At 35.1% G+C, this 105,436-nt stretch overlaps 5 protein-coding genes across 6 annotated transcripts; 2 read left to right on the top strand and 3 right to left on the bottom strand.

Moving 5' to 3' along the window:
* Positions 1 to 5,892: 5,892 nt before the first annotated feature.
* Positions 5,893 to 17,723, bottom strand: LOC128227348 (gamma-aminobutyric acid type B receptor subunit 2-like). The gene is made up of 9 exons (XM_052937788.1): positions 17,627 to 17,723; positions 16,355 to 16,441; positions 14,326 to 14,476; positions 12,935 to 13,049; positions 11,806 to 11,913; positions 11,369 to 11,491; positions 11,048 to 11,194; positions 6,533 to 6,721; positions 5,893 to 6,021 (listed from the first exon to the last, which is right to left on the bottom strand). Exons 1-9 carry the CDS (start codon positions 17,721 to 17,723, stop codon positions 5,893 to 5,895), a joined length of 1,146 nt encoding a protein of 381 aa, XP_052793748.1.
* Positions 17,724 to 19,195: 1,472 nt separating this feature from the next.
* Positions 19,196 to 41,186, bottom strand: LOC128227354 (gamma-aminobutyric acid type B receptor subunit 1-like). The gene is made up of 7 exons (XM_052937802.1): positions 40,998 to 41,186; positions 34,173 to 34,310; positions 31,338 to 31,508; positions 27,967 to 28,068; positions 27,212 to 27,277; positions 24,021 to 24,216; positions 19,196 to 19,389 (listed from the first exon to the last, which is right to left on the bottom strand). Exons 1-7 carry the CDS (start codon positions 41,184 to 41,186, stop codon positions 19,196 to 19,198), a joined length of 1,056 nt encoding a protein of 351 aa, XP_052793762.1.
* A 5,477-nt stretch (positions 41,187 to 46,663) lies between these two features.
* LOC128227362 (gamma-aminobutyric acid type B receptor subunit 1-like) lies at positions 46,664 to 63,972 on the top strand. The gene is made up of 8 exons (XM_052937815.1): positions 46,664 to 46,852; positions 50,553 to 50,690; positions 54,400 to 54,570; positions 55,928 to 56,029; positions 59,026 to 59,091; positions 60,086 to 60,281; positions 63,607 to 63,753; positions 63,935 to 63,972. The coding sequence occupies exons 1-8, from the start codon at positions 46,664 to 46,666 to the stop codon at positions 63,970 to 63,972; spliced, it is 1,047 nt and encodes a 348-aa protein (XP_052793775.1).
* Positions 63,973 to 64,467: 495 nt separating this feature from the next.
* On the top strand, positions 64,468 to 74,698 carry LOC128227367 (gamma-aminobutyric acid type B receptor subunit 2-like). Its single transcript, XM_052937829.1, has 9 exons — positions 64,468 to 64,564; positions 65,216 to 65,302; positions 66,494 to 66,644; positions 67,290 to 67,404; positions 68,468 to 68,575; positions 68,882 to 69,004; positions 69,237 to 69,383; positions 73,259 to 73,447; positions 74,573 to 74,698. Exons 1-9 carry the CDS (start codon positions 64,468 to 64,470, stop codon positions 74,696 to 74,698), a joined length of 1,143 nt encoding a protein of 380 aa, XP_052793789.1.
* A 5,219-nt stretch (positions 74,699 to 79,917) lies between these two features.
* On the bottom strand, positions 79,918 to 95,215 carry LOC128235587 (luciferin 4-monooxygenase-like). 2 transcript variants are annotated; one of them, XM_052950400.1, is made up of 7 exons: positions 90,207 to 90,345; positions 88,940 to 89,109; positions 87,856 to 88,027; positions 83,680 to 83,777; positions 82,498 to 82,642; positions 81,561 to 81,809; positions 79,918 to 80,291 (listed from the first exon to the last, which is right to left on the bottom strand). In XM_052950400.1, the coding sequence occupies exons 2-7, from the start codon at positions 89,033 to 89,035 to the stop codon at positions 80,152 to 80,154; spliced, it is 900 nt and encodes a 299-aa protein (XP_052806360.1). In that variant the 5' UTR covers positions 89,036 to 89,109; positions 90,207 to 90,345; the 3' UTR covers positions 79,918 to 80,151. The 2 variants fall into 2 exon arrangements, with proteins under 2 accessions (XP_052806360.1, XP_052806365.1); XM_052950405.1 differs by lacking the exons at positions 79,918 to 80,291; positions 81,561 to 81,809; positions 82,498 to 82,642; positions 83,680 to 83,777 and adding exons at positions 91,668 to 91,774; positions 92,197 to 92,404; positions 94,683 to 95,215 and having other exon boundaries at positions 87,890 to 88,027; positions 90,207 to 90,406.
* Positions 95,216 to 105,436: the final 10,221 nt, after the last annotated feature.

Consider the following 105,436-nt stretch of genomic DNA (forward strand, 5'->3'; position numbering starts at 1 on the left):
TTAGTGTTCATATTATCATATATAAGGTACATTTTTTTGGTACAGACAAGTGAAGAAATGCAAACCAAAGCAACCAATTTGAGGTTCAGGAAAAAAAAGATTAATAAAAATTATATTTAAAGGCTAAGCCATATTACAAATAACATAAATCATTATAGTGCTTGTTAAATGTTATTCAATAAGAATTTGTTACAGTTACAAGATCATATTAAGACTGAATTGAAATTATACGTACATATACTTGTTTCTATAAGTTTGGCTTAAAGTGGGAAGCAACAAGGAACTCTGTTTTAATCGAACACTTACATTTTATGAACGAAAATTATAAAGTACATGAATACGACAAACAACCCAACGTCAATTAAAAAAACGAAAGTAGATCACTTGAGAATGTTTCAACCATTTATCTTCGGTAAATATTAAATCTTTCTCTTATTTTACAGTTGAATTAAAATGTAAAATTCTGGAAAAGCCTGATATTGTTTTGGATTCGATCAAATTACAAATGTGATGCTAAATTTGCTTCATTGAAAGGACGTAATCAAAGTATCTTCATTCATTTTACGAAATAAAGTATTTAATAGAAACGAGATATAGTATAAGCTTCAATGTCCTTCTCAATTCTGTCGTGAATGTTTTGTGTTGTACATATATCAAATGTCCACTCTTTATGTCTTAGCTCCATAGTTTATCCTTTGCATTATGCTAGGCTTTTGATTATCTTGAATTTTAGTGCGGAGATCCGTACGACTCATTTACATTTTGATTCGTCTGTAAGCTTCCATGTGCATGATAAAGAGTGGTTGAGACGTTACACCACTCAATGAATAAACAAACTTGGTTGAGTAGTATTATTCATTTTCAAAAGGTAAGTGGCCACAACAGAAAAGAACCGGTACATGACCTCGCGTGGCCAACCATGGGGAATCCCGATAATGATATGTAAAAAAATTGGAAGTTTTCAAAAAAATATGCGAATACATCAACAAGGGCGCCGCTGAGCAAACGCCGACGTTTATCTGTTGTTCTTGTCGACAAGGGTCAATGTTTAAGTTATGGCACAACGTCAACAATAACACCAAGGCTATCCTAGTTCCATGAAACATTTTCCCATTAACAGATAAATGTAAAAACATTAAAAATCAACCTTTACCCACTATACATTATGAATAACAGATGGGCACTAAACTTTTCAATTGAAAATGAACACAGGGGGTTGTAGAGTCAACTTCAACGAACTTTTGTATTATTTTTTTACTAGTCTAAAAACTGGAGTACCTTAACTCATTAAAGTTAAATATTGATTTGCCTTGCATATGTGTATTTCCTCTAACAAACAACCTCTTTGTACTTAGTTTTCTTTGATTATCTTCAATAGTTTTTGACTTCTGGACAACGTGTTTTGACACATAGCTTTAAATAGTGTTGGTACCAATACCCAAAGTATTTTCATCATATTAGTAACACTGTATATCATTGTATGCTATTAATATGGCTATTGTGTTGTTACAGTCTACGTCCCACTGTTATATTATCATTGTAAGCTATGAAACTTAATGTCTATTCAAGGAAAGGAAACCGACTTATACTTAGGAGATCATTTGCTAGAAATTATTTGTTCAATCGGAGAGAAATTCGCTGAAAGGGGCTTTACCGCGAATGGCGTTAAGGACATCTCGTTAAAGAGTTGCTGCACAGATCGAGAAAAAGATAAAACTGTGACTTCCTGAGAGCAAGTAATTACCATTCAAAGAAATCCATTATCCTAATGTAGAGTATAAGTATCTTCCATGGCCGAGAGTTTAAGATAGGTTCATTCCAACTCGAGCGTAGGGTGTTTTGCGGAAACGAGGTTTACCGAGTTTCAGCAAAACACCCTGCGCTAGGGTCGGGATGAACCTATCTTACACGATCGGCTATGGTAGATGCTTTTTCACCCACAAGAGTTAAACAGAATTAAGTAAACTGGAACTCTTTTGTGCTTAGTGAAAATAATTTCGTATGGATATGCGACAAGTCGTGGTTGTCATTGATATGCGCCTAGTGATTCAGATTATGTCAAATCGGTCTTTAAAAAGTTTGATGGAGAGTGAACCATTATTAATACTGTCATTTGTTTCCGTTCCGGATAGAAAAATCTAACCCGAGGGCACCTGCGTTGCCAGGTAACTAGGCTTGCCGAGTTACCGGCCACGCTGCGTGCCCAAGGGTCGGTTTTTATTATCCGGAACGGAAACACATGATTGATATTTTTTCTAGCACACCTTAAATTACATTTTTCTTGCGAAAACAATACATAGAAAAGCGCATTTTTGTATTTTCACCAAAAAGCGCGTGCGATGATGTTTACTGACGTCATGATGCGCAGTAATTTTTATTCAATGCATACGTCAAGAAGTTCCTTCATTATCACGTCTTTTAAGGGTTATTTTGTTTTGTTTTGAAGGTATATTTTTGTAAAGTTAATTTTTATGGAACTCATCTATTGAAATCTCATATTGATGGTCACATGGAGTGTAAAATAAAAGAAATGAATAGTATGACGTCACAGCGTGTGACTCATCTGGCATGGGGGGATGCCAGATGGAGTTTTCCAGCACGGCTGAATTCACAAGAAATGCCTATCCGGTGTGCTAGAATGGTTCTTGCTTGCACAGCAATATGGCAACGTAGCTATACAGTACAAGAGTTTTTCTTATATTTTTAAAACACACAAGAGCCGTGAAATAGGGGACAAATGCTTCTTAAGTGCAATCAGATTAAAAGGATAATGCAATTACTAATATACATATGTCAAGAAAAAGTAACATATAAGCGTATGCCATACCCATCATGTTTGACATAAAGTGTTTGGGAGTGATGAAGTAAGAGGTAGGGTCGTCGGTCGTGCATGCGACACATCTTCTTTATGTACCAACACATATGTAAAGTGATTTATAATCCCTTCTTGCACAACAAAGCTACAGGCCGCTACCAAATGCGATTAAACGTCATTCTGTTTTAAGCACAGATACCTATAATTTCAAAATTCATGACAAAGTTTAAGCCCTGACATAATTACTATATGTGCATACATATAGAATGCAATACTGAATAAGCTCTTAGTATGACCTTGAACTTTTAAGTAGGTTTGTTGGTCTTGCACACTCCACTTCGCATTTATGTACCCAACACAATTGTCAATTTATATCAAATTCAACTCGAGCATGACAAAGTTATATTATACTGTTCATGCAACTAAATTTTTATTTATGGATTGTTTTACTACTCAAAGACTTCAAAACGGTTCCCTTACATCAGGACATGTAACCCAGTGGTCATTTTGAGTGTGTTTTCATTTTAGGTAAAGAATATCCGGTCCCATTTTCTCGAAACTTCTTAAGTCTCTTATAATATGATCAAGCTTAGCTCGATATTTTTGGTTTGTATTATTTGCGTCATATGTACTTCTTTAAGAGATTTAAGACTTGAAACAGGAATAATTTTTATGATAATCACGATAAACTTAATGTATTGTGGTGTTTTAACGTGAATTTTGCATGTCTAAGATTAACTTGAATGTCAGTGAAGTGTACTATTGCATAAATAATTCAGATTCTCAAAAGAAAAGTCATTAAGTTTAACTGCTAAATTGAAATTGAACGTCTTCTTGCAACGTAGTCAAATGTAAGGATTTCTGACACAGTAAACCGTCTTTATAAATTCTAGGTTGGTATCGATGGAAATAGTTCCGAATGAGCCTGAATCTGTGACAATTATGTTTTCTGCCTCCTTTGATGACAAAGACACTTATTAACTTAATTTTGCTTTCTTCGTGCTGATGTAAAATAATATTTTACTATTTTTATTCCACTTTACTATTATAAAAGCGACATCAAACGAGCTATATATAATGTGATACGTTTGATGTTTAACATGCGTTATAACTGCGATTAAAGTTGATTTGTAAAGACAAGAATGTCAACATGGTACAGACGTTTGCCTAACACATACAAAGTTAACGGTGCCACGACCACAAAAGAAACAAAAAAAATAAACAAAAACAATATTTATTCACGAACAGTTGTTGAAAATAAATTTCCAATAAGTCATGTTAGAAGTTAGATACCTAGAATAAGGATCAATGTCCTAAATAAAAAAGCTCCCAAACAATTTTCATTGATAATGGTATTTCAATGTCGACATTAATAAATCTACAAGCAGTACACTATATGCGCACTATTTAAAGCAATCACTACGTTCATAATGATTCCCTAAAAAGGTTGGAAAGTTTCAAGTAATTCATTCTCTATAGAATAAGAACAAGTCACTCATTCTCATATATTCAATAACTATTGAAAACTCTTAAACTGGACAACCTGTGAAATGATAGTTATGTCTTTGGAACTTTTTTGTTTTAATACACTTCCTTCCTGTTATTGCAATTTTGCACCTCAACATAACCGTGGAAGGAATTCTAGTCACATAACTCAAGAAAGTTCTTGTCCGTTATCTGAGCCGAAACTCACTATCACCATAAAAATGCACGCGAGTGTTATGGCAAGGTGTAAAGTAGTGAAAAGTCATTGACACTAAACTCACTTTGGAGATATAACACACACAAATTCATTAACGTTGTACTTAAAGCATGTTGTTACAAGGTTTATTTCGTTTGTAGCTATCAAGATAAGTTTTGATTCTTGATTTTTTTATTGTATTCTTTATTTTAGTCGCTTGTGAGCTTGTGATCTACAGTATAGTCGACCATACTAACATTTGTACATACTCGCATTATGAATCAGGCATACTTTAAAAGGTCTGCATGGGTAACAGGTACTAATCTAAAATATTGTGTGTTTGTTTTCCTGGTTATCCTAGAATCGTCTTTATTGCTTTGCTAGCCGTATTAATCTTAAATAATGTGTGTTTGTTTTCCTGGTTATACGAGGCATATTCTTTATCGCCATGCTAGTCGTACTATGTGTGTTTGTTTTCCTTATTTTGCGAGGTTTCGTCCAGAATAAATGAATAAAAAAATCCAAGCAGCACGTTTTTTTAAGAAGTCCATGTTTGTTTCTTCTACTGGGTATCTGATGTATGGTCATTATCTGCCATGTTATTCGTCCTATCGGTTCTAGAATAGTGTGTTTTGTTTCCTGATTATCCAAGATGTCAGTATTTTCCGCCGTAATAGTTTTGATATTTCAATACAGAATAATTAAATGGAATGCGAAACAAAAGGTCCTTTTTTGTTTCCTCTGCAAGTAATTTCTGGTATGGTAATTCTCCGCCATACTATTTGTGTAAGTCGGATTCCAAAGTAGTTGAATGATGTGCCCGATCAATGTTTGGTTTTTAAAGATATCCATGTTTTAACATCTACAGTTTATCCGAAGTAAGGCTCTTATCCGTCCTGTTAGTCGTGTTATTCGTCTCCTTATTATTAAACTGAAATGCCTGACAATTGTTTGTTTTAAAAGTTGCCAATGTTTTAATTTCTAAAGGTTATCCGAAGTAAGGCTCTTATCCGCCCTGCTAGTTATGTTATTCGTTTCCTTTTTAATGGAATGGAATGCCCGATCAATGCTGTTTTAAAAGTAGTCTATGTTTTAACTTTTACAGGTTATCCGAGGAAAGGCAATTATCCGACATGCTTGTCGTGAGATTCGTTTCCCCATTGGTTAAATGAAATACCTGACCAACGTTTGTTTTTAAAGTTGTCCATATTTTAACCTTTACAGGTTATCCGAGGTAAATCCATTATCAGCCATGCTAGTTGTGTTATCCTCTTCCAAAAAACTATAAAATAAAATGCCTAAACGAACTGCTTAGCTAGGTCTGGTATCATTTTCCCTAATGGTTGAATAAAATGCCCGATCAGCGTTTTTCTTTACTTGGCATTGTTTGTTTATTTTACTGTTTATCCGATGTATGGTCATCCGTAGCCTTAGTGTTGGTTGCCGGCCCTGATCCGGTATTCGATTTGAACATGGCGCCGTTATTTTGTACTGCAGATTCAACCTTTGAGTGAACAGCATGTATCTGAAACAATTAAATGTTTAACATTTCATAACAGGGTATGTTTATATACAATCAACATGTCTTTAACCAAACATTTATCATATTCGCTAGCTAGGCCTAAGTGTCTTGTTTTGTTTGCCATAAGTGTGCGAAGTATATGGGGATATTTTACTTTTTTATATTCTTATGGCCATTTTAATAAGGGACTTACATTCGTTTACAACAAACAATTTTAACTCTAGACTACACAATGTCAAATCGGCTTGTTATAAGTTCGTGAAGTAAATGGGGTTGGATATTCAATTATGTGACAAGAAGCATCCACTTAATTACGAACAAAGATACAACTTTACATACTCCACGCCATTTAGAATACAACGTGGACCACTATATATGTTTAAATGTGTTAACGAATTAATAATTGATTGTATACTCACTTATCTTTCTTTCTAGGAATAAAAAAAATGTATTGTTACAAAATAAGATTTAATAGCCATGCTAATGCAAACCGTTATCCAATGATGTCGTATACCTTTGGTAGAAATACCACAAGCTGTGTGACTGTAGTTCCAATGATGAGACATCCGGACGTGATCCCATACAGCATGACAACCTCATTCTCCAGGATAAGAGACAAGGTGAGGCCAACCGCGCTCAGGACAACCACGTTGTATAGACAGAGGCCAATCTGGTGAGAGTCGTTCAGGGCCTCGATCTTTACCTGAAAATGTTCATGGAAAATAGAACCTAAATAAATTTAGTTCCAATATTTTGGCAACTGAACTGCTCATGATTTAACGTACGACAAATAAAAAAAAACTTGTTCTCGCTATTAAGTTACAATGTTGATATACGGTTTAAATAACATAACATAACATATCGAACTGTTTTTTTCTGCATTAAATGCTTTCACATTTGTAGCCTTTAAAATACGTATACAACCCATTCAACAAATATGAGTGTAGTCTGAGTGGTGTTCACACATTTGTGTTTCTAGTTCAATGTCTTATTGGTCATTGCCTTGTGCGTCGTAACAAACTGCAATGTAATAGTCTTTAAAGTTTCATGTTCGTAAGCGTTCAGGGAATTTATCATCCGGATTTTTGGGAGACTTTCTAAAAGAAAATTTGAGAACTTCTGGATGATTTTGCTTAACTAATGGACTAAATGGTCATATTAACGGGGTTTTTTTATGTCTTATTTTATTTTATTGAGAATTTCGTCAAGAAAGACTTTGTGTTTATCTTTATTCATATGGCATTAATGGATATCTTAATTAGTAGTGTTTCATTAGATATACTTTAAACACATCGGAAAAGTTACTTCGCCGCAAAAAAATATTGCTCTTAAAGAAGTATAACTATTTATTTACAGGCAGGTCATGAAATATTTAGATGATCCACGGACGGCAGTCAAAGTATGACGAGCGTCATTGGGGAACAGCGTCCTCACACGATATGTTCTATTTACATTTGCAAACAGCGGTGCGGAACGTACACAATAATAAATCGATTGAGTTCCAATTTACAATATATTATTAAAGGATCGTGCAGTGAACTCGAGTTTGACTGACCGTTTCAAAGCGAAAATGCTATCATTTATCAGGAAAGGGTTTTTCGATGCGTGTCTTGGTCTGTTTGTGTTGTGTGTAAGTGTTTGAGTCTCTTTTAATGTCGTTTTGGTATTTCATATTTAATTGGTTTAAGGATAACAGTCGAAAGATAACGAGCGTCATTGTGGAACAGCGTCCTCACATAATATAAACTGATTGGACTTAAATTTGCAAACAGCGGTTCGGAACGTACACAATTTTTAAAAATACTCATCATTTATCGGGAAAGGCTATTTTGATGCGATATGGTCTGTTTATGGTGTGTGTACGTTTGTGTTTCTCTGTTAGTGTCGTTTGGGTCAAAACTTGTGCCTCTAAAAACGGTTTTTGAATTAATGACTACTGGCCTTGTACAAGACACCAGATACAACTGCAAGATTATTTTTTTTAAAATGCATAAAATTGATACCGCTGTGTACAACGCATTGCATAACTGATGAAGCACAGCAAAGTTTTTGCTTATTTTTTCACTTAGATGAGCCGTGTCAGATATATGTGTGTTATTAAACTCTGTATATCTATAAGCTGTGGGACTAATACGAACCATTTTAAATCATCCTTACAGTTTTTCTTTACAAAAACCTAATTATCTTAATGTACAACTCGAGCACAGCTTTTAAAGATACTTCGTTCATCCGTTGGACAAATAGTAATAAATCAATCAAATGCCCCATACTGGCAACGCCTACATTCCGTATACAAGTACCAATAGGTTTTTTCTAAATTGATATTAGTTAAATTATATAATACAGCTAAATTAACTGTTTCAGATCTGGAAAGATTAAGTATATTTCATGACACATATAATAAATATACTCGTTAGTGTAGAGCATGATCGTTGTTTGCTGTTATGTTCTAAAATGTCACATCCTTGACACCCGACTCATTCGTTTAAGTTTTCTTAAATGGTGCATCATTTAGAGCTGACTCATTCTTTATTTATTATAATAGCGCCTTCTGGATACCCGACTTGTATGTTTGGTCTTAAATGGCGACTACTTGACACTCTTCTTTTACGTATGGTTTTTATTGGCGTCTCCTTGACACTGGACATAAACTCGTACGCATTGTCTTAAATTGCGCCTGCTTGACACCTGACTCGTACATATGTTTTAAAACGCCTCATCCTTTGCACAAAACCCGACCCATAAGAGCCGACTAAAATGGTCCCTTCTTGACCCCCGACCCATGTTTCGAGCATGAAAAAGCGCCTCAAAAATACCCGACTCATATAAACAGGGTGTTTCATAATATATGTCCCCTTTAAAAACTACGTTTTTCCTAATTTCCTGTTGGCCGGGCTTTTAATATGGCACAATCCAGGGAATAGTCCAGAAGTGGTAAAATCATTTAACGAAAGCAAATCATCAATTACAGTTAATATCAGAACCATGACAATAAATATTTAGATTCAGTGTTGAATATGAAACAAAAAGGTTTGAAGAGGGCCAAGAGACAGCCTAACAACCATTGATGTCTACGTCCCGTTTTAAAATGAGAAGTCTGTGGAACTAAAGAAGATATACGATATGTAAAACATCTGTATGGTCTGTTCTTCGGGTGTAAGTTGACATTGACAACGCTGCAAGTTCTACCAGTGTTTTTAGACTTCTAAAGAAGGATTTAAAGCATACACCATAAATTGTTTTCATTGCATTTATCATTTGAAACGTAAAAACATTTCAAGCAGTCATTTGTAAAATGGATGATTTAGACGATGCCTTTTTCCCTCTCAGTGTCCACGTAAATAAAAAGAACTGTAGGTATTGTAGAATTGAACAGCCAAATTAGTATAATGAGATATTCTTGAACGCTGAAAAAGTTACAGTCTGGGTAGCCTTGAAGTGTTGTACGAATTATAAAGTTGTTCTTATTAAGAATGATGATGGCAACAAATGTCGTGACCTAAATGTTTGGAAAAATATGTTTTGCAAGCATTGCTAAGGAAAGCTATTTATATACTATCTATGTTGTTAACGTAAGACGGAGCCATTTGTAGAAAAACACTGGTGTCATAAGAAACTTTCAACGAAGACTTGCAATCGTAAATGCAGAATAAGGACGTCATGTGGAACAAATATTGTAAACTGACTTATTAACAAAGCATACTGTAACGTAGATGAAATTATAGGTTATTTAACATTGTTCTGTACAATACGGATATATATTTAGACGAGTACACAGCTTCGAAAGTCATATTATCATTATTATTATTATTTTTTTTTTTTTTTATATTATTATTATTATTATTATTATTATTATTATTATTATTATTATTATATTATTATCAAAATTATTATAATTATTATTATTATTATTATTATTATTATTATTATTATTATTATTATTATTATTATTATTATTAATATTAATATTTAACATTTTCTGTACAATACAGAATATATTTGGGATAATATTTATAGGTATATAATAAAAAGGTCATTTGAAATATTCCGTGTTTACAAACGACAATATTGATCCAATAATAACAGAAGCTTTATTGTAACGCTTTATCTAGAAATATATCTGAAATAACATCATATTAATAATGGAATCATGTATATGGTTTTGATTAGCAACACCTGAACATCGGACGGATGTTTATGGTGTGAACTGGCGCCTCCTTGATACCAAACTCCTTATATACCCGACTCGTAATTATGTCCTAAAATAGCGCCTCCGTAATATCCTCCACATGTATGCTCTAAAATAGCGCTTCTTTTATAACAAACTCATGTTAGTGGTCTTGCATAGCGCCTTGATACTCGACTCGTAATTAAGCGCGTCCGTGATACCAATGGTCTAAATAGTGCCTCCTTGCCACTGGAACCGTAATTATCGTCCAAAATAGCGCCTCCGTGGTACCCACACACATATAGGGTCTTAATTAGCCTCCTTGTCATGACCGAATCATGTGTTTTGTATTCGATAGCGCCTCCTTGATACTCGATTCCTATTTATGGTCTAAATTAGCGCCTCTGTGATACATTACACATATGAATGGTTTAAAATAGCGCCTCCCTAATTGCCGGCTGTAATTATGGTCTCAAATTTCGCAATCCATTTACCAGACTCATATTCATGGTAAAAGAAATATACGGCCTTGATTCCAGACGCATGTTAACGGTCTAAGATAGCGTCTTCTTAACAAACTTTTCAGAGTTACTGCTAAGCAAACATTACAGTTGGGCGCATTCGATGACATATTACCTGACTAATTAGGTCCTTCACAGACGATTTCCATTTCGTGCCTTTTTTCTCTGTCGTAATGAATACGTTGAATGATTTTAAGTGTGGTTTTCCGACCAATGTTCTAAAGCGAAACAATACATGTTGGAGCATATGATTTTCATCAAATACCCCTACGTACCGACTCACAGATGGTATTCGGGTCATGTTTTAAATATGATAAGGCATTGTAAAGGTTGACCTTACGTGTCGTGTTTCCCAGGCAAGGAATGCTCCAAACGACAGAAGGGCGCCCTCTATAATGTAGATGGCCCAGCCGAAGTACACCGAATAATCAGACCTGCACATGCGCACAAACGGTCGAATTTTAGCGTCGTTTCCTTCCATATGCATCTGAAAACAAAAATCAAATAATAGTTAATATCTGCATATCGACTTCTGAACATACTAAATACTATATTGAGCTTGTCCCTGTCGTTTTAATGTCTTTATATCATTATGATTACAATGTTAGAGTTTGACTTCTCTAAGAACACCTTTATACAAACAGTATAACACGAAGGTCACCTCTTTTTCTATGTACTGCACTACTACCGAATGCGGCCCAACTGCCTCCCATGCAATAAGGACGCCGGTAATCACAGCAACTAGGATACCGATTATTGCAAGAAGTTGGTAGTCCTTAATTGTCTAGAAATGTTTAAAACAATTATTAAGTAAATTTGTTTTTAATAAACTCGGTTTAGGGGCAATTTACAGGGAACTTAGTCGACATTAAACAAAAGATGCAAATAAAAATGCTTGTGCTATAATAATGTCGACACATGATTCAGATGAAAGCCAAAAGGGCCTTGGCCGTTGTATTTCTCGTAAAAAGTAGGTTTTATAAACAAATAAAATTTGAAACCAGATATTACGTACCTTAATACAAAAATTTAGAGACTGTTCATGCGTTTTGATTTGTTGCAACACGATACCATTAAGATGTTGATTAAAACTCTTACCATTCTAAGAAGTTTTTTGTTGGTGAAGATTCTGTAAACTCGCCATGTTTTAGTGAATAGCGCACCAAATGTCACTGTAAACCCGATACAGAAGAGGCAGACGCGAGCCTATACAAGTAGAAAAGGATAAACTAACAGAACCAAACATTTACAAAAGGAAAGATGTAAAACACTATCGAATACAGTTTTGTCCATCAACATCAACTTTTACGTGGATTGGTGGTGTTCGTACGTTTGTATCTCTTGTTAAATTTTGGCCCTTACCTTGTGTCTCTAAGGATGTATAAAAACACTACTGGGTTTGTCCCTGAAGTTAATAGTGTTTTATTGTAGCCTTGTTGCTTATATGTATGTGAAAAATACATATTTCAAAGATAATATATTAATATTACCTTTTCCATGTCGGTCTAGTTAAAGTTGTATTTGAAAAGCATGAAAACCCCATATACATGTATGCTAATTATGAAAAGAAACAGTGATGTTTAAAACAATAATTGAATACCCATGTAACAGTGCAAGTTTATAAACAAAATGGCAAATACAACAAAAATGGAATACGCATTTATTATAAACAAGTGAGTTTTGGGGAACATATTTTTTCAGGACATTGACAGTGTCGATATTTCACAATTCATTGGCAATGCTTGAAACAGTACCATCATACCTTGCACAAGCCTACGTGGTATTCTGGACAATAAGTACATTAAAAATTTAACATTAAAGGACCGTAACTTTGCATGAAACCACATTGCCTTCACATATCACAGCCGTATTTTCTGAATATTTGATGTAAACGTATCGGTTTAATTGAAACTGTTTATTATAAAATGATATATGTAACATTGTAAACAAACTATTCCATAGTTTACATTTTCCATAATCATCAGTAGAAATATACTTAAGTAACAAACAAGAGCGTCCCGTAGTGATCGCAAATACGTGTATGTTGTTCCTAATGGTTTCTTCCTGATAACTATGATGGTTCTTCCTATAAATGCAAAAATTGTCACATGCAAAGCATTTTCCAAGATTAGAATGAAAATCTTGAATTGGTTTTGTATTGTGCAAGGATGATGTGTTGCATTTTTTCTTCGACACACAGGCAAGCTTAAAAGGACCACGACATCACCTTGCAAACAGCTCCATGCGTCGTCTCTGTCGGTTTGAGAAACACAGTTGAGTAGCACATCATACATCCAAACAGTAACACGTTGTTAATGTTCGGAGAGGACATCTTCACTGATCTAGAAATAAATAGTAAACGATATGTTGACTACTGGTTGACACATGGGATTAAATTAAATTAATCATATACATATTTAAAAACCGTTTCATATTGACACCCTACTGTGTCTTGTACAAGTGTGTGAGGTAACACAAAGCATGACATGCTCTTCAACATTGGTATGATTCATAAAACAATTATGAATAAAACGTTCATACATGTTTCGTGTTGGCATTCTCTTCAATAGATACTTAAAAGGCAAGACTCGAAATATGAATATGAAATGACCGCACATTACAGTGTAGACATACCACGTGGTTTGTCACGTCACATTTGGTTATTGCAAGAAGCAAATATATTTCGCTTTTAGAATTTTTTTTGGGAAAATCGCTGTAAGTTTGATATTTCCATATCATTTTTACAATACATAGGGCAGACTTTGAGTAAAATTGAACACTATACCTTGTTACTGAGCGATATGTTGAGCAATTTATATTTTTAACCAAATGATAAAAAAAATATTTTTGCTTTTCGTAATAATAGAATACAAAAATTCTTGTTATTGAAAAAAATAAATAACCTTTCTGGTCTAGTTACCACGTTCGCCTATCAAACGGAAGTTCCATAATATAAATTCTATCCACAGGGTATATATAATCCTACACATGAGGCCAAAATTCTATAGAAATATGAAATTTTTGAATTCTGTTATTACGAAAAGCAAAAATAATTTGGTTATAGGAAAAAGAAGTTTAGAAAGTTACAATGGCCAACCTCTCTCATTTTTTCCGCAAGCACAATTGAAACATGTTTTCCGATAAATGTTGTCTTACAGCATTAGAAAAACATATACATGTTTATATTTGACTAATAAATACCACAATCATAATGCATAGTAAGTCACACAATTTATTTATCAGGAAACTCATCCCATCAACACGTTGCACGTCGTCGGTTTTTGACAAAAAAGTTGAGGTATTGCGTCGTCGGTTGCTTTGAAATGCGAAATAGTTCACATTAGTTGTGTACCAATTTAAACCCTGAAAGAACAATTGTTGTGCATACACGTGTTTCTTTTTACCGAACATGATGTTGACTCGTTCGAATCGTTATGTCACGTGGTCAGCTTTTGTCTTGTGTTAGACCTATTGCCCACTAACACGACTTTTACATTGGGGGTCTCTCGTGTAATATTAGTATAGTCTTAATGGCTGTAAGTTTAAACAGTACTTCTGCTTAAATCTGGACTATTGTGCCTACCCCTTTTCAAGAAAGTTTGTATTGTTTTAACGTACCTGTTGCTCCTGAACACAATGTTGAACCCAAACAAGGAGAGAGCCAGGATGATTCCACAGGCTGCAAGGGTACACAAGGTTATGTACATTACTGGAGGGATGGTGATCTCTCGGTAGGTCACGTATGTCGAGTCACGTGGTATTTTGTTGCCTGGAAGAAATATGTGTAGTCTCAATTTGTAATGGCCGTCGTGTTTATACAAGTAAGTAAGAACAACGACATTAATCTTAAGCCATGTTGGATAGGAGCATTTTATTTTTGTAAACCAAGCAAGTCTGAAGTGTTGTCTAGTAATTTTACGGATTTTTTTAGCGTCTATAAAACGTCGCCTTGTACTTCGTTTATAGTGTTATCTTTAAAAACAAACTCTAAGAAATCCCACCATAATCAAAGACTAAATCCAAAACGTGTGAAAAATGTTATCTTGATATACTCTTAATATAAACCAACAGGCAAGGGGCCTACAAACATGCATAGACAGATATATCACATTCATCAACACTCACCATTACTGAGCAAAGACACATAAGCGGGGTTTTCGGTAAGTTTCGGGACTAGTATGTACGAACAGACCCAACGACAATACTTGCTATTTATAACTAAGTACTATAAGTATTATTATATAAGGTGAATATAAATGCTTATAATTCATTCATTTACAATGCAAATAAAATTAAGTTATTTTTAATTAAACTAGTATTTTTCATTGATTTCACATTCACAGTCATGTGACAATTACTGGTAAAGCCTAAATGATATGGATAAAAAAGAAATATAATGGAGTTAAAGATTTTCTTCGAGGAGTGACATTTTGTCTGCTATAACCATCTTAATCTGACAAAGTTATATACATCCACATGTGGGCGATATAATTGCAAAGCGTAGCGATTTTGGCCTGTGTAAACAAGTCAATTTATTTATTTGGTAGTGACGTCAAACCTAATGATCACCTTAAGATATTTTTGAACTGTAGTACCGAGTCAGATAGGCCGAAGGCAACAGTTCAGAATGTCATCCACGACACCGAGGGGCAAAAGTTTTCACTGTTGAACAAATGCAAATGCAACAACTGTTTTATTACCTGATTATATATTTTGTTTAAACACGAAAGAGACAAATACCTTTATAAAGAGAATATATTGAAGTTTCACATATTGATTTTAATTACAAAACCAATACCGGAAATTCATGAGTTTAAACGATATGCAGTTTACTTTTACCTATGATGGTGTCTCACGCGCGTGTAACAGTTCAAACTGTCAATTGTTCAAAACATTGTAATGTTGATTACTATTTGTAAAACAGTCGAAATAGTGAATTACATTTATATAGGGCATCGGTTAATAATTTTGAGTGATATTTTCAAAAACCTTTTCAAAGCATTTATAAAACAATTTCAAATGACACAAAATAAATATGGTTTTCTTGGCAACCAAAATCAACATCCTTGTAAATAAAATACCTTATGTGCTTTTAAACGATAATATATAGGTCGGTTATAGTTATTACAAATTAAACTTTCGTAAATTATCACGGTCGCTCTGGCTCACTTTGAATTAATTCGTATAATTTGTAATATATGAACTAGACCCTTTTCATGCTCAATATTTTTTAGACAGAAATGTTATACGGTGAGTAGAAATGCTATAACTAATTTTAAATAATGATAGTAGGACGTGCATGATTTCAACATATTTGTTTATTTCACTCTACTTTTAGTTTACAGTCCTATCTGTCATACTATATGTTTTACAATATGTATTTAAAAAAAAAAACAGTTTCACTTTCCAGATAATATGCCAAGTTTGAGCATGGTATAAGGATTTTTGTGGCAATAATACTCGGAATGTAGACAGTCAATTGATATATGTACAAAACAGAGTACTCAAGACGGGATCGAAAAGGAAGCTTTAAAGCTAATGATCTGTTATGTCAGTAATTCAATTTGCTTGTGCTGGTGAAAATGACGCTATGGTTTACACTATTTAACTGGTTATAATATGGTTGATAGGTTGAAAGGTGTCATACCTTTCCATTTCAATACTCCTTTCAGCCAAATTATTTGCTTGGTATTAGTCGCCTGTGTAACATAACCGACATTCACCCTTTTTCCTCCTGAAATAAATAGAAATTCAAGGAATAAATTTTCTTTTCATTAGGAAACACTAATTGATCAAACGACGATAAACGGTTATACGAGTAGAATTGTAAACATAAAGTGGTATACTTTTTGCAGTGACTGTTCAAAATGTTTAAAATTCGTAAAATAGGCATACTGTTAACAGTTTCATTTGAATTCGGTAGTCAGTTTGTTTAATAGCAGGATATAAACGAACGTTTCAAACATAATATAATCAAAATTAAGGCATGTTCTAAAACATTGAAGACCTTCTACCTAGACTGTTAACGTTTATACCAAACTAAATGCAGAAATGTTTTACAAGTGGGTATCTATTAAGTTCTAGGGCAAGAGTTATGCCCAAATCAATTCAATATCTTTACATGTATTGTCTCCTTCTTCCTTGTATAATGAACTCTAAAATGAATCTGTATTCTAAGACTTAAATCATAACTCTACATTGCAACCTTTATAAATTACCGTATAAATACAGACATAATATTTAACATATGTACTCTTAATATCGCTATTCATATAATTGTCAATATTTTAAGAACACAAAACCACAACAAATATATTTGGAAATTAAATACATACTTTCATACATCACTAGTAGTTGTACTATGATAAGTGTTTGCTTAAAGTATGTTATGACACATAATGATATATCTAATAGCGAGGAAAAGGTAACTAGAAAAGCAACGGTTTAGTGGATAAACCTGTATAACGAAATGATTTGTGTTGTGTGTAACCTCAGTCGTTCGTTTCTTTTCTTTGTTTTGGCAACGCGGACGCATTAAGACACACACACAGATTTCGAGATGACTTAATAAAGATGATTCAATTACACAAATTAATAATATCCTTAAAACAGCAATTATACAGCGTCTCGTTCATTGACATGCAAAACACATGCAAATTGTTTCCTTTAAAAAGTGTTCCAAGTTACATTATGATAGCTCCACCGATTTGTCAGTTATGGCAACTGCAAAAACAATTGCACAACGCAAACAATGATGAAAATGACTTTACGGGTATCATAAAACACCATTGGTTTTCGAAATAGCAGACGAGCTAATAATATGTTAGTTATATATAGTATTGGCAACGATAAGGATACTGACTGTTTTGAATTCCGGACCTGTACAAGCAAAAGCGAACCTTGACAATTACAAAAGTACCTTGAATGCGTTGTAACACCATGCTCTTGTCAGGATCAGCGCCTCCATCTTTAAATGAGAGGCGGCCGGATATTCCGACGAATGACGAGTCCGCCATACAGTTAAATATGATTTCGTTAATGTCGCCGTCGGCGTATGTAAACTCGGCGAGCGTTTTGTCATAACCTGTTGGAAAATCATAATACAACGTGGCATTTTAAATTCCTTGAGGTTAATTTGAGCTCTTTCTTGAATATTTTGTATCAAATGTGTTACGTTATTTAAGGAAAATGCAGGGATTAGAAAAATACAAACTCATAATGCGGTGTTTTTGCAACAAGAAACCTTAAACTAATAATTTAGCTATACAGAAAATCTATATATTGATTAATTTTTCTCCCACCTCAGATTAGTAGATCCAAACATTTAACCTTGCTTGTAATTCCTATCTTGCCCTCGGGCAATAATAAAACAAGTACCCGTATGGAACTCCTTTTTAATGGTCATCACATTGTAATTACCTCCTTTATTGAAGACTGCCGTCTGTAGCATCATAGAAACCTTGTCTTGTGGCAATATTTAGAATGCATATTAATTATTTCTCGCTTCAGTTGTCACCATAAAAAAGTTTTCACGCACCTTTCAATAAATAATGCTTCACTCTCCTCAGAACTATTTAAAGACCGATCTGACTATTAACATAATCTGAATTCCATGCGCGCATATCCATGACAACCACGAATTATCACATATCCATACGCATTTATTTTCACTACGCACAAATTAATTCTAGCAAAACATATATTTTTTCTTAATTTTGTTTAACTGAGGTGGGAGAAAAAGCATCTACCATAGCCGCACGTGTAAGAAAGGTTCACCCCAACCCTCGCGCAGGGTGTTTAGCGGAAACTCGATATACCTCGTTTCCGCAAAGTACCCTACGCTCGGGTCGGGATGAACTTATCTTACACTCTCGGCCATGGAAGATACTTATAGTCTTATTTTGTCTTCTGTCGTATTAGTTAGATGACCTGAAGTAAGAACTTAAAAATGGGCATAGTGACCGTATTTTATTTCAGATAATCTAACTGACTAAGAATACAACCTCATTGACTGACACATTGTCCATGCATCATCTGACTCAAGGAGTGTGTATCGGATGAGAGGCAGAAGACGGATCCGCGAAAGTTGAAAATCTTAACGATTAAGCTTAGTACCATCTGCAATTTTATTGGCTGAAAATGTAGGTTATATTCTAAACCGTATCAGCCTTGAGTTTACACCAAAGAAACGCTAAGCATAACTTAAAAAAATCTGAATATAAGTATAAACATTGGTTCACTAAGAATACAACCTCATTGACTGACACATTGTCTATGCATCATCTGACTCAAGGAGTGTGTATTGGATGAGAGGCAGAAGACGGATCCGCGAAAGTTGAAAATCTTAACGATTAAGCCTAGTACCATCTGCAATTTTATTGGCTGAAAATGTAGGTTATATTCTAAACCGTATCAGCCTTGAGTTCACACCAAAGAAACGCTAAGCATAACTTAAAAAAATCTGAATATAAGTATAAACATTGGTTCACTAATTATGTCGTGTCCTTCTTGTCCTGCTCAACATTGCTCTATTACCTCTACGCGTTAATTCAGTCTCGGTGCAGTTGAGTGATAAGGCGGCAATCCAGATGTGGTCGTACGACTGGCCGACAACACTTTTGTACATATCAAGGTCTGTATTATAGCCTGGGTCGTTGTAGTAGCGGTCCAAGAATTCTGAAACTGTAAATATTTGTTTTTTGAAGGTGAATGACACAATTTTTCCTTAATATTCCTGTTTTACATCATGTGACAACAAAGTCATATTGTTTACATGCTCATGTGGTTTAAATATTGTTTTAACATGATGGAAATTGTAGATTGTCCATAAAATATCAAGAACCAAAAACTAATTTAGCCACACCTAGTTTAAAAAAAATTGACACATAGTTATTATTTACAATATACCCAATATTATATAAATACATTCACCAAATTATGCTTATCATTTATATTTTATTTCTTTCATAAATAAATTACTCAAGTTTTATATTAATATCTATTCAACCATGTGACATAAATAAACAAAACAGGATAGTGTGTACACATAAAGGAACGTTATCACGCGATGTGCGTATATACATACTGGCGTACTCATTTCTTGAAGGTACATGGATAATGTGTGACCTAAAATTGAAGTAGAGAGAGGGACAGAGTTTTAACAGTTTTGCTTCATTATAATAGTTTATGACGTTCTTTTTTAATTTGTAAGAGCTTCGGTGATTTACAAAGAAATGCGATAATATCTCATGAAAAAGAGGCTTTCAAGCATTTAGTGAAATGCATCACCAATTGAATAAGTATTACGAACATTATAAAAGCGACGTCTTTCAATATCTTTGGAGACAATTGCGTTTTAAGCTCTATGTATATATTTGACGCAATTACTAGTTGTTTGTTACTACCGTCGTGCATCGCTTCCCTTGTTTTGGCAACAATATAAAGAATTTTAAAATGACGTATGGGTAATCAGCAGTATTCTAGCACACCGGTGACGTCAGCCGTGCTGGAAAATCCCATCTGGCATCCCCCCATGCCAGATGAGTCACGCGCTGTGACGTAATACTTTTCAGTTCTTTTATTTTACATTTAATGTAACCATAATTATGAGATATCAATAGATGAGTTCCATAACTATTAACTTTACAAAAACACACCTTCAAAACAAAACAAAATAACCCTTAAAAGACGTGATACTAAAGGAACTTCTTGACGTATGCAGTGAATAAATATTAATGCGCGTCATGTCGTCAGCTAACATCATCGCACGTGCTTTTTGGTGAAATTTACAAAACTGCGCTTTTCTATGCATTTTTCACAAAAAAAGTGTAATTTAAGGTATGCTAGAAAAAATATCTATCATGTGTGTCCATTCCGGATCGAAAAATCCGACCCTCGGGCACGCTGCGTAGCCGGTTACTCGGCAAGCCTTGTTACTTGGCAACGCAGGTGCCCTCGGGTCGGATTTTTCGATCCGGAACGAAAACACATGACAGATATTATAAATACGGTATTTCAATTATTGCGCTCAAGAAAAACAAAGACAAATGTAAAATATAAATTTAATTTGGCCGAAATTATGGGCTGCTAGATTGGAAATGAAATTAACATAGATATAAAGTTTTGTCAAAAGCAGCCAAAAATCCTCCATGAAAGGATACACTACATCAGAAAGCATAATAAAGTGAAAAACATAATATAATATTCAAACCATAAATAATAGAGGGAAGAAAAGGGGTAACTATGTAAACAAAGATAAAATTGAGAACTTGTCCGACAAAAAGAAATAAAAGAATCGGACGGGAGGGAGGGAGAAAACACACGTCCGAACCGGATTAAAACTAGAGAACAAGTGAGAAAGGCGCCAAAATAAAGAAGGGCGGACAATTAAACATGCGGCGCTGAGAAAGAGTCCCATCCCTTGATAATTATTAAATATTCTCAAAATTAGTTAAATGATATTATTATTTCTATTATTAAAAGTCAAACCTTCTGGAAAAGTCATTTTGTGTATTATATGAAATGCAATTTGGTAACATGTATTTTTATGTGAATATGTCCAAGGTCTGTATTGCATAGGTATCTTAAGAAAATAAAAACAAAAGTTAAGTGTAATTTTTTTTTTTTAAATGGTGTATTCATTTCGTAAAATTCAGTTTACATATTTTAAAAGCAGAATACACGCTAAACATAACATGTGCATAAGTAAAATAAAAAGGGATTTATAGTAAGGAAGCTACAAATTCACCATATTCAAGTTGCTAGTTTGATAATTTGACTGTGTTCAACTCTTTAAATTTTATAAAGGCAACTTGGAAATCATCATCATCATCATCATCATCATCATCATCATCACCATCATCATTAAACAATCAAATGTAGCTAACGGAACGGAATTGCATATATTGAGATGGATCGTTTGAAAACATAGAAAACAAACTAGGCGACAATGTTCAATAACCGTCATATAGTATTTTATACATTTTCCATCGTTATGGTGTTGTAACAACGAATATCATAGCGATATTAACAGTAAAACATATACAGTTGTAATTAAAGAAAAAACTGCATATGTTTAAATAGTGATAATTGTTTTAGAAATAAGCATAAATTTAGAATCATTAAGGAAATTGTGATCCTATTTTTGAAGTGTTTCTTGGAAACTCAATGCGCAAATATTGGTGTAAGAACAAAATATTTTTTATATATATTATATGCCTTCAGATGGTCTTTGAAACATAATTGATTATCATTACTTTAAAACTTTAGCCTTTTTGACTAAATCAAACGTATGCGCGCACAAAGCTTGGCCAAACTCTCATAACATTAATTCTGGAATGGCTTGACATCATCGAAAATTAAGCATGCGTTTCCAATTTAATACAAACTGTTTTACGTTCGAAGCAAAATCTAAAAAAAGAAAATTTCTTGAGAATGCCGAAAGTAAACATTTGCACCACTGTTGATATTTCATTTTCAGTGCTCACTTGATGAATAGCAACTGATTTCTCTCTGAGACAGCCATTTTCTATATTATTAAATGATCTTGGCAAGCAGAAAGCCTGGTGTGTCATTATTACTGATCTCATTAATTGCACCTCACAATTTCACGATTTAACGATCTAGTGTTAAGACATTTTTTCGTACAATGAATGAGTAACGCTAGATTTTTAAAATGTTCAGTTTCTTATTTGTGAAGAATCGTTACTTAAGGTGGAACTCGACTATGAATTTTTTTTCGAGTTACTGTCTGAAAATTGGTATACGAATAGAAGAGCATATGCCAAATTAGGGACTGTTTTTATATTTTCAATATTCGGAACAGTTTTGAAACTATGACTCCTCAAAATATACCACTGATGTCAATTTCGAGACGTCTCTCATATTTTTGCGTTCCAGCTACAATAACCGATAGTTTCACCAATTCTTCGTTTACCGCTAAGAAATTTAAACCTCAAGTGCGTCTTGTGAAAACGTTCACGCACATATATTTTTCGTTATCATGTTTTACGTTATTTATTTAAAATTCGTCTTTAACGTCATTTTTTGCGGGAAAAACGGCGTCGTGTTTCGCTGAAAAAAGTGCGCTTTTCTTTAATTCTTGAAAAAACTGCTCGTTTAATTTTTGATTTTTTTAACATTAAGTCGGTTAGAGTTTATTAGGTAATTTCTTCGTGGATCGGAAACCACGGTCGCCTCGCTGCGTCCGCTACCTTAGGTTTCTTATTCACGAAGAAATTACTTAATAAACTCTTAACTATACTAAGAGCTCCCAACGTTGTATTTTCCGAACCATTGCACAATATTAAAATATTAAAAATATAAGCCTGATTTGAGCCAGACTAGTTGGTTATAATTTACGGCTGAATTTAAGAAGGCGCCGTTTCCTGCCAAGGCCACCTCGCACTTTTCCAAACCAGTACACATAATTGTAAAATAAGTGGTACCTCTTATAGAATATCAAAAGCCGGAGCAAGCGGACATTTATTGCTTAACAACACGGTGTCATGCAAAGTTCCTGAACTACAAAAAAATCAAGTGCCATAAGAAATAACTGAACTAATTAAAAATCATGTTTTATCAGAAATGACTGAACCAATAAGAAAACAAGTGTCATAAGAAATTTAATGAATCAATCAGAATTAGAATTAGTTTTGAATCTCATATGGTTGAACATGTATGAGTTTATCCTCTTTTTCAGTGTGTGTATACCACGTGATAAATACGTCATAAATGCTACATCGGAAGGCAATATGTGCTTCGCATGAAGACTTAAACAATGATAACATTTTCTTCACCATTTTAAATGAAACAAGTGCAGTCTATGCCGCTTAAAGAGCCCCACGTTTTATTACCAATGCTTGATTAGGTGATAAGTTTCCTCAAATACTTCGACAAACCAGTTTTCAAAATAATGTTTTGACAGTGCTCAATCAGGCGGCGTTTTTTTGAAAAGGTTTGTCGAAGTGTTTTATGAAACTAAATCAAAATTTGGTAAAATACCGAAGGCAGGGCTCTGTAAGTGGCGTAGAATGCGCTAGGTTTGATTTAAAATGGTGAACAAATAGTAAAGTTATCTTTGTTTAAAGTCTTCATTTGAAGCAAAATATTGCCTTTAGACGAAGCATTTATGACGTTATTTATCACGTGGTATACACACACTATATTTTATTAGTATTGAGGTTGTCGAAAACGACAATGTGGTAAAATACACATTGTTGACTTATTACATACTGACATCAGTCTCATTTACAAACACAAACATGAACGCATAATTTACATATAGTATGCATAAAGAAACAACATAAATTTACCGGTCATTTCGTGAATACCCCTCTCTTCTCTGGGGTTATAATTAACGGCTGAAGTTAAGAAGGCACCGTCTGCAACTAAGGCCATTTGCTCCGGAGTACAGTCAATGTCATTCTGTTTCACCAGCCAGAAACTACTGGAGAACCAGCCCGCAAACACCCACACGATCTTGGCGCCGTACAAACCTACCTTGTATGCCTTTAATGGGCAAATAATTAAATTAGTTTAATCGAAGGTTAACAATTTCGGTGAATGAGCTAGTCAAAAACAAGATGAAATTTTAATGCGGAATGAAATATTAAGATATTGGAGGAATTATAGCAGTTAAGTAACTTAATTACTTTTTCCGACTGCGTATTACTCTCAGAATTATAAACAAAATATAGAACGGATTATTTACTGTAAAAACTGATAATTTTACATACATTCATTGAACTTGTAAAATCATGCATGGAAGAAAATATTTAATAATACAATATTTTAGTAGTTATATTTTGCTGTGAAAAAGAAATGGCCAGAACGGAGAATTCTTACAAATGGTTTTATGGTAACAATTGTTTCGAAGTTCTAAACAGTTTTTCATATGTCGGTGTATTTTTTACGAATAGACTGTCTTTGTATAAGATGGCAGAGTCTGTTTTTCAAGGCGAAACGTGTTTTGAATCAAGTTGCTATTTCTTTTCAACACTAGTGCTATGTACCTTATTCAATGTATTATAAAGTATTTGATGCAAGAATAAGTCCTATTATTTTATATGGGTCTGAGTTATGGGGACTCAAGAATATACAATGTATTGGAACTGTTCATGTTAATGCGTGTAAGAGATTTCTAAATGTGTCACCGAATGCTTGTAACGATGCAGTATTAGCTGATCTAGGAAGATTTCCTATGTATATAATGTATGCAAGGCGCTGTATGAAATATTGGATAAGAATTTTGAGTTTGAAGAATGATAGGTATGTTAAGAAATGTTATGATATGCTTTTAAGGCTTTGACTCTTGGGTGTCGAATGTAAAGAATAATTTGTATGTAAATGGTTTTGGATATGTGTGGGAGCGACAGAGTGTGGGTAATAAAAAACTTTTTTGTATAAATATGTTCAAAGGCTTAAGGATCAGTATGTACAAAATTGGAGGGAAAAAGTTTTCTCAAATAGAAAATTGTTTCATTATGCTAACTTTAAAAATAACTATGAAGTAGAAAAATATGTCTATGTAACAGTTATAGATATTAAAAAAATAGAAGCTGTTTTGCAAGATTTAGGAGTTCATGTCATAATCTCATGATAGAAAAAGGAAGGCATTATGGAATCGATAAGGAATATCGCTATTGTCTATATTATGAATGTATTGTAGAAGACTAATTTCATTTCCTACTTGTTTGTCCATTGTATTCACGTACACGCGTGAAGTACATACCAAGTTTGTATTACGACTATCCAACCTTACAAACATTCTACAATCTGTTGTCATGTGAGAATGAATTGATTATAAACAATACAGCTTAATTGTACACCATGCTTTTAATTTGCGAAATGAATATTTTACATATAATGGTATACGCACCTGATAATACTCGTACACTATCTATACAATTATTAAGTTAACTATAGCTAATACCTAAATTTATTACAACCTTGTTCTGCTAGATATGTGTATGTTTGTCTAATATTGTCATGCTTAAGTTTGAATTTGAATGGCCAGGTATACCTGTTGGAATGATATATGTATTTCTTGTAGAAATGATTGGGCCGGAGACCATATATCATAATAAATATATATCTATCTATCTACAACAAAAATCCTTTTCACGGTAATTGGCTGTACTTCATCTCGATTTAATAAATACATACAGTGTGATTCATCGATTGTTATGCGAAATATTGTACGTATTACTGAGATGTTGAGATATTGATGGTGTTTTTTTTTCATATTGGAAGAAAGTGTTGAATTTGACAGACTTGCGTCCCGTGACTGCGGGCAATTCACATACTAAAGTATACAAACATAAGTATTTTCTATACATTTTAAATGCATTGTACTTAAAATCACATCCTCTTTGGTAAAGTTACGAAAAATTAATAAATCAACGCATAGTTCTAGAAAGAAATCTTGTAAAACGGTGCAAATACACAATTATGAAAAACAGTTCATGTTATTCTAGATAAACCATCACGAAACGAAATACATAACCTGTAAGAAGAAAAAGCAGCCAGTGTGGGTGTCGGTTTTTGAGAGCAAAATGCAATTACTTTTATTTTCTCAGAAATTTCTTTTTTACGAATATCAATTTTACAACTTGATTTCAGACACGCCAATCACCCTTGAAGGTATTTACACCGTTTATTTCAAAAGCCTCCAACTTTTTATTAGACAGTATGGTAATTGCCCAATGATGCAACCTTGATGATGCAGTGGTGCAAACTTGGTGATGCAATGATGCCATCTTGATGAAGCAGTGATGCCACCTTGGTGATGCAATGGTGCCACCTTGATGATGCAGTGATGCCACCTTGGTAATGCAATGATGCCATCTTGACGATGCAATGATGCCACCTTTGTGATGCAATGATGCCACCTTGATGATGCAGTGATGCCACCTTGGTGATGCAGTGGTGCAAACTTGGTGATGCAATGATGCCATCTTGATGATGCAGTGATGCCACCTTGATGATGCAGTGATGCCACCTTGGTGATGCAATGATGCCACCTTGGTGATGCAGTGATGCCACCTTGGTGATGCAATGATGCCATCGTGATGATGTAGTGATGCCACCTTGATTATGCAGTGATGCCAACTTTATGATGCAGTGGTGCAAACTTGCTAATGCAATGATGAAATCTTGATGATGCAGTGATGCCACCTTGATGATGCAGTGGTGCAAACTTGGTGATGCAATGATGAAATCTTGGTGATGCAATGATGAAATCTTGGTGATGCAATGATGCCATATTGATGATGCAGTGGTGCCACCTTGATGATGCAATGATGAAATCTTGATGATGCAATGATGAATCCTTAATGATACAATGATGCAACCTTGATAACGCAGTGATGCAACCTTGAAAATGTAATATTTTTAAATCTGTATTCTGTAGTTCGACTGTTGTAACTAAACATTTTTTTATGCAGAAATGGTAAGACCTTTTTCAGGAACTGCTATTTACGACATAATTGTATAATATTCTTACGGCACACAGCACTGCTCTCGCTCTGTCCTCATACATCGCTGTCATGATAATCCTGGCATCACGTTTCTGTCAATATAAAGAGGATATCTATATAATGTAGAATGCTACAATATATGTTTGTATTCCAAACAGCAGTACATAATAGAAAGCGTACAGTTTCATATTCGTTTGTTAAAAATAATAGGTTTTGATTAGCTGTTGTTCGGCAATCGTCCTTACTTTCTAACGATTTTTATCATGCAATGTTCGTACATTTACTTTCATGTCGGTGTTATCCATATAATTGATTTACCTGACCTATTTTCGTTACACTGTATTTGCTTTTTAAACCAGGATAAGAGTACTTCTGCTAAAATCTATATCCATGTGTAATAGTGTTTATTGTTTCTTTGACACGATTACCTGCCAAACCAAACCTGCTTCAAAATTTGTGAAAAGCGTCATTATAGGAGTTTTTGTATTGATACCTATTTGTTCCATCCGGTGTCCACTTGATTTTCGACTGCGTTTCTTGACTTAATTAAAGTTATTGAACAATGATTAATTTGTGAAAGATATAAGAAACTTAAACACTACAATCAGTAATATCTAGTTTTTACTAGAAAATACAATTATAACTGACCTAAGGTTATCTTCCCTAGAACTGTTTAACGTTGCCAAAAATGTACAATGGTAACTATTTGTTACTGATCTTCTTTACTCCAGACCTGTTAAATGCAATCGAGAAAGACGAATGACTACTCATTATTACTGACCTTCAGGTTCTCGACCCTAGACTTGGGATCGTGCACAAAAATCTCTTGGGTAATTATGGTGGCATTCAGGTCCGAAGCTCTATGAAAGAAGTCGTCCGTGACCTAGGTCAAAGGAAAAAAAGACCGTTAAAGTTGGTAGACGAGATCCTTTTAAGGAGTATGCAGTAAATGCATCCTTTTTCCACCATGCAATATTAACGCACAGTTGTTCCTAATTTTTTTTGGTTGTGAAGCATTTTCGCGCAGCATTTTCAAAACACAGGGGCACTCATCCAAACCCATTCCGTCATTGAAGTACAGATTAGTACCGTCTAGTGCGGACGATTAACTCTTTCGTGTTCTCATCATGAGAAAATGTTACTTTTTATTAAAGTATCTACCAGGTGTTATTTCTTTTCATAACACTATGTCTACTATTGAACTTCTTATTTTGAACTTGAACCTAAAATATATCATCATAATCATAATTTTCAACAAGGCAGTCCAAAGGACGGCTATTTCCCCAGCCGTTGTTTTTTAGTATATGTTGTTTTTCTCACAACCTGACTGGTACGTTGAATCCGATCAAAATCATACACAACCACTGGTCAAGAGTGGGAATATACGAAATACAAGTTGTTTGATCGGTAACCTAAATATTCTTGGATATACGAATGAACATATTATAAAAGGATATTTGTTAGTTATTCATATTGTGTGTAGTGTAGGTAAGATCAATGTCAAGGTTATTTTGGCTAATGAAAGAAGGAAAATGAGTCCTTGATTTATAACATCGATGAAATATCAATCTGTGCAACTTGTTTAACACTTTCAATTAACATGTATATCTTATCCTCTATTTAGCATTGTCATAATATGGACCCGAAACTTCATGATGGATTACTGGCACAAATTACAATTGGTTCGAGTTCTTGGATCAAATTCAGTGATTGTTGCTAAAAGTACATAAATGTATAAAGTCAATAAATCCAGTAAGAATTGATATGTCTACACTGCTAAATTATGTTGTGATATTGCAAATATTGGAACTATTATTGACCAATTACAATAATTCACTGTGGTAGCACAATCCATGTCAAAAAGTGGTCTGTATAAGCCAAGGGAATCACTCCAGAGTTTGCCTTGAAGTTTGTATATACATGGTCGATCATTCCTGCCTGGACGTGAGTGGACTGATTATGTTGTCACAACAAAAGGTTCCAAATAGTGGGTCACTCAATGAAGACAACATTGGTACCAAGTTATATGGTTATCAATCAATGCATAAGTAAGCTATAGCGCGGACACGAGCATGTGTACTATGACCTATAAATGTCAGTTGTGACCTTGACCATCGAGGTATGGACCTGGGTCAAGGTCACTGCACTTCGTCCCAATGAGGACAACATTTGTACCAAGTTATATGGTAATCAATCAATGCATAATAAGTTTTAGCGCGGGCATGGGCATGTGTACTCTGACCTTAAAATGTCTCGTGTGACCTTGACCTTTGAGGTATGGACCCGGGTCAAGGTCACTGCACATCGTCTCAATGGGAACAACATTTGAACCAAGTAATATGGTAATCCATCAATGCATAATTAACTTATAGCGCGGACACGAGCATGTGTACTCTGACCTTTAAATGTCTCGGGTGACCTTGACTTTTGAGGTATGGACCCGGTCATGTCACTGCACATTATCTCAATGAGGACGACATTTGTACCAAGTTATATGGTAATCCATCAATGCATAAGTAAGTTTTAGCGCGGACATGGGCATGGGTAATCTGACCTTTAAATGTCTCGTGTGACCTTGACCTTTGAGGCATGGACCCGGGTAAATGTCACTGCATATCGTCCCAATGGGGACAGCATTTGTACCAAGTAATATGGTAATCCATCAATTCATAATTAAGTTATTGCGCGGACACGAGCATGTGTACTCTGACCTTTAATTTTATCGGGTGACCTTGACCTTTGAGGTACCCGGGTCAAGGTCACTGCACATCGTCTCAATAAGGACGACATTTGTATTAAGTTATATGGTAATCCATTAATGCATAAGTAAGTTATAGCGCGGACACGAGCATATGTACTATGACCTTTAAATGTCTCATGCGTCCTTGACCTTCTAGGATTGGACTCGCGTCTAGATCACTGCACATCGTCTTAATGGGGACAACATTTGTACCAAGTAATATGGTAGACCATCAATGCATTAGTAAGTTAGGACAAAGTGCATTCCTATAACCCCCTCCCCACTCCGTGGCGGGGGATTAACAAAAGGATAGTTTCATAAGTACATAGAAATAATTGTTGTTGTTTCTTGCTAAGCATACCTATTATTTCGAAATAAGACAGTGAATGGTTGGAGCAAAGGCCTCAATTCTAGCCAGAGTGAATGCTCTAACCGCTTCATCCTAAAACTATCAAAACACTTAATGCAATCTGGCAGTTGTTGTCTGAAATTTTCTAAATCAGACTCTAGCTGCGATTGCATGAGAGTTAGATGGTTTAATTGCATGATTATTACGGCCTTCGAAACATCGATGATACTCGTTATTGCCAAATCATTATGCTCTTTATAGCGAATAAGTGGTATGTAACTCGGTTTATATCGGCTTTATGACAGTATAACCGGCCTTTTTGTATTTAAGTCTAGACGGAAGTTGAGCATTATTCCTAGAAAGTATACATTTAAAAAGACTTGTTCATAGTTTGTAAAATGTACTTTTTACGGTTAGTTTTATGATTACGAAATAAAGTGTTGGAACTAATTAGGCGTGTTAAAAATAAGTAGGTGATGGGTGGTACTTTCAAAAATGTTGGTATATGCTCAAATATTGTCTTGTATTGTCTAAAGTCCCGATTTCGGAAAGCGTTAGTAACACGATTTATCAAAAAGGCTGTAACTTGATTGTTTGATTGACATTATGTCACGCGAGACTACCAATACATTCAAATCAGGTTAAAATATCCGTTATCTTGTGTATGAGTTATTGTGGGCATGTGGATATGTTGTCAGTTTTCCAAAACAGATCTTGACTATCGTTCCCATTACAACCAGGTTTCTTTTATATTTTTTTTTTTATTTTTTTTTTTGACATCCAATGTCTTCATTTCCAAGATGTATGGAAAGTGCTCAAACGAATGATGCTATAACTTGTTGTCCATCCCATTTGTTCTTTTGTGTGATTGCTTATTTGTATGTTTAATTTGATGTTTACACAAGAGATCAATCATATAATAAAACTTGAATTAGCACAATGTCCGCATTACCACAGCGAGTCTTTCCATTGATTGATAGGAAGTGACAATACAAATTGGAGTCAGTTTAAATGATAAGCCATCAGCACGATGTATGCCATATATTATAGACACGGTACATACCACGGAGAAGAACTCAAGCGCTTGATGGATTGTGGCGACCTTCTTCCAATTAAATTCCCGCATCAGTTGGATCCTCGCCTCGTTCACCATCTGGTCCGGGGTCGCTATCCGAAAGAACTTGGGGAACCGTTTCCGGTCCGATAGGATGGGCGAGGAGGAGCCGTATGATAACTAAAATGGAAAGGTTTGAAGGGCGGTTGTTCATTAAGTTTTGTAACCCTAGTTAACTGTTTTACTGACCGTTTCAAGGCGGTAACCCCTACATTTGGTTATATGTTTACGATCTGATTTGGTGTTTGTATTTGGCATATATTGTATGTTTGTGTTTCTCGTTTAGTGGTGGTAAGGTTATGGCTCTGTGCCTTAATCACAATGTTTGGCTACTGAGCTTTCTTCATTTGTTTGCACTGTATTATTGATGAAAAATCTTCGCATCTGTCTTAAATGCGCTCACAAAGTCATAAAAGCTATTTGAAATATGTCCATACTTGCAAAATGGAAGTTACAGATTTACAACACATTTTAACAAGCTCTTTCCACCTCAGACTTTGGAAACTAAAAAGGTATACTTTTAGACGCGAGTGCTAATGCACCAGTCAATTGTAACCACGGCCCCTCCAGGTCCGGAGAATAGCGGGGAATTTGACTTTCGGTCCAGCCAAGCCCGGGGACGAATTGATAGTAAAATCCCCGCCAAATGCCCCCGCACCCCAGGGACCCTAAGTAAGGCACATTCCCCGCTATATTTGGCGCGAATACGAAACCACCGCATTCACCCGGCACTGCGGGGCCACCAGGAAGGTAAAAACTCGGTCCATTTTCCCGGCTATCCCTGGTATACCCCCGGACCTTGGGGGCCGTGGTAACAATTGACTGGTGCATAGGTGACACTATCATGTCAACTAATCAAAATCGTTCTGTCAGTGTGTGGAAGTATGAAATTGCCAATGATGAGTATGTGAGAATTTAACAGGGTCACCTCACGTGAAGTATAATAATTTCAAATGATGAATACTATGCACTCAGGTCAGCTTCAAAACATAACATAGTTTGAAATAAATATCTGGTAAATTATAAGTTGGAAAAGCTATGTTCATATTACAATTGTGAAGGTGTATATTGTAATATTTATAGGGATAATAACAGACCATGCGTTAATATCCTTCAAAATGAAGTCTTCCTGGTGAATTAAACTAAGCACTGGAATTTGCAAAACCTAATAAACATTTTTTTTATTTATTTGAAACAGTACCTGTGATTTTTTGTATAAACATTGTATCGGTGAGCGCATTTATTGATTTATTTTTATTTATTTTTATTAAGTAGTGTTATTATTAATATAAGGCGTTAGCAGTGGCTTTAATTTCTCCTTCACCAGTCTCATTCATCAGAGGATTGAAAATGATTAATTCAATCTGTTATATGTATAGCACCATCGCTCTGATGTACGAGGTGCAGAATTTGTACATTGACCTGACGAAAGTTAATAAATGTGAATGAACTGATTCAGATAGAGTAAGTTATATAAGGCCTTCACTGAGTAAAGTTCCAGATGGAGTAAGTTATATATGGCCTTCACTGAGTAAAGTTCCAGATGGAGTAAGTTATATAAGGCTTTCACTGAGTAAAGTTCCAGATGGAGTAAGTTATATAAGGCTTTCACTGAGTAAAGTTCCAGATGGAGTAAGTTATATAAAGCCTTAACTGAGTATAGTTCCAGATGGAGTAAGTTATATAAGGCCTTCACTGAGTAAAGTTCCAGATGGAGTAAGTTATATAAGGCTTTCACTGAGTAAAGTTCCAGATGGAGTAAGTTATATAAGGCTTTCACTGAGTAAAGTTTCAGATGGAGTAAGTTATATAAGGCTTTCACTGAGTAAAGTTTCAGATGGAGTAAGTTGTATAAGGCTTTCACTGAGTAAAGTTCCAGATGGAGTAAGTTATGTAAGGCCTTAACTGAGTAAAGTTCCAGATGGAGTAAGTTATATAAAGCCTTAACTGAGTATAGTTCCAGATGGAGTAAGTTAAATAAGGCTTTCACTGAGTATAGTTCCAGATGGAGTAAGTTATATAAGGCTTTCACTGAGTATAGTTCCAGATGGAGTAAGTTATATAAGGCTTTCACTGAGTAAAGTTCCAGATGGAGTAAGTTATATAAGGCCTTCACTGAGTAAAGTTCCAGATGGAGTAAGTTATATAAAGCCTTAACTGAGTATAGTTCCAGATGGAGTAAGTTATATAAGGCTTTCACTGAGTATAGTTCCAGATGGAGTAAGTTATATAAGGCCTTCACTGAGTATAGTTCCAGATGGAGTTAGTTATATAAGGCCTTCACTGAGTAAAGTTCCAGATGGAGTAAGTTATATAAGGCATTTAATGAGTAAAATTCCAGATTGAGTAAGTTATATAAGGCTTTCACTGATGAAGGTTCCAGAAGAAATAGTAAAACATGGCCGAACCTAGGAAAGGTTCCAGAAAGGTTTAATTTTATAAGCCTATATCTTAGTACGTACCAGCAGGGATAAGTTATATATTGCCAAACCTGAGTAAGGTTTCAAAAGGAATAATTAATTTATGGCCTCATCTGAATAGGATTCCTGATGAAATTCGTCAAATATTATCTCGCTTGGGTAGGATTTAAGAATGGATAAGCTAGATATGGCCTAAGCTGAGGGAATTATTAATATATGGTCTTAACTAATTGCGGTTTCAGAAGGAATAAGCAATATATGGTTCCATACATGACCTTTCTTGAGAAGGATGCTAGAACGATTTAGCAATATATGGCCTGAGTTGGGTAAGCTTCAATAAATAATTAGTTATATATGACCTTACCTGAGTAAGGTTCCAGAGATATGAAACTTGTGCGGTGGCCGCGGAGCACGTTGAGCAGCCATCTCCGAGCACCATATGATATGGCAGACCCGCTTGAAGCTCCCGCAACATCCGATACACGGATACACCCTCGCTGCACTGAAATAATGAAATAATAGCTTATTACTTAAATATGCGAGGTTTGCTAAATATATATATAAATAGTTATATTCTTATGGACAGGATACAGACCAATACATTCGTGTTCATCTAACATGAGTTAAAATGCTTCTAGTTCATTGCTCGTTTGTAGGGAAGACAACATTTTGATACATGTAATGCTCGGTCCGACCACAGGACTGAGTGCGTGATAATACCACACCCATAAGGTCAAGGTCATCTCTTTTAAGGCAAAAACAATTAAGGCAAAAAAACACCTAGGTTTTTTCTAGCATGGGGGGAACTGTTAGTAGTGCTAAATCAAAGTAATGGTAGTATCAATATGTATTACTTTACACTACAGATAAGGACATGTCTAGCTTATCTAGCTATTGTCAACTCCCTGTTTGAGAGGCGATAACTAGGCAAAATCATAACCAAACTTAATTACGTTTTGAATTCGTTTATAGCCGAACTAATATCTATGGCCCAGTAAACCCCCAAAAACCATCTTAAGTTATCAAGTTTAAAACAGCTTAAAAGATCAACGATTCAACTCGAGTGCCGTAACCGAACACCTTATATTGACCAAGATACCTATCCTACTGAAATATTTGTATTGGTTACCTTTCCAATTCAAATTCTATATTCAAAACATCACCCCACTCCTCCGATCCGCTCACCTATAACACTGAGGACCGATTGGATTTATTATTTCTATACATAGCTTAGTTGTCATAACGTTGTGTACAGTTATTTTATTGATGTCAATGTCATTGCATAAACTAAATATGCATGATTGAAAATAATAGCGAACTTCTCCTTGTATGTATATAATTCTTGCGAATACAGGCAGGTAGTGTTAATGTGACATTAAGGAATATGTTATAAACAAAATCAATAAGCTTATTCCTTATGTAATTGTCATAATGGTTTCCTATTTGTAATACTTCAAGCACTATTAGTTTTTCACGATGCAACAAAGATAAAAAAGTATAACAGCGCTATTTGTTTTGCCTGTTTATTTGAAATGGTAATGCAAAAAGAACAGCCCGATCTGTCCATGACTCAAGTAGGAGGACAACATAATAATTGTCAAAAACATTTTAAAATAAATAAATATGGAAAAACCCTCCTATTGATCCCCTATATAGTTGCTTAAAGACAATTACCAAAGCAAAATGCTTTCTACAAATGTTTTTTTGTTTCTCTAAGTTGCAAAAAAAGAAATATCAAAAGATTAATTTCCTTACATAAATGTGCTTCCCGTGGTAGAGAACATTTTTTTATTTGTTTTTATTTTATATTGATTATTTAGATATGGGAATGACACTCATTATTTAAGATTTATCATATTTTCGATTCAACTATTTCTGCTGCTCTGGATACATAATTTAAATGTTTTTGAGATATAGTTTTTTTTGTAAATTCATTCATTAAATATGTTAAAATTTAAAGTAAAGTGATATTTATATGAAAAACTACAGAAACAAACACAGTTGCCAACAGTTAAATTCAGTAAAAGATGGTAAAATAATGGTTATGGAAATACATATTTGATGGGACCACGTGCCTATTCATTTGAATGATTTGTCACTGCAGTTATGGTTTACATATTTATATATATATATATATATATATATATATATATATATATTATATATGTTATAATTCATGTACAAGTGCTTTTTAAGCATGATAGCTAAATCGAATCTCAGAATAGTTTATTAATGCAGGTCTGCGGTCATGTGTACTCGTCAGCATTCGAGAACCCCATAAAAATTGAATTTCAGATAACAGCTATTGACAACGATTATAAACGGATCGGTGTCACAGAGTTCTTAATTAGTATAAGAATGAAACAAAGAATACGAAGTTCTTATTTACTGAGATAGAATTAATGTCATGAAACTGACATTTAAATTAGCCCTTCTTTCAGTAATAAAGATTGCGTCAACAATATGCGATTTGGTTCCAACTTGAAGATAATGAAACAGGGATTCAAAACAAAATAATTTACCAACGCTAGCCAACGTGAGCGACTGTAAGTCTTAATTGTATTCAGGGCAGGACTATGTTTGTATTGAGTAAATCATTTATGCGCTTAACTCGGCTTTTGTATATTTGTTTCCGAGAAGTAAAAGACCAATATTTTTTGAACTATTTTGCAAATACAATTACACAGCTTAGTACAAACGGTGTTTTTTTTTCTTTTCTAATTTTAAGAATCGGGAAGGGACTCATTAGCCGAAACAGTAATCTCAACGCCTTATATATCATTTATTGCCTCAGCCCCTATTGATGAGGTGAAAAAAATCTCCTCCCTTCAAGTGTTTGTAACCAAACTATTTAATTAAAAAGTTAACTCGCTGTTTACAAAACGGAATTTCTTGAAACTTAAAATGACTTGTAACCTATCTTATTTCTAGAACAAGGGTATTTATGTTTTCGAAAACTGGTAGTGTGATATGAAAGTTCGGTTACTTTCAGCTTAAAACACTTATTGATATACTGATTATTACGCAAGCTGACAGATTTTAGAATCACGATCGAGGCCGTTTCCTTGGAATAGACCAGAGCTGAATATCCATTTTGAGAGACCACGAGAACTTAGCCCTAATGGGGGTTGAACCCAGGACCTCTTAGAGAGGTATACCCTTATACCATTAGACATATTTCGTGCACCCTTTTTATGAACTTTTCTTGTACTTTAATACCTGCATATATATCACGAATTTCAGTCGATTTTGGGGTTATATAACGCCTACAACGACAATAATAAGTGGAACCGAAAGAGAACAACCGTGCCTAATCTGTAGATTTACAAGATCAAGAGATCATTTTTAGTGCAAAGATATTATCAACGGTTATCAATGAAGTTTTTTTAAGTGCACTTATTTTCCAAAAAATGTACGAGAACATTTTTATTTTAAGCTGAGCATGAATACATAACCAACTTACTCCGCCGTCATTTATTGAAGGTCGAATGTGTTAGCGAAACAATTGCGGATAATCATTGGATATTAAACAATTTTCTTAGTTTAAGAATGTGTTTCATGGTACATGGATATTCAGTCATATTACTGTCAAAGACCAGTCTGTTTCGTTTGAAGACAGGTCGTTTTCCACGTAATGATGAGGAAAACGCTAGGTTGTTGACAAATTTTGAGGCGTGGGTGGGGTAAAAAAAATCAGTTAATCTGTAAATTGTGTGAATTACGTGTTACAACGCCAAACATTTCAAAATACATTTGAACGATGATATAACATTCTATTTATGTTCGAACAGTTGTGTTCGTCTGTAATTTGTTTGGTTTGAAAACAACAAGTGTTCGAACATTTAGCTTCAAGATCAAGGAAACGTTTGAAAAACGTGATAACTATTTTTCTAATAAAGAATTGTTAATTTCCAAATGTATCTTTATTTTTGCTGGTGGAACATTTCTTGAAATAGTTATGCATACATTTTCTGGTTCAAAGATAAGTGTTCTGTTTTGATAAAGGGGAAGAAATTACAATGGATTTTAAAGTAGTTCTGAAAGTGGATATTTTAACTCCTTGTTTTGCAGTGAAAATATCAAATTCACTGTTGTTATTTCACTGATAAAACTCCATAGTTCATCGAAAAGCATGAAAGAACGGGTCCTCACTCACTTCATTAAAGGAAACACTAAAACGAAATTTAGTCAAAATAATAAATATGACATTCAACTTTATTAAATGCTTTTTAAAAGCTTGGAACTCCACATTCTTTGCTGAAAAGATCAGTATAATCGAGAACATTGCCAATTTACGTAAATAAGTAAATTAACCTTCTTGATTGCGAACTATTATTTCGGGTAAAACTTATTGCAGACTTATTGCTAAAAACTTGCTGCTTATATATTATGAATATCTAAAATGCCAATTTTCAAGGTCATCGTGCTCTCCGTTTTTGAACAGTAACGAAAAATATTGTACTTATTATAAGTGAAAAAAAACAATTAACGTGTTTGTAACTCTTATTTAAGGCAAAACAACAAGGGGGCGGATATGATCTGAAACGACTTTTTTTTGTAAAACTATTTTTAGTTTTGTATTGACTTTAATATTGGTATATTCATCCGACCTAGAAGTTTCTTTCCAGAAATAAGGTATTGCTTTTTTTTAAATAATTACTTCCGCTATCCAATTCCGTTTATTGTTGAGTGTGTTAAGAATACAGTACATGTTCACCGAATTCGACGAAATATCGTTTATGTAAGGTAGGATGGAATAAATTTAGTTCTTTAATAGTTCTTTATTAGAGTACCTTTATTTAACTATTCCTATTAATGTATTTCCCTATATGATTTATTTCCTTATCCTGTAGTAGCTTTGGGTGTTTTGTTTGAATACTTGGTGGTGTTTAAACTGAATCCATAAATAATAATAACAGAACATTTTTTGTTTTATACATTGAAATTAATATTGAATAGGATACAATTCTTCCCAACATAGTAAATTCATGTAGTTGCATTGTATATGTGTCGCGAATGAAAATGGTTCGTCTCTCAGGGCGACTGGAATTATCCAAATACACCTTTATGAAGAAATAAAACAATTAAGTTTCCAAATTTATCAAACGATGTTTACGTCTCCATCGACAAAATATGAGTGCGATGTGCACGAGGAAAATACCGCCACCAGCTGTGCACGAGGCGAACTACTTTAGTAAATATAGAAAGTGAAAGCGAAAATGAACGTGAAATTAGTATATGAATTAGTGGATGATAAATGCCTGAAAGGAATGAAAGAATAGGAACATGGATTATCACAAGAAAGATGGACTTGGGAGGTATGTGTACTGGATAAACATACATTTAGACATATGACACTAACACAAACATATAGAGCAGGCAAATTGACCCCGCGACAAATGATTATATCCAAAAATTCAAAACCTCTAGTGTGTTCCCAATAACTGTTTTACGCTTAATTGTATGTCAATTTCAACTCCAAAGAAATTACAAAATCGTAAAGTTTATTGTCTTCATTATCAGGCGTTATGACATTGTCAGCAACTAGATTTACAACTTTTGGAGCAAGTTTATTCGTAATGTTAAAAAATATATTCTATTTTCAATGCGGGTTGTTGATGTGCACTTATATTGCTTAATTTAAAGGTATGAAAACCTTTTTCTTAAAATATTTGCTTATACTTTATACACATATTCCAATGGGGAAATAGGTCACAAGTTGTTAATATATTATCGTCACCTTTTCTATATGTATGCAAACATTTTAACTTTGATTTTGATTATTCATACTTTTTATCAAATGATAATCCAATTAAGTCTAAAATGTTATGTCAGAACGTTTGATAAAACTCTACCGTAATACCATCAAGTCAAGGACTTGTTCTTCTTAAATCATTAAAACACTCTTGTAGTGTTTTTGTTTTCATAAAAATGCCCCCAAATTGTTTTAGGCTTATTAGAATACACGTTATAGTCAAAGTCAATAGCATTTTATATTGGTTATTATGATCCTCGTCTTTAAAGTTTTATGTTTATTAATCTTTATAAAATTTCACCTCCTCATTAAAATTTTAGTATCTAAAGTTTAAAGTATTCAGGTTCCGTCCATCTTAACTGAATAAATGAAATCCTAACAATGTCTATATTTTCAGGATTTAATTTTTCAATATTTTTCCCTATTAAAAACAACTACCTTTGTTTTTTTTTCTGAATCATAATTCAACTTGCCTTTAACTACGGTAATATTAACGAAAATTATATCGTCCGGATTGTTGTATAACGATTCATATAAGAATAATTTATTGTATTTATTTTCGAATTCATTAAGACGGCTATGGTGAGTTTGTGGAGTGTATTTTGAAAGGTCAACCATTCTATTTCTAAATGTTATTACCTTTAAGTGTAATGATTTGTTGAATAATTGTGTCTAGAAGACTGATGAGTTAAGTTTTATACTTATTATCAAGAAGATAGTTCTTTAATAAAATCCTATACGCTGGCATACTTATCTCATGGTACATGAAATTGTTTGTCCGGAAAAATGAAAGCTGGCCGATTTTCATGGAACTTGGTACAATTACTTCTCAATCAACGTACCTCTACTTTATCAATGTATGTTTAGAATAAGGAGATTTTAATTTATTGAGATACAGCCACCCCTAGAAGTGCACGTGCCTTTTTGGGCTAACGTTGATAAAACAATAAAGCATACTGACTTAACGGCCGGTTGTATTTCTTTCTTTGGATATTGCTTCTTGCATTTTGAATAAAAAATATAGTATTTCGAATCTTAAAAGAGACAAACATTTATTATTTTATAGGTCTTTTAACGAAAAGTTGTAAACTATGATGCAAAAAAACACTTCTTTCACCAGGTAAATATGACGTTTATTTTCAAAACTGAGTCCGTGAGGCCATAAGTTCGAATCCATGCGTTATCATGTAACGATTTGTATCCATTTCTTTGATTGATTTATTTTATTATATGTGCCAAATATTCTTGATTTTATCGATTTGAAACGCAATAGGGCATGCGAGCAATTGACCAAGAAGCGCTAGCACGCTTCATGGAATTTGCTCGCGTGTCCTACTGCGTAATACAGCATAAACGCACGAAAATGCGATCAATCCTTAAATGAAATTAATTGTCTTCCTAAGTTTCAGAGTTGAATCATTAAATAACACTCACCATCGAGTCTATGTAAGTGTACGTTAGATTGTATCCGGGTAAGATCCGAGGATCATTGTTGATGTCACGGAGCGCCATCTTGACCGGAAGAAGCACCGCCCCACCCCCGACCCATCCTTGACCGCTCATTGGCAGCAACCCGAGTAACCGCAATGTAGTGTTAGCCTCGTTCCCATAGCAACTGTTCATGCATAAAAGGAATATCGCAAAATAAATAACTTTCATCATTTTTCTTCAAATTTATGAACAAATGTTGTACTGTTTTTCTTATTTATGTTGCGATAATTACAAAATGTATTCACGAAGAGAAAAACAATCCTTTTATACGGAACTCATGCTTAAGTCCTTGTGCTACACGCTTCTCTAAAAGCTTTCATATAATTGAAACACATTGCTTCTTATTATAAATTTATCGGATATGTTATTGGTTTGCTTTGATGTATTATTTTTCATCAGCTAACGACAATTTTGTTTCGTAACACCTGAATTGTGCATTAAACTAAATACGAAACATTGCCTTTAATCTGAAACGAAACATTCCACAACAATCATGGACTTATTGAAGTCGATTACATATCTCATTACAAATCTTATTTAGTACAATAAATTGGCAATTAAGAATCCATGACAGTATTCTCTTCCCAAATGAAAAATGGGCTTTAACCCACTTAAACGCGTTTGTGTTAGTTTTTTTTTATTTCTATAAAATGTGTTTTACGCGGGTTTTTTTGTTTGTTTTTTTGTTTAAATATGTTAGTTTTTAGCGGAGGTTTTCAACAGCATATGTGAGTTTTATGCACAAAACAAGTAGGCTTAAGTAGATATCTTTTCGACAAAAGTGAGCAAAAAGCATGCCTTTTACAATTGAAGTGAGACTATATGTCCCTGAAGCGGGGTTTTTACTCTAAAAAATGAGTTTTCAGACACAGAAGTGAGTCTTTTAAATTGGATGATTTAAAAAAAATGCGTCTTTTCATAATTAGTGAGTTTTTCGCAGAAGGAAGACACTATAATCAGATTCAAATTACACCCGCTTTTTAAAGCGTGTATTTTTGCTATGCTGACTTTTAGAGAATTCAAACATTCTTTAGTGTTGATTTCCTTCCCTTTATAAGTATTATTTATGAAAAAGACACAAGATCAGAATAACATCATTAAGAAATATATTTGTTAGGAAATGATCTAAGATAGTGTGATATTTTAATTATCACGAACAACAAGTAGGCTTTTCATCAAAGTCAACAAATGCAAAACAGTACAATTTCTATTTTTTCTCGTAGCATCTGTTCCTATGTACTCAAGAAGAGCGATAGCTGTCAAAAATATGCCCTTATTTGAGGACACCATGTTTGGTTTTATGAAATCGGTTGAACACTAAGCCATATTAGGGGATCTTCTAAAGTAACTAATCAGACAAGACCGATTTTAGGTAATATATATAATAAAATCCGGGTGTTTCATTGGTTGACATAGATCAGAGAATGCACTACGACCTTTCGATAATGTTCTCTCCCTGGGCGATTTAGGGTTTATTTAAAATTTTAACTTTTTATTTCACTGATGAACCATTTTTTGATAATGTTAAAAAAAATTAAGAAAAAGTGGAAATTTTCGGTAACCGACCGGTCTGTGCCGAACGGCTAACGCGGTTGTCTGATTTAATGAAAAATTATTTCATCGGCCTCGTAGTGCGCGGCTTTCGATATTTGAACATATGCAAAAGCATTTATGAAAAAGGCTTTGTGAATAAGTCATGTTTTTGTGCTTCGAGTTCGAATACGGCAACATATAATGAGATCGGTACTATTTTTACCCATATACCAGTGAATGGCCAAATTTATGGACCAACACAATGTCATGATTAAGCATGTTCATTTTTAAAGCATTTAATAACTAATTAATATGTCATCCGTGAGCATTGTCATATTAAATAACAACACACTTTTGAGATAATGACTAAAGTACATTTTTTAACTTTTGGCTACTGAGCTTGTTTCTGTAGCTTTTCACATTTTTAGTAAAAACTTATTGAAGGCATGGTTTTTATGTTTTGTTTTTGTTTGGAACAACCAATACTTTCTTCGGTCGTAATTGAAAGACAACAAAACCAACTTATTCATAAATTAACTGCTTCTTTAAGAAAGGTATGTTTTATTCATAACTTCTGCTCACGTTTTGCTTACTTACAAGTATGTAGGTAAAAGTGAGTATTAAAACTCGCTTTTAAGGAAAAGAATGGTTTGTTGTTGCTTTTAATTTTAAAGCTCGCTTCTAAAAGTTATTTTTCATCTATCAATGGGTTAAAAGTTTGTTTTCTTTGATCTTAAAGGGAGTCAAATATGCGGGGTTTTTTCATCGTGATATGGCTCTTGGTAAGCTAAAAGACCCGCTTAAACCTGGTACCAATACCATCGTGTTTAACATAGGTTAAACACTGTTTAACACCGAGGTTTGCTCGCTTATTTGGGACGGGGAATAGGGCATTAAAAATAATTTTGTTCAATTTTAGGGATGTTAACACCAAAGATTATGTCTCCTAAATTTTAAGCCACTCGCTTACAGCGTTTATATTGGTATAACAGTTACTCTGTTTTTACAGATGACTAACTATATATCATACCTGAAATAACAAATGAAGTACAAATTATAGGAAATAAAAAATATTGCTGGAAAGGTACCATATGATAAAATTATGGCACCATTTTCCAATGAACAATATGTTTGTGGAACGATGAAATCTCTTAGGGTATATATGTATCAGACACCATGTGCCACCTATAAGCATTCAGTAAATAAAATTCAGCTTTGATTATAAGGGTACCATATGTCAAAGGGAACCTTATTTCCACTATAATTTTTAGAAACAGATTAAAAGTATTGTACCACTATATTGAAAGGTGCATAACTAATAAGAATAGTCATGTCACACTTTTTTGCTATAGAAATAGAAACAGCACAATGTGTATACAATTGAAATATTCTAATGCAACGTATTTATTTTAGTAAGTAAAAAACTTAAATGCGACTTTTTTGAAAACATGATAAAATCACTTGCAGCATTATTGCACTTAAGGGGCGATCTTTCCCAACTATTAAGCATTAATTTCAAGAGACATAAAGGATCGCAAATTCAAAACGCATGTCTCAGCATTACATTGCATGGGGCTCTTTTTAACTTGCATCTACAATTAATTTTAATACTTAAAGGTTACTCAGAATAGGCTTTAAATCGATTACATGACTTTATCCAGTTTATTTTCGACTGAACATCTTTCAATATAAACTGGCCAACTAAGTGTTCTAATAACAACAGCATAATCATAAATCATGTAAATTCAAAAGGCAACAATTATCAAATTTGTAAGTTGATTTTCCTTACTCTCCGCGCACCACAGCTGAATACTATGCCAACTGCTTTTCTCTTTATATATATTAGGTCGAACAACATGTATAGGTATATTAATCAATCTTCACAATATTTCATTCGGGAGATGAATACATAACTCTGTCATTATAGCTGTAAAAGTTTTCATCTTACTTTTTTCCCCTGAATAGTATTATTGTTTTCCCATTATTACTAGAGATGAGCAATCGGCTGGATTTTTATTATCGATTGCTCGGACAGACAAACCGATGAATTAATCGGATAAATTGAACGTTTGAAAGATTTTATTTAGTGTCATTTCGCATCGCGTTAGTAGGTGCATGCAAACTAACTCACACTTATTTAATGGATTAGGAATCAAATAAAATAATGAAGCAAAATAATAATGTAGTCTGTAAATTTGTTTCTTTTTCCGACAAACTGAGAAGCACAGATATGTCAAATTGTCAACAAAACAATCACAAATATTAGATAAGTTGTGTGTGAATTCAATGTAGGGTCAGAAAACTGAATATTCAATGAATCATGATGAATCACAATCAGTCCCTGCTTAGAATAAATTGATAACAAACTCATAATATGATAGAGCATTTACACTCTCAACAATAAATACTGGTAGTACTGGACTCAACGTTAAACATATAATCTCAAGTAAATATCAAAGAAATTATCACTAACAAGTTGCCAAATGCTTTATAACTGGATACACGGGTGATGAACAAAAATGTCACGTGACCACAATGTGGCTTTTTGTCTAAATCTATGACATTTTAACACTAGATACGTGTGTTTGCATTCCGGGACACTATTTGTTTCGAAGAGTTCTTGGAAACTATGCAAACATGAATGGTGACCAATACACCGATCGAAAGACAAAACAATGCATTCTTTTTTTGCGCTATGTCTCTTGTACGAACTCCCGCGTATAACAAAAATGTTGATAAGAAACTTACCTGGGATGACGATCAATCGAGCCAAAATACCACTTGCGTTTGCATGTGTGGTCATGTGTCCTTTTTTGTTCATCACCCGTGGGATAATAAATATTACAACTTCAACTAATATAAAGATACACTTGTATTCAAAATCAATACATTCACTTGTATAACAAACATACATTTTGAGTGATAAACCTTTAACCACTTACCACATAATGCGTTTATGGAAAATATGTATTACTGATAACAAGGTTGTAACCATGAATTTAAAAGCTGAAGACGCTAAAATATAAAACGATTGGTGAGTACTAAAATATTTCATAAGATTATCATTCTTCCTCATCACTTGTTTTCATAAATCTAGTTAATCATCAATATGATTCAATATTCGTATTCAGGAATATAAACATATATAAGCGTACGACGCAAATGTGGTTTTTTTCTAATACGTTAAATGGATTTTCTTCGTTTAACAAGGCAAAATATATTTGAGCGGGGACAGAAAATAGAGGAAACTTCAGTGCATTTAACGCGGATTCGGATCTTGAGTATACTGTAAAATGTTTTCGATGTATCGATACCGGAAAAAAGTCGACGCCGCTCGTTGACTTTAAGCCCGCGACGACGATTTATCGACTATCGCCGATAATCGGCCAACCACTATTAATTTTAATACGCATAATGCTATAATTATTTATAATAACACATTAAATACCAAGTAAACAGATAAACACAAAGTCATCATAAAAGTCAAATAAGTAAGTAAGTATAAAAAAAAAGTTGGATTATTTCAAGTTTGGCTTGACACAAAAAGAGTTCATAAAAGTAAGATGAATTACTAAATATCGATAGAGTTAAAAAAAAGTTGCCAACATAAAATCAGTAAACGAGTCACTTCAAATGGCGATGAAGTGATCTATGTCGTTAACATAATTTTAATTAAATTGAATTATTATTACCTGCCTAATACTGCCAAGGATTCTTAATTGTCATTTTTTTTTATTAATTTCATTAAGTCTAAGATTGTGACAGATTAGTGGAAAATGATTTGTATGTAGCTTAACGCACGATCTATTTCTAAGGAAATAAATTTGTCGTTAGATCATGCGAGATATAGTCAAAGCTAATCAATAACATTTCAGATCATTTTATAATAAGAAGCAATGTGTTTCAATTGAATGAAGGTTCTCAGAGAAGCGTTCCGATTAAAATGATTGTGTTTCTACTTGTAGATATTGTTTTGTAATAATCACACCATGAATTAGAAAAAACAAACAATATATATATATATTTTTAAAACAAATATGACGAAATTTATGTTTTATGCGATATCTATAATATGCATGAACATTTGCTATGGGAGCGAGGCTAACACAACGTTGCGGTTGCTCGGATTGCTGCCAATGAGTGGTCAAGGATGGATCGGGGGCGAGGCGGTGCTACTTCCGGTCAAAATGGCGCTCCATGACATCAACAATGATCCTCGCATCTTGCCTGGATACAACCTGACGTACAATTACATAGACTCAATGGTGAGTGAATCACTTAATGAAATTCAAGCAATTCTTTAGCATAGGAAGGCTTGCTTATTTTGTACAACTTGAGTCGTACACACTTTTTTATTGTTATTGTACTAGTCGTGTAGCTTTAATATCTCCGGGAATGACGGTAGCAATGTTAATACCTAGCTATAGATATGTTTTATGTGCTTAATTTTATGTTCCCCTTTTTGATAATTCTACTGGCAGTAAAAATTAAAAGCAAATATACTCCTATTTCGTACATGCCATTATCTGGGTGATTGATAATAACTACATTACGAAATGGAAAAATAGTATTTTTAAGACAATCATACCTAACTAACAATTACTGCTTGTAAAGGACAAACAATAAATTTATAAATAGCCTCAATATTTCATATAAACAAATATCGAACGTAGACTTTTAACATCGTTCAAAGCAAATTAAACAAAATATATAAATGTTTCCAATACAATACTTCCTATTTTTTGCGAATTTCTTAGATCGGATGAATATACAAATATATACTTCCTATCAAAGTCTATACATAACTACGTTTACGTTTGCAAAAATGCTAAAGCAGTTTGGGATATTATCTGCGATCTGATTGTCTCTGCCTTGAATAAAAGTTTACTCACTAAAATTGTTAATTCTTGCGTTGTTGTACAAAAAAGGAGGACCCCAAAATCATGAAAATAGGCGACCTATATTTATTTTTAATATCCATTATCTATTAGCAGTATTGTTAAAGCAGTACGGCTGCAATCAGTTTTACCGATTCTTAAACATCTCAATCAAAAAAGTAATATATTTAAGTGTATATATACTTAACATTAGATTAACTGGTGACGCTGTGGATAATACTGGTATTTTCAGCAAAGAAGTTACAATTTAAGGATTTCTAAAATCTTTTGATACAGTGGAATGGAAAAATATTTTAATAGTTGCGCTTCATAGATTTCTTTTGTTGTTGTTGTTTTTGTTCAAAATGTGTGAAGACCCTTCATTCTAATATGATATCCGAAATCGCAAATATTGGATTGATCTCTGGATCTTTTCTATAACGTAGTATTCGGCACGGTTGTCCTCTTTCTGTTTTACTTTTTGTTTGAGTTGATGACATTATACAAGCCCTACTAAAAGTGTGATACGCAGGTTTAAAATAATTAAGGTTTTAAATTTAATAAAACAAAAATACATGGTATTTGGATAGGGTCAAAACTCACCATATTTATATTTATTTTTATGACATAATTTATTTGCGCAAGCAGATTTAAACCGATGAATAGTACGTATGTACCATTCATATTACGGTTTGATAAAATTACAGCTCATTTGAAAAATGAAAGTATTTCTATATGGTCTTTTGTTCTATTAATTATGTTACTTATATAATTGTTTAAGCAACTTGTACAAAGTCTACTAAGTACAATTTTAAACTATTGTTGTTGACAGCTCTTTGTATGTATTGTGGGTAATATTTGTGTATGCTCTGTATCCAAGAAGAAAAGTCATAAATTAACAATTACAAAAAGAAAAGAAAGGGTTCTAGAATTCATAGGAGATGTCAAGCTATCATATTCATACATGTTTTCATGTCGTCACCAGTATTATAACTCACAAACTCTGGTAAAAAAAACAAATGATCATTGTCTCGATTTCCAGATAGCAGATCGTTACGATCTTTTAACGAAAAACCTCTAATGTTCCATAATTTCATATTTGTTCCCAATATAAATACACATTGTAATGTAAATTTACGAGTTGGATTTACCTCCAAAACAGATTAATTTAATCCATATTTGTATTGTTTAGCATGGGTTTTTTTTTTCAGAAATGATTACAAAGCATTCCAAAGCTGAAACATCACCTCCAAATACATTCGTTGTCTCAATAGCGGAAAAAATGTTATGGTTTCCAAAGCTGAAACATCACTTTCGCATTATTCAGTTGACTTAACAGAGAGTTGATTTTTAATTAAATTGTTCGGTTACAAAAATTGAAGAGGGAGATAGCGTTTACGTAAAGAATCTGTAGCCTACGCAATACGTGCTCAAAAAGGCGTTGCAAAGACTGTTTCGCTTAGTCCCCACCCCGTTCTGTAAAAGAAAGAAAAACATAGCTGAGTAACTGGATCTGCAAAAACCTTTAAAATGCATTGGTTCTTTACATCTTGGAAATGTTCTACTGAAAAGCAAAGTTGATTTATGCAATACAAACATGGTTGAATTAAGGCTAACAGTCGCTCACGATGGCTAACATTAACAAACTGTTTGTTTTGTATCCCTATTGATATACAGTGCATTCACTGCAAAGGGGAACCAAATGGCAAACGTTTGCCGCAAACATCATTACTGAACGAAAGGCTATTTTTAATACCAATTTCACGACATCTACTTTTATCTCTGTAATTTAGTCTCTCGTCGTCTTCGTTTAATTCCATGACCAAGTAATCAGTACCATCCACCAAAATGTCAGCTAATAATCGTTTTCAATGGTTGATATCCGGAATTCAATCTTGATTGGATTCTCGAAGGCATGAACATGTGCTCGTAGACCTTCACAAATAAACAACATTTTGTGAATCGATATCTCCACTTTACTTGATTAGAACCAGGCGTGAATGATTACTTTATATATATATAAATAATATGTCGTTGTTATTTTTGTGACACTATAGTTAGAACAAAGCTTTAAAATGAATTTCTTTCATGATATTGATTATATATTTCTTTGTATATCATATAGACTGCATGCCTGTAATTTCAAATGTGATTAGAATAAAAGAAGAAGAGCTTTGTTGGTTTCAATCATGCAGATATTGTGCAATGATATTGACATGTTGTCTTGTGTTCTTTTACTCATTGAAATAAGTTTAACCAAAGTGGACCCAACCGTTTGACAGGTAAAACAAATATATTTGTGGAAAAACGTATGCTTAGAAAAAGCCAACTTAGGGGATGAATTTAGAAGTAAATGAGTCAATCAGTTCATAGTATGAGGTGATCTGAGGAGCGAGATGAATTTTGAAAATCAACATTGAAAATTGAAAATCTGACCAATAAAAAAGATTTAACGGACATTTTGTTTTATTTAAGGTGTTTGTTTACGGTACGCGAGTTGATTCGTTAATCATACGTTTAAGTCTGGATAACTTGAGGTGGTATTTGAGGGAAACTGGAACGTCATGCGTTTAGGTTCTAAACGAGTTCAAAAAAGTTATTTTGCTTGGTTGTGATTTGACGTAGTTATTGCCCCTGGAACAAGGTACTCACGATATATATACGGGCTATTCACCTACCTGTCTGTATTATATATTGATAATGTATTGAAACTGTCCTTTTTGTGATTAGGCACAGTTTTTGTTGCAGTTCCACATTGGTTATTTAAAAACCCGTTCATTTGTGCCTTTATTGTAATTGATTATGGGGATGACTTTGGCCATTTGGCCATGGCTGTGAGACATTTAACACGCACATATTCCCTGTGGTCAGACAAAGCGAGACATGGTTTCCGATGTTGTCTTCCCATCAAACGATTAATGTATTAAAAAACTTTTATCATGCAATATTGAAAAAAAAACGTATTGACGTCATCCTGTCTATAATAATATAAATACGTCAACTTGTTTAGAAGTTTTGAAAAAAGTCTTCAAACATCATGACGAAACGTCGTTTATCTAAGTATAAAGCATTAATTTCAATACTTCAGTGCACAGAGGGCGTAGCCGTGTATCGGATGTTCCGGGAGCTACAAGCGGGTCAGCCATATCACATGGTGCTCGGGGACGGCTGCTCAACATGCTCCGCGGCCACCGCACAAGTTTCATATCTCTGGAACCTTACTCAGGTGAGTCCATATATTACAAATTATTTATTGAATCTTACTCAGCTTAAACCATATATTGCTAAACCCTTCTAGAATCCTTCTGAAGTAGTCCCAAATATAACTAATTCACTGGAATCTTATTAGATAAGCCCATGTATTACTAATTTAATTATTTGTTGGAACTTACTCAGCTTAGGCCATAAAGGAAGGTGATATATTACAAGTTCCTTCTGGAACCTTACTCAGTTTAGGCCATATATTGCTAATCCCTTTTTGAATCCTACTTAAGGAAGGTAATATATAACAATTCCTTCTTGAACCTTACTCAGTTTGGCCATGTATAACTTATTCCTTCTGGAACCACTCTCTGGAGAAGCCCTATATAACTAAATCCTTCAGGAATCTTACTCAGGTTAGGCCATACGTTGCTAATTCCTTCTAGAACCTTACTGAGATTAGGCCATATATTATTTGTACATTTATTTTGACTGTTGACTCAGCATTCCGCCATAAACAATTCCTATTCAACACTCAACTCGTATGGTTATATTGGTTGCAGCTTAACGGCAGTGCAAGTGCACTTAAACTGAGAGGACATCTTATCGAAGAGCGTAGGGCCAAACCTTGTACGATCAAGAATTTTACTCGAATACTGCTTTTAGATCTCTTGGCTTTGCAAAAAAGGCTCTATTTTGAACTTTTGATTATGTTCTGTCATAGTAACAAACATTTTGATCACATTTCACACTTATTCATTATTTATAACCCTATGAATCGTGAGAGATTCTCCTTAACAAAAAATACATTAGATACAAGGCCGCGAGCGTTCCTTTGTCCAGGAATATCATGTGACTTGGAGATATCTACATTGGTTATAAACATTTATATCAGAGTTATATGTCGATTGCTTAATGACATCGTCTAAATTTGATATTGACATCATGTGTTTTCATGTTTATTTTGCAACATTTTATTACATGTATTTACAAGTTCACACTTACAAAAGTAAATGAAACATAGTTCTATACAAAGCCTTTTTTAAATAGTTTCTACATACTAGTATGTGACCACATATGTTATCCTTACCGAGGAAAACAACTATATGATAGGCTCTGGATTTTGAAAGTCGTTATTTTTCAAACAAATTCTTCCTGAAATGAAATAAATGATATGAATGTATGTTTACAAAACATAATTATACAACGAAATACTTTCAGAAGCGATTTATAGGTTATACATTGCAATATATTTGTATACAAGATTTATCTTACAGTGTACTTGAATTAACTTATTAGTCTGGTTTAAGGGTATCCGTGATTCGGGAGGGGTATATTGCATTATGCTGGAGGCGCTAAATATTTGGATGTGCTCGAAACTCAGTGGGAGTTGGTAGGACCCACTAAACAGCGTTCACATCTATGAATATATCAACTTATAACAATCTTCTCTTTGCCATAATATCCATTATCTGGCGAAATGTTCTACTACTTTCTTATCAATTTGAAAAATAAGTGTTACGTAATGCAAAATACTCCTTTGTGTTGAACGCTCGTGAATTGTAAATATGTGTAAACATCCTTCATTATATTTATTCATAGAATAAAATTTAAAAAAAAATACACGAAATATAATTTCAGGAATTTTAATATTATCAATCCTTAAATTAGGATAGAAAAATCAAAATAAACCCGTTTGATCATTTGTCAAGTTTTTTTCTCTGCTCATTTTCGTTAGAAGTCAGTCTCCTTTTTAACTACACGTTTGTTTCAACTATATACTTTTTACCCGCGTCATAAAAATCCTTCCTAAATGCATTTCGTGATGTTTGGACTTTCAGTCATTTGATTATATTCTGCGTTACTAACAAGGCAGTATGATTAGGTTACAAATAATGGAGTATGATTGGGTTTCTGTATGCTACCCTCATCCGTAATAATTACTCCGTAAAAGGGTGGGCATATGGAGGTGAAGGCCACTTTCGTACATGATGGATCGACATAGATCTTAGTCGTATCATCAACCAAAGGACTGGATATGGCGACAGGAGCTATACTTACAACGTCGACAAAAGATTTAAAATTACCGGTGATGAGGGAGTTGACAACGGCGACGGGGGAATGACGACAAATGGCGGGCGAGTAACCGCCGGTTTGCTTGAAGCGCCTATGGTGTTTAATTACAAAATTCAATAACAATGGCGACGACTGGAAAAAGAGCGATAGAGCGACTTTGACATGGACAACATTATACCAGACAGCATAAAACAGATATTCACTTTCCTCGTCTACTATGGGTCATAAGGCTCTCAGCCTTTGGCAGAGTTTCATTTTTAATTAATAATAATATGTAATCACACGCAAGCAGTTATTAATAAAAACAATGATAGCAAAAAAAAGCATTTCTAAATTACACAAAAACCTACTTTTTAAATGAAAAAAATGATAAAATCCTCAAGTGCCCTATACCCATTCCGATCGTTCGAGTTATATTCGCAATACTCATATACGTGTTCACAGAACGTCTTTCAGCCCATTCTCTCTTTGATCCAGATTATAGTGCTCGTTATTATAAGTATCTTCCATGGCCGAGAATGTAAGAAAGGTTCATTCCGACCCGAGCGTAGGGTGTTTTGCGGAAACGAGGTTTACCGAGTTTCCGCAAGACACCATGCGCGAGGGTCGGGATGAACCTATCTTTCACGAGCGGCTATGGTAGATGCTTTTTCTCCTACCTCAGTTAAACAAAACTAAGTAAAAATATATTTTTTGCTGGAACTCTTTTGTGCTTAGTGAAAATAATTGCGTATGGATATGCGATAATTCGTGGTTGTCATGGATATGCGCGCAGTGATTTCGATTATGTGAATAGTCAAACCGGTCTTCAAATAGTTCTTAGGAGAGTGACGCATTATTTCTTGAAAGGTGCGTGGAAACTAATTTATGGAAAAATTGAAGGGAGAAATAATTATTTAGCGTTCTAAATATTGCCACAAGACAAGGTTTCCATGATGCTACAGACGACAGTCTTAAACAAGGGGGGTAATTACAATGTGATGACCATAAAAAAGGAGTTCCATACGGGCATTTTATCTTCGCCCGTGGGCAAGATAATAATTTCTAGCATGGTTAAATTATTGGATCTACTTATCTGAGGTGGGAGAAAATGTCCTCTGTAATGTCAACACATGGGAACTGGTTTCTGTGAATTTAAATGTTTTTAAATTTGAATTAAAGAAGCGTATATCCGCAGTGTTGTCGAACTAAATTTTTATTTTAACATTAAAATGTTATATTACATTTACTTGAAAGTCATAATAAGATATTACTTATTTACTCTTTTGTATTTTGTTCGTCAGTTATATGTCATCCAAATTAAGTTCTTTCACTCACTTCTATGATATTCTTGCACCACACAAGGAAACATATGAACTAAAACATTTAATGACTTTATGAGTGCATTTCAGGTAAGGTATGTCGAACATATTTTTTTCATCAATAATTCAGTGTTATCTACTGGGCAAATGACTCTGGTTAAGGCACAATGCCAAAGCCGAACAAACACTAAACGAGAGATGCAGAGAGTACAAAACACGGACATACGACAAAAAAACGTAAACATATTAGCAAATGTTGGGGTTACCGCCCTAGAAGGGTCAGTGAAACAGAAGTTGACTAGGGGGTTATAACCCTTAATTTTAATAACAACAAGCTTTCAAACATTTCTATTTCAGTTATCATACGGCTCCTCTTCGCCCATCCTTTCAGACCGTAAAAGATTCCCAAAGTTCTTTCGGATAGTGACTCCGGAGCAGAAGGTGAACGAGGCAAGGATCCAACTGATGCGGAAATTTGACTGGAACAAGGTCGCCACAATCCATCAAGCACTCGAATTTTTCTCCGTGGTTTGTACAGTCGATATTACATATGAAATACATTGTGGTGATGGTTTCACTCGCAATATTTGTTTACACTTTATATATCAATTCTGGAAACTTTATCTTAGGTCATGAAGACATTGTCAAATAAGAATGAAGGGAGGCAAAACGTATTCGCTTCGTTTTAAGCATACTTAATACTAAATACTTTGTGGTACAAAAGGATTGTTCTTCGATTCATTGAATTTAAAATCAAAAACTATATAGTTTATCATATCAAAGGAACTCGTTCATGTTTAGTCCGCACCTAATATGAGTTTACACGGTAATGCATCTGAACTCCCTTATAGTATATATTTTACACTCTGATACCCAATATAAAAAAAACCTGGTTTGGGGGTTGGAGCAAACCCACGCTTGTACAGTCACGGCAAAATTAGAAAACTGATACTATGTTCATTCGTCCTAAAGGACTCATAAATATGCCGACGGATATTTTAACCTTTATTGAACACATTGGTAGCATCAGGTGATGATGTCAATGCGCTACAGTCTTTTGCTGAATCGCGTTACAATGCCGCTTTGCAAATTCGTGCACTTCAGGCATTTTTAACATTACATTAGCACTATTGCCTAATGATGCGGTAATAGTCAGTTTCTTTGCTGTTTCGAGGGCCGTAACCATCATATAATTAAACTGTCTTAATACTTACGATCATGCTTCCGCCAACTGGATTGCCGTCTAGAGTCTGATTTAGAAATAATTTAGAAGTTTCTGACGGCAAACCCCAGATTTGCATGAAGTCTTTAAATTGGTTTTATTAATTGGGTTGCTAAGCGGTTCGCGCATGAACGCTGGCTATAATCGAGACTTCGTTAACAATCCGCCAGTCTTATCCCGAATCAATAGGTTAGTTAATCAAAAATAAAGTAATACTACTACATACTTATTAAAATAACCTTTTGTTGAACATTATGATTATATAATACAAATTAGATGTTAAAAAATCAATTTAAGCTCAAGTCGAATGTAAACACATAAGACAGATTGCAAATACTAATACTAATACTAATACTAAAATAATAATAATAATAATAATAATAATAATAATAATAATAATAATAATAATAATAATAACTTTATTTCATGAGTTTTTTTGTTTAATAACGAAATTGGTTTACATAATAAACAAGCATTTATAATCCTTTATATTTCCGAGTGTTTTCCTCCGCGCAGCGAACATGCATTATCTTCAAACCAGGAAAAAAGAATCAACTGTGCGTTAATAATGCTTGGTGGTAAGCCTTTGCCTGGACGGCATTTTCCTTAAACAGATGTCGTCTTTAATATCAATTAGTACGGTCTTTCTTTTCTTTTGAATAGGTCACGGACGACTTTGTTCGGAGAGCTTCGGATCTGAATGTCACTATAATTACCCAGGAGATTTTTGTCCACGATCCCATGTCAAGGGTCAAGAACCTGAAGGTCAGTAATAACGAGTAGTCATTCGACTTTCTCGGTTCCATTTAACAGTTCTTGGGTAGAGAATCTTAAGGTCAATAACAACTAGTTATCATTATATTTTTCTTGGCTCTTGAGTAGATAACTTAAAGGTCAGTAACAACTAGTTATCATTGTACTTCATCGGTTAAGATTACAGTTAAGGGCGCAAAACTGTAATATCAGTAGTAAGTAGTAGTCCATGCATTTTCCCGACTACGCTTAACACGTCTGGGCACAGAACCTTACAGTACGTTTTATATTGAGTAATCTGGTACATTTTCGGCTTCGTTTGACAAGTCTAACGTGCATAACCGTTAGGTCAGTTGCAACTAGAAATAATAATTTCACACTCGCGGTTTCGTTACACAGGTCTATATAACAGAACCTCAAGGTCAGTAAAAACTAGTAACATATAGTTTTAATTATATATTATCGACAACGCTTAACATGTCTACGGTTCATAGTACGATGGTCAGTTACAACTAGTTATAGTTGTGTCTTCTCTGATATGTTAATCAAACCTAGGATACAGAACCTTTAGTTCGGTTAAAAGTAGAACATTTTAATTTTTCAATTACGTCTATAGGGCCTCAATAGATTATCAAAGATTGCGCATTTGACTCAACCCTAACCCTTAACCTAACCATAACTTTAGTAATGATCATACAATGATCTCTTGTTGTCTTGTGTCCTTTTTTCCAGTTTTTTAAGGTAAAATCCGGGTTATAGATTGGCGTCCCGGTATCTTTCACAGTTGACATTGAAGATTTATTTCGTGTTATAAAAACAACAGTTTTTTATCTGATCTTCAGGAAATCAGTCAGAATACTCGGTAACATGATATTTAACTTTTTTTAAGCATAATAATGGAAGTATGAGTCATCTTGGATCAACGACTGGCCCAGACCAGTGTAAGTGTGTGTCTGCAGCATTTAATTTTAATTTTACCATTATAAACATGCATCTTGCAAAATTGCTTTTATAAAGATAAAAAATTCGGCCTAATGCGGTCTGTATTGACCCTTTGTACTTTTGTATTACGGTAGAGGGTATATCCATAGTTGAGGGACTCTCTTACTCATTTAATGTTGGCTAATATTATTGTCCTGTTTGAGGAAGCTTTTGATGTTGCCATTCACAATGTTTGATGGATAAAACTAGTGCAGTCTTGTATTAGTTCTAAAAATATTACTAAAATGAAGTCAATTAACAGAAATGATAAGACTGGTATCACAGAGACTACTTTGATACTATAATAGTTGTTAAACAAGGGTCAACTCTTTTTCCACTGTTATAATTAACATTAAAGATGCAATAAATCTTACTAATCTGACTGAGTCAGATTTAACTTGTTATCATTTGTATGCTGATGTTTGCTGATTATATATTTTCCATAAAAACAGGTAACTTTACAAACTCAATGAGAATGTGTGTATTGGTATTCGTGCAAATTTGGTCTGTAAATAATGTGCAAATACGTAAATTTGAAAAGACAGAAAACTATTTATAACCTCGGATGGCTTAAAAATTAGAAAAATATAAAGGATTGCTTCGTATGAGTTATTTTTCCTTGAACTGTAAATACGCCTTATAAGCGGTCAAAATATTAGGTGAACAACCTTTTAATAACCAAGAAGTCTTTCGATTTCAAAGATTCGATTTAACTCTGCAGACCTCTAACGTTGCAACGTGGACGTACATGGTGTGTTGACCGTAACATTATTCAATCGGAACACCTCGTTCATTTTCCATCGAACGAACCTCGGATGCATGCCGTTACATTAGTAGAAGTAGTTTGTAAAATTAATAGTAAATCTATTGATTAATTATAGCATTTTAAGGTGTTATTTGAATCATTGATTTCAAATTAATTGCTAGTGAAGTGTCTAATTGCATAGATAATTATTTTTCCTTAGAGTATTAGAGTAAAATTCCCTAGGCTTTACTGATAAATTGAAATGACTACGCGATTATATGCAGCATAGTTACGTGTAAAGAATTCTGATATTGTAAACCATCCATTTACATCCAAGGTTGTTTTCGATGAAAAATGGCGGTAGTTCTCCGATATATCATTGTCATGCGAGGAGCGAGTACTAAATTAATGGGTATAAAAAGGCTGGCTGCGCTAAGTCCTTGTTAACCAAATATATATAGAAGTAAATAGCACTCGTCATGATCACGCTTGCTATGTTTTATTGGTGATTTCTATTAATAATTTTGGTCTTGGATTTTGTTCAATATTTTTTATACCTCATAATATAACAAACAACTGTTAACGCAGAAAATAAAAATATCAGTATGTAAAACATGGTATGAGTTTTTATCTAATCAAAAAAATGATGGTTATCGTTTGTTTGAAACTGATTTGTATTAGAAACTCACATCATCGATGTTTAAATATATATAATAATGCTATAATGTATGTCGCAGAAATAATATTTGTATAAGATATGCGTGGCTGACACTGGTGAAATAACAATACTTCATGTGTGGTGTAAATCAGTGGGAGCATTAGAGCATTATAAAATATGAAAATCAGATAGGATAAATTAAATAGTTTAGCTGCTTTAAGAAAGACCTTTCTGCTAAAAAGTAAATAGATTCGTTCTGCTAAATTTTAACTTGGCTTAATTAAATTGTTTTCCAATAAACATGTTTGTTAGGATTTTCATATTACTTTTTATGAATGGATATAATTCAATTCTTACATACTTTCATACTTATGACATGAACATACCTGTGGTATAATTGTTTGCAGTTATTAATGTTTGATATATGTCTAGAATAATAATAATAATCATGCATGCACATGTCCAATGGTAGGCTATGCCGATTGCCCATAAACTCTAAACCAAAACCTATTCTTGTTGTTTCTAACGCATGTATAACCATACACTTTTCATTGCATACTGCTGTTTTGTATGCATGCATTACTATAATATTATTCTTAATATCTATCTTCTTTATATTGTCAGGAGCATGAAGCGAGGATCATCATGACAGCGATGTATGAGGACAGAGCGAGAGCAGTGCTGTGTGCAGTAAGAATAATATACAAATGTGTCGTAAATAACACTTCTTAAAAACGTTCTTACCATTTCTACAAAGAAAATTGTTCAGTTGTAACATTCCGACGTCCGTATACAGGTTTAAAACCATTGTATCGTCAATATTGCATCACTACTTTATCAGGGTTTCATCATTGCATCATCAAGGTTCCATCATTGCATTATCAAGGTTCCATAATTGCATCATTAGGCTTGCATCACTGTATCATTAAGGTTGCATCATATCATCATTAAGGTTGATTCATTTTCAAGGTTGTTTCACTGCATCATCATGATTTCATCATTGCATCACCAAGTTCCATCATATCATCATTAAGGTTTTTTTCATTTTCAAGATTGCATCACTGCATCATCATGATTTCATCCTTGCATCATCGATGTTACATCATTGCATCATCACATTAAGGTTGCATCATTGCATCATCAAGATTGCACCAAGCATCATCAAGGTCGCATCATTGCATCATCAAGGTTGCATCCATTTGTCACAGGGTGAGAAAAATATGAAGCCAGACCATGTTTCTTGTTGGTGACTTTTTGTTTTAATGTTCTATGTCATTGGCGTTTACCCTGTACCTTACTTTTTATGTATATAGTTTCAAACGCGGTGAAGTACAGACACCTATCGAGACAAACATGTTTTGTAGCATTGTCCCTTTTTCCTTTTTACAGCAAAAAAAACTACTAAAATATCAGCAAATATTTTCATCACAGCATGATTTTGGAAGTTTATTGCATTAATGGCAGTATTAGTTTGTATTTTCCACAAATATTTTATTCCATATCTATTTAATAATTCTGAAAGAAATACTCAGCCGAAAACACAAGGGTAATAATCATCCTTACTTAACTCTTATAATTCCTCAAATATCTGATTAATCTCAAAGTTTCAACTGATTTTTTGACTAGCACATTCAACGTCACTGTCAACGTTAGATCCAATAAATTAATTGTTTGCCTATCAAAGGCATACAAGGTGGGGTTGTACGGCGCCAAGATCGTGTGGGTGTTCGCGGGCTGGTTCTCCAGAACTTTCTGGCTGGTGAAACAGGATGACATTGACTGTACTCCGGAGCAGATGGCCTTGGTTGCAGAGGGTGCCTTCTTTACTTCAGCCGTGCATTTTAACCCCATAGAAGAGAGGGGTATTCACGGAATGACGGGTATATTTATGTTGTTTCTTTATGCAATATATATGTAAATTATGCGCTCATGTTTGTGTCTGTAATTGAGACTGATGTCAGTATGTAATAAGTAAACAATGTGTATTTAACCTCAAGGTCGTTTTCGATAACATCAATATTTATAAAAGAAGATAAGCAGAATTACATGTATACACATACACGTGTATTGCTTCAAAATACCTCGTAAAAATTGGTTCAGCAATATCTGATGACAATTGTTTTCTAATTGGTTCAGTGATTTCCGATGACACTTGGTTTTTTTAATTGGTTCAATCATTCTGAAAAAAACATTGTTTTTTCTAATAAGTTTGGTAATTTTTATACTAGTAACACTTGCTTTTTAATTTGTTCACTCATTTCAGATCACACTTGTCTTCTATCTAGTTGTAAGAGCAACACATGTTCGCTTGCTCCGGCTGTTTTCTCATTGACTGGCTCCTATAACACTAACACTGCTTATTTTAAAATTACGTGTAATGGTTTGGAAAAGTGTGAGGTGGGCTTGGTAGGAAAGGGTGCCTTCTTAACTTCAGTCGTAAATTATAACCCCATAGTCTAGCGCTGATAAGGCTTATATTTTAATATTTCAATAATGTGTATTGGTTCGGACAAATGCAAAGTTGAGAGCTCTCAACTAATATAGCTCAACACGACCCTTCAGAGAGTTTCAGAATCACTGACCTTTTGTACATTTCGTTTGTTTTGTAGCTTTTATGCATTAGTCTTGTACTGTTTAAAGGGACTTTGTAAACCTGTTGGCTACTTGAATGGTTAATGTAATTCACGTTGTGGTAATAGCTGAATTTACATCAATAGTGTCACGTCAAAACTATGCCAACGATTTTCAGGCCACACAAAATCTTCATTTACTCAATTAAAATGAATAAGACCTTACACTATCATAAATGACGCAACGCCATTGGTCCAGGACTGGTCACGCGGTGACCCTATATTTTTCCATATTGGGTCACCAAATTTATATCGTATCATAATGGCGTCTATTTTCCGATTCCGATGAATATTCTGATGAATAAAAGAAACATTGAAACATGTAAACAGGTTATCGACGTGATATATACCTTACGGGGGTCACCTACTTACCCCGCAAATTATCCTTAATACGCCCTTTTATATACCCCTTTGCCGCTCTTTTTATGCCTCTCACACATCGTCGAGGAGGTAGGCTTTCGTTCATTCGCCGACATGTGGATAAATAGTTCCATTTTTTTTTAAATTAATTATATGATAGTGTTTTACTGCAAACAGTTTATAAACATTCATATAGATCTTTTCATAAACACATATACGTCCAAAATAATAACATACAATGCACGACAGGATGAGGATTAACATTGTATTAAAATATTTTTTTTCCAGTTTTGGGTTTGTTTCATTGAACATTTTGTCAAGATATATGGGTGTTCAATCATCTTTTATATCAATAATCAGCCTGATTCGCTTGTAGACGGGTCATTTTCCAGATTAATAGTGAAGAACACGATTTTCTGACAGTTAACGTGTAATTTTAGCAAATTAGTGTTTGCTTTTACCGGGAAGTCGTATCAAAGTAAGGCGATTTGAAAATATATTCGATAGATGATATAACGTCCGCTATGCCTAACTAGTAAATACTACATAATCTTCACCATTCATAGGTTCCTGCAGGTGCTATTTTACTACCAGCCAAATAAATGCGACAACTTTCCATTGATCAATTACAGTGTGTGTATACCACGTGATAAATTACGTCATATATGCTACGTCGGAAGGCAACATTTTGCTTAAAAAAAGACTTAAATCAAAGATAACTTTTCTTTTACTACACCATTTTAAATAAAACAAAGGGCAGTCTATGCCCCTTAAGGAGCCCCGCCTTCGTTTTTAACCGAAGTTTGATAAGTTGATTAGTTTCATCAAACACTTCGACAAGCCTGTTTCCAAAATAACCTTTTGACAGTGCTCCGTCAGACGGTCGTATTGTGAAAAGGTTTGTCGAAGTGTTTTAAGAAACTGAACTCTCAATCAAACTATGGTGAAAGACCGAGGGCTGGGCTTAGTAAGCGGCGTAGACTGCGCTATGTTTCATTTAAAATGGTGAAGAAATAGTGAGGTTATCTTTGTTTAAAGTCTTCATTCGAAGCAAAATATTGCCTTCCGACGTAGCATTTATGACGCAATTTATCACGTGGTATACACACACCGAATTACATCGAGGCAACTTTAAAGGAATTGTTATTATGACCAATCTGATAGCAAATAAACGAATTTTATACATGGAAATACCTTTGTGATATACAAATTATCGTTATCATGTTAATATCCTGTTAAAATTTTGTCACTGTAACCGGTGGCAAAATTGCCTTAATTTGTATTTTCCGTAATGTTTTACCAAAGGTAACCGAGACAAAATAAAATTTCAATTTAAACATTTATTGTATTGGTACATGTGTTTTGCTATGTGTGTATTCTGTTGTAAAAATGTTACAATAAGTTTTAACAAATGAAAACACCAAAATAACAATTCCAAAGTTTACATTTTAATTAAAATACGTTATTTTTTCTTAAGCTGGTCCTGTAATACTGGCCCTGGACTTAATCTCATAAAGATCGTTACCAAATTCCATAACCTATGATAAACGATTGACTCTCCCAAAACGTCTGTCTTTTGATAAGCTTCTTGACTATTGATTTCACTGAAATGCCGTATAAATGCTGATAACACACAATTCATTTTTAAAACCTGCTTTATATCGTTAACAGAACAAAGGGAATCAAGGTACAACGTAAGAATCAAACAAATAGTAATTTTGTCAAAATTATTATGTAACTTAAATCTATTACTTATAGAAACTTACCACTTGTATTGCGAAAATATTGAGCTTTAAACCATAAAATACCTATTGAAAGACGTCTCTTTTTTAATGTTCGAAATATTATTCAATTGGTGATGGATTTGAATATTTGCTTGAAAGCCACTTTTTAAGGGATCTTATCACATTTCTTTGTAAATCAACCAAGTTCTTACAATTTGGAACACTTCATGAACCGTAATAATGAAGCAAAACAGTTGAAACTCTAGTATAGGATATATTGTAAATGCGACCTGTGTCCATTTTTTTCTAATAGGTAAAACAGCTATTTTAGTTTTACGGATCTTCAAATTTCATTATCATACAACATATATAAAAAAACAGGCCTGAATTATTTTCATGAACATGTACATAATATGATTGTGATGTCCCATGATGTTAAACAATTATGTAGATAAATGTGATAGTCAACTTCAAAAAACAAATATTTACAGTTTCAGACTTCTTGGACCGCTACTACAAAGACCCAGATTATAACCCAGACCTTGAAATATACAAAGTTGCCTTCGGCCAGTCGTACGACCACATATGGATTGCGGCCTTAGCACTGCACTGCACCGACACTGAACTAAGACGTAGAGGTAATAGAGCAATGTTTGTGCCCAGGTTGAAGGACGGAATTACCAACCAGGACACGACACACATGGACATTGCATTAAGTAGACCAATGTCTATAACTATATGTTTTTCTTTCGTTATTCTTTGCGTTTCTTCATTGTTATCTAAAGGCTAATATGATGTAGAATACAACTTACATTTCAGCCATCGAAAGTGTAAATAGTACCAAGGTTAATCAATAAGAATTTTAACCTTTTGCGGGTGTTTAATATACGCCTACTGCCTCTCATCCGATACACACGCTCTGCGTCAGATGTTGCGTTCACGATGCGTCAGTCAATAAGGATGTGTTCTAAGTCTGTTAGATGACTTGAAGTTAAAATCTAAATAATAAGGAAGGGCTACGATCACTCCGCCCATTCTTAATCATTTAGAGTTTACTTCATGTCTTACCATTACAAAGAACTGTTTCACAATTTATAAACTTTTTGTTTGGCTAATGTTTTAGTTAAAGGTTTCTGTTTGCAATAAATTCGCAGAGTGTGCTTGTACTTGGCTAATCCATGCATTTGACTGTAATTACATTGCACAATTGAAACAAAACATTGTGCTCAAATAAGTCTCTGTGAATAATCATTGTCATGGTGTATCATTCATATTTTTCAACAGGTTACGAGAAAACGCTCGGCGAGTTTGCATACGCCGACGGCGACATTAACGAAATCATATTCAACTGTATGGCCGACTCGTCACTCGTCGGAATATCTGGCCGCCTCTCATTCGCAGACGGAGGCGCTGATCCTGACAAGAGTATGGTGGTACAACGCATACAAGGTACTCAGTAATTATGTTGATTTTCGCTTCAACGTGTACCGTATTAAATATAAGTATTATCCTTGTCCTAAGACATGCCTCAGTGATTCCATTAAATCAAATGACCAACTTATTTTACAGTTCATTCAAAACACTCGTATACTCATCACAAGTTTTTAGCTAAAATTACCAAAGACCTTTCCAAAGGAGTTTGTATCACGCCTCGGGGAAAACATTTCACATTTTGGCCGATAGACCAGTGAAAGCATCTTTATAACCCATAATGAAAGGGCCCAAACGACAATGAACTAGGGACACAAAACATATAAACACCACATACACAAATACAAACACCACATACACAAATACAAAAACCATAAACAGACCAGACATTCATGAAAATAACTTCTTCTTTGTATATCTTGCTGTTTGAGTTTTAGGTCATCCGATTCAATTTAAAAAAACAACGTCTGGATTCAAAATAAAAACAAATGTTTGCAGTATGCTTAATTTACGAAAATTTAATATTTTGAATAGTCACTGCAAAGAGCAAAACGCTTTATATTTACAATTATACTTGAATAACTGTTCCTACTTATAATACAATTCATCGTCGTTTGATCAATTACCTTTGTCTTAATGAAAAAAATATCCTTCGACCATCTATTTCAGGAGGCCAAAGAGTGACAGTCGGCTATGTGACACGGAATACCAACACCAAGCGAAGTAACTGGTTTGACGGAGTGCTGAAATGGAAAGGCATGTCATTGTTGAACCTATCCACCACATTATTACCAGTACAATAGTCAACAAATACTAACATTTCTTTCACCAGTACAAGCAGTTTGAACTACTGACAGAACATAACATAAGCTTCAAAGATTCTTTTTCAAGTCTGTTTTGATTGTTATGCTTTGAACATACATCAATTGACTCTCTACGTTTCACGTATTATTGCCAGAGGCATCCTTCTGTTATGCGCTCAGTCTTTGCATATCTGGAAAGTGAAAATGTTTTTATTTTAAATAATTATTGTTAAACCTAGGTATGAAAATATAATTAATGTGAAATAAAAAGATTTGTTGAAAAAGTGCGTGTCCTACTAACACTTTTAAAACTTAGTTATAGCATTTCTACTCACCGTATAACATTTCTGTTGGGATAATGAGCATAAAATGGATGTAGTTCATTCATTAAACAATAAACGAATTCATTCCAAGGGAATGATAGCGACCGCGGTAATAAATTCATTTAACTTCTTATAGTTACATGAGCTATAACCGACCCATATATTATCGTTGAAATTAACGTAAGGTTTTCTATTTACAAGTATGTTGATTTTGGATGCCTATTAATCCCAGATTATTTTGTGTCATTTTAAATTGTTAATGCTTTGAAAAGTTTATGTAAATGTCATACTAAAATGTTACAAATAATTGTTATTATTAGAACGGTCAATTTACATAGAAGTACTAAGCGAGAAATTCCTGTTAAAATAATTTCAATTGACTAAGGGGCATCCAAATGTAACATTATTGCTAATCGCTTGATGAGATGGCAAGTTGATTTGTACACCGAATATCTTAAAGAGAGCATTAGGTTTGACGTCATTACCAAATTACATTTTAAATATATTTGGCCACGTAGGCCAAAAATACTTCGTTTTGATTGGCTTGTTTGATGTCATTTACTACATGTTAAACAATTATATCGCCCACATGCGGATGCGTGTAACTATTTCAGTTTAAAATCATTCTTACGTCATGGCTGTAGATAACTGTCCTTGTAATTACTCATTTGGTTTAAACAGCGCAATATGTATTTTGTAATATATATGTAACAGTACATATAAAAGTATAGGAATGAGGAGAAAAGCTTATAACGAACCCCTTTACTCATTTGTATTAACAAGACGGCCCTTTAAAAAGAGTGTACACTTGTTCCTTTCAGACAACAAAATACCACGTGACTCGACATATGTGACCTACCGAGAGATCACCATCCCTCCAGTAATGTACATAACCTTGTGCACCTTGGCAGCCTGTGGGATCATCCTGGCTCTCTCCTTGTTTGGGTTCAACATTGTGTTCAGGAACAACAAGTATTTTAAAACAATACACTATGTCTTGAAAATACGCAAGGATACAAATGTGTGCATTGAAACCTCAGGGGTAGGCACAATAGTCCAAAATTAAACAAAGATCCTGTTTAGATAAACACCGATAAATGCCAAACAGTCACTTCACGAGAGACCCACAGTGTAAAACACGTATTCATAAAAAACAGGTGTAACACTATTTCCTTTGCTCTAGAATGGACAATGAACAAGAGTTTAAGTCATAGAATTCCATGATGTCTAGTGTCAAGTACATACACACGCCAGCTAGTTTATTTCTTTACATTATGATCAACGTCAGTATGTAATTTTATAAACATATGTGGGCATTTTGGGTGTATTTAAAAATATGTATTTTTATGTATGGGAAAAAATCATGATATCGTTCTTTGAGATGTGTAAGTTTATAAGTACATAACCATTTTAAAGAGCAATTCCAAAAAGTTTTGTAGTATGTGAATTGTACATTGAAAAAGTGTAATATTTATTTGTATCTTCTGACGATCATGTGTGTTAAAACATTAAAAGACCGTATATTCATAATTGTTTTAGTATCATTTTATATGATTAATTTAAGTAAATCTTACCTGTCAACCAGTAGTCGATATTTTGTTCACTCTTTTTTTCTAGATCAGTGAAGATGTCCTCCCCGAACATTAACAACGTGTTACTATTGGGATGTATGATGTGCTACTCAACTGTGTTTCTGAAACCGACAGAAACGACGCATGGATCTGTTTGCAAGGTGATGTTGTGGTCCGTTTTAGTTTGTCTGTGTGGCGGAGAAAAACAATGCAAACACATTATTCTTGCACATTACTTAAAACCAATTCAATATTTTCATTTAAACCTTGGTACATGCGATGCATGTGACCATTTTATATTTCTAGGGAGGACCATATTTCTGGAGATAATAATTTAAGCATTCGGCTTTGCCTCACGTTCAACTAAGAAACACAACGTACAAGTATTTGCGCTCTCTATGCGGCGCACTTGTATTACTTTTTAAAAATTCTGCTGGTTCTTATGATTATTGTAAATGTAAAATACGAATAAATCGTTTACATCGTTACACATATTATTTAATAATGAACAGTCCCAATCAAACCGATACCGTTCACATCGAATCTACAGAAAATACGGTTTAGCTATGTGTAGGCAATGTGGCTTTATGCAGAGTTACGGTACTTTTATGTTTATTTTTTAATGTACTTCTTGTCCAGAATACCATTTAGGGTAGTGTAAAGGGTGATTGATTCTGTTCCACTTAAAGCATTGTCAATGAAATGTCACATACCGCCTCTGAAAATATGTGGTTCCAAAATGTCATTCGTATGGAATTGTTGCAATTTCTATTTAAGCTTTGTTTGCCATTTTATTTATAAACTCGCATTGCTCCGTGGGTATTTAATTCTTGTCTAAAGCAGCACTGTAGTTTTTAAAGCATCCATGGATAAGTGTTATTTTAATTTTCAAATATCATTTTGATTTAACCACATGTAAAATGAAATTTTAATATATACTATTGAAATTTACTGTGTATATTTGTAAAACAATTCAAACAACTAAGTCACAATTATGCACTAATAACTATAGGGATAAACCAATTAGTAAAACAAAAAAGTAAATGCAGTTAAAATGTACAAGGTAAAGTCAAAACGACTCTTAATGAGAGACACAAACGTACAAACTACTACACATCCACGGACAAGTTGATGTTGGAATTGACGGGACTTTATTATAGTGTTTAATTTCTTTAACTTTGTCAATGTTTGGTACTGTAAGTTTATCCTTTTCTACTTGTTTAGGCTCGCGTCTGCCTCTTCTGTATCGGGTTTACAGTGACATTTGGTGCGTTATTCTCTAAAACATGGCGAGTCTACAGAATCTTCACCAACAAGAAACTTCTTAGAATGGTAAGAGTTTTAATCATCATCTAAATGGTATTGTATTGCAACTACTCAAAAAGCATGGACAGCTTCTTATTTTTAAAGACTCGTTATACCTTCCTTTCAATTGTTAAGAATTGACAAAATCTACTTTTAACAAGAAACACTCTGACCACTTTCGTTTCCATCTGACTCAGGTGTCAACATTATCAAACCACATTTTTACCGCATCTATTATTCAATTTCGACTTAGTTCACTCTTACTTGCTAAATTACCCCTAAACCATGCTTATAAAAACACATTTACTCAACACTTGTTCAAAACATTTCCAGACAATTAAAGACTACCAACTTCTTGCAATAATCGGTGTCCTAGTTGCTGTGATGACCGGCGTCCTTATTGCATGGGAGGCAGTTGGGCCTCATTCAGTAGTTGTGCAGTACCTGGAAAAAGAGGTGACCATCGTGTAATACTTTGCAATCTCTAATATTGTAATTATTATGACAAAGCGCAATTGAAACAACAGGGACATGCTCATTGTAAGATTTAGTTAGCACAACATATAAAAAACTAACAAACAACATAAACAGCAAAGACATCTTCAGCATAAGCGAAGTACTGATTAATTAGCTTCATATACCCAGCGTCAAGATACAGACATGAAAACTGATTTTATTTTTGTTTCAGGTACATATGGATGAAAACGACGCCGAAATTCGACCGTTTGTGCGCATGTGCAGGTCTGATTATTCGGCGTACTTCGGCTGGTCCGTCTACATTATAGAGGGCGCACTTCTGTCGTTTGGAGCATTCCTTGCCTGGGAAACACGACACGTAATGTCTTCTTTTACAATGCCTTCTCATGTTTAAAGCATGACCCAAACACTTTCTGAGAGTTGATAGGTAGGGCCGATTCTTAAAACAAAGAAAAAATCATGTGAGGTGGGCGCTAAACCATAAATGTGCATTTCATAATTTCTGACCCATTTCTGACCCCATTTGTAATGTAACACTAGTACCTTTAATACAGCCAAACACTGTACAAATCAGTTTTCTTACCATTATATCAGAAATAAACCAGTTTTGTGTTATGCATAATACATCTAATTTACCATCCGTTACATTATTATTTGTTAATAAGTCAGTTTACTAGATATGCTATACATGACGTCCATATTCTGCAATTACGATGGCAAGTATTCATTGCAACTTGCTTATGTCACCAGTGCTACAAATTTAATTGCTTTTAGTTTATATTTGGAGATAGTTTCTGGTATGTATATCTTGTTTCTAATATATCAGCAAAGTAAACACTCTCATGTTAGATCATATCGGGAAAGTGGGATCGCCATTCACAATATGTCTGCATTTAAATGATGTCAGTAAATTAGTTTAGATTGCCTTCGCAATGTTCCTTTGCAATATTGGCAAATAATATCCTTCAAATCACTCATGTAACGACATTTGTAAATGGTGTCTGCATTGTCATCATCATTCTCAAATAGAAAGACCCTATTATTCCCGGCTACCCCGACTGCAACTATTTCAGCGTGCAAGGATTTCTCAGTGTAATAGTTTTGGTTTTTAGTTTTACAATATCATCTTGTTTTCCTGGACAATAAAATGGGCTTCGTCTAAAAGCCATACATTTTCAACAATGTGGCTTTTTTGCAATCATCCATTTTGCAAATGACTTTCTGCTTGTTTCAAATGATGAATGTCATGGAAACAGTGTATGGTGTGTGCTTTAAAGCATTCTTACAATTTATAAACATTATAAAACACTGCTAGAAATTGTAGAGATGCTTATGTCAATTAACACCCTAATAACCGACCTTTCAGGTTTAACATATCATAGTCTTCATCTGTTCCACGCACTCCTTATTTTAACACGGGTCGTAGACGTCAACGGTTGTTAGGCAACCGGTCTGTCGTCTTCCGACCCTGTATCTTCAAACCTTTCAATATTTTGGACTATCTGTTTCTTGTTCAATTTCACTAAATCTGAACACTTATTTTCGAGGTTCTGACTGATAACTGTTATTGGTGATTTCCTTTTATTAAATAATTTTACAATTTTTTAGACTGTTCTCTGGATGATGCCATCTTGAAACCATACGTCATAAACGTAGGTTCTAAAGGGGACAGCTATAAATGAAACACCCTGTTTATATGAGTCGGGTATCATTAAGGCGCATTTTCCGACCATAAAATTATTTACTTATGAGTCGAGGTTAAATCAGGCGCCATTTAAGACCATACGCATGTGTCCGGTGTCAAGGAGACGCCATTTAAGACCATACGTATGTGCCCGGTGTAAAGGAGACGCCAATTAGGACCATACGTATGTGCCCGGTGTAAAGGAGACGCCAATTAGGACCATACGTATGTGCCCGGTGTAAAGGAGACGCCAATTAGGACCATACGTATGTGGCCGGTGTAAAGGAGACGCCAATTAGGACCATACGTATGTGCCCAGTGTAAAGGAGACTGAGTTATATCAATTACTTTAAAAAAAGGTATTAGAAAAAGGAATGTAGGCTTTGCCAGTATGGGGCATTAATTGATTTATTAATATTTGTGTTCAATGGGAGAAATTATTTTATCTTTAAAGCTTTGCACGAGTTGTACGTTAAAGGGATTAGCTTTTTGAAAAGAAAAGCTATTAGGATAATTAAAAGTGATTTAAAATTGGTTCGTATAGGTCACACAGTTTGTAGCTACATAGAAAGTTTCCCGGTTCCTCAGCTGGTACAAGACAGTTTAAAGACGGAGTATAATTACTCGGGGTTGACAGCGGTATTTACTTAAAGAAGCCCGGCCGGCCGGAACTTAGACCACGTTCCGAGGCCGGGCTCCCCGGGTTGGACACGCAAACGTGACGGCTATTTCAAACGGTACCTCGTTTGGCCCGATCGGACTGCCGTCGGCGGAGATATGAGCAGGCAAAGTTTCGACCGGGCTAGCATATCAGCTTTGTATTGCAGAGATGGTTTGGGACGCAAACAATTTCTTATGACAGTCATTTTTTATAAACCAGCTCGGTGTATGTTAATGGAAAGGTTATAATTGTTGAAATTAATTGTTAAACTAATATTTTACATATAACTGACATCGAATAGAAATACTTTTAAAAACAAACTACAAATGATGGTGTTTTTAATTGAAATACTTTCAATAACAAACCCACCTCTTGCAAGTTAACCGGATCTTGGTAATACATATATATTTGTTTCAGGTGTATACCGCAGCGAGAGTTCTTTTTTACACCTAATGCCCCCCCCCAACCCCCCCAACCCCAAAAAAGAAGAAAAAAAAAGCGGGGAGACATATTGTTTTTGTTCTAATTATCTTTGGCGTCTGTCCTTCCGTCTTTCCACCACCAATTGTGTCCGCTCTAGATCTCTTGAACCGCTTGAAATTTTTCCCCATATTTCGACTACGTGAAGAGCGCATGTTACAACCAGCATATGACTACATTGTGCGTTCGCTCTGTATCTCTTGAACCGCTTTAAGGATTTTACAACTTGCAACAAATAATCACCATATTGAAATGATGTGCCGAGGGCACATTATTACACGACATTATTTCTTTGGTCTAGTCCAGTTCAGTATATGTTTTATTTCGAAATGTGTCTTCTCTCTGGTGTATAACATATTTTACGTATTTTTGAAAATGACGTGATTTTGCCCTAACAATTTAGCGTCATATATATATCAAACATTTATTTTAAAAATAAGTAAAAACTTCTTTTTTTGGCAAAAAAGTGTCATGAGATATAAATTTCATAATTAGAAAATATAACATGAGTCGTCATTCAAGGTGATATTTATTAATTAAACGAGTCATTAAGGGTCGGCCACAATGCAAACGTCGATCGAAGGACCAAAATTTAAAATGTTTAAAAACATCCACTATTTTCCATTATGTTTTTGAATAACTTTTTTATTTGAAACGATATCATCAAGAACTCTCAAGACCGTTTTGATTAGGTAGTCTGGGGCATTTTGACACAAAAACAAAGTAATAATGTCGACAGACTTTTCCGAAAGAATGTGAATGCTTTTTTATCCCAAATCTGTTAAAATCTTCTTATGTAAATTTGTTCAACTCCTTGCTACCCAAAAACAGGTCACCAAGAATGTATGTTTTACTCCTTAAAATGATCGTTCCTCAAAACTAAATAAAACATGAACATTTAAAACGTTTTATTTTTTTACCTTCCCTACCCACATTTGCACTGTGGAAGGCCCTTAAATAATGGAAACGACCCATGTCTTATTTATACCAATTGCAGTATACAAGATAAATAAATTTCGTATTAAACAACAATGGATGTGAGAAACTATAGCTATTATACGCTCTCAGATGGTAAAAGGGGTAAACAAAGACACAAAATTGATATTAATTAAACAGTTTTCACGTCTAAATCAAACGTCAGCACGCACAGGGCTGGGATAAAATTTCAACGACGTCATTTCTTAAATGATGTTACTATCGCATACAATTTGGCGCGATTTCTTTTACAACCTGCAATTAAATGCTTAATTAAAGTGGCTCCACCACTTGTGAAATATGGCGTTGGTGCTCACGCAGTGAAAAACATAAGCTCAGCAATTTGTGGTGTGTATATATTAATTCGTTAGCAGTTTGGCATTCCAAACATGGGACCTTTGTTATTCGGGTCTAACATTTTGTAAAATTTCAGGTAAAGATCGAGGCCCTGAACGACTCTCACCAGATTGGCCTCTGTCTGTACAACGTGGTCGTCCTGAGCGCGGTTGGCCTCACCTTGTCTCTTCTCCTGGAGAATGAGGTTGTCATGCTTTATGGGATCACGTCCGGATGTCTCATCATTGGAACTACAGTCACACAGCTCGTGGTGTTTCTACCAAAGGTGAGCGATATCATTGGAACTACAGTCACACAGCTTGTGGTATTTCTACCAAAGGTGAGCGATATCATTGGAGCTACAGTCACACAGCTCGTGGTGTTTCTACCAAAGGTAAGCGATATCATTGGAACTACAGTCACACAGCTCGTGGTGTTTTTACCAAAGGTGAGCGATATCATTGGAACTACAGTCACACAGCTCGTGGTGTTTCTACCAAAGGTAAGCGATTTCATTGGAACTACAGGACTACAGTCACACAGCTCGTGGTGTTTCTACCAAAGGTGAGCGATATCATTGGAACTACAGTCACACAGCTCGTGGTGTTTCTACCAAAGGTGAGCGATATCATTGGAACTACAGTCACACAGCTCGTGGTGTTTCTACCAAAGGTGAGCGATATCATTGGAACTACAGTCACTCAGCCCGTGGTGTTTCTACCAAAGGTGAGCGATATCATTGGAACTACAGTAACACAGCTCGTGGTGTTTCTACCAAAGTTGAGCGATATCATTGGAACTACAGTCACACAGCTCGTGGTGTTTCTACCAAAGGTAAGCGATATCATTGGAACTACAGTCACACAGCTCGTGGTGTTTCTACCAAAGGTAAGCGATATCATTGGATAACGGCTGACATTAGCATAGCCATTGAATTATATTTTTTCAGAATTCGATCATTCTTTGTTTTCTTGTTAGGAAGATTACTGAATATTCATTCAATTATTAATTCGTTAAAATTGGTATCTGATGTTCCACGTTGTATTCTTAATGGAAAGAATTTTGTGAAGTTGTATTATTGTCTGTAAATAAGCGAAAGCTATTTGTCAGGCACTTAAGATGACCATAAATATCCCATTCCATTCACTTCACAAACGTTTGACAAGTGGAGTTGAATTTGTATAGAGTTAACTTTTATAATCGAATGTCAGTACCTTATTAAGATGAGCATAAGAATAATAAAGTGTTTAGTAAATTATTCCCCGTAATTGTATAACCAATTCCATAAATTTGTGAAGTATAGCAATAACACCTGGCTGTCGACTATGTCACATGTTTCGTTTAAGCATGTTGATTGTTTCAAAATAGCCTGCTATCAAACTGAAAATTAAAACATTTATAATTGTTTCAGATACATGCCGTTCACTCAAAGGTGGAAATCGAAGTACAAAATACCGGCATGTCCGCATCGAATACCAGATCGAGGTCGGCAACTAACACTAAGAGTGGGGATGACCATGCCTCGGATAACAAGTAGAAGTAACACACAATGACTAGTTTAGAAACAAAAGTTGGACGGGCATTTCAATTAATCATTAAGGAACAGGATACCAGGACTAGCCGGGCGGTTAATGACCATAACGAATAAAAGAAACACACATGGACTATTTTAGAAACGAATGTTCGTCGAGCATTTTACTTAATAATTTTGGGAGAGGATAACACGATTAGCATGTCGGATAATGGCCTTACCTCGGATAGCGAGTAGAAGAAAAAGCATGGACAACTTTAAAAACAAACATTTAAGGCATTTCATTTTAACATGAAGGCAACGAATTTCACGACTAGCAGGGCGGATAATGGCCTGACGTCGGATAATCTGTAGAAGATACAAACATTAACTTCGTTTAATACTTATGTGAAAAACTACAGAAACAAGCTCGGTAGTAAAATGTTTAAACATAAACCCGGTTTAATGGCACTGGGTCAACGTCAAAGACATAGAACACAAAAACAAAAAAATCACAAACAAGATACATGAAAGAACAGCACAAAACTCTACAAACAGCACAGTGCATACATACTATATATAAAAAACTAAGTCTGTTTATCAAGGATTGTTAGGTAAAACAAACGTTGGTCGGGCATTTCATTTAATTATTCTGGAATCGAATAACACATATAGTATAGCGGTGAATAACCATACCACAAACAAAACTAGTAAAAGGAACAAAACTGGACCACTTTAAAAATCAAAAGTTTGTCTGGCATTTCATTTAATTATTATTTAATTGGGATATCAAAACTAGTATAATTGTTGAATATTACCAAACCTTGGATAATCAGGAAAACAAACAAACACCGTTCTAAAACTGATAGTACGACTAGCATGGCGGACAATGGCCATACTTCGGATTATCAGTAGAAGGAATAAATATGGACTACTTTAAAAAAGTTCTACTCGGATATTTGATTCAATCATTCTGTAACCGAGTTACACGACTAGTATGGCAAATAATGATCGTACCTCGGATTATAACGAAAACAGACACACATTAGTATAGATCCGATAGTACGACTAGCGAAACGGATAATGACCATACCTCCAAAAACCAAGAAAACAAACGCACATCATCTAAGATCAGAATGTACGACTAGCAAAGAGAATACATAATAGTTACTTCGGCTAACCAGGAAAACAAGAATATTATTTTAGATTCGATAGTACAACTAGTTGAGCGGATAATGACCATACCTCGGATAACCAGGCGTATAACAAACATAGACTGCTTTAAAACTCAGACTGTATGTAGTATGTCTTTAGTATAACCTGTTACCCATGCAGACCTTTGCAATATGCCTGATTCGTAATGCGAGTATGTACAATAGCCAAAACAATGTCGACAACACTATATATCACAAGCTCTGAGATATTCAGATCAAGCGGAAAGAAACTTGTATTTTTCAAGAATCAAAACATATCTTGATAGCTGAAAACGAGTTAAACATGGAACACAACATGCTTTAAGTACAACGTTAATGAATTTGTTTGTGCTATATCTCTAAAGTGAGTTAAGTGTCAACGACATTCAACTATTTCACACATTTCCATATCACTCGCGTGCTTGCATATCGTGATAGGGACTTTCTTTGTACGAGTATTGTATTTAGAATTGCTGTGAGTGTGTCTTTCTGTGGTGACAGTAAGTGTTGTCTGTTGGTTAAGTCTGTACCTTTGATTATATGTGACAAAAACTCCAAAAAATCTAGCATCAAGAATGTTGCTTCAAAGCACTTCCTATGTATTCAAAAAAAAATAATACAAAACTCACAAAACTATGTCCACGTAGCATACGTTAACCGACAAAGGACTCAACCATTAACACTCAGCGCCTGCATTCTCAAAGCATCATGATATTGATTTTGATTTTTTGAAAAAAGTGAAGATTTAGTTAGACAAATCTGATATAACTATTATAATGTAAACTACAGGGAAAATCTCAGTAGTCAAGTATTATTGAATATCCTTAAAACAAATCATATCTCCTTCTAAATTATCAGCTATTGATTTCTATCACTATGAGTTCTTACCAGTTGATGTTTTCATGATGCAAACCCTTGCTCAATGTATTTTAAGCAAAAAGAGATCAGCATCGAAACAATTCGTCAAAATTCACACAGAAACTTGTGTCTTGTAGTTGTTGAACTGCATGCCCTAAATACACGGTGCCGGTTATTTGATTTTCTAATAGTGTGTATTTGTTGTATTGAAACTATTACGACACTCATTGCATAAAAGAAATAGTTTTACTTTGACAACATATGTAAATTAACTTGTTTTGTAAAAGTTACGTTATAATCTAGGATGTAAATTACGCTTACCTTATTCTGCGATTATCCATTATCAACATCCACTGAAAGAACCTAAATTCTCCAGCAAATTATTTGGTGATAACCTTAGTTTGCAAAACAAATGCATTCGTTACAATAGTATCCCTTCAGATTGAATTGATCAAAAAGGCAAATTAACAAACGGTTAAAATATACTAAAGATAAAATAAATTAAGCGAAATATTAAGGAGCCCATATTGCTTCCTGAACTCTTTCAATATTTTTTTCCTCTAGTGATCTGATCTTGATCAACACATTTATTCTCCTAAAACGTGTTCGAAAAAAAATGTCAGACGGTGCTTGGGTTGTGCGCCAAGTGTTGGATGCGTCACCTCATAACCTATTGTGGCTAATGGTTGTCCATCCCTGCCCTTGTTGTTATTTGTGTACTGTATTCATATTAGATATATTGCTGCATTGTTTAATTGACTAGTGGTATTGTTAGTTGACCTAGATTCATATAAATAGACTGTTGTTCCCTTTTTGGTGATTTTAATGCATAAATCAGGATTTACTTAGAGTGTTATAGAATTTTCTCTTCATTCAATGCATAGAAGTTTTAGAATCAACAAGATTCGAGAAGATTTGAGAGAACTTTCTTAAGGATGTTTTGTGCTTGGGTAAACTTAAAGTTTCTAAATATATCTGCAATATTGGATTTAGTTTAGTTATTCTATGAGCATAACGTTTCAACCTTTTGAGGGAATTATTTTGAAAATACTGTTGGATTTAAAATGTGAGCATGTAGTGTGTTCAATATTCAATGTGGATTTCATCATGGGGACATTCAAAATACCAGGATCAATGAAGATGTTTTATGAATGTTTTGTAATTATTTATTCTAGGTATCTAAATTTTAGCATTACTTCTTTGAAATTTCTTTTGTAAAACTGTTCGTAAATAAATGCTGTTGTTATTTAAAGTTTGTTGCTGGTTTGTTTTAAAGTTCGTTACATGGTAAACATTGTATTATGATATCCTCTAGGCATATTTCTGTATCCAGAAGGCGTCTCTCTCTAAAAAACACACACTTTTATCACAGTTATGCATATAAAACATAAATCGTATAAAATTATGTCAACTTTGATAAATATCTTTTGATATCGCTTCTATTAGGAGTTAGAAGAAATACACAGTCGAACCCCGTTGGCTCGAATTCGAAGGACCGGCGAATTTACTTCGAGCCTCGGAAAATTCGAGTCAAGCGGGAAGGTTTACCTTTAGTATGAATAAATCGGTCCTTCAATGCAGTTCGAGGCAACGAGGAATTCGAATCAAGCGGAAAGGCTTACCTTCAGTATGAATAAATCGGTCCTTTACATTCAGTTCGAGCTAACGATAAATTCGAGCCAAGCGAGCCAACGGGTAGTCTGGAGTTCCTTCCCCTAACACTATCGTTATCGGTACTGTATGGAATATCAGTAAGCAGGGAACCAGTCTAGCCAACGAGGATCTACTGTAGTAAAATATCATTTTTTCATTAGCAAAATGAAGTTATAATTGCCTCTGTCATTACTTGTGGACTTGAACAGAAATGTCTCCGAGTCATCACGACGGGACAACAGTAATATATATTTATATATAGGACATGGCGAGTTGAATCATATTGTAGATTACATGTTGAAGATTTCTTTTTCTCATACATGTATATTTTCTTTCGGTTAGAAATAACGAATACACTAACCTGTCTACACCTGCACCGCCGAGGGACGACCACTACACAGCGATGCCTTTTACCAAACAGCATTCATTGTATAGATGTAGAACCATGATATTAAAGTTTAAAACGAATTACATATTTACATATTTTTTAACGTTGAAAAGAATAAATATTGAGATGAAATTCTGCAACGTCACAACATAAACAGTAGAATATAAAAACAATTTGCTAAATGGTGACGTCACATTTGTTTTGATGACGTTATGGTGTTATATTTCATTTAGCTATAAGTGAATACATTGGTTATATTCTAAACATCTTAAAGAATGTCTTAATGAGGTAATAAATTGTTTTATTCTTATGATTTTATTGAAAGATATAAAACTACTATACCAAACACAGATTTATCATAATGATAAACCGAAATGCAGGAATTATACCTATTAGGAAGATGTCTGTTTCGGAAAACTTATTGACAAATATGCGAAGCGACATATTCCCTGACTCTTTTTTTGAAATAGAGCATTGTGTTATTACACATGTGTCAAATAAAAAAAACCATAATGGTTCAATTTGACCGGAATCAATGTGTTTTACGTGATAAAAACTTTTCAGCTCAAGTAATGAGTAGTGAATGTTTGTCATAGTGTTCAAAATATTTATTTTTTTCGTAGTCCTTATACTTTGATTCACTCGAGCACATGAAAGAAACTCAATACAATACCGAACCTGTACAAGATCCTGTTACAAGACACAACAATGAATTCCAAACAGTTACTAAAGCATATTTATACTCCCTCACGGGTTTTGCCCATTCGGCGAGTGTTCCATTAAGAGTGTTAGTCATTTTAGGCTTTCGGAGCATAGTGCACAGACAGACTGCAACCCTGGTTAGAGCTACCCTCGGTCAATAACGTGTACCAGTGTACAGCACTTTCACACGGGACCCCCATTAAACGTCCCTCCCGGAAGACGATTAGTATTTTTTAGTGGTGCGACGGGGAATCGAACCTGCGACCCCTGGATTAATAGTCAAGTGTGTTACCACTAAACCACGGATCCGCCACGTGTTACCAGTTCAGTACCTTTACATATTTAACTTTACTTTTTCACATTTTCATTATGTTTGTCAATTTGGTTTGTGCAATGCATTCTCACACACATATTATAGGATAACTGAAAGAAATAAACAAGCAATAAACAAGAGCGATTATCTTACTTTATTCTAAATTATTGCTGGTCATACACAGTCTATGGAAACATACGTTTTTTGAAAAAGTCTTAAAACATGCAAGTATATAACCATAACATATGTACAATGTTCTCCGAAAGGGTTTTGGACTCTGTAAGGAATTTATGTTTTTGATAATCACGATTTGGGAAAGGGTTAATTGACACATGAAAATGTTTCAAAACGTAGTGCCCAATAAATAGCATGATCAAGCAGGCGCTTGTTTTGCTGCAAGCGCCCGCGCGAGTTCCCGAAGTGATTTCCGGAGGATTTTACCGGAGGCGGTCCTGGGTATTTCCTGTATAAACTCCACCCCGCCCCGCAGCTTCATGTGGGGAGCCACCTGGTCTGAAATGTTAAACAAATTTCAAAATGTTAAAACAAACGACAAAAAGCCAACAAAAACCCAAAATGGAAAACTTAAGTTTATGTAGTAGTTTAATTAATTATTCAAAGACATAAATCGACTTTAGCATAAAGATATCCGACCCCAAAATACACGAACTGTAGATGCCTAGCGAGTCAATTTTATTTTGGAATGATTTGTGAGAATATTGTTTGAAGAAATGAAAATGTAAAATAGCAACCGTAAAAAATAAAGCAAACAAGTTTAATTGACCTTCAAAGCTTGTAAAGTGTGTCATTTTTGCTCGATTTCAGAAATTAAGAGCCAATATACATTCGGAAATAAAAAAAATATGTATGTCATACTTTCGGACATTTCACCAAATTTCAGCACGATGTCACCAAAATACATGAGATCACCAGGTATCAACACTTAACATAAAGGTTGGTGACCTTCTGGCTATGTTGCATCGCTGCAACTAATCGTCCCGAACGAATCCCAAGTCAGTGTCAGCCTCAACAGTGACCTCATGCATGTGACTGATCTCTACATTGTTACCTCGACCATGTGATTGACCTAGACCATGCGACTGACTTCGACCATGTGATTGAACTCGACCATGTGATATCGACCATGTGATTGACCATTGACCTCGACCAAGTTATTGACCTCGACCATGTGATTGATCTCAACCATGTGATTGACCTTGACCCTGTTATATCGACCATTTGACCATCGATCCTGTGATATCGACCATGTGACTGACCTCGACCATATAATATCGACCATGTGATTTACCTCCACCATGTTATTGACCTCGACCCTGTAATCTCGACCATTTGACCCCGATCATGGGATTGACCTCGACCCTGTTATGTCGAACATGTGACTGACCTCGACAATATGATATCGACCATGTGATTTACCTCCACCATGTGATTGACCTCGACCCTGTTATCTCGACCATGTGACCCCAACCATGTCACTCGACATTGTGATTGACCTTGACCATGAAACCTCGAGTATGTGAACACTAGGGTGAAGGGTGGACATTTGTTCTACTGGATAATCACACCCTTACTTCATCGTTCTCCTAAATCGATGGCAAGGACCTTTATTTCATAAAATGTAAGTAAATTTATTTCTTAACTTTGATGTATTATTGAAACTGAACAAAAATTAACTTATAACTTCATAGAAAGAGTGTCAATAAATTCGTAAAGATGTGTTTTTAGGATATAAAATATGATTTATATTTAAACTCATCTCACCATCAACGAATTTCCGAATCTCCTCTTCACTGGCTTCCCTGCCTTGTTTCCTGACGACGTACGCACGCGGGAGCTCACCTGCCTCCACATCCGGCATCCCGACGACGCCAACGTCAGCGATTGCGTCATGGCGTAGCAGGATATCTTCAAGGATTGCCGGGGCGACCTGGAAGGCTTTGTACTTGATGAGCTCTTTGAGTCTGTCCACCACAAACAGGTACCCGTCCTCGTCCTCATACCCGATATCACCTGGTACAGAAGTCGTGCGGAGATTAAGTTTGTCAGGGTAAAAGGTATGTGCAAAATACTATTATCGGACGGTTTACAGAGTGTTGAGTCTGCACTGCACTTATACAAATACCGATACTAAATTTGGTAAATACAACTTTATTTCTGCAAAGAAAACTGACTAGGAACTTCAACAGGTGTATCAGAAAATGTTCAAGTAGACGAATTTTGCATAAAGATGCGCTCTTATTCCCAAATAAGATTTACCACAATTAATAATATTGCTTTAATATTCCAAAAAGGATGCATAGACATCGAAAACAATGGTTCTTATGAAGGAAACCGAGTCTAATTTGAAAGAAAGTATTTCTACCTTATGAGACTATAGCAGATTACAGTTAATCACCAATAATTTAATATTTTTGCGCTTTCTGCTATTAAATACACGTTTACAATCTTGTTATCAATAATTGATATTTTCCAGCATTATTTAGTAAGAGGTTGAAGGCTTAACAGTCAAAAATGATGTTTGTTATACATGTGTATGTATTGATTTTGAATAAGAGTGTCACTTTACTAAGATTGAAATAAATTGGAAAAAACTTTTTATTGAACCTACCATTCTCTAACGCAGGCGTTGCACATAAAAAATTTTTATTATGCTGAAGTTATAAACCACTTAGTCAGAGACTTTGTTAATTCCACTTACCGGTTTTCACCCAACCGTCATTGGTGAAGAGTTCACGTGTCTGCTCGGGAAGCCCCAGGTAGCCTCCACATACCTGCGGTCCGCGGATCCAGATCTCTCCTTCCTGTCCTGGTCCTACGGGCTTCCCTGTCTCCACATCCACAATCTGTAAAACCATGATTCGTATCAACTTATACATTTAGTTGTCTCAATGAAAAAAATACTGTATTAGTTCAAACTCACACATTATTTATTACTCGCGAATCCAATGGAGCTTTGGATTTTACTATGACACTATTGCCCATTGCACTATTGCCCATTGCACTATTGCCCATTGCACTATTGCTTTATTGTACTATGACACTTTTGCCCATTGCACTATTGCCCATTGCACTATTGCTTTATTGTAATATGACACTTTTGCCCATTGCACTATTGCCCATTGCATTATTGCTTTATTGTACTATGACACTTTTGCCCATTGCACTATTGCTTTATTGTACTATGACACTTTTGCCCATTGCACTATTGCCCATCGCACTATTGCTTTATTGTACTATGACACTTTTGCCCACTGCTCTATTGCCCATCGCACTATTGCTTTATTGTACTATGACACTTTTGCCCATCGCACTATTGCCCATTGCACTATTGCTTTATTGGACTATGAAACTTTTGCCCACTGCTCTATTGCCCATCGCACTATTGCACTATTGCCCATTGCACTATTGCCCATTGCACTATTGCCCATTGCACTATTGCTTTATTGTAATATGACACTTTTGCCCATTGCACTATTGCCCATTGCACTATTGCTTTATTGTACTATGACACTTTTGCCCATTGCACTATTGCCCATCGCACTATTGCTTTATTGTACTATGACACTTTTGCCCACTGCTCTATTGCCCATCGCACTATTGCTTTATTGTACTATGACACTTTTGCCCATCGCACTATTGCCCATTGCACTATTGCTTTATTGCACTATGAAACTTTTGCCCACTGCTCTATTGCCCATCGCACTATTGCACTTTTGCCCATTACACTATTTCGATATTGCCTTCAGCCTACCACTTAAAACTTGTGCTTAACGCTAACCGACTAATTCATTAAAGAAAACTCAAAATTGATGGGTAAAAAGGCAAAACAATATAAAAGTTTGTAAACTGTAGCTCAAACGAAATATTACAACGGTCATACCTTCATCTCTGTGAGGGGAAGCAGCTTGCCTACAGATTTGTACCGAAACTCCCCTCGACCGTTCAAATGGGTCACACCTACTTCAGTCATGCCATAACCTAAAGACAAACGGAAACTACTTCAGACATAAAACATAACAGTTCACAAGAAGTGGTAAAGCAATTGTTGTTGTTTTTATAATTTGAGCATGCTTGCCTAAGATATGCATGCAAAAGGATAGGCAAGTCATTGTCCGCGGAACATAAAGGTTGAACAATCTAGGTAAATTCACGTTGGAACACGCATGAGCTGCCCCATCTTCATTCAGACACGTTCATGGTAGCCTATATTTGCTTCTACTAGGTATAAACACGATAGAGTAAGCATGTCCATGTCCATGGAACCGTACGTTTGCCAAACCTTGGTAAAGACACGGTAGAACAAGCATGTTCCAGCTCGTGGGGCCGTACGCTTGCCCTGTCTTGATAAGTCCAAGGAACCGTTTGTTGGCTCGTCTAAGTAAATATACAGCAGAGCAAGCATGCCCCAGAAGGAGATAGATCAAGGCTGCCTTGTCTGTTTAACCGTTTTATTAACCTTCTTTGGTAAAAGCACGTATGTTCCCACCACCTTGTTTAATACACAAAAGTACATTCATGCCCCGTTAATTTACGGTAAAGCGAGGTTGTCCCTATCCGTTTAACAGTACGTTTACCGCTCCTTGGGAAAGACAGGGTAGAACAAGCATGTCCTTGTCCATTCAGTTGTTTGTTTCCTCCCCTTGATAAAGACACGTTAGAGCAAGCATGTTCTGGTCCGTTTAACCCTACGTTTACCACTCCTTGATAAGAGCATGTTAGAGCAAGCAGGGTCTGGTCCGTTTAACCCTACGTTTACCACTCCTTGATAAAAACACGTTAGAGCAAGCAGGGACTGGTCCGTTTAACCCTACGTTACCACTCCTTGATAAAAGCATGTTAGGGCAAGCAGGGTCCGGTCCGTTTAACCCTACGTTTACCACTCCTTGATAAAAGCACGTTAGAGCAAGCAGGGTCTGGTCCGTTTAAAACTACGTTACCACTCCTTGATAAGAGCACGTTAGAGCAAGCAGGGTCTGGTCCATTTAACCCTACGTTACCACTCCTTGATAAAAGCACGTTAGAGCAAGCAGGGTCTGGTCCGTTTAACCCTACGTTACCACTCCTTGATAAGAGCACGTTAGAGCAAGCAGGGTCTGGTCCGTTTAACCCTACGTTTACCACTCCTTAATAAGAGCATGTTAGAGCAAGCATGTTCTGGTCCGTTTAACCCTACGTTACCACTACTTGATAAAAGCACGTTAGAGCAAGCAGGGTCTGGTCCGTTTAACCCTACGTTTACCACTCCTTAATAAAGACACGTTAGAGCAAGCAGGGTCTGGTCCGTTTAACCCTACGTTACCACTCCTTGATAAGAGCATGTTAGAGCAAGCAGGGTCTGGTCCGTTTAACCCTACGTTTACCACTCCTTGATAAAAGCACGTTAGAGCAAGCAGGGTCTGGTCCGTTTAACCCTACGTTACCACTCCTTGATAAAAGCACGTTAGAGCAAGCATGTTTTGGTCCGTGTAACCCTACGTTACCACTCCTTGATAAAAGCACGTTAGAGCAAGCATGTTCTGGTCCGTTTAACCCTACGTTACCACTCCTTGATAAGAGCATGTTAGAGCAAGCATGTTCTGGTCCGTTTAACCCTACGTTTACCACTCCTTGATAAAAGCATGTTAGAGCAAGCATGTTTTGGTCCGTTTAACCCTACGTTTACCATTCCTTGATAAAAGCATGTTAGAGCAAGCAGTGTCTTGTCCGTTTAACCCTACGTTTACCACTCCTTGATAAAAGCATGTTAGAGCAAGCAGTGTCTTGTCCGTTTAACCCTACGTTTACCACTCCTTGATAAAAGCACGTTAGGGCAAGCAGGGTCTGGTCTGTTTAACCCTACGTTTACCACTCCTTGATAAAAGCATGTTAGAGCAAGCAGGGTCTGATCCGTGTAACCCTACGTTACCACTCCTTGATAAAAGCACGTTAGGTTAAGCATGTTCTGGTCCGGTTAACCCTACGTTTACCACTCCTTGATAAAAGCATGTTAGGGCAAGCAGGGTCTGGTCCGTTTAACCCTACTTGTACACAACACGATTGAGTAAGCATGTCCTTGTTAGTTCAACCGTAAGTAGCTCCTCCTAGGTAAAGAAAAAAAGCATGTCCTTGTACGTCAAACCGTACATTATCCACTCCTAGGTAAATATAGAGCAAGTTATCCTTGTTCGTTCAACCGTACGTTAGCCCCTACTTAGTAAAGATAGAGCAAGCATGTCCTTGTTCGTTCAACCGTACGTTAGCCCCTACTTAGTAAAGATAGAGCAAGCATGTCCTTGTTCGTTCAACCGTACATTAGCCCATCCTAAGTAAAAGATAGAGCAAGCATGTCCTTGTTCGTTCAACCGTACGTTAGCCCCTCCTAGGTAAAGATAGAGCAAGCATGTCCTGGTTCGTTCAACCGTACGTTAGCCCCTCCTATGTAAAGATAGAGCAAGTAGTCCTTGTTCGTTCAACCGTAAATTAGCCCATCCTAAATAAAGATAGAGCAAGCATGTTCGTGTTTGTTCAACCGTACGTTAGTCCCTGCTAGGTAAAGATAGTCCAAGCATGCCATGTCCTTGTTCGTTCAACCGTACGTTGGCTCCTCCTAAGTAAAGATAGAGCAATCATGTCCTTGTTCGTCCACCCGTACGTTAGACTGTCCTAGGTAAAGATAAAGCAAACATGTCCTTGTCCGTTCAACCGTTCGTTAGACTGTCCTAGGTAAAGATAAAGCAAATATGTCCTTGTTTGTCCAACCGTTCGTTAGACTGTCCTGAGTTAAGATAAAGCAAACATTTCCTTGTCCGTTCAACCGTTCGTTAGACTGTCCTAGGTAAAGATAGAGCAAACATGTCCTTGTTCGTCCAACCGTTCGTTAGACTGTCCTAGGTAAAGATAGAGCAAACATGTCCTTGTTCGTCCAACCGTTCGTTAGACTGTCCTAGGTAAAGATAGAGCAAACATGTCCTTGTTCGTCCAACCGTTCGTTAGACTGTCCTAGGTTAAGATAGAGCAAACATGTCCTTGTTCGTCCAACCGTTCGTTAGACTGTCCTAGGTAAAGATAGAGAAAACATGTCCTTGTTCGTCCAACCGTTCGTTAGACTGTCCTAAGTAAAGATAGAGCAAACATGTCCTTGTTCGTCCAACCGTTCGTTAGACTGTCCTAGGTAAAGATAGAGTAAACAGGTCCTTGTTCGTCCAACCGTTCGTTAGACTGTCCTAGGTAAAGATAAAGCATGCATGTCCTTGTCCGTTCAACCGTTAGTAAACCCCTCCTCAGTAAAGATAGAGCAAACATGTCCTTGTTTGTCCAACCGTTCGTTAGACTGTCCTAGGTAAAGATAGAGCACGCATGTTCTTGTCCGTTTAACCGTTAGTAAACCCCTCCTCAGTAAAGATAGAGCAAACATGTCCTTGTTTGTCCAACCGTTCGTTAGACTGTCCTAGGTAAAGATAGAGCACGCATGTTCTTGTCCGTTTAACCGTTAGTAAGCCCCTCCTCAGTAAAGATAGAGCAAACATGTCCTTGTTCGTCCAACCGTACGTTAGACTGTCCTAGGTTAAGATAAAGCAACCATGTCCTTGTTCGTCCAACCGTTCGTTAGACTGTCCTAGGTAAAAATAGAGTATGCATGTGGTTGTCTATTCAAACGTTTTTTTACCCCAGTTTGGTTAAAAGACGGTAAGGCAAGCATGTCCTTGGCCATTCAACCGTCCCGCTGCCCTTCCTTGGTAAATACACGAGAGTGCGAGCATTTCCTTCTTCGTTAAACCTTGTTTCCCAACTTTGGTTAATACACGATAGTGCGAAAATTTCCTTCTCCCTGTAAAATGGTTTCCTGCCTTGCTCAATACACAGTTGTAAATACTGGACCTTGTAAATGCAATTTTCGTTGACAATTCGTAACAGTCTGCTGGTCTAATATTGTAAAAACGTAACCGAGGAAAATTATCAATGCTCCTAAGCACCGGTTTATATGCAAGCTTCTCTTTTGATATGCATGTAAGGTTCTTAACAAAGCATAAGCATACTATACTATGTGCAATGTGAACGAAACTGTTCATGTTCTCACCTTGAAAAATGCACGGCAGTTTTAGTTTCTCTTTCACTAAGTCCTCTATCTCCTTACTGAGTGGCGCAGCTCCGCACGCTATCTGGGAAACAGACGATAGGTCGTACTCGGAAACCTTCGGACTTTTCGCTAACAGCACCATGATGGGAGGAACTAGTTGCAGATTTGTTGGCTGTTAAACGTGGAAACAGAAGTGTAGTACTAAGCAACGTGTATAACCTATTTATTGGAAATAATATAAAGAACGTAAAATAACGCTCTTGTACACCGATTTGGTCAAATCTGTTTGGATCTCATAGAGAGCGAGTAAATAAAACCACCAGTTGTGGTGAGGGTGGTGACGGCGGTGGAAGTGGTAGTGGAGATGGTCAAGGTGGTAGTTGTAGTGATGGTTGTGGTGGTGCTGTACTGGTAGTAGTGGAGGTAGTGTAGTGTTTTTATTTGAAGTGGTGGTTGTAGTGGATTTGGTGGTGATGGTTGTGGTGTTAGTAGTAGTAGTAGTAGAAGTAGCAGCGGCAGCAGCAACAGCAGCACTAGCAGCAATACTATTATTATTATTATTATTATAAGACGTAGTAGTAGTAGTGGTAGTGGTAGTGGTGGTGGTGGTGGTGGTGGTGGTAGTGGTAGTAGTAGTAGTAGTAGTAGTAGTAGTAGTAGTAGTAGTAGTAGTAGTAGTAGTAGTAGTAGTAGTAGTAGTAGTAGTAGTAGTAGTAGTAGTAGTAGTAGTAGTAGTAGTGGTAGTAGAAGCAAAAGTAGTAGTGGTGGTGGTGGTGGTGGTGGACGGTGGACGGTGGACGGTGGTGGTGGTCGTCGTCGTCGTCGTCGTCGTCGTCGTAGTAGTAGTAGTAGTAGTAGTAGTAGTTGTAGTAGTAGTAGTAGTAGTAGTAGTAGTAGTAGTAGTAGTAGTAGTAGTAGTAGTAGTAGTAGTAGTAGTAGTAGTAGTAGTAGTAGTAGTAGTAGTAGTAGTAGTAGTTGTAATAGCAGTAGCAGGATAAGGAGCAGTTATAGAAGAAATAGTAGACCCTAGCCACTCAATAACTCGGTCAACAGCATTTCCATAGTTAATTAATTTCAAACCAACCTTATATTTCTCTATTAGCCGAAGAAAGGTTTCAAATTCAAAGCGCGGCATGATCACGATGCGGGCGCCTAGAGAGTGACCGACGAAACACACCATGTAGAGTCCAAGCGCGTGGAAAAAACGGGAAAAACGTCACAAATGTGTCCTTATCGCTGTTCAAACCAGCACACCTGTAAATAAAGCGAAGGCGATGGCTAAGGCGTTGACAGGGTTGCGCATACCACTGGTGTTAGTGTTCAGTTTTATTTTTACTCTTGAAAAAAACAACACAATATGCTAAGGAAGTGTAAACATGTTACATGTTATACAACTAACATTTGTAATGCAGATCATACAGATAAAAAATAATGTTTTACAAAGCTGTACGGCAAAGTACAGATCGAAAACTTGAAATTAATTACTGTTGTTATACATTCAGTAAATGCTAGGTTAATTTCGCAATGCTTTAAATGATTTTAACATTCTTGCTCATAATATATTTTAAACCAAAAATATATCTGTTAATATTTTTGGTTTAAAATATATTATGAGCAAGAATGTTAAAATCATTTAAAACATTGCGAAATTAACCTAGCATTTACTCAATATATAACAACAGTAATTAATTTCCAAAGGTAATAAGTTTTCTTTCCATAGAACTGTGGGAAGAGATTAGAAGATAATAGGGTTCAAACCCAATTTCGTTTAAATGAAAAATGTTGCATTTACGATTAATCCTGATGTCGATGAATCATATTGAGTCTGTTGTTTCCACACAGTGAGTGCATGTCATATCTGTCCCAGCATGGACATGTAGAAGATTCAAAGAGACATTATCACGATCTACGTCATCGGACGTTTAAATAGCTGATTAGTGTCACCAAGATGTTTGCAACATTGGTAAGTCACCATCATTGTTCATGATATTTTTATTGCAACATATTCTACAGTTTGCGACTGGCATATTCACATTCAAACTTCCGAGTTCTTAAAGAAATTGAGTTAGTTGCATATCCATATACTTTGACCTATTCTGAGTTCGACTGTAATGTTTTCCAAATATTTCGGCTAAAAATCCCCTGAACTTAAAACTTATGTTTTCCTTCCCGACGATGTTTTTTTTTCTTCTTAAATGTTGGTCTTTACATGTTATCGAAACTGTTTTGCGTGTTCAGGCCCCTATGTTCTCTTATGGGAACCCATTCGGAACTCCTCGGCCATTTTTTCGTTATTTTCGACAAAAATGGCCGAGGAGCTCCGAATGATGGGGACCGTGACCGGTACTTACATCTGCTGGATTGTGTTGGCGACAATAGCGTAGTGTGAAATACAGACGGCCTTAGGGAATCCCGTCGTACCGGAAGACGACATAAGGGCCGCTACAGACGTCCTCGGATCCAATTCCGGTGTCCGGTACGGGGCGTGACCCGGATCCAGGAGGGACTCGAATGTCTCGTAATCACCCCCGGCTTCTCCATACAGTAACACCTATTTTAAATGTGTGTTGTTTTTTTGTAAATCCATTCATCCAATTTTGTGATAAAATTATTTCGTTTATGAAAATATAATAAAAGTATACTACATGTATATACAAAAATAAGCTTTTATTTGTTTGGTTTTCTAAAAAAAAATCTTGACCAGTACGAACAAATTATCTTACGATGTTTTAACAAAGCGGTTTCGAAGAAGTTATAACAGGAGCAAAAACGTGTGCAGGCTGTTTGCTTGGAAGACCATAAACATACGAAAGTCACGAAGCAATTCTTTTAGCAGTGGCTTATAATATAATATCATGTCTATATGACGAGATTAACCCGTGGACATATTTACCCCAGGGGCAAATGTTTCTCATATATGCACATGGTAATGGTATTAAATTGCGATGCAAGGTAACTCATGATAATATTGGTATAGTTTTGAAAGGGTTTACTGGTTGTCTGGTTGATAACGATTATGCAGATTAAACGACGCATAACAATTCTAGATGATGTTTTTAACAAGTAAATACTAAATATGTGTGTATTCTATATGTATAAAACTCAATGTAAAACCATCCAAGCGTGCCGACGATATACATATCTACATTTAGTACCAATCACTGACGAGTCATTGAGAAAAAGTGCGGCGAACAAATCGATAACATAGGGATATAATTCAAACTGAATTCATGTTACAATTACTGGAAATGTTAAAATTGGCATGAACGGTACGGAATGGTTAATATTGTTTAAGGCAAGTTCTAACATGGCCGCCAGTCGGCCATCTTAAATTCGAGCGAGAAAATATCCATATCGAGCACCGCTAGTGTTCATGACAGTTATTAATGTGGAGTTGCAACAAAATAAGAATAACATGAAGATGTAGTTCGATCCATAAAGTTATGGCTTGGTACGTATCAGTTCTGTGAAATTTCATCAAAATATGTTCAATACCACACTAACAATGGTTGTAAATCAGTGAAAACTTACTCGCGCAAAACATAGCGATGTTTATGAACAACTATGCTTGGTACTTATAATTCCTGTGAATTTTCTGCAGTTTTGGAGGTTTCGCTCGGACAAACTTTGCGACATGTCCGTCCATCCATCCATCCAACCATCCATCCGACATATGGAAAGCACAGCTACACTTTAGCCGGGACATTATTCAGCTGTAATTGTGTTTGATAATCTTCCATAAATAGTTGTCTTGGAATGCCGTTATCCTTTGCACTATACTAACATGAAACAATACTGTGATGCATTAATACCTTAATGTGTTCCAACCCCTGTGTCGCTTCCTGTACTTTGGGCAAAAGAGCAGACACGGTAAACAGGAACTTGGTGTTGCAGTCTCGGAGAACTTTGGCCAAGTCGTCTGTCGTACAGGAGGAGAAAGGAAAAAGAACAAAACGTTTATATAAAAATAAACAATGCTACGAAAACATGTATCAGAATAAATATAATCTGATTGTTCAGGTCTCAGCCTGTCTTCCACGAAATTCACGGTTCCATCTCCGACCAGGTACGCATGCTCGTGGTGTCTCATAATCAGACACTATATTCAGTGTGTGTGTGTGTGTGTGTGTGCGTGTGCGTGTGCGTGCGTGCGTGCGTGCGTGCGTGCGTGCGTGCGTGTGTGTGCGTGTGTACAACGTGATAAATTACGTCATAAATGCTACGTCGGAAGGCAACATTTTGTCCTAAATGAAGAATTTAAACAAAAATAATCAAATTCCAGTAATTAAACGAAGGTAGGTCTCTTTAAGCGGCTTATATTTATTATTAAAATTGACGCACCCTTGGTATACATCGGGCTGATTGGTTGGAGTGTGGCTCCCACCAGTGCGCATGCGTAGAACGTGACCAGATAGTCAGGATGATTCGGTGACAACACGCCGATGGCGTCATCTTTCATCACACCTATCGCCTGCAGACCGGAAGCTGCCCGTTCAATGCGCGTGACTAGCTCCGAATATGTTGTGGTTTTCTCGCTTGTGGCATCGACCTTGACATAATTAAAACGAATCTAGACTAGGACGTTTTGTCGTAATGCATGAGGAGGTCGGATATCTATATTTTCTTTCAGGCTACTGAGAGCTCATGTATATTTGCAGACACCGTGGCTTGATGACAAAGACTCATTAAAGCTGCACTCTCACAGATTTACAACTTTTTAATTTTTGTCTTGGAAAGAGCAAATTTTTGCGTAAATATCTGCAAACCAATGATATATGATTGCTGACAAAAATCAGATTGTAGATTTTCATATTTCCGTTCGAAAATTGATGTTTTATGGCTTAAACCGTTACTAACGGTTTAAGAAAAATGCATCAAACATCATTTTTTGAACATATATGTAAAAATCTGAGATCTTATTTTTAGTCAGCAGTCTTTTATAACTGGTTTCCATGGATTTTCGCAAAAATTTGCTCTTTCCAAGACAAAAAATAAAAAAGTTGTCAAAACGTTCAATCTGTGAGAGTGCAGCTTTAAAGTCATGACAAAGGCTCTATAAAGTCATAATAATCAGTTCAACTAGCCAAAATGATATTTTACACATACTTGAACATGTATATCATCAATATATTTACATTGCCTTTAACATAAAATGAGATTTGACAAAACAATAATATTACATAGATTGTCATCAAGCCACTGTGTTTGCAGATGGTCAAAATTTTATATCAAAGGATTGGAGACTAAAGTGCAGAGCGGCAAATTATGTAAATGAATGTATGTATGCTATTTCACTGATATCTAAGTATGCCGCTACTTGATAGCTACATATAATAGCAATGATGAGCTCATACATCACGCGGATGACTAATATCAGTATTATTATATTGCTGTTTGTTATTGTTAATGCATGACTATCAAATAGTTAAGTTGAATATCAATCATTGTGAAAAGAAACAAGTCCTTACAAAATACAAAATGTTGAACATAATGTAAGGTGAATGCTGCAATTTCAATAAAGAATGATAAAATATGATATAAATAAAAATAACAGCAGTACATTTACATAACATTTATTTTTTATATTGACTCGTTTTCGAGTTAATGCTAGCTTTGATAACCAGCAATAATATCCGGTTACAACTGTCTAAAATTAGAAAGTGTAATTGTATATTAAGTGTTTCAAGTTTTGTAGCGAAACCAGCCATTATAATATGATGTTAAATGAAAAAAAAATGTACGTTGTCCAGTTTCAGTTTCAGCTGTATTTTCAAGTACTAGGCTCATGTGGGCATTAGTGTTATAACAAATATGTACCAAAAATGAACACAAGGATGTATGGCAAAATATAATAAAACATTTAAAGCTGCACTCTCACAGATTGACCTTTTTGACAACTTTTTTTTTTGTCTTGGAACGAGCCAATTTATGCGAAAATGCATGGAAACCAGTGATATAAGATTGGTGATAAAATATCAGGTCGCCGATTTTCATTTTTAAGTCGAAAAATTGATGTTTTATGCATTTTTCTTAAACCGTTAGTAACCCTTTTACCCATAAAACATTAACTTTCGAACGGAAAGTCTTATAAAACTGGTTTGCAGACATTTATGCGAAAATTTGCTCATTCCAAGACAAAAAAAAAGAAGAAAAATAACTTGTCAAAACGGAAAATCTGTGGGAGTGCAGCTTTAAATGATAGATTCATCAGAAATAAGAACAGGCATAATTGCTTACATTGTGTTAAAAAGAAACTCTTCTATCCGATTAAGGAGGCTGAACACTCATAGGTTGGCCTAATTCGTTACTCAGATCATCAAAATAGCTACGTTGTATTTGCTTCACATGATTCAAGTAGAAAAAGCAATCATCGACCATTACATAACTCGATATACGATCTCCTCAATCGCCTACGCAGTTATCCACCTTGACGAACAACGAAAAACGAAAGCTAAAATCCGGGATTATAAATATTCTGGTTTCACAAGCTAATTCCCCGGTACAAACAAAAGTGTACCGTTTTAATATGCACACACTACTTTGGAAACAACCGCATTATTTATCCGCTACATTAAATTCAATATAGCTTGAATTTCACCTTTTTATTTGTACCGCCATTGGAAAACCCAGTTATGTGAACTCCGAGTTACATGTATAAGCCGCTAAGTTGGCAATCTATTTTGAACCAACCAATATGTGGGCCATATGTGAAATGCACACATACTACCAGGCAAGGCCATCGCCCCTACTACCCACCGAGGCTCGGAGAAATCAGTAATTTAAATGGCCCATCAAGATGCCAGAAATAAATGTTGTGTTATTCTTACCATGGCAACCTTGTCCCCATAGAGCCGGATTTTGTCAAGCAGGTATGCGGTCATGTTTGTCACAGGAATGTCTTCTAGGCGGAGAGGCGGCTTGTCCGACATGTTGGCAAATGCGTGGAATAATGTGCAAAATGTACGATGATACAAGTCTGATCACAGCCTAGCTTTTAGCTCACAATACGATATTTCATATATTGGTATTCAAATACGGCACCCGATCAAAGCATTGTTTCTGAATAGTAACTGTCAGTTGCAATTTAATAACACGTTAAAGCTTTCCACATATGTCGAATCCCTCAGTCAACCGACATGTCCTCGACACAATATGGTATTAAGTTAAGTTAGTTCAGTTACATTTAAATGTTGTCACAGCTTGCATTAGTCACTAAGATCCTGTTATAATCGCCATGCACTAGCTCCATATGTAGTATTTATGATAAATAAGAATATTTAGAAGGACACTAATTTAGCTAAAACAATTAAGCCAAAAACACGAAACAAATTTTCATAAAATAACTTCGTTTGCACTATTATACTAGTTCTATTTATAGCCATGTGGGAAAAATGAATATAGATTTTAGTGTTATTTATAAGAAGTAGAGCGTAAACTATCAAGCATTATAGGTCGTTCACTGAAACACATCTTGCATAGCTCGTTCAATGAAACACATCTTGTTTTGTATAGTCAAGATCATTTGAAAATAACACTGATAAAGATAAACTTTCAGGAACAATTATACTAAATTAAATTAGTTCGCTGCTACATAACTACATTTTGTAAATATCGACCAAAATCTAAATAAAACCCATGAATTCCATAAAAACTTCTGTTTTCATATCGCCGATGGTTTAAAAAAAAATAACAATATGTGTGCATAACCTCGTAGATATGCTGGAAACACATTAAGATAAATCAAAACGCTGAAAATTCTGAGAGACTGGGAGAACGATATATTAGGTGACGAGACTTATTTTAATGACGCGAAGTAATTTAAGGCATTTCTTCGATGTTTTTTAAGGCATTTCTTCGATGTTCTTTAACTGAACCTAGACTACAATTGCATTTTTCAACATCAAATGGTGAAGTTCTACGTATCATTGCAAAAATGATAGAAGTCAAATTTTCACCAAATTTTGACATTTCGTTTGCTCTGAGGAATAACATAAACACATGCAAGTGATTATTGCACACAACCTTTATGGATTGTTAAGTTACAATGCTTAACAAGAGCATAACTGCTATAGAAAGGCCCGTCATTGAAAGGTTGCCAACTGACCATACAGCCCATGACATAGATGGTTCTAAACCAGTAAAAGATGTTAGATATCAAACGTGTAAGGGGTTTATATGATAAATATATAAACTAATGATCTGAAACAAAGGCTAATGTATTGATGCTACCTGAAGGCAGTCACCGGTCTTGTGGCGAGATGTGAATAAGATTCGGAGTTCATCCAGCAAGCTTAACACCTTGAAAAACACAAGGCCGATCCGAACAAGAAAGACAGCGACAAGTTTTCAAACCAAAATAATAATGCCTTTTTATACATATCGTATAACCTGACAATATGTACAAGATATGATGGCATTACTATGGCATTTTTTAAAACACAAAGTTCTAATCAGCAATTTAAAACATTGATGTTTTTCAACACAATAACTTAAAATAATGCATATGCATTTATAAACACTTCTATTCAGTATGATACTAGTTATGAAACTAGCATAGCAAAGTTACACAAAATATTTAAACTAGTATGCAGAAGTACTTAGTCCTGAGATTTTTCATCTTTGATCAATGAGCTTTAAAGATTGCAAAAGACAGAAATCACTCTGATTTTCTTGTCCACATATTTTATGTTTACTGTTATAGTAGTGTTCAGAAGACGATAACATTTTAACCTTTTGATGGTTTACTTAACATTAATGCGAAGTGAAGCAATGCGCCTTGACTCACTTGTCTCATGAGCTGACAATTATATTCTGCAGTTCATGATAGCAGGAATGTTAAATTTGGCATGTATTGCATACAAATCCTCTCAAATTGCAAATTGACAGTCGGCCATAACTTCATCTCCTAGTAAAATATAGTGAAAAATCCCCATTACTTTTTTAATAAAGTTAACACAAGCTTTCCCTCCATACGTTTCACATAATAAATTCATTTGGAGCTATGACAGCAAGAAATTTAGCAGAATTGTTGCTTTTGTAATTGCTGTATGTTTGAGTCTTGATTTTTATAGAGCGTTGAATTAATACTTCTGTACACACTATTATGTTTTGGGGTATGCATCAGTGAAAGATGTAGGCAATGCTCTTCGGATAGAATCTCTTAGCAGCCATTAAACATAGTCACTCAACTTATCTGCCATGTCAGTCCATAAATATAGCAGCTGCTAACTGTCTTGAAATAATAAACCGCTTGCCAATGCCATAAAAAATCGGTCTACGGCGTAAACTATTCAATACAGACAGTATTTGGTCAGATGATCTCAACTTTTAAGATACGTTTCACCAAATGGGGCAAGCATGTCCAATAGGGTCACTAACACTGAGTAGTTCAAGCGAGTTTAAAATCTTGCATCCGAATCAAAAGTACTTTCTATGCTTAATCATGGAGAGTAAAATGCTGTATAAATTGCCTTTTACTGCTTTTGGCATTGTTCATATGAGTGATCAAGTTAAATCCACGAAATGATTTTAAACGAGTGAGGCGTATGTGAAGTACATTGAAGTCCAATAGTGGCAGCAGATTTTGTTTCCAATTTTAGAGGAAGGTAACCCCATTAAATTGACCCTGAAACATATTTTTCTATGAAGTATTTTGTTATGCAAATGAGTTCTTTTATTATGCAAAATGACAGTGCCTCATAAAATTATAAGTGAAGTGTTGGAAAAAGAGATAAACAATGTGAATTGGCACGCGCGCCATATAGCGCTACGTGGCGATAATGAAAATTCCCTGGTATGTGACCCAAACCCCCTGGAATTCTGGACAAAATCCTCTGGGGAGCTTTTCAAAAATATGGCATGTATGGGATGCTAACAAAATAATTCTTTCTAAAATGGTGGTTTATGGTGCAATTAATACTTATTTGTTCTTACATGTTGGCATGCAAAGTTCATATGGATAATCGTTGTAAAAAAAATAATTAAGTTTGATTTAAATTAATTGTAATTTTGCGCACAGAAACACCAAGTAAATTTTCCTTTTTAAATGGCGAAGCGGAATACATACAACTATTTTTATTCAGAACACGTATAATTGCATTTACATATAACTAGTTTGCATTCAAGTTACAACACTCGTACTAGCAATTGTGCAAGAAAAAGGTTTGCCCGTACACGTCAATAATTGAAGCCCTTGCTAAGACGAGAGTAAGGTGAGTAAATAGTGCATGTAAAGGATGTCAATAATAATAGGAGATTAAACAGTGCCCCAGACACGTTTTATATTGCCGTTTCGCCATGCTTATATTAGTCTTTGCATGAATCTCAATACTTGCCATAGGCGGGCTGTCCTTTATCCCGCAAAATTGTTAAAATGTGTTTTGTAACTTAAACGTAAATTTATTGTATTTTAAAAATGCATTTGGTCATAGAAATAGGCGCCTGTTTTCCGCTATGCCTTTTAAAATGCATTCTTTCAGTGTTATTGAACATGCGTCTTGGGCTACGGCAGAGGTCAAGCCGTTGGTGTTGTCGGCATAGAGATGCACAATTATGCTGGCATTAACGAACCTAGACGAAATGAAAATGCAATAAGTGAGTAAATAGTGCATGGACCATATCAAAATGTGCATTGTTACTGGCATGTTAACTATGTGTGTAATATAGTTTTACGAGTTTTAATAGATATAGGCTTCTGTATTGCGCTTTGTCGTATAAACTGCATGGTTTCAGTATATTGCAATTGTTTTACGCCAACCCAGAGCTCCGGCTAAGGCCAAGACGCTGGTGCAGGGAGTTACCAAATGTTGCTTGTATTGACGTAGCTAGACGAAAACACACTGCAACAAGTAAGAAATAATAGTAGAAAACTAAATAACATGCAACACACCACTTCAGTAATCCATTTCGGCGTCCCGCGCTATTCCTTTTTGCTGAAGCTTCCGCAATGGCCGTCAGCATGCAGTCGTTTTCTTTCATAATTGCGATCAATTGCGTTTCAACTGGTATGTAAACAACAGTTCTCTTGTGCTATTTTATATCTTTACGTTGTTTTGGTAGAAATTGGCGTCTGTATGTCGCTTTGCCTTCTAAAATGAATGCTTTCAGCGTTAAATATTGTTATTTCACATACGCATGACCGGGCCTTTACCAAAAGCCAAGACGCATGGTGCTGTTGGTACACGAAAACACAATGCAACAAGTGAATAAATATAATATGATATGCATTACAGGCTAAATGAAGCGCCATTTCGTCGTACTGCTATTCTATTCGACGGCGTTGCGGCCGTTAGCGAGCTGTCCGGTTTTTTGTCGTACAATCATGAATAATACGTGCACTGTAACTTGCACGTAGTTGTATGTTATCGGTGCCTCTGTCTTCAGTGCACCGCTTTTAAGCGTTATCGTCATTTCAGGAAAGAAAGCAGTCCCGGGGGCAAATCGCTGGTGCTGACCGCAAAGAGATAGAATTTTCAGCTGGCATTTACGAATGTTAATCAATTTAAATTAGTTTTAAATGCAGCAAGTAAGTAAAGAGTGCATGGAAATTAGTAAAGGCAGAACTAAAGCAACGTTTGCCCAAAACTGATTGATATTCATACGAACATATAAGCCACGCATATATCTATGTACATGTATACGAATCCACAACTGCGACTGCCATATTTTTATTAAAAGTTAGAATTGCTAGTACTACTTTACTATCATACTGAAACGTTCATAAATTACGCAGAATACTTATACAACACGTCAACAGTAAGATTTTTGCCGAGATTGACAATCTTCGCGAAGGGATCTAGCGTGGTAACAGGGGAGATGACTGCGCTGGATTTGTGCTGCAAATTAAACATTGTTTTTATAGTATAGTTTATCCCGACTATGAAGCAGTTACCTCCATTCTTTAAAAAAACTCTCTGATTTATATGAAACGTGTAATTTAGTGCTGTTTAATTCGTTACAGAGATAGTCCAAGCTTCTTTATCTATGCTTATAATACTCCCAGTGAGTTTATGACAAATCAATAAATGTACCGAAACTTTTATGAATTTTAGAACCGCTTGTTTCGAAAACACTGGTCTCTAAAAAGGTGTCCAGCTTATGATGGACACTAAAATATGCACTTCTGTCTACAGATATTTTTTTTAAAAAGTAATATGAAATGAAGTAATCATTATTAGTGGTCGAAATTGGCACAAGCCGGCAAGCTATGCACTGGTAAATTATCCCGGAACAACCTATTTTCGACCACAACCTATTTTCGACCGCCCCCTGAAAATAGGTAAAACACTTCTATTTTCCGACACTTCTGGTAAAAAAAGCTCCAATTGTTAACTATAGCAGTAGAATTGTCAGAAAACTTCATTTGAAAAAGAATTAGCCACAATAATGCGCGTTTAGGGAACGTTTTTTAACATTTGGATATTTATTGTGTTCCCTATAACACACATAAAAAATGTGTTTTAGTACTCTATGATACACATAATAAACAAATATTCCACTTTTAGTTGTATATTTTTACATATTACATATTTTTAATTTCTTACAATCCTTATCATTCAGAATGTGGACTATCATAGAGTACTAAAACACATTTTTTATGATTCTCAGTCCAAAGGATCACCCTAGGGACCAAATCGCTCAAATCAGGTAGCTCGACCGGCCAAAAATGCTGTCTAAATACCAAGTAACTGTGGGCTTAAAGATTTCTATTTATGTCAAGCACCAGGAGAAGGATTCAGGCTTGTTTATCCAAAAGTTTGATTTCAATGACTGTATAATATATTTATACAATAGCCTATTATATGTTTAAACAGATAAACAGAGGTATTACTTAAAAAATAATCAAGGATATTTATTGAATTTCTTTATTATTAATATCTTAACATTATCATATGAATTAAACATCATATTTTAATGTCCAAGCTATGGGACATCTGTGAGGGAAACACTTGGAAAAAATGCCACTTCTAGCTTTCACATATATGACAACCATACATTTCCTTAAAATTTTAGATCAAAACATAAAAATAAAATAAAAGTAAAAAGTAAAAAAGGTATGTCGCTTTTCCCCTAAGAAAATTCACTCACTTTCAAGTTTGTTGCCATTAATTTATTACAGAATATATATATTGCCTCTAAAGGTGTTTCTCGATTTTTTACCCTATATTATACATATAAGCTTTTGACAATAGACAATATTAAAAAATTATATAGGGTAAAAACATTGAGAGAAACCCCTGTGGTAGCTTCAGGCTGGAAGTAAGAAAAGTTTTAGTTCAGCAGAAAATATTTAAATTCTGAGATATTCATGATTTTTTCTTTCTGTTGCAGGTATTGAGCTGGATTCAAAGAACAACAACTATAAGTCATGTGCAGTACCCAGACAAAATATCAGTTGGAGAAGCATTTTCAATCTTCAATATAAAGAGTGCATCCTGGACGGCATACGGTACTTTACATTTAGTTATACATATATTAAAAACTAAAAATTTGTGATTATTTACAAAGATAGATTAATACTAATTGTTACACAGGATTTCGGTAGAAAGTTGAATGAGTGCTTGGTATGCACAGGGGGAGTGGGGTTACACCCTGTGATCTAGAAAATACCATGAGTCTTATGAAGAAATAATTTTTCAGAGGGCTGACTCTGGTGGTACTTTATTGAACTAATCTAATTGTTTTTGGCTTATTTTGTGATATTTTCTGCAGTATAAAATGGAAAAGGTGTTTTGTTAAATATTAGAATACAAGTTGTTATTGAAGATCTTTGTTATGTAATGGATAATTTCATTGAACTGTGAATAATGTTGACTGTCCAACAGAGGAACAGAATATCATCTTAAAATTTCAAATTTATTTTGTGTTAAACTTATACTTTAACTTACAAAATGATGATATGTATAAAAAAAATGTTAGCAAACTTTCAAAATCCACCATTTTTTTTCATTCTGTTATCATGCAAGGTGTCGTCACACAACAAAATACTGCTGGGTCATTGTATCCCTTCAAGTAAGTTCTTAAAAACAATCTTTCTCCTTATTAAGGAAGTGCTCATTTAATGATGTGTACACTGCATTATTGTTTGAACACAAGTTATATAGGCACCTAGTTTCTGAACTGATTTTTTCAACATTTGTGTATTTTGAATTGAATTTAAATTTTGGAATATTGACATTTTAAGATTTGTCTTCCCCTGACTATATACAAGAATTCTGAGTCTTTAGACTGTTGGCTGCAACTTCAAAACCTGCTTATTAGCAACAACACATATTTTAGCCAATTAAACTGCAATATAAGTTTTATATATATTATTTATTTAGTTTAAAAAACTTCATTAGTTACATTTATTTTATGGTAGTTAATTGTTTGTTTGTTTTTATTCATTTATTCACATATTCTCCATTTTGGTCGGCGTATCAGACCATCATCAGACATTCTGCCATGAATGTGACAGAGGTTGCAGTGTCTTTGACGCCAGCGAACCAGCAAAGTTCCTTGACAGATTTACATGTTTTGGCATTCTTGACCATACTCCAGTATTGAACGCCTCACACGTGTCATCTGATACACTCATAACTGCCTGTTTATTGAGGCCTATTTCCAGTATAGTTTCCATGAGCTCATGGTCATTGTGTCGCCTGAAAAGACGACATATAGGGGTTACTTTTGTCGGCGGTGGCGGCGGCGGTAGCGTCGGCGGCGTCCGCGTCCGCGTCCCATTTTCGCTTGTCTGGGGTATATCTCCTAAACTATTAGTGGTATCAACTTGAAATTTCATATGTAGATAGATCTAACTGAGGGCAAGTGCAGTGCACAAGAACTGTTACTCTTGCTTCCATATTTTAAGAGTTATTGCCCTTTGTTATTTTTCATGCTTAAAGTTTTGTCTGGGCATATCTTGTAGAATATAAGAGTTATCAACTTGAAACTTCATATGTAGATAGATCTCATTGAGGGCAAGTGCAGTGCACAATAACAGTAACTCTTGCTTTCTTAGTTTTAAAGTTATTGCCCTTTGTTAATTTTCATGCTTAAAGTTTTGTCCGGGGCATATCTTGAAGAATATAAGTGGTATCAACTTGAAACTTCATAGCTAGATAGATCTCATTGAGGGCAAGTGCAGTGCACAAGAACCGTTACTCTTGCTGCCATATTTTTAGAGTTATTGCCCTTTGTTAATTTTCTTGCTTAGGTTTTGTCCGTGGCATATCTCGTAAACTATAGGAGGTATCAACCTGAAACTTATTCCGTAGGTATATCTGATTGAGGGAAAGTGCAGTGCACAAAAACCGTAACTCTTGCATCTATATGTTTAGAGTTATTGCCCTTTGTTAATTTCAAGCTTAAATTTTGTCCGGGGCATTTCTCGAAAACTGTAAGAGTTATCAACTTGAACTTTATAGATAGATAGATCTTATTGAAGGGGATCGCAGTGCACAAAAACTGTATCTCTTGCTTCCATATTAGAGTTATTGCCCTTTGTTAATTTTCATGTTTAAACTTTACTTTGCACATTTTTTTAGCTCACCAGAGCACGAAGTGCTCAAGGTGAGCTATGGCTTAACGTTGTTACCTTCAGTTCAAATGCCACCTACACTTGAAAGTTAAATGGCAACAACATTGTCTATAAATGAATAAAATGCCAATCTAACAGCTATAATGTCGACAGTAAATAATTCGTCAGGTGACACATCCGACTCGCGGAGTTCTAGTTCTCACCTTAGCCACCTCTCCCCTCACAGACAAGAAACTTATGCTGACAGTTGCGGCAGTTAACAGCAGAGCTTTCAATTGTAGCGCTAGGAACATCAGGTTAAGTGCTTAATCTGGGCTTCCAAGCAATCTCTGCACTTGCTTAAGGTCTGTACTTGTTTTGAGTGAAACTTAAGTTTCGGCATCAAAATTGAAACTCATATCCCAGACCTATCCTTGTCTCCTTTAAAATACTTAAATTCAGATTCTGGCACTTTTTATCATGTTCTGTAAGCTATATACATGTACACTTTTTATGATGGAAAAGAACTGTCTCAAATTGACTATGTGGTTTCCAAGAATTACACCTACCTCTTGCAGATGCTGCCGATGGCTTAGATCAAGAGCACCTAACCAGTTTTCCAGCTGTATGGAATTGACAGCTACAGCGGAACTAGAGTCAGGATAAATAACAGACTCCCTAACAGCACAGTTAGCTTTTGTGTGTTTATTTTCAGGTTAGTAAGAATAGTGCACTAGAAGTACTGTGTTTTGGGTGAGAGTGGTCTAGTGGTATAGGTTTTGGGTTTGATCCCCATCAGACGTACTTTCTCACTGCCTCTCAAATTGGACACCTGAGTACTGGTTTCTACCCAGGAGATAGACTCGAGCGTGATTCTATGAGCTATCTGTTTTCGTCACAATCAAGCTTTGCTTTCTTCATTTTTACAAAAAGTACCCAGAATTTTTCATTGAAAATCTCTACTGTGACAGCATTTCGAGATTAGATACTAATTGTTGTTTCATATTGTTAAGAAAGCCTTTTTGATGCTTTAAAATCAGATACATTTGTAAATAAAGAGGTTTCTCATTGGTTTGAAGAGGCCTTGTGGACCTTTCATTCTTTGCTGGGGAAAGGGCATATTAAATGTGTAAAAACAGGGGATACAGATAAGAAAGTAAACACTGTTTTATAAGGATTATTTGATATTCTTTTATCACCATTTTGAAGCTATTTGTTTACTATTCAAATAATGGAATTCAATGATAATAATTCAAATATGGAAATGCATGATTTTTTATTTACGTTGTGTAAAGGTATGAAATCAAGGCTAAGAAACAAGAATAACACATTAGCTGTATCATGTTTTTCATTTCATATAAATCTATTAAATATATCTTGAGAAACATCAAATTTAGTTTGATCTCCATTTCACAGATAACGTCCCTGTCTGAGGCCTATTCAGTCTTTAAATTGCTGTTGTGGTACAAGTTTTCATAGCAAAAGGGAAAAAAGTGTATTTGTTTCTTTATAATAGATACACACTTTGAGAGTTAGGAAAAGTTATAGTTTTTAATCTAAGAAAAATGTTAAGGTTTGCATAAAGCTGTCAGCAAAGAAAGAAATGCTTCCAGTCCGTTTCATTCCTTCGTGTAGTTCTTTAAAACAAAAGCAAAAAAACATACTAAAACTGTGTTGATATGGTTTTCTGGTGTTAAATCAATAGACAAAGTATTCATAGTCTGTGGGAAAATAGTGTTAAAGCTGAAATCATTTCTTCAAATTCATAATAAAGTGGATAACAGGAGTGTTATATATGTTATATATGACATATAACACAGAAGATCATTCCGTTCAAAGCTGACACCATAGCTTTTCAAAGGGAAGTAACCCATGACTAGTTAAAGTCAACATGAAAAGCCTTTAACAGAGTTACCCAAACAAACACATCAGATAAAATTTAATTGTGTTTTAACAAACATAACTACCATCTTTTTCTTTTTCAATTCTACGACACATGTCATTTTTATTCAGAAAATAAACTTGATAAGTTGGGAAAATAAGTGCATTGTTTTTTTCTGTGCAAATTATTTTATTTAACTTCTT

This window comes from Mya arenaria, chromosome 1, assembly GCF_026914265.1.
Source record: "Mya arenaria isolate MELC-2E11 chromosome 1, ASM2691426v1".
NCBI lineage: Eukaryota > Metazoa > Mollusca > Bivalvia > Myida > Myidae > Mya > Mya arenaria.

Bases quoted from the DNA above. Each gene is read 5' to 3' on its own strand.
- LOC128235587 (XM_052950400.1), bottom strand. From the start codon at position 89,035: ATGGTGTGTTTCGTCGGTCACTCTCTAGGCGCCCGCATCGTGATCATG. The intron at 82,643-83,679 runs GTATGACCGTTG...ATGGTTTTACAG, and splicing joins TTCCCCTCACAGAGATGAAG to ATTGTGGATGTGGAGACAGG. The intron at 80,292-81,560 runs GTGAGATGAGTT...TTAACATTTCAG, and splicing joins GATTCGGAAATTCGTTGATG to ACCAGGTGGCTCCCCACATG.
- LOC128227362 (XM_052937815.1), top strand. From the start codon at position 46,664: ATGAACATTTGCTATGGGAGCGAGGCTAACACAACGTTGCGGTTGCTC. The intron at 50,691-54,399 runs GTGAGTCCATAT...TTTCTATTTCAG, and splicing joins ATCTCTGGAACCTTACTCAG to TTATCATACGGCTCCTCTTC. The intron at 56,030-59,025 runs GTCAGTAATAAC...TTATATTGTCAG, and splicing joins CAAGGGTCAAGAACCTGAAG to GAGCATGAAGCGAGGATCAT.
- LOC128227354 (XM_052937802.1), bottom strand. From the start codon at position 41,186: ATGAACAGTTGCTATGGGAACGAGGCTAACACTACATTGCGGTTACTC. The intron at 34,311-40,997 runs GTGAGTGTTATT...TCATTATTTCAG, and splicing joins ACACTTACATAGACTCGATG to TGCAGCGAGGGTGTATCCGT. The intron at 19,390-24,020 runs GTAAATTTATGT...AAATATTTACAG, and splicing joins GGGTATTCACGAAATGACCG to TTTCAGAATTCTTGGACCGC.
- LOC128227348 (XM_052937788.1), bottom strand. From the start codon at position 17,723: ATGGCGGACTCGTCATTCGTCGGAATATCCGGCCGCCTCTCATTTAAA. The intron at 11,195-11,368 runs GTGACCTTCGTG...TTTTGTTTTCAG, and splicing joins TGCAGTACATAGAAAAAGAG to ATGCATATGGAAGGAAACGA. The intron at 6,022-6,532 runs GTATACGACATC...TAATTGTTTCAG, and splicing joins TTGTGGTATTTCTACCAAAG to ATACATGCTGTTCACTCAAA.
- LOC128227367 (XM_052937829.1), top strand. From the start codon at position 64,468: ATGGCCGACTCGTCACTCGTCGGAATATCTGGCCGCCTCTCATTCGCA. The intron at 64,565-65,215 runs GTACTCAGTAAT...CATCTATTTCAG, and splicing joins GGTGGTACAACGCATACAAG to GAGGCCAAAGAGTGACAGTC. The intron at 68,576-68,881 runs GTAAGAGTTTTA...AAACATTTCCAG, and splicing joins ACAAGAAACTTCTTAGAATG to ACAATTAAAGACTACCAACT.